At 49.3% G+C, this 143637-nt stretch overlaps 3 protein-coding genes across 3 annotated transcripts; 1 reads left to right on the top strand and 2 right to left on the bottom strand.

The window, feature by feature from the left end:
• Positions 1-53858: 53858 nt before the first annotated feature.
• On the bottom strand, positions 53859-73676 carry LOC144147079 (F-box/LRR-repeat protein 4-like). Its single transcript, XM_077679120.1, has 7 exons — positions 72682-73676; positions 68107-68278; positions 66017-66177; positions 59620-59703; positions 58180-58294; positions 56056-56215; positions 53859-54061 (listed from the first exon to the last, which is right to left on the bottom strand). Exons 1-7 carry the CDS (start codon positions 73332-73334, stop codon positions 53997-53999), a joined length of 1410 nt encoding a protein of 469 aa, XP_077535246.1. The 5' UTR covers positions 73335-73676; the 3' UTR covers positions 53859-53996.
• Positions 73677-73907: 231 nt separating this feature from the next.
• On the top strand, positions 73908-83930 carry LOC144147080 (prostamide/prostaglandin F synthase-like). The gene is made up of 6 exons (XM_077679123.1): positions 73908-74168; positions 76825-77029; positions 77795-77846; positions 80211-80274; positions 80898-80976; positions 83401-83930. Exons 1-6 carry the CDS (start codon positions 74013-74015, stop codon positions 83493-83495), a joined length of 651 nt encoding a protein of 216 aa, XP_077535249.1. The 5' UTR covers positions 73908-74012; the 3' UTR covers positions 83496-83930.
• A 4641-nt stretch (positions 83931-88571) lies between these two features.
• Positions 88572-115296, bottom strand: Spx (Spliceosomal protein on the X). The gene is made up of 10 exons (XM_077679119.1): positions 115159-115296; positions 112789-112872; positions 112143-112288; positions 111149-111277; positions 108352-108532; positions 105782-105940; positions 105208-105336; positions 103738-103857; positions 91757-91861; positions 88572-88885 (listed from the first exon to the last, which is right to left on the bottom strand). The coding sequence occupies exons 1-10, from the start codon at positions 115190-115192 to the stop codon at positions 88587-88589; spliced, it is 1386 nt and encodes a 461-aa protein (XP_077535245.1). The 5' UTR covers positions 115193-115296; the 3' UTR covers positions 88572-88586.
• Positions 115297-143637: the final 28341 nt, after the last annotated feature.

Raw genomic sequence — 143637 nt, 5'->3', positions numbered from 1 at the left:
CATTACATTTCCTATCCAATTGCAAGGCTATAATCAAAGGACGCAACTATGACTTTAGTTAAATATTTACTAACCCTCATCACTGCGATTACAAGGGTTGCGTTGTAATTGTATCTCGCATGCAGACCCTGTTGAGGCAGCAAAAATGTCGGTGTCAGGAAAAACATTGACATTAATTGCGTCTTGGTTTTGTTGAATACTCATATTTCAGCTCCTGACATATTCTTTCGAGGAAGAACAATATACGGCAATTACCTGACGTAGATGCTCCCAAAAGAAAAACGTGTCAAGGACATTTTCTCGGAAGAAGCAAATTACGTACACATACTTTAGAAAACACACTGATGTTGTCGCCCCCAAACAGAGCTCAGCAAAGTACACATTAAAACCAGCAAGATGCAAAACGCATTTTCGACACTACGAACCGCCCTATGTTAAAAATATTCTTTTATATGCCGACATTACCTAACAGGGCAAATATATCTGCATGCCCAAACTCCCCTACAACACGCCATAACTCTACCAATCATTCACATTGCTTCTCGACTTTGCAGAAGTCAAGAGACCTTGTTACACAGGCTTCGTCTTGGAGTAGCATTGACCCGAAAGTATATCCGCATAATCGGACGTGAGGACAGCCCGGACTGCCTTCTGTGTGGTTGTCCTCGAACTATTGAGCATTTGCTTTCCGTTTGCCCAAGGTGCTCTTCTTTAGGTGGTTAGATGGAAAAGGAAAAGAAACGGACTGGGGATATTATTGAGCCCAGCTGGAGGCTCACCGGCATACAACCCAGTCCGGGGGGTAGGGAATATAGAAGGGGATGAAAAGGATAGGGTAGAGAAAAATGAGATAGGTAAAGAGAGAAAAAGTTAAGGCGCCGCGAGGAAAAGAAGCGTTTCCACGGTCACTGGGGGCCACAGAGCACAGTACAGTGAAATCTCGATATAACGAACTTCAGGGGACCGTGGAAAATTGCTCGTTATTCTGAAAGGTCGTTGTAGCGAAAATCTCAAAATTTAAGACAACAAATAGTATTTCAGTGCCTAAAACGACCTACGTGTACATCAGTCCATCCTTGAAGTCATTTTTCACAAAAAATGCACAAGTGATCATGAAACAAAGCACGTTTATTTAAAGTAGTTGGCAATTTTCTTCTGGTGCGTGCAGCACAAGCTTCCTAGCACGAAGGACTCCAGCTCTTCCACATTCCGGTGGACTGAGTCAGTGGCCGTGCGGTTTTTCCCCGGAAATGTGCGGAGTTTTCGCATGCTGTCCAGCACATCCGTATTCGTCACGTGCTCGTCGTAGTCTTCGAGTGCTGCCACGGTACCCTCAGAGGCATCGCCGTTCATGCCGTCCTCGCTGCCTTCTTCATTCTGAACGCTCACGCTCCGCTGATGTCCGTGCATATCCAGCAAGCCACCTGAGCAGCGGCGGAACGTAGAAAAACTTGGGGTGGGGCGCGAATAGCGCGGCCGCGGCGTTCTGGGCGGAGAAGGCCACCCATGCTTTATTTTTTTCTCTTCTCCTCGCCTTCTTTTTTCTCTCTCTCGCGTCTGCTCACGCATTCCGCGGAGCAAGTTTCAAGACGTCCTCTTCTGCGCATGCGCTTTGCCGTGTCATCTACTAGCATATGACTCCGGTTGCCGCGATTGTTTAACGGAAATCTAAGAATCTCCGGCCTTGAAAATATGAGTTCGTAGTACTGAGGCGTTGTTAACATGGCACGGAACTAAATAAAATGATCGTTATTTTGAAAAGTTCGCTATTCTGAAGTACGTAGTAGCGAAATAATTTTACATTAAAACTATAAGCAGTCGGCGTGGGATTTCTTAAATGCTCGTTAATCTGAAAAGTTCGTTAATGTGGTGTTCGTTGTACCGAGATTTGACTGTACACACCACAAACACAGGTCCTGGCGTCATGCTGCGTCCGGGAGAAGTTCTCGACGGGAGCGGTGGAGCGTAGAGGCGAGGCTGTGCTGCGATGAGTCGTGCGCGGAGGTCCCAAGTGTGGGGAGCTTGCTGAGTGAAGTTCAAGGCAGACGAGCGGTTACTGGCGAGCGGGAGCAGGCGCTCGACGGCCCCACGCAGCAGAGCGCGCGCCGCCCGAACAAAACACCCATGACTCGCGACGCGTGGCCGGCATAATCGCGATACCGCCCCGGAGCGAACGAAAAACACGACCGCACCCTACGACGACCGAGGCCAAACTCCCAGGTGCTCTAGAGAGCGACAGAACCTAAAGGCACCATTACTACGCTTGTACACTCGACTTCTGGCCGAAAAAAAGACATTTTGGGCACGTGGGCTGACAACAACAAGCAAAGCCTAGCCGTTAAAGCCCTGCTTATATGCCTTGGTGACTACTCTCTGGATTCTCGGCTCTAAGTAGCGACAAAATCTAAGTGACTGCGCAATAATGTCTCATATTTTTTTTTATCCGCACGATAACCATGTGCTGAAAACTGGACTGTAATCAGCGCCCCGTTGTACGTGAGACATTTTTGGTTTTACTGCTTGTACATAGTCCAATCGTCGATTTCCCGGTCATTTCTCATACCTTCCATATTCATTCCTTTCTCGTTTTGTCCCCAGTGCCCTAGCCCCAGTGGGAAGTAACAGGTCCAAGATCAGTTTCTCAGGCCGACCTCTTCTCCTTTTCAATTACCATTTACTCTCTCTCCCTCCCATTGTTTGGACGCCTAGCAATGCATCACCAATTTCGCCCGCCAGCCACTCAGTTAAAAAAAAAAAAAACCAAGGACATATTATGCCATTATCTCCGCGAGCACCCCACGTCACTCCCCAACTTTACATTTCCAAGTGACAGCACTACGGGCATCTCCGGTGCCTTGCGGTGATGGGCTCCTGTGCGCACCTGAGCCGACCTAAAAGGTACTCAACCACCCTTGTTTACTTAAACAATCTGTAGAATTTATCTAAGGGAGCGTTTTCCAAAAGATAACTCCCGCAAGTTAGAAAGCCAGAATTGCTGAAGCTCGAACACACGATGTAAGGAAGCTGCTACGCTACCCGCTAGGCCACAAAGCGATTTCAGCTCGTTTTAGCAGTTGACCAAGACGGTTATGGCCCCCTTCAAAGCTAACCACTAGATGGCGGTAGGTGTAGCAGGAAGTGCCAAGCCTGCACTGACTTGGAACCGGAAGGTCACCATAACTCAACATACATAACTCACATATTTGGCACCCAGTTAAAATGCACGCTTACTACAATATCGCAATTCTATATCACATCTCACCTACCGTTCACCCCTACAAAGGCACAACGTGTAGGGCACCAAACGCAACCCACCACCTTGTGTGGGAGTGCATTACACATCCGGACCCAATACCCTCACCCACCGTGAAGCAGAGGGAGGGTAGGCTGACCAGCTCTCAGCCCGAGGATCAGGTGTACCTGATTTGCCGGGTTCAGGTTGCTGAGGGGACTGAAGGCGGCTTGGGCTAAGGCCACCGGTCACTCCCTTTTCCTTTCTCCTTCTGCCTTCATCATCATCACCAGCCTATCTACGCCCCCTTCAGGGCAAAGGCCTCTCCCATTATTCTCCAATTACCCCGGTCCTGTGCCAACTGTGACCAATTCGTCCCCGCAAATTTCTTGATCTCATCTGCCCATCTAACTTTCTGCCGCCACCTGCAACGCTCGCCTCCTCTACGGATCCACTCTGTTAACCTTAATGACCTTAAAAAGACGTAAATGTTGTTCCTACTCTTCCTTCGTGGCTTTGATGGTTCGAGCACACTTTAACTACTGGGGTTTTCAGTATGTTTAAAGGGGCCCTGAAAGGCATTTTGAGCACACTAAATGAACTAGCGCAATCGCTAGATTGGGTCGCCAACGTCACCTGTGCCAAGTATTACTCTTTTACGCGCAGCGGAAAGCTCACACTTTTGTTGCAAAGTTTGTCGCTTTTTTCTCACCCTTTCCTTCGTGTTTTTGGACGCCGCCATCTTCACATGTCTACATCATCGATTCCCAGATGTTCGTCATGAGCTAGACATCCTGCTATTGGGCGGCTTTTTCACGCACTTCCGGCAAAGAGATGAGTCGTCTGCTCAGCGTCGGCTCGCCGGCTGATCTGCCAGCGGAGTGCCGGAGTGCTTTGACATTTTACGACAAACGAAACAAGTGTAAACAAACGCTTAACCGTTTGTATTGAATGCAACACGGCCATAACACGACGTGGATTTTATCTTACGTGAGTACGTACCATAAAGAAAGTCCCGTGGCACTTCTTTGGTGCAATCGCAGAGAACGCCCTGAGCCGAATGCCCGGGTTTGACGCGTACATTTTATTCAACTTCAAAACAATCCAGAGATGCGTTTCGAACGAACGCAACGTCACAACATGCGTTGCAAGTCTGAACCGCGATTGACAGACGATGAGTTGCCTCCTCCTGCTCGTCGTAAATACGGCACTCACCTCACACCCGGTTTGCGGGGACGAGCAGCAAGTCACAACTCTGGCGCGCAAGCGAGAAGGCTTTTAGCCAGGCACACTGCACATACCCCATGCGAGGTTGAGTGGTACGTCGTTCGAGAAAGATAATCCAGACCATGGGAAGCACTATCCACCCGCAGAAGTACAATGTCGCATTTCATCGCGAAACGAACGCGTCCACAACACACAGGAGGCGATGCACACACACACACACAGCTTCGGTCGCTGCATTGGCTTAGCTGCAAGCTTCGTTCGGACAATCAGCGATGCTACGACGATACAGAGCTGCGTGAGGACGACGTGCTAACCACTTCAAGTATTTAAAAACACAGGGGCAAAGAACTAGGTTCATCGGAAGCAAAAAATCTTTCCTCCATTATAGTGCCTGAAATATACTGGCTAGTGCTGCTAGTGCTAGTGTGCCGAGGGCGGGCTCCAGGAGGGCGCCGGGAGCGATGTACGCGGCCGTCTGCCGCTTGGGGCGCTGCCGTGCGGGAGTGTGCGCGTTCATCCGGCCCGAGCAGATCGCGCGGTTACCTCCGAGCTGCGTAGCAGACGAGACGCAGCGCGGCAGAACTTTCCATTCCCGCTTGCGACGAAAGCGAGCGAAAGCGACGGGAATTCTGTCGCGCAACCAAAATTTGTCCCGACCATTCGACAAAAACGATCGTCGCGCGACAAAGCAACGGAATTCCTGCCGCTCTCACTCGCTTTCGTCGCAAGTGCGAACGGGCCTTTATGCGCAATCTCCGCCCCACATAAAACAAGCTCTTGCTTGTCGCCTGAGCATACGGTTGATATCTGACTACGTTACACTGTGCTTGCCAGTGTATTTAAACGATGTCACTAGGTTTGAAACGTACGCGCTCGGCGTGCAGCTTTGTAAACGCAAGCGGTTTCACATACGCACGCTATTTTGCTGCTAATAGAGTTTTAGTACAGCGTTTGTGGCCTTTGCATACGCTAAACGCTAAATTTTTGCGTCCCGCTACGTGACACCGCGATGGGAGTTTTAGTAGAGCGTCTCATCAGTTTGGCGTAGCGACACACTAATGCATACGGCGCCATCTGTCAAATGTTTTCCGAAATGTCTCGCCGGCTGATCTGCTAGCGGAGTGCCGGAGTGTTTGGACATTTTACGACTATCCAAACAAGTGCAAACAAACGCTTTCCCGTCAGTGTTGAATGCAACACATGGGTGCAGCTTGTCAGAACACGGGTTCTCGCTGATCGAGTGCAGCGTTGGTTTGCTCTTCGCCTTCACGTTCATCGCCGCTGATAAAGCGATCCGATCCGGCGCGTTTTGTGCACGGGTTCTGTGTCGGTTGAAAATGTCTTTTTTCACATGCCGCCGGTAGTAGGAATTACAACCACCGCAAAATAACACCCGGCACCAGCGGGGCCACATCTGAGACCGCGCTTTTTGGATAAACAGTGCGCGGTGCACCAAAGGGAACGAGCGCACGATTCTCCCCACGCGGCTGCGAGTTCGCCGCCGATACCAACTGCAGCCCTGGAGCTACGTACACCGCGAAAGGGCAAGGCCAGGCCGCACACATACGGCCAGGTCATTCGTTCGCTTTTCCAGCCTGTGTCCATGGTGTCTACAGAGATGAAAAAGCCGAAAGAGCTGGCCCGTAGCAGACGGCAGTCTGTGGGAGCGCAATAGCGGAAGTACGTCACCGCTGAGGAGCGGAGCATCATGGGAGGGGAGGCCAACAGCGAAGAAACAGTGGAAACAGTTGAAAGGAGGAGGAAATACGGCGCGACGATAATTCGCGGTTTTTGATTTACGATTTCTCAGCTAATACTCATCGCTTTAACAAAATTCTTGCAGGAGGAGATTGCTAATACATTGCTTTATTTGGTTACATGTACATCCATGCATCGGCGGAAGGCATTTCAGGACCCCTTTAATGCATGAGCGTCACAAACGCGTCACTTTGCTCAGGTGGAGAAAAAAATCGGCGCCCCCCATATGCCCGTGGCCAGTACCTACCGTCGAAATGCCCATTGGCTGAGTGTAGCCCGAAACCTCTTATCGAAATTCCGTTGGCTGCGTCCACCCCGAATCCTGCCACCAAAGCTTGCATGGCCACGAACACGAATATGTGCCAGTCTAACGTTCCCATCGGCTTCGAATGGGGGTATGCGCCGGCGTTATGTCGCTGTTCGCGGCTACGCGTCACCATGGTTTCGAACGGGACTACGCGGCTTTGAGAAGGATTTCCGCCCTGACGCCCCGATTCACCCTAATGTTCAGCCCAATTTGTAGACTAAGGTTAGCCCTAATGTTTAGCGTTGAAGTCGAGCGTCGCCAAGCGGTGACGTCTGTTGGACTTACAACGAGTCTGACGTCCCTTAACTGGTCGTCAGGCTCAACGTTAAAGCCACCTAACGTTGAGGCTGAATAGAAGCCTAAGAACATACCAACTCGGGCGGACTATCCATTGGTGGGGACAGCAGCCGCCAGAAGCTCGCGGCCGATTTACCCATTTTCATTCGGGTACTACGTCGACCTAGTACCCACCTACAATTAGCACGTTCCCGCTCAGGGGGACTGGCAAGTGACGATGAAAGCCACCTATTGGTAGCGACGTCAACACCCTTACCTCCGCCCTCCCCCCCCCCCCCCCCCCCCACACACACACACACATTCTTTAATGTGCCATGACGACAACATACAAGCTTCGGTCATTAGAAATACTGCTTTCTCGAAATAGGAATGAAACCTATTTAACCACAAGCTCCAAAAAGATACTCGAAGTATTAAAAAATACAAGAGCAGTGGTTTCTCCTCACATTTTCCGGCATTTTTTTGTATGGCGTCACCATTTGGCGGCAGCCGACCTAAAGCCACCACCAAGAAACGTGACTGGGCGATTGTAGTGGGGCATTCACTTCCATTAGATCGTATCACTTGAATACTAACATGTAGTTAACACACTTTTAACTGTTTTTATTGCCGGCCCGTGTTATGACGCTCTCACCTATTATTTATTTATTTACTCATTTATTTATTTCAAGTGCTCACCTACAGCGCAAGGGCCTTCTCGGGTACTCCCATTCGGAACCTTCTTGCTTAGAAGCTAGCAACTCAGCTTTCCTAAAGACCCACAATTCTTATACACAATCAGTACTGTAAAAAGTCATAAGACATTCCACTCTCCGAAAACGGAAGATGAGCGAAGTTGAGGTGACACAGGACTTTCTACGAGAATGCTATCTCATTAATTGTGCTAAGGGGTGATGGTGACGAAAGGTGTGTACGCACAATTATTGCATGTCTTTTAAGTCAACTACCACCGCCCCGAAGAGCCGGACGAAACCAGACGCGCGAGATGTTTCATAAAGCGCACTATCATGGGAGAGAGGAAGGAAGGGAAACTTGGCACGCAAGCGCTTGAAGCGACGTCAGAAAGAGGGCGGTGTGAGCGCAGACGTGGCCGACGCCGGTCGCACAGCGGCAAATCCTTGAGAAACCTTCCAATTTTTAAGTAGTTGCGGGCCCAAGTAAAAGCAAGCGCAAGCGCGCAAACGCAAACACCTTGTGCTATGGAATGCATCGCGCTTCAAAGACACGTTGCCCTTGGGAAGTTTTTGTTCGCGCATATAAAAAAATCTGCGGAACCCTAGACGTAAACAGCTTCGCTGTGAAACGAGGTAATGAAAAAATGCTTAACATAAAAGTGAGCACGGCAATTTATAACTTCTGCAAACCCAAAAAACCCAGTGAAGATGTGTGCGTTTTATAGTCTTCATAAGGGGGGAGAACCCTCCGTTCTCGTATATTTATGCGTTGTTTCATCCATTTATTGAAGTAACAGAAGTGATTTTTTTTGTTCTTGTAAATATTGAAGATCCCTATTCGCGCTGTCGATATGCTACAGGAAATACAATTCGTCGGAAAAATCTGCACACAGCTTATCTAGCAGAATTAAGATACGCCATCAAAATGGCATAACCGGATATTTCCGTTCGCCCAGGAGACATGCTCCAGCTGTTATAAAGCATTGTTTACTACGCGGAGGTCGTGCACGGCGCATCGCGCCGGGGATGCGAGGTGGTCGCCGCGAGGCACGCACTCACGTGCGCTCGGGGCTTCCCGTCTACGCCGGATGGATTTGTGCCGGCTTGTTGTGGAGTCGAATACCCTAGCCGGCGAAGGGTCGTTCTTTCGGTGGTGGTGAATTGGAGGCGTGTGAATTGAGAAATTCGATCTGCTGAGCACGAGGTCGCGGGTTCGATTCCTGGCCGCGGCGGCCGCTTTTCTGGTGGAGGCGAAAAGCAAAAAACGCCCGTGTGTACGAGATTTTGGCGCACGTTAAAGATCCCCAGGTGGTCAAAATTAATCCGGAGCCCTCCACTACGGCGCGCCTCATCGCCTGCGTTGCGTCGGCGCGTTAAACCCTACAATCAATCAATCAAATTCGATGCGCTCCTTGGATTTCTTCCCTCGGATTGTGGACGGCCAGTTGTAGTAACTTGTTTGTTGCCGTTTTGGGCGGCAATCCTACAGCAATCCTAGTGCGGTTTTGTAGGCTTGCCATATCGAGGTAATCAGTTAATTTTGTTCGAAATTCCAGTTTTTGTATCGCTCAACGAAAATTGCTTGTAGGTGTGGCAACCATATTCATAACTCTACTTTTGCAACATCTGAAAGTACCCAGGGCTACAAACGGGTGCTTTCAGGGCAGAACATCGTGAGCGAAAAAAGACTGAACAACAAAACAGACAAAAAGCGTGGACTTGCTACTTCTCTGTTACAAGAGACTATAGAAGTGTTCACCGGGTACCCGGGTCTTCACACAGTTAAGTCAGTGGCTAATATTGCTAGACAGAAAGCTCTTAGTGTGCAAAAACTTTGGTTCCCTGAGTTTTGTAGCTCTGAGCTCAAACTAGAAGAAGCTCGAACTAGAGGTAGCGGTAATTTCCCACCTCGTATGTTTTCAACGGTACTTCAAGAGTACGCAAAAAAAATCGCGCTTCCTTGTGACATATCACGGCCTGTTTTTTGTGAATTTACGGCGCACCTTCAGCGCTAAAAAAACAGCAGAAATAGCACAGCCACCCTGAGGCTGGAATACTTTTTTTTAATCTTTTGTGGCAGAATCCGGAGCGTAAAACTAATTCTTGAAAATAATTGAGGGTGATCAGCCCTACTCACTGAGGACCTAAGCCCGGTGTAGCAAACTACTGCCGGGCTGACCGGCTGTACAGCAAAATCAACATGAATACCTGTACTCTGGAATACCTTGACCGTGAAGCATGCGATGTGCATTTCGGGCAGGAACTGGCAGTGGTCCTTCGTAAAGCAACCATGGCACTCCAGTGCATTTATGTGAACAGGCCTGCGGTCAAGGATCCGAAAATAATCTGCTATATCATACTATATCGAGGCACATGTCAATCTCATGGCCTGTAATTGAGTGGCGTATTTGAGGCTACTCGTGCCTCGAGCAGACGGCAAACAATGCCTTCTTTCTTGTGTGGGAAGGTTTGCTCGCGTACGCCACGTGGCTTTCCAAGCAAAAACAAGCGAAACAACTGTCCGAGCGACCGCAAGAAAAAAACGTTAAGTTCCAGCGATTTTAAGGTGCCACTGGTGCCCCTACCCGTGAGCCCTCCTCGCCCCATTTGTTGTCATTCAATTGTCGCATGTTTCAAGAGAGAGCTTGTAATATCCACCACTACTCAGGGGTGTAGCGAGATAGGGGAGGGAGGGGGAGGGGGCTTATGGGGCTTGAGCATCCCCCCCCCCTTCCAAAATTCTGTCGCGCTGTCATGCAAGCGGACAAGGCAACCACCTGCCCCACGGAAACCATCCTAGGATTTTGTCTAGAGACCCATGAATCTTCCGGAAAGCGCACCTACTCTCCCTTGGTGGCCCGTTCGCCTCCTGGCATGCCCAATTCCTATGCAAGGCCTTCATTCGCGAAGCCTTCATTCACGGTGTCTACGCATCCCAGATTTTTCGTCCATTTCTGGCGTCTGCGCCAGACGTTGCTGTCGTCGATTTCCCGTCCTGTTACGCGCGAAACATGGCGGATCTGGGAAGCGCAGCCATGAGCCAAAACGGCGAAATAGCTGACTTCGTCTCCCCCCCTCCCGCCCCCTGGGTTAGGTGAGCTTTGTGAATCAATTGTTCCCCGCGAGTTATTTTTAGTTGCTTTCATGTGCCCTTTTCAAATCTTCGTTTTGATAACAGCGCTAGGACACGACACAGAGGAGACGACACGTAACTGGGCGCTGACTAACAACAAAGAGTTTATTTCGCCGCAGCTGAATATATACTCTAAAAAATAAAAACAATAACACACACAAAATCCTAAAATTGCGAAGGTAAGAGCTTATTTCTGTAAAAAATGCGCATGCGCGAAGATTACTGTCTATCGTGCTCCTCTTTATGCAAGTCGATCGACGTCATGCTGACGGAATTGTAATTTTGTGTATGGATGATGTGGGCCTCAAAGATTTCCCTGGCGCCTTATATCTTTTCGGGACCTGTGTCCGTTCGAGTTTGGGCTTGCATCCACACTTCGCACAGTGAAGGGCTAGATTACTGCCTTTTCCCGCTTTTTACTTGCAGGCGTGTTCCCATAGCCGGTCGTTTAGGCAGCGGCCTGTTTGGCCCGTGTATGACTTACAGCAGGACAGCGGCATGTCGTACACTACCCCCGATGAGCACTCCACGAATTCCTGTGCGTGCCTCTTAGAGCAAAGCCTCGTGGAAGTTTTGTCAGCATTTACCCAGCTGCACAGACCGCTTAATTTGTTAGGGGCGCTGAACACCGCAGTGGCTCCGACTCGAGCATCAACCTTCTTGAGTTTGGAGGAAACCCCGTGAATATATGGAACGACAGCACACTTCCTCCGTTCTGTCTTTTCGCGCTCTAGGTTTTCGCCTTCGTAGTTCGTTCAGGAGGGTTTCCGATATGCCGACCAAGAGGGAGGAATTGACATTTATAGAATCTTCCAAGTGTAATTTAAGCAGCTTCCAATGGAGGACCTAATGGTCCTGTTCGAGGTACCGAGTGGAGTGTAGACCCGGGCTAATAAATACTACTCGTGCTGGACCGTTCTCAATGGCAAAAGGGCCTAGTGTGGCCTGGAATTTGGGGTCGTGGTATAGGGAACCAACTGGTGAAGAACCATGGGGGAATTTACTTCGAAGATATAGCGGCCATCTCCGAATGCACCTTAGTTCCTGGTTAAATGATGTAGTTACAAGATAAATACAGGAGTAACAAAATATACGGAGAGATTCGAGTACGTGTTAGTTTGATTGAAGTTCTATTACTACCCACCTAGTTACAATGATGTCCCCAAGTAAACACAGCGAGAAATTTTCTTCTAAGCTTGGGCCGACATTGCTATGGATCGTATGTGCTCACTGTGTTGCGAAACTTTAGGGCGAAGTATTACAAACATGCCTTTGGATGTGCACTTTAAAAAAGCAACATTTAAATAATATTAATCTTGCCGTATTTTTTGCACAACGAAAGTCAGTTAGCTCCATGCGATCACACAACTGACGTGCAGATCAGCATTAAATTGTTCATCGTGGCTGCACAAATTTGGGAGAATTCGTTTTTGTGGTCCCGTACTGTGGCTGCGGGGTCGCCACACTCTTCGATGACTTAGCGCTCTTGAGTGATGGGGACTCAGGCTTCAGAGACCTTGGCCTGGGCTTGTCACTGCGTGGTCTAGGCGACTGGGTGCGAGTTTTAGTGGACTTCTTTCTCGAAGATAGCGAAGCCTTTATCATTTCCTTTCTCTTCTTCTCGCTCATTACTTCCGGGGCTCGTTTCGTTTCCTCTTTCTTGAAGAAGACGAGTTCCGGCAGCCACTGGACACCAACCGCTGTCAGTAGCGCAAGCAAGGCAAGGGTCATGTTGGCGAGCATAGTAGTAGTTCTGCCCGGGTTGAGTCGCGTCAGCCTTGCTAGAAGCCCTCCCAACCTGCCAATAAAGGCTGAAACGAAAAAGCCCTTTGCTCGGGCCGCAGCGGGGAAGGCTTCCGCAGTGTAGCAATAGTTGACCGTCACGCCCGAGTGGGTTGCTAGCTGAGCGAGCCTTCTCAAGTGGGAAACGACGCTGCGATAGCCTACAAAATCCAACACGACAAAGAGAGCCCAAAAAACACACAACAGGATGAGGCTCAGCCAAAGGGCATGACGGTAGCCATTCCGCCGCATGTACCAACAAATGGCGCAGTGGAACAATGTCTCAAGCACGATATAGGTGGCTTCCTCGAACCATGGTTTTGTACTAGTCGGCATAAATAAAACGTGTAAGGCCAGCGTCAATGTAAACCAGGCCAGGGCTGCCGAGAGGGGGCTTCCACTGCTCAAAAGCCAGGATCGTGCAGATGTTTTTGACGATGAAGCCGGCGTAGCAGCAGCCTCTTCCTCTGACTTCATCTGGGCTTTCAGTGCTTTGAACGTCACTTTGGCCCTCACCTGGTTCACGCCATTCATCCTCGCCGTTCTCAGAATATTCTGCTCAGCTTGTTGAGTCATCCCCGAAGCAAGCAGCCAAAGAGGAGACTCCTGAATCAGCGAACTCAACACGGCCAGTAAACCAGTGGGCGCGACAAGGAATATGTGGGCCAGATACCAGGAAGGTTGCAGCCATGATACGACGTGGACGACGGGAGGCGTTAGGGTAAGTCCGACGGCTGCGCTGACGAAGGCGAGGATGGCACGGTGCTCGTTGTCAGTCACCTCATAGAGCAAGATGAACAGCAGGGCAAAGGCCGCATAGGAAGTGGCCGCGACGACAAGTCGCGCCATCAAAAACATGAAGAAGGAATTGGCTACAGCTGACACCATGCCCGTGAACGAGAAGGCCCATAGCAGCGTTATGATGACGGGCCTCCTGCCAAAGCGGTCAGCCAGCGCTCCGGCGACTGGCGCGGAGAAAACAGGGCCGACACTGTAGAGAAACAAGGAAAACTGGTAGAGCCATTGACGGTCGCACACCAGGTTCCACATGCTGACTACACTGTCGGGGTGGCCTTTGTCGTCATAGTCCCATTCGCGGCAGGGCACTTCATGACGTTCTGCTCCTTCGCCCTGCGTTAGACATAGAAAAAGCCCTGAGTTAAGAATTCTTGAATTTCACGCGCAACAAAGAAGGACGAAAGCAAGGCAGGACACACAGGCACTCAAGTCTGAACTAAGTTTATTGCTGTTGAGGCTGGTATACAAATACAGTAGATGTCATGGCAACCAAACCGTGAAGTTGAAACGCCGTATGCAACAACAAACTAATGATACTATCATGACAACACTGACAGCATTCGCATAGAAATCGACATATTGGTGTATTTCTTGGCCTATAAGCCTACAGAAGGAACGCTTATACGGTTTTATTCTTCATTTTTGATAACAGTGAATCAAAATAAGGTACAACGCACCAGAGAGATTATTGAATGATTTATGCAGATTACTGAATGACCCTGGCCCTCACCGTAGGACACCGATCATCAAGCGGTAAAAATTACCTCCGATGACAACGGTAACATTTCGGCGCCGTTGCTGCGTTCTTGGCCTGTACAGTTAAACGGTAGCTCCCAGTGGCGGCTGCAGACAAGACGCGACACACGACCCTCCTCCCGCCTAGGCCTTATATACGAAGGTAGATTACTTTGACACCTGAAGATCCCTTTTTTTCCCTCAAATACCGCACACATACCATCTGTAACAGTACCCTTGTCTATTACATCCAGGGAGTCTTAGAATTTCAAAACTCTGTATACTCTCCAGCAGACACGTTGGCTACCGACCCCCAGGAGCATGTGACTCAAATTCGAACCGCCAAATAAGTTTTTCCCGCAATCGTAGTTGGCCCGACTATGGAATCGGCGTAACCCTGCTTCATAAGTTTTTCCCGCAATCGTAGTTGGCCCGACTATGGAATCGGCGTAACCCTGCATCAAGTCTCCCATATTTGCTGTTGTCATTTATCTTCCGCGAAGGTTAATGCGCAACAGTGGGGCGGGCAACTCGGAGCTGCGGCAGCCAAGCCCCGCGCTTTGCCTAACTTCACAAGTCAAGGTTTAACGTCGTGAACTCGTGCCCACACCTCAACATACATGAAGTATGATGTTGCTCGTCTTGTGGTAAGGCTGCATTTGAAGGTTTCCTAATGTTAGACGTCATCATAGGATACTTGGGCTATCGTTAAGCCTTTTTGTCTACCTTCCCGAAGTGTACTCTTTTGAAATGGTTTTGATTTGTACGGAACCTTTTTCCAGCTTGGATTACCTGACGACGTTGTAAGACCTCCAAGCGAACGTTATGCCTGTGCTACGGCGTGCTCTTACATACCCAGGTATTTGCATGCACCCACGGTGGGATGTAGAATATTGGTTTACACCAGGAATGTGTGCATCTTTAGCACGTATTTGTGCACACGCTGCTGGTAAATTGGAATTGGAATTACACCGGATTCATTCTATCATTTCGAGATGCTGCAATGGAATGAGAATGAAATGAGAACAACGCTTGAAAGTAATGATGAATTGGTATTGAAATTAAGCGCATTTTGGTAATGGGAACGGAATGGGGATTTTCAGACGATGAGGTCACCATGACTGGCACCTTCCGATTACTTATTTAGTCTTTGGCAGCGACAGCAGCGCGACATTTCAAAGGGAGCACAGGCGACGAAGATATGAACGCATGCGCGGCATCTTCAGTAACCGGGCGTCACGGTTAGCGGGCGTAAAAGAGAACTTGGAGAGGCACAAGTGTGTCATGCGCACATTCTTGCATGAAACACGACGCTGTACACACCACACAAGGGGAAGGTGCTGTCAGTCCTTTCGAGTGGAAGCATTAAGACTATATTTCTTCAGAGGTCTAAGGTTGCATTTAAGAAGCTTGTTCATACTCCAAAATCTAAACGATCTTTTTCAAGGTTTTACTTCGCTCCACTACATCTTTCTTTTCATCCTTCTTAACGCTTTGTACTGTACAAAACAGTGTGCTATTCCTTACAGTGTCTCCAACGCATGCAGTCATGTCGGCGCGAAAATGAACAGGGGCTCAAATACACCTTTTTTGCATCCTTGTTAACCCTTTGTACTGTACAAAACAGGGAGCTATTCCTTACAGTGTCTCCAAGGCATGCAGTTAAGTGGGCGCGAAAAGGGCCAGGCGCTCCAACACACCTTTTTTTTCCATCCTTTTTAACACTTTGTACTGTACAAAAGAGTGTGCTTACAGTGTCTCCAACGCATGCACTTAAGTTGGCGCGAAAAGTAACAGGGGCTCCAATACATCTTTTTTACATTTTTGTTAACACTTTCTACGGTACAAGACAGCGCGCTATATCTTACAGTGGCTCCCACGCATGCAGTTAAGTGGGCACGAAAAGGTACAGGCGTTTTGGAAGACGTGTTGAAGCTATAGCAGAAGAAATACGTTCGAAGTTACTGATTTCTGGAGCAGGAGTTTTTTCATACTTTTTTTTTCTGGCTGCCTTCGGTATTTTTGTACAACGCTCTCATTACATTGACCCATCTGATGTACATACTGCACAAAACTGGTTCCTTGCGTCAGATACACTGAATTCTCGTTTTAGATGCGGCTGCATCTCATTCACTCGCCTTGTCCCTCCATACGGCGCTGTTGTTGTCCGTCCACACCCCTCCCCCATTCTCCTCGCCGCGTGAGCTGCGTTCTCCGCCGCTCACCCCTCTCCTCTCCGATAGCGAACACTCCCTCGCGAGGGTCATTGGATTGGATTGGATTGGATTGGATTAGATTGGATAGGATTAAAGTGGATTGTGTTGCGTCATAGCCGCGGCAGGGGGTTCACGGCACGTTTCACGCGATGGGAGAATCAACCTAACGGAAACAACAACGGAAACCCCTATGCGTCGCATCTACACAGGGGTTCCCGCGAGGGGAGGTGGGAGTAATTTTTTACCTATTTTCCAGCTTCCCACATTGTGTAACAATCCATTTTTATTATTCCGCTTCGGTAACTAATAAAAAGTGCTAAGTCACTGGACCTACAATCATTGCCCCGTGAGGAAATATTTGCATACGTTGTGAGCAAACGTAGCACCACGAGTGGTTTCAAAACGGTTTACTGAAGCTTTGCAGGTTGCCGTATCAGATGCCGATGCAGCAATCGCTGGGGCATACTGCGTCCACGCAGTGGACCTCTTGCTGCCCACGAGGATATGCCTCCCGCTAATGAACACGAAATGTTTCCCCTTCGGCGTGCACCGTCACGTCTGGCCAGTGGCGCTGTTAGGTCGGCTCTTCGTGCTTTGGCAGGCTCTTCGAGGCACAGCTTTCTCCGTTAAACTGTCTGTGGCGCCCACGGCAGGAGGGCGTCTCCGTGGTAGGCGTCGTGTGCCCAGATCACCAGGCGGAGAAAAGCGTCCAGAAGCGGGGGTGGGAAAGACAAACGCTGCGCTTCTCAAGCCGCGGTGTTTCACACCACATGGTGATAATTTGAAAGCTTGCAGCTAGCAATATAAAGCGTCCGCGCATGAAACATGGAACAATGAGTCTGCTTGGTGTTCTCCTCACACCGTCCATAGCCGGCACGCAGTGCAGACCGTTGTGACTTGCAAGCTGGCCTCAAAGGCCTCTCCCTGAAATTCGGCTTCGCCCTATGGAGCCTTGGTCCGTCGGTTGAAGCTAGCTTGGCCCTGGGGCTCCAGAAACAGCAAACGTTGTGACTTGAAAGCCAACTGTGGCAGCTGGGCCCTGGAGCTCCAGCAACGGCGTATAATGTTGAATTGTTAACAACGCCGATGCTCTCTGCTTGACCACCGCCCCATATAGACCATGAGATAAAGAAAGATCAGAACCAAGGCAGGAAAAACAAAATTGTGGGTGATGGCCTTTGCGTTCCCGCCACCCTCCCGCAAGCGTAAGCACGGATCTTCGGATGAGTTACTGAGCATTCTAACACCACGCTCTGCTACAGCAGTGGGCAGCTGAGATACACGATTACATTAGATATTATGTACAAGAATGCAGAAGACACAGCTACCAAAAAGCGTCTGTTTCCAACACTTCCGGCTCTAGCAATGGCCTTGATAACGAGTGGTTTGACGGCTCTCAGCAGTAAGGACAGCAAACTTGTTATTTATTTGGCTGCGGTGTTTCTTTGCACGTGGCCTTTGCGCATGGGTACAAACAGACATGATTACTGAAGCCTTGGTCGTCAGCTTGAAAGTTGGGGCATTGCCATTATATATGACTTCCCAAGCACTCAATGAGAGCAACGATTTCAGTAACAGGAATGGACGAGCTCATCACGTGTGCCTCAGTCATCGCACCAAGCCCGGAGGAAGCTTAAGAAATAGCAATTTCCGTTGCGTTGACCCAACCAAAAGCGACGAAAATAGATACGGACTCCCAACAAGCATATAGGAATTTCAGAAAAGGATGGGTTTCTTATAAGGCAGTGAGAATCCGCCAAAAAAGTACCACCAAGTCACAAAATAGAGCTAATATGGGTGCCAGCTCACTCTTCGGTGGAGGGCAATGAATTTGCCCACCAACAGACTCGGCAACTAATCAGCCGGGCAGAGGGGCAGGAACCGCAACCCTTAACGAGCTACAGGGACATAGTCAGTCACTATAAAGACGGGAAGAAGCGATATCCTAAACCGCACCATTCTCTAAACAGAACGCAGCAAGTCATATTGTCACGTAGCCATAGACGACGCAGCTGTCTTGAAGAAAAAGCAAGTTTATTGGAGGAGAACTTGTACTCCCCTAACAATTCAAAGAATACACAGGTGGCCAAATAGCAGTCTACAAAGTGACGTGCGTGGACTGGTGTCGGCGATTGGAATGCCGCGGCATCTGCTCAGCGGGAATTTATCACTCGGCGCGAGGGTTTCTAAGATAGTCGAATTGTATCCAGAACACTGCAGATGAACGAAGATTATTCTAGTCTGTTCACGTTAGTTCGGAACGCTCGCCCTATCAGAAGAAACAACACATTCGGCACAGAAAGAAAGAACGGAACACGAGCCTCCCTTGGCCCACACAACACCGATAACACAGACGGTGGAGCCGGGCGGCAAAAGCAAAACACAAATAAACAAACCCAACGCATGGTTCGCGACATTACCCCACTCTAAGAGTGCATCGACCCGATGCTAACGCAAGCGACAGTCTGAACAAATACAAAAATAGAAGTCCGTCATCGCACGTAGAAAGGTTTTAAGCGAACAACGCGGACGACTTCGGGTCGCGTGCGTCGTCGTTATGTTCCGGAATCACCATCAGGGATAACCTCGTAGGTAAGGTGGCCAACACGTTGTAGAATCCGGTAGGGTCCGAAATACCGTCGTAGAAGTTTCTCACTGAGTCCACGTCGTCGAATGGGAGTACAAACGCACACACGATCCCCTGGGCGGTACTCGGCGTCTCGGCGACGGAGGTTGTAGCGTCTCGCATCCACACGCTGCTGGTCCGTTGTGCGAACTCGTGCGAGCTGGCGGGCCTCCTCCGCACGCTGAAGGATATCCTTGGACGTCGGCGTTGAGGTCGTCTTCTTCCACGTGGGGAAGCATGTCATCAAGCATTGTAGTCGGCCGACTTCCCAAGACAAGCTCAAATGGGTCATGTGTGTGGTTTCCTGGATAGCCGTGTTGTACGCAAACGTGACGTACGGTAGTATTTCGTCCCAAGTCTTACGTTCAACGTCGACGTACATAGACAGCATATCCGCGATCGTCTTGTTCAGACCCTACGTCAGTCCGTTCGTTTGGGGGTGGTACGCCGTCGTTCTTCGGTTATCTGTGTTGCTGTAGCGTAAGATTCCTTGCATAAGCTCCGCAGTGAAGGCCGTTCCGCGGTCCATGATTAGGACTTCAGGGGCTCCATGTCGCAGCACAATTTGGTTTATGAAGAACTTGACGATTTCTTGTGCAGTCCCCCTCGGAAGATCGGATGTCTCTGCGTAGCGCGTCATGTAGTCTGTCGCTACGACAATCCATTTGTTCTGTGATCGTGACGTAGGTAATGGGCCTAGAAGGTCCATTTCAATCGGTTGAAATGGCCTCGACGGGACGGCGATCGGTTGCAGTAGTTCGGCGGGTGTTGTCGGCGGCGTTTTTCATTGCTGACAACCACGGCAACTCCGAACGTAGTGGGCGACGTCGGATGTAAGGCGGGGCCAGAAGTACTTCGCCTTGATTTTTGCAATAGTGCGAGCTGTTCCGAGATGTCCGGAAGACGGGTCGTCGTGGCACGCTTCCCAAATTTCGTCAAGAAGGTCTGCGGGGATGACAAGTAAATAATTCGTTCTCGTTCCGGGACTGAAATTCTGCACGAGGACGGAGTTTTTGAGGCTGAATGCTGGTACGTTCCGCTTGAACGCCCTAGGCACGGCGACGTTGCGTCCTTCGAGGTAGTCGATCATGACGCGCAGGTCGAGGTCGGCACGCTGCTGGGCGGCTAGGTCGCTCTGTGTCACGACTCCGAAAAACGCGCTGTTTTCATCGGTGTCTTGTGGTGGTGGGTCGACGGCGGCGCGGGACAGGCAGTCGGCGTCGGAGTATTTCCTGCCGGATTTGTAGACTATTGTAACGTTGACCTCTTGCAGGCCCAAGCTCCACCGCCCAAAACGGCCAGAGGTGTCCTTCAAATTGGCGAGCCAACACAGCGCATGGTGGTCTGTCACAACCTTGAACGGTCTGCAATACACTTGTGTATGGGAGAATTTTTGAAATGACCCGTATGATAGCCAGGCACTCTTGTTCGGAGGCAGAGTAGTTTTTTTCCTCCTTCGACAGACCACGGCTTGCATAGGCGATTACCTTTTTGCAACCGCTTTGCTTTTGGATGAGGACGGCACCCAAACCTATATCGCTGGCGTCCGTGTGCATTCCCGTTTCGGAGTTTTCGTCGAAATGAGCGAGCACGGGCAGGTTTTGCAGGCGTTGTTGCAGCTCGCAGAATACTTCTTCTTGGGCGTTTTCCCAGGCCAAAGGGGTGTATATTTTGTCAGGCGCGTGAGTGGCTCTGCAATGCATGCGGAGCTTGCGACGAAGCGCCGGTAGTATGCGCATAGTCCGAGAAATCTTCGCACGCTCGTTTTGTCTTTCGGTCTTGGGAAGTTCGCTATGGCTGATGTTTTCACCGGGTCAGGCAGGACTCCCGCGGCTTTGACGACGTGTCCCAAAAACTTGAGTTCCTCGTAAGCGAAGCGCCACTTTTCGGGCTTCAGCGTTAACCCCGACGAGCGAATTGCCTCGAGTACAGACTCCAACCTTGCAAGGTGTTCATCGAAAGTCCGGGCGAATACCACAACGTCGTCAAGGTATACGAGGCAGGTGTGCCACTTCAGGCCAGCTAGCACAGTGTCCATACCTTTTTGAAACTGTGCGGGCGCCGTGCACAGCCCAAACGACATCACCTTGAACTCGTATAGACTATCCGGGGTTATAAATGCAGTCTTCTCTCGGTCTCTCTCATCCACTTCAATTTGCCAGTATCCGGTCTTCAGATCCATCGACGAGAAGTACTTCGCGTGGCAGAGGTGGTCGAGGGCGTCGTCGATTCGTGGCAGGGGGTACACGTCCTTTTGGGTGATTTTGTTTAGTCTCCGGTAGTCAACGCAAAACCTTAAAGTTCCGTCTTTTTTCTTCACGAGTACGACCGGCGCAGCCCACGGACTTTTCGATGGCTGTATTATGTCGTCGCTGCGCATGTCGTGTACTTGAGTCCGGATGGCTTCGCGCTCGTGTGAAGACACGCGGTACGGTGACTGTCGGGTAGGTCGGGCTCCATCTTCGGTTATTATCCGGTGCTTCGCCAGAGGTGTCTGACGTAACTTTGAGTCCGACGGAAAACACTCGCTGTAGCGATGAAGCAAAGCCAATAACTTGTTCTTTTCTTCTTGCGGTAGCGCCGGATTCACGTCGAAAGGATGCGGAAACTTGAAGGTATCTTCGCGTGCTCGTTTAAAGTCGGCGACTGCGATCACGTCACTTGCTTGTTGCGTTTCTTCTAGAAACGCAATTGCAGCGCCGTTGTTTAAATGCTGGTACTCCTCGGTGAAATTGGTGACCACAACGTGGGATCTGCGTTGCTTAAACCACACAATGCCTCTTGCGACAGACACACCGCGGTCGAGAAACAACCTTTCGTCGCTCTACACGATAGCGTCGATGTCATGAGCGGCACCTTCACAGTCGGCGGTGATCATCAAGCTTGCGCTGGGTGGCAGGGTGACATGATCATCGGCGATCCTTACAGCTGCACGGGGTTTGGGGTTCGGTTACGGCGTCATGGAGTGATCGGAGGGAAATGTTATGGACTTGGTCTGCCGATCAATTATTGCGCCGTTGTCAGTCAAAAAGTCCATTCCGAGAATTACGTCGCGGGAGCAGTTAGGCAAGGTGACGAACGCGGTAGGGGACGTCGTGCCGTCTATGGTGACGCGGGATGTGCGCGTTCCTCTTGGCGTCACGAGGTGGCCTCCTGCTGTGCGTGTGTGCGGACCGTCCCATCTGGTCATAACTTTCTTCAGCTTAGACGCAAATGGTCCGCTCATTACTGAGTAGTCGGCTCCCGTGTCTGCGAGGGTGACTACATTAAAGCCGTCGATGGACACCTTGATTTCGGATGCCGCCTTCCTCGAGTTCCGGGTTCGTCGGGGCGTCGCATCTCGGCTTGTGTGTGTTGGCAGTCGGGCACTCTGCGTCGTCGGCGTCTCCTCAGCGGCAGTCTCGGTCATGTCGGGTACGCGTCGCGCCGTGTGGCTGTCGTCGTGTTCGGGAGTATCGTCAAGACTAGGTCAGGTCGTTGGAATGAGGGCATGTCGTGAATCACTGTCTTCGGCGCGTCCTTGCGTAGTTGGAGGGTTTTCGGTTTTTCGCCGTTGAGCGGCGAAAAGCGCAGTTGAGCGGCAACTTCACCTCTAGAAGTTGCTGCTTTTAGTTTCCCCCACGTTGGCTGGGGACCTTCCACGGGTGAAGTCAGCATTGCTACGGCGATTGGTAAGGTAGGGCGACGGCGGGCGGTTGAAACGGGCTGGGCCACGGCTTGTTTGAGAGGAATACTTGTCGATCTCACGTGGTCGTTGGCCAAGGAGAAGGCGAGGTGCGTCGACGGAGAATCCTCGCAAACCTAGCCTCTTGTAAGGGCAGTGGGGGTAGATGTGGTCCGCCTCTCCGCAGTAGTAACACAGCGGCCGCTTATCGGGCGTTCGCCGCACCTCGGTTTCCCTTGGCGCCTGGTTTCGGGTTGCAGGGGGTCGGGCGGGCGACATTGAGCGGCGGTACGGCGGGGCCTCTTGACGACGGTTGGATCAGGGCGGGGTCGACGAACAGCCGCGGAGTAGGTCATACCCTCTGGCTCGCGGGGTGCTTCAGATGGCATAGAAGTTCCCAAAGCCTGCTGTACTTCTTCCCGTATTACGTCAGTCAGGGAAGCGACTTGAGGTTGTGGCATCGTCGTCGGGAAAAGTTTCCGCAGCTCCTCCCTCACCACTGCATGGATGGTGTCGCGTAGTGAGTCGGAGTTAATAGCGCCGGCACCAATCGTCTCCGAAACCAGCGCATTACTTGGGCGGTCGTACTTCCTCGTTCGGATTTCGAGCGTCTTCTCAATCGCGGCGACCTCAGACGTGAATTCGGACATGGTCTTCGGGGGGTTGCGAACAAGGAATGCGAAAAGCTTTTGCTTCACACCTCGCACCAGAAACCGTAGTTTTTTTCCTCCATCATTCCTGGGTGCGCCCAGCGATAAAGTCGCTTCATCTCCTCGACGAAGATCATGACCCCTTCGTAGGGGTGCTGCGTTCGAGTTTCCAGCAAATGCGCTGCGCGTTCTTTTGTGACCACGGTAGTAAAGGTCTTCAGGAACTCGCTTTTGAAGTGAGCCCAGTAGGTCAAGAAGCTCTCGTGGTTCTCGAACCAAGTGCGAGCTGAATCTTCCAAGTAAAATAAAACATGCCGGAACGTTTCTGCGTCGTCCCACCTGTTGAAGATCCGGACGCGCTCCAGTTTCTACAACCATTCTTCTGGGTCTTCTGCGGGGGCTCCTCGGAAGGATGGCGGTTGCCGCGGCTGCTGCAGGACGATTGGTGATGTTGCTTCTTGCACCATGGTGGTGGATGCAGCGGTGGTTCTTTTGGGTCCGTCTGGCAGGAGACCAAACTCCGGCGGGAGGCCTTGCAGTCGGCGGCTGGCTCTTGTTGAACTGGCTTGGAGGCTTCAAGAGGTTGTTGGTAGCATAAAGGGTGCGTACCCAGCACCTCCACTAGATGTCACGTAGCCAAGGACGACGCAGCTGTCTTGAATAAAAAAAAAACAAGTTTGTTGGAGCGAATTTGTGCTCCTCTAACCACTCAAAGAATACACAGGCGGCGAAATAGCAGTCAACAAAGTGACGTGCGTGGACTGGTGTCGGCGATTGGAATGCCGCGGCATCTGCTCAGAGGGAATTTATCACTCGGCGCGAGGGTTTCTGGAATAGTCGAATTGTATCCAAAACACTGTAGATCACCTAAGATTATTCTAGGATGTTCACGTTAGTTCGTAACGCTCTCCCTATCAGAAGAGATAGCACATGCGGCACAGAAAGAAAGAACGAAACACGCGTCTCCCTTGGCACACACAACACCGATAACAGAGACCGGCGCAGCCGGGACGGAAAAAGCAAAGAACAAATAATCAAACCCAATGCATGGTTCGCGGCAATATATAGACAAGTCCAAGCCGGGTAGTTCCCCCACCATTATTTCCTAAACGAGTTCTACCCCGATAGATACGAGAAAGAATCCCCCAACCACAGACAACTGGGCACACTCCAACACATAACAGGAGTGTGCAATTTTCCCAAGTTCACCCCACCTCCGCTTCCCCCCTCCCCTGACACCAACCCTGAGCGATGGGAGACCTTGTTGTCCAGCCCTGTCCTGGAAAAACAGATTGCGCTGATCACCAGAGGCCAGGAATACCTGGTAACATATGGGGCCCGAGAAGAGGGCACCACCCTATCAGGCGCCTAAACGGCTCTAGAATGTTCAATAAAGTTTGTTCTCTCTGTTTATCTCTCTCTAGGAAGGTCTTATCTCAAAAGGTTGATCAGGTCCTCAAACAAACCACCAGGCGATATTTATGTTGTCACGGCCCCTGTTACACCATGGTTAAACACTTTAAATTAGGGGGTCATGTATAGTGTCCTGTATTGAATGGACTGTCACCTTAAATTAGGGGGTCATGTATAGTGTCCTGTATTGAACGGACTGCGCTAAGATAATGCCTGAGCAATATTCTAACGAAATGGAGGTCAACCTGTAACTTGTGGCGGCTTTCCTAGGGTGACTGCAAAACTGTTAACTCGGTTGGTGATGCTGCCTTGCCGTCTCTCGCGTTGGTACAGTAGCATTAGTTCTATATGCTCTAAATTCGCATCCAGTCATTCATGTAAGCATTTCAAGTGCGTGTAGATGTGCGCAAGCTCCGCGCGACATTGCCTGTGAATTCGCAACACAATGCTCATGGCACTTGTACGACGGTACGCGAAGCAGATAGGAAGATTATACGCTATACACGCTGTGTATAAAAACGGAAAAAGCACACATCAACGGAATAGCCGCTTCATCGCACGTCGCGGAAGAACAAACCATTAAATCATGATAACATGGAAATATACTATATTAAGTAGTGGGACTCCCGTTACCTAATATGCGAAGAGAAACAGTGTGACGTTGACCCGTTCTAAAGCGTACGTTTTCCTAATGGGACCGATGGGGTTCGGTATGGAACCGATGGCCTTCTTTGAAAAAACTAATACACCTCCCCATATACCGGTTGCTCTGCCGAAAAGCTTTGATAAGATTTCTGTCAATACGAGGCGCGTATACAAAACCGGGGACGGCGAAAAATCTTTCTTTCTCTCTTTGACACCGGGCTTCCACTGCGTGAAAACAGTTTCTTGAAAATCGCGATTAAGGAACGGTTTCAAACAAGACAACACAAGCATCGATAATGAGGGAACAGTACAGTAGTTTACCTTTATCTTATAAACCACGTATCGGCACACATGTAGATCGTTCGTAGATGTGTTTACTTTGTGCACGAAAAATCCTCACATGGGTTTATTCTTCGGTTGCGATTCGGGTGTTTTGGGTGTTGCATCCAAACGATTCGGTAAGATCGTTTGGAAACACTTTTATCGGACGTTGGAATCACGTTTACCATTCGAGCTTCTCTAAACTTTCGCTCGGAAGGGTTCGTAAATTTTTTCATTAGAAGAGCGATTCTGCACTAGCTATGTATGCAAGCTGCTACGACCTCCCAACTTCGGTGACAAGTGACACATTTTGCTTACTTTTGCAGTTTTCAACGCGTATTGTAACGTCAGATACATGTTGCATTCCTCGGTAACTTGATTACAGCACCATGAGGCAGTTTTTACTTTGAAGAAATAAAGGAATGGTATTGAACAGACCGTGCGTTTTAGGAGCAGGAATGGACTAACTTCTTTTCATTAAGAGAAATTGAAAGAACGGGAATTGTGAATAGTTCCAAGTCCTCAGAATGGAATTGGAATTAAATGAGGAGGCTCATTCCGCAACACTGCTGGGTGTACAACCGGGAATCAGCGAAGCAAATCAAGCATATATTTCGGTTATTATCATAGCAATGCCCACAGGCGTCACGCACACCACAGGGGGCGTTTTCCCTCCTAGCGACGAAAGCGAAAAGCATGGCAACCTCTCTGCGCGGCAGTGTGCGTCGAAAAATTACGGAGCTTACACCTTTTACGTCGTGGCGATATCTTGGGAGTGGCGAAACGCAGACGGCCCCGCTAGGGCGCAGAAGCTGAGGTGCGGACGCAGAAGCACGCAGCTAAACTTTTTTGGCAAACCCCAATTTGTGGCACAAGCAACACGCTGTGATGCGCTGCTTCTTCGTGACCACTGCGCTGATCCGTACACCACACAAAAAAGATGTGTACGCAAACCACGCTGTGCGCAAGGAAATTTTTGATTAAAAAATGCTAGAATCGCAAAATCACCCCCGAAACCGCTATTACCAGCTCTTCCCCGGTAGTTGCGAAGATTAGGCACCCGCTCTCTAGAGTGGTTGACGTAGCTATCAAGGACAGAAAATACGTTGGCAGGCTTGATCTCGACGTAGATGTTACCGAACGTCCCATGACAAAAGAAATAGGTTTTATTGTAAGCAATAAGGCCCAAATGATTCCGGTCACCAGTAAACAAACAAAAGGAGCGAAGTTTAAAGCAACCTGCACGAAATAATTCCTGAAACTGCACGAAATACCCCTTAAACACCCTAAAATGTTTCCGGCATTGCAAAACTCTGAGGAGCCTTCAACGTATGCATTTGGACGTAATTAGTTTATGTTCACAACGAAATCGAAGTGCTCGGGGTATTTTTAAAATTATTGTTTTTATGCTAAGCATATTGAATCTTTCAATTTTTTATGCCATGAAAGTGGCTCCTTAGACGATTCAGTTTGACGTGACAAAAAAGTTTCCCGTTTTATCTGGAGAACGCGTAGCAAGATACGCGAGTAATTCCTCTTTCTTGCAGGAAGTATTATATCGGTCAAACGGGGCGGTGCGCGAATGACCGCTTGCGGGAACATTCGAATAAGGTTAAAAAACAAGCTGCTGATAGTCAGTTATCCATTCATTGTAAGAAATGCAAGTGCCACGCAATTTTTGAAGATATCACTTTCTTGTCAAAATACCGTGAGGAATGCGCGCGTCTCCTTTCAGAAGCCTATCACATCCACAACAGTGGCGAGGCATGTGTTAGCCTCCCCTCGATTTCCCTCCTTCCAAAAGAGATAAAATTCATGCCTGATTTATCGCCTCTTAGCCTCTGCGCAGGCTGAGTATTCCAATCAATTTTGTTTGTCATTGCTTTGTGATAGTGGAAGTATATATGCTGACTGAAGAAATAAAACACATTTGGTTGTTAGTCAGCGCCGTGGTACTGTGTCCTTTCTTGTCTTGTTTTTTTAGCGCTGTTTTTTCACTCGTAATCATGAGCCAACGAGCCCAAATGCGTACCTCATTGTAATTTACCTCGAATTTTCTTTTACAATTTTGTATTGTACAATTTTCTGGCCGCTACATATAGTGGAAGCCGAGGCTCGGCAGCGAAGGTGTTCTCCTCTGACAAAGAAGATTCCACGGTCGAATTAAACTTTCACCTTGACAGAGATCTGGCTTGTACGTGATGTAGAGGTCAGGTATGGTTTGTGATGAAGCAAAGCTATACTAAGGGTAAGATAAAAGGGGTTTTGTTGAAATTATTGAAAGATAAGGTTGCTTAACGATATTTTAATTCCGTGTTAAGGTTGAGGTTGATGTGACACCAGAAAAACTGATCTGAGCTGGACTTGAGGTCAGAGCTCGTGACCTCATTAACCAACATATTGGCATATTGGCTAGCACCCTCACCTCCACAGGCGGGTCGTAAACTGTGCATCGGCTGAATGTCCCGTCCGGAAGCAGAGGGATGGCTACGTTCCTCCAGACTTCCGGAGTCAGATACCGAAGGTTGTCGGGAGGCCTGCACCAGTGCCCTACGAGCCGACCAATGAGCTGGTAGGCGAGGATGTGAGCGAGCACCATCCAGGCGGACAGCACGAAGGAACAGGCGACGAAAAGCTGGTATCGCCCGTGGCCGAGGATGACGTACACGTTGTTAGTCAGGGCCGTCGCGGAGTCCACCTTGAGGAAACCAGGCAGCACGTTCGCCTCGGCTGAGTCTTCGTCCTGTTGTGCCGGGACGCTATCGTGGGTTCGGGTTATGCGGGTTGGCGTGGGTGTGACGGAGGCGGGTGACTCCAGGCGCGAAACTGACGCCTGTATGGCACGCGAAGCTGCTCTAGGAGGCGTAGACGCCATGTACTCACAGGAAAAGAGGACCGGAGACAAGCAAGGGTTGGCCTCGAATGCCCGATTCCAGTGCTTCTTCGGCGTCTTCTTTTGTCTTTTCTGGTGCGCGGAGGGCCGCTCGCTGCGAGTACTGTCTGTTAAAAATGAGCCAAAAGTCAGCCGTCAATGATGAGGGGGCAGTGAAAAATGAAAATATTACAAAAGGGTGGGTGAAATGCTACCGCCAACCATAACTGCAAGAGAATAAACTGAACAACGATAAATTTGGGTGGAAATACGCTACCAATAAGAACTGGTGTGCTTAAAAATCCTCCTCCTCTGCGTAGCAAGATATAGAATTGTGGTTCAGTTTGTAAGGTTTGTATCTATATCCTAACGGAGGTTGATTTGTCATGAAATATCCCTTTTAGGGAGTTATTCCCAGAAGCCCCTTCTGGGAATGACTGGGCTTTTCCCAGTACCTAGTTCGGTTTAGCGAATATCTCCAGCCGCAGCAACATCATATGCCTGATAATAAACCATTCATGACTAAACATGCTTGCAGTCAACGAAAACACCCTTGCCACATAGGTAGTAGGGCAATCTTAGTTGACTAACACGATATTACTAAATTTATGAAACGAAACTGAGGAACTCAACTACAGCTGGCGCCTTTTTTGAAGCTGAATACAACACGAAATACAACTAAAGCGAAAGCATAGTTAATCAATGTACGGAGATGGCCGTGCGAGGGCGCCAGATGGGACCGCTGAGTCGTCTAGCCGTCGGCATTACTGTCAAAATGGTTTAACAGCGTGGAAGATCACAGGCCGCTACGTCATGCTTTGTCACGCAGAAACCGGAAGCACAAAGAAACACTGAAATATATTTGTTGAGCTATTAATTGGGCCTCCACGGCGCAGACGAACACAGAATATGGTTTATTTGACAAAGTAGAGAATTTGAATAGCTTACCTTATTTGTGAAGGTGTGTAATCAGAGAACGACACTCGTGCTTCTTAATCACTTCTGTTTAGCACTATTTTCCCTAGGTGGCCTTGCACCAATAAAGTCCAATCATCATCAACTATCATCTTAACTCGTGCTTCACTGCCTCAAGCGTACTGCCGGCATGATTCCACACTACTTTTAATGCCGTCGGAAGCTATCGCACTGATTAAATTCGGATTTTTGCCGGTGTTGTTTTAGTGGTTGGCACTTTCTTCGGCATGAACAATTTGCATAGGCTAAGCACTATATTTTTGTTAAATGTTTCGCTATGCACTTGACAGTGTGTCGCCACCGTCGACGGTCAACCAATGTGTGGAGAGAATGGTGCCAAACACTTCCACTTTTGAACGCAGTTTCACGACGACAAAAAAAAATGATATATACTTAGCCCTGCGTTTGTGATGGTCAGAAGTGCTGCGGCAACTCTGATATCTGAAGCGTCTTATCGCCAGTGACAAAGCACTTTCAATTAATTTTGTTTTGATCGAATTCAGCTAGCGGTGGGGAACTATCCGATTCTTTTACCACAATTTAGTTCACGTACGTTCAAAAGCTTCAGTCTATGAAACCACCTAGTGGATTTGTGTGAATGAACGAGTGCCGTACAGGATGAAGGACTTGTCATCATCAAGGCTCACAAGTGCAGCGAACCCAAGAAAGATTTGTGAAATTTCCTCACCAACAATTCAGCGTTCTTCTAAAAATGGCCATACTAATTTCTCTAATGTGCAGGGTCAAACGAGCGTTATGGGTGTGCGGGCACTTCGCTGCTAGGTCAGCAAACCGAAGCTCGACACGATGCCCGTGATTTAACTGGGTGCACCTCGCCGTAAACAATCGAGGATCTTTCCGGAGATGCACTACTCTTCCACGCAGGCTGATGTCAGGCGCACCGACCCCGGCCCGAGCTCGTCGACGCAGACAACGCTTGACAAGGCGCTGTCGTTGCTGGACAGCGCTACACTGGAGATCGCGCTAGCAGAAGTGCAATGGCCAAACGAGGGCCGACCCAGGAAGCCGGGAGATGGTGACACCTCCTAGGATGCTCCTAAGCTTCGCCGTCATGCTCATGGTTATCGCTCACTACATCGGCGCCTAGCTTTTCTAGGCAAAGCCTGGATTTTCCAAGCAAAGCATTGAAACGCAGACAGCTCTTGAACTCGCTGCCTAAAGCTTTAAATCAAAAAGCGTTTTTTGGGACTTTCTGCCTTGATGTAGCTTTAGATCGTTAGAGAGAAGCCCTGGCAATATATTAGCTGAATTGTACCTTCTTGGCGCCAATTACGTAACGTTGTACGGGTTCAATGATACCTTCTGTTCTTTCGTAAAGAGAGAGAGCTGTGTGGACCTTAGCTGTAATTGTTTATCTTTTTGGAAAGCCAACCTAAGTCACCACAATCACCAATATTTTCAGTAAGAGATGATCAGCCTCAAGCGTAAAGGTCGGCCCACATGCTCGGCCCGAGGGTTCTCATTCTCGAACTGTGAAAAATTCAAGCGCGCCCCGCGGAATTGCGTACGATGCACACAGGGATCCTTGTGGTTCCATTTCTGGCTGCGTCGTATCTCTATTGCATCTCTTTTCGCTTCCCCCTTCGCGCTTCACGTAGCTGTCGTCCTTCTTATATAGCGATGTTTACCAATCCTCAGTTGTACGTCTGCTGGAGTTCCACGCAACGCCAACCTTCGTTCCGGCAACACAGAGGTGAACACAGAGGAATGTACACGGCTGTTACGTTTGGCCACGCCGTAGCACGCACGGCGCTACTGCGGTTAGTCTCTAAGAAAGGGCGTCTCTAAGAAAGATGCCCAGTCCCTTATGTATGCTTCCATGCCACTGTACTGTCCCCGACACCATATTTGCTTATGCTTGGCTTGTCCATAACAGGGCGTTTTGCATGTACTGCAGCAGCTTCGTGTGTCACAAGAGCCCCCAGATCTGGCGCATCTTTTGATCACGAGATTTCCTGCCACCCCTCCCTCAATTCAAGCGATGTTATAAACGCAGTAGAAGCTTTGAGGAGGGTAGTCTGAAGAACAGAGGTCGGCAAACTCACTCATGAGTCCACTCACTCAAACTCATTTGGACTCAAACTCACGCGTGAGTTTGAGTTTGAGTGAGCGCGAGGCTAGTGTGGCATGGTGAGTTTGAGCTTGAGTGAGTTTGAGCCGAGTGATCACGACTGAGTTTGAGTCCGATTGAGTTTGAGTCCATTTTGAGTTCTGAGTACATTTTGAGTTTGAGTCCATTTTGAGTTCTGAGTGCATTTTGAGTTTGAGTCAATTTTGAGTTCTGAGTACATTTTGAGTTTGAGTCCATTTTGAGTTCTGAGTACATTTTGAGTTTGAGTCCATTTTGAGTTGTGAGTACATTTTGAGTTTGAGTCCATTTTGAGTTCTGAGTACAATTTGAGTTTGAGTCCATTTTGAGTTCTGAGTACATTTTGAGTTTGAGTCCATTTTGAGTTCTGAGTACACTTTGAGTTTGAGTCCATTTTGAGTTCTGAGTACATTTTGAGTTTGAGTCCATTTTGAGTTTGAGTTCATTTTGAGTTCTGAGTACAATTTGAGTTTGAGCTCATTTTGAGTTCTGAGTACATTTTGAGTTTGAGTCCATTTTGAGTTTGAGTCCATTTTGAGTTCTGAGTACATTTTGAGTTTGAGTCCATTTTGAGTTCTGAGTACATTTTGAGTTTGAGCACATTTTGAGTTTGATTACATATTGAGTTTTGAGTACATTTTGAGTTCTGAGTAAATAGGAGTTTTAGTCCATTTGGAGTTTGAGTACATATGAGTAGCCTAGCAGGCAGCTATGGTTGGCTGTTAAGTTTCATGCGTCACTGTGGGCTCGGAATTGAAGTTACCTGCGGGTATGGCACCAATCGCGATCTGCATGATCGATTGGGAGGGAGGTGGTGTCTTATTTTTTTTAGTTTCTTGTTGAATTTTTATGGCCATAAGCACTTGCTGTATACCTAATTTTCGCGGCTGGGCGCGTGAGTGATAATTGACTGGTGAGGTCATAAAAAAGGGTTGTCTTAACTTTTCCTCCTGACGGATCCACTAAGAGCGTGGGAAAGGGTGGTGGGAAAGCACACGGCGGCGCTGGCGTGCTGGTTGTTCACCTGCTACTGTTAACGGCTTGGTATACTAGGGGTCACAAAGGAAGAGGTGAGAGCCGAGGGGAAATAAGGGCGGGGGCTGTCCTTTCTACTGTTTCAAATGAATTAGCTGAATTGACTGGGCAGCGCACTTTAAGACAGAATAATGACCACATTAGATTGGGTGAAAAGTGAAACTGATTAGGCTAAGGCGTGTAAGGTATCAAATGAAAGGTCCGGATTAACGGAATCACGCGGGGTAAATAAAAAAAATGCTTCCTGATTGTAGTCATCAGGCAGTCATAATGAGTCATAGATTGGGTTAAAATTCAAAATGACGCTGCGAGGGCATGTGGGGAATCAAATTCAAGGTCTCGATGTGGGGAATCATTCGGGACGAACATGAGATATGGATATATCATGACGTAGTCATGGTAAATCAAAGATTCGGTTAAAATTCAGGTTCATGACGCTAGGGCGTATCAAATTAAAGGTCTCGATGAGGGTAATCACGTGCTTCCTGATTATTATCATGACATAGTCAAAATGGGTCATAAATTAGATTAAAATTCACAATGATGCCACTGGGTGTCCGGGGTATCAAATTGAAGGTTCCGATAAGGAAAATCACGTGGGACAAAAATGTGGTAGGGCTATATCATGAGATAGTCATGGTTAGTCATTGATTGGTTTAACGTTCAAATTGATTCCGCTAGGATGTGATGGGTATCAAATCAATGGTCTTGATGAGCCGAATCACGTGGGAGAAATACAAAAATGCTTCCTGGTTATAACCATTAGATTGTCATGGCGAGTCTTATATTGGGGTAAAATTCGAAGTGACCCCGCTAGGGAGTGTAAGGTATCAAATTTACGGTCTTGAAGAGGGGAATCACGTGGTACAAATAAAAAAAATTTCCCCGCATTTCCCCGAGGGGAAGAATGTGAAAGTTCGAATGCAGGAGTTGAATTTGCGCGGTTCGGTAATGTTCGCGAAAGAGAGATCACGCACACACACACAAGTACAAAGAAAGAAAGATGCATTTATTCACAGACACCTATTTGAGTTGTCGTTGTACTTGATTGCTGGAGCGCATCTCAGCTTTGAAATTTCGTGTCAGTACTCCTTTAAGCGGGTGCATTAGCCCTTCTCACGCCCGATTCCTGGCCAATCCCCCACGTGGGTATGTGACATGTCAGCGGCCAGGCAGCGCGCGCCCATCTCCCCCCGTTGCCAAGGAAGACCAGGAGATTCCTGGCCAATCTCCCACGTGGGTATGTGACATCTCCCCCCGTTGCCAAGGAAGACGAGGAGCGCGCGCACCCGCAGCTGTTGCTATGTGGACGGGCGGCGGTCAACGGAATTCAGGGTCGCTGATAAAGTGCATTCGCACTTAAAGGAGATTCCTGGCCAATCTCCCACGTGGGTATGTGCCATCTCCCCCCGTTGCCAAGGAAGACGAGGAGCGCGCGCACCCGCAGCTGTTGCTATGTGGACGGACGGCGGTCAACGGAATTCAGGGTCGCTTATAAAGTGCATTCGCACTTAAAAAAGGCTTCGTAGTTCGAATTATGAGATGGTCATTATGAGTCATGGATGGGGTTAAATTCAAGGTGAGGCCGCTGAAGCATGTGGGGCGTCAAATTGAAGGTTCCAGTTAGGGGAATCATGTCGGACACCTAAATAATGCGTCCTGGTTACAGTCATGAGTCATGGTTAGTTTGACTGGTATGAATTCCATATGACCCTGCTAGGGTGTGTGGGGTATCAAATTAAAGGTCTCGTCGAGGGGGTCACGTGAGACAAATATGAAAATGCTTTCTGGTTATAATTATGAGCATATCGCAAAAGGTACACACTCACACTCACACTCACACTCTCACACTCTCACTCTCACACACTCACACTCACACTCTCACTCTCACACACACTCTCACACTCACTCTCACACTCACTCTCACTCTCACACTCACACTCACTCTCACTCTCACACTCTCACTCACACTCACACACTCACACTCACTCTCTCACACTCACACACTCACACTCACTCTCTCACACTCACACTCACTCTCTCACACTCACTCTCACTCTCACTCACACTCTCACTCTCACTCTCACTCTCACTCACACTCACACTCTCACTCACACTCACACTCACACTCACACTCTCACTCTCACTCTCACTCTCACTCTCACTCTCACTCTCACTCACACTCTCACTCTCACTCTCACTCTCACTCTCACTCTCACTCACACTCACACTCACACTCACACTCTCACTCTCACTCTCACTCTCACTCACACTCTCACTCTCACTCTCACTCTCACTCTCACTCTCACTCTCACTCTCACTCACACTCTCACTCACACTCTCACTCACACTCACACTCTCTCACTCACACTCTCACTCACACTCTCACACTCACACTCACACTCACACTCACACTCACACTCTCAAACTCACTCTCACTCTCTGACTGTCCCAATCTCTGTGAGGCCATGTGAGTTCTGAATTCATTTTGAGTTCTCAGCCCATTTTAAGTTCTGAGTTCATTTTGAGTTTTGAGTACATTTTGAGTTTTGAGTCCATTTTGAGTTTGAGTACATTTTGAGTTTTGAGTACATTTTGAGTTTTGAGTACATTTTGAGTTTGAGTACATTTTGAGTTTGAGTACATTTTGAGGTTTGAGTACATTTTGAGTATTGAGTTCACTTTGAGTTTGAGTACATTTTGAGTTTTGAGTCCATTTTGAGTTTTGAGTTTGAGTACATTTTGAGTTTTGAGTCCATTTTGAGTTTGAGTTCACTTTGAGTTTGAGTACATTTTGAGTTTTGAGTCCATTTTGAGTTTTGAGTTCATTTTGAGTTTGAGTACATTTTGAGTTTTGAGTCCATTTTGAGTTTGAGTACACTTTGAGTTTGAGTACATTTTGAGTTTTGAGTACATTTTGAGTTTTGAGTCCAAATTGAGTTTGAGTACATTTTGAGTTTGAGTACATTTTGAGTTTTGATTACATTTTGAGTTTGAGTACATTTTGAGTTCTGAGTACATTTTGAGTTTGAGTCCGAGTGAGTTCTGAGTTTTGAGCTCAATGTGAGTTTGAGTTTGAGTGAGCGCAGATGTGCTGCTCAGCATTGAGTCTGAGTTTGAGTGAGTGGTGATTCGAAAAAAAAATTGTGAGTGAGTTTGAGTGAGCCGCGCCAACTTTGCCGAGGTATGCTGAAGAATAACCAAAATGTCCAGAATATGAGGCTGCATCATTACCTTCGCAAAAGCGAGGACCTCTTGCCGGAAATATTTGGTATAAACAAAACTAAAAAGAATTTCTGGATAAACCCACATTGGTGAACACAAATCAAGGATTGGGGGGAACGAAACCATCCCGCATACCGAAAGGCGCTTTAAATGGGGTCAAAAGTATGTCCGATTTGGTCTGCAGCATTAGGTTGTTTTGCAGAATGACACGTATCAGGATTTCTGACTCTAAGGTCAACCACCACTTTCTCAAGCCAAAGAGCTGCCTGACCCCAGCACGGTCGTATTTCATAAACAGTGACCGTGAAGCCGGTGAAGACATATGGCAGAAGTTGCCTGCGAAATTCAACAGGCAGCCTTTGAGGGTTCAAGTGCTCGTAATTCATTGGTGGCTGGTGGCAGCTCAGAATGATTTCAGAACGAAATCCTTACGGCTGGTATGAAAATAGACGCTCACTATGAACACAATGGTTGAAGAGCATTGAGTTGAAATGCGTATTACAAAGCGCGTGGCCGCGCCCGTTAAAGGCTAAGTAGAACTGGAAGTGGACATTTTCTTCTTGTTTGTAGATGCACTCTTGTTTGTAGATACGGATAAAGTAACCGGCATCCTCCACAAGGGGTCCGGAGAGAACTTCACTGGGACAGACTGTCAAGGCGAGTTGCTTCATGCATGAATTGCTTCATGCATGAACTGTTTTGTCTGCAGGAGCCGAAGCAATACAGCAACGGCCTGCAAGAACACGTCGCGAACACTTACACGCCTCTGATCAGTTGGAATGCGAAAAAGGTTGACGTCAAATTGCTGAATGTGCATGTCGGTATTAAACATGGCCACTAAATTTAATGGTTTCGAAATGTTTTGAATATATTGCTACGGAGATGAATACGTGAAAATGAAGGTCTATTTCACACACGTATGCACAGGGAAGCGAGCACCGTCTTTGGACCTAGCACGAACCTCTTCTTCATCCGAGCTGAGCTGTAGCACATGTCCCCAACGCTTGGGGCTATGTACTACCATTTCGTTTTTTGGCTGCTGACACACTGTAACATAACCCCCGCGGCAAAAAGCCCCGTCTCGGTGCTTCCTAGGGAGATGTGCGCGGGCGATGGTACGGCTTGAGGCGGGAAACGTGGAAAATGTCTGTTTTTCTGGTGCTAAGGTGGTGAGTTGGCCAAGGGGCGGCTGGAGAGATTTCGTGTGTGACTGGGGTCACTTGACGGACCACGTGGTAGGATCCCGAGGAAGGGAACAGCAGTTTTTCAGAGAGCCCCACTCGGCGGGAAGGCGACCACAGAAGAACAAGAGTCCCAGGTGAGAACTGGAGGTCTCACTGCCGTGAATTATAAAGCGCCTTTTGGGAAAACTGCGATTAGCAGAGGCGAGAGCGGGCAACTTTGTCGAGCATGGTCGGCACGGTCAACTGCGGTTCGGGCATATTCGGAAGTTGGAACTGGAGGCGGCAAGAGAGTGTCCAGTGGCAAAGCAGGCTCGCGCCCGTAGAGCAGGCACCATGTACATTGCGTTCCGCCCGCAGGGTCGAGGGATCGAAACCTGGCGCCGGATAGTATTTTCTTTTATATAGTGTAGGGGGAGGGGTGCGGACAACGACGGTGCGGACTACGACGGGACAACGCGGGTGACATCGTGAGTTACTGAAATCCTCTGCATTTAAAACGCCGGAAGTAAGGGCATAGGCCAATAAAACTGCGGACGTCCTTGGATGAGCGAGGCTCAGGGAATTGCTTGACTGCGCGTACTTTATTAGAGTCGGGTTGAACCCCCTTATTGCCAACAAGGTGGCCAAGGATGGTTATCTGGCGGCGGTCAAAGCAACATTTTTTTTACTTGAGCTGGAGGCCCGCACGTCGAAATATTATGAAGACGTCTGAAAGGTGCTGACGATGCGTTTAAAAAAAAGGGTGAAAACACTATTACACCGTCCAGCTAACATAAGCGTGTTGACCATTTAAAACCGCGCAGAAAAGAGTCCATCATTCGCTAGAAAGTTGCGGGAGCATTGCATAGTCCGAACGGCAATAGTTTGAACTGGTAAAGGCCGTCTGGTGTGACGAAAGCGGCCTTCTCTCGGTCCATCTCATCAACAGCTATCTGCCAGTAGCCAGATCGAAGGTCAATCGAAGAGAAATATTTAGAACCGTGTAAAGAGTCGAGAGCATCGTGAATCCTGGGTAGGGGGTAGACGTCTTTTCTTGTAATATGATTGAAATGCCGGTAATCGACGCAGAATCGCCAGGTGCCGTCTTTCTTTTTTACCAGCACCACTGGTGAGGCCCAGGGACTGCACGAAGGCTCGATAATATCTTTGGACAGCATCTTGTCAACCTCGGCTTGGATGACGTGCCGTTCAGCGCGAGATACCCGATAAGGGAGCCTGTGGATGGGGATGGTGTCACCTGTGTCGATTCGATGAGTCACGAGGCTAGTTCGACCCAACACTGGATTTTCAGATTCGAAGATGTCACCGTACGAAGCCAAGAGCTCACGCAGAAGGTGTACCTGATCTGGGGAAAGGTCAGGGCTAATCATAGCGTTGAATTTAGTGCGGGGGGAGGTGTAGCGGGCGAAGCAGGCGAATGGGGTATGGGGTCTACGGTAAAAGCAGAATTACAGAAATCGGAGACCGGACAAAGAGTAGCGACAGTCATTCCTTGAGGAAGAACCTGGGTGTGGAATGCGAAGTTCAGGAAAAGTAAGGAGACGTGGTTCTGCTGTATGGCGACAATAGTATGGGGAAGGGCGATGTTTCGGGTGAGTAGAACGTCAAGGACGGGCGCTACGACGTAGTCTTCATCGGGGACGGGCATGCTTGAAGAGAAAGGGACATAAGTAGCGGCTTGAGGCGGCAGGCGAACGTGCTCATCAGAGCGTAAGCGGAGGAAAGGAGGGGCGTACGTGGTCGTCGGAGGAAAGTGGGAGCTCAAGGCGAAGCAGACCCGTCGAACAGTCGATTATTGCGGAATGGTCTGCGAGGAAATCACGGCTGAGAATGACGTCCTGGGGGCATTTGTCCAGAACACAGAACATAACAGTGACGGGATGGCCCGCGATGCTCCGAAGTTCCTCCGTCAGCAACGCGAGCGTGCAAAAGGGCAGGGGTGAGAACCTTGCGGAGACGAGGGCGCAGCTGTGCACTCATGACGGAGATGTGGGCACCAGTATCGATTATGGCATTAAAAGGTACGCCATCAATTTCAACTTAGCAAATTGTCTTAAGTCGGCAACGTCAGGAGAGAGGGTTTGCGTGGTCGGTCGTGGATGCAGCGTCACCTCCGGGAGCTGCATCAGCTAGTTTCCCGGAGATGAACGGCGAGTGTGGTGCGGCGAAAATCGACGAAGTTCCGGGGAGCGAGACGGGCGACGGCGTTGGGAGGTTGTACTCTCCAGTAGAGCATCTGCTGGTAATTCGGTCTCAAGTTTGAGCTGCGAGCGATAGTAGGGTGGGCGGTGTCCATTGTTGCGGCGGGAGTCGTCCTAAAGGTACGCCTGGAGGACCAGCGGTTCCGACAGTAGCGAGCGACGGGCCCAACACGCCTGCACGTGAAACAAATCGGCCTGTCATCCGGCGTTCTCCATTCAGCGGGGTTTTGGTAGCGCGTAGGGCCGTACACATTGCGTGCTCCGGGTGGGGCATAACTGCGGCGGAGAGCAGGAGTTACGCCGAATACTGGCTGGAAGCCCATGTTGGTAATTTCGTCACGAACGACAGCTTGAATGAGCGAAATGGCTGGAACAGCTAGGGCTGGTGACGGCATGGGGCATAGTTTCGGCAGGAGCTGTCGCTTTAAGTTCTCGGCGGACTATCTTTTGGACGGTGTGCTCAAGGGCGTCGCGGTAAGAAGGCTCGGGCGAAAGCGACTGAGGGGCTGGTGCGTCGCAAGAAGACGTAGCAGCGGTGTTGGGCAGCATTTGGAACTGCTGCGTGATGCGCCGGCTCTTCGCTTGCTCGAAGCGCCGGCATTCTTTCATGATAGGATCGACTGTCGTACAATCCTTGCATATTAGCAAGTGAAAGGCGTCGTCAGCTATAGGGTGTATTCACAGTGCTTTGGGGCACGCGGTGGCGCTACCTGCGCGGGGGCGACGACGCCATATTGAGGTTGCACTCCGCCGCGCGGGCAGCGCGTTTCCCGACGCGAAACGTGGTTTGCAGAGTGCTGCTGGCAAGAACGTTCGTGTGGACAGTGTTTTTTCTGTTTGCGAATGCCTCGTCGTAACGAGTAGTTAGCATTGTTCTCGCTTCGAAAATCCGGACTGCGCTGGTCTCCTCAGCAGACCCAAAGCAGGCCGCACGACAAAATCAGGCGCGCCGTGTATTTTTTTCCCTTTCGCTGTGTAAAAGCGACGGCTAGGGCAGTGCTTGAAGGCCGTCTGTCTTCATTCGACGAATTCCCAAAGAAGTTATCGATAATATGGCTAATCAGTACCGAATCTGTTGGAGCCCGTTTCATTCAGGTGGGCTCCGGGATGATGGGCGTCGGAGCTTTCACCTCGCACCTCGTCACATGTTTGAAACAAAGGTAGCCGGCGTACTTTATGGATGAGACAAACCATACTGAGCGCCCAGCCTCAACACGGGCTACTTCGAGTGTTGAGGTGAACGCACGCGTACATGCAATATCGCTTCCCAGGTAATTGCGGGCATCCAAATTGATCCAATTATTCTTTGTCGCCTTCGACTGTTCTCTAATAACCAAGCGTCTTACGTGATCAGACACTAAAGCTTGACGCAGGGTACACAGTTTGACTACTTCAAAAACAGCGCAGAGACTAAAACGTTAACAGCTCAGAGACAAGTGACAAAGGCTGCTCTAGTTTAGAGCAGCCTAAGTCACTTGTCTCTGCGCTGCTTTCGTAGTAGCCAAAGCGTGTTCCCTAATCTTGTTCTGCTTATAATTTCCGCTTCGTCTTTACCGAAAGAAAAAGACTTGAAAATCATCGGTGGGACCTAATTTTATCACGTACTTACCTTGCGGTGGTTTCCACCCAGACCCTGTGCGTAATTGATCCGCTTCATTAGGAGCTCGAATGGACGACCTTCGTGCGTTCAATGCACAGAACGCTGTCGCCAGAGCACCTCACCTCTCTCATACTTCTCAAGAAGCACGCAACATGCCTGGGTGGCACGGTAAAACCAGCTCCTTATCTCAGACGCCACCACCACATCAAATATCCTCGAAGCTTTGGGTGAATAAATTTTCTCAACTCGCGCCACGGTCGCTTCAAGCAACGGAGGAAATAAGGAAATCGGCGCACGGGGATGACACCGAGATAGCGCGAAATCGCCAAAACGGACCGGGTTATGCATGCCGCTGGCCACGCCTGTCAAACCATAGGACCGTTGCATTTGTCGCGTGAAATCATACCGTCTTCAAGCACTGCCCTGGCCTTCGCTTCGGAACAACAAAACAACCAAAAAGTTACAGCCGTTCCACTCTACGTGAAAACTGTTGGAAATGCAGAGCACTGATTCGCCATAATGGGCTGTAGCGCCGTTATCCGCTCACTGCTACCACCCGACGCATTTCAAATTTCCCGCCTTGGCAGTGCTCGCGCGCCCCCTGCCGGAAACTGCGCCAGCAGGAGTTCTGTTCTTTTTGTGCTTGTTTTCCCTCCCGCATCGCCGCCCGACGTTCACGAATGGCTGCGGCTTCTCGCTGGCGAAGTTCGGCGTCGGCGGCTCGCTTGCGGCGCTTGCGCTCAGCATCCGCAGCACGCCGCCGCGCCGCCTTCTCTTCCCGCGTAGACATTTTCGATGAAGTCGATGGTGAAACGTGAAACGTGCCGTGAACCCCCTGCCGCGGCTATGACGCAACGTGGAGCGGCTATGACGCAACGTGGCGCGGCTATGACGCAACACAATCCAACACAATCCACTTTAATCCAATCCAATCCAATCCAAATCTAAACCAATCCAATCCCAGCCAAGCCAATCCAATCCAAGCCAATCGAATCCAATCCAATGCCAGACCGACGGGGAGCGATGCGGACTACGGACGCCAACGCGGGTGACATCGTGAGTTACTTAAATGCTCTGCATTTAAAAACCAGCGCGCTTGCTTTCGTCATTCGGCCTGGTTCGGGTGTGCGGTTGTAGGAGACGTGAAAAGCGCATACGGAATTTCGCAGCGAAAACAATGCTGGCTACTCGTTACGACCAGGCATTCGCAAACCCACGAATCACGCAGAGAAAAACACCGGCCACACGAACGTTCTTGCCAGCACCACGCCGCAAACAACGTTGCGCGTCGGGAAACGCGCTGCCTGCGCGGCGGAGTGCAACCTCAAATATGGCGTCGCCGCTGCCGCGCAGGTAGCGCCGCCGCGCGGTCCAAGGCCCTGTGAATACAACGCCACCGTACGCCCTGCCGACACATTGGTTTACTGGAGAGTGCTCCGCCATGGTTGAAGGAGTGACAAACCTTCGAAGCTCGGCCACCGTGTGCTGACGTCCCTGCGTGTCGTAACAAGGCGTCTTTGTATCCTCTGTAAATAAATGCTTGATTGATTGATTGTAGGGTTTAACGCGCCGACGCAACGCAGGCGATGAGGCGCGCCGTAGTGGAGGGCTCCGGATTAATTTTGACCACCTGGGGATCTTTAACGTGCGCCGAAATCTCGTACACACGGGCGTTTTTAAGTGCGAATGCACTTTATAAGCGACCCCAAACCATCCACCGCCGGCGGCGGCGGCGGCGGCGTCCGCAGTGCTCCTCTATATTTAAAAAAGAAACAGCATCCGGAGCCAGGTTTCGATCCGAGGACTTTGCGGCCGCAGCGCGACGCTCTACCGACCAAGCCACGGACGCGACGCTGATATCAGTGTTAGTGACGCGCCTTATATCTTTAACGCATTCAAACTACGTCGTCAGCGGCGTGCGTTGGCGACTCAGCGGCGTTATAGCGGCTTGATAACTGCGTGGTGTACACGTGATACTACAAACCCGATGGAAGAGATGGAAGAGAAGGCGGCGAGGCGGTGGGCTGCGGGGGCCGAGCGCAAGCGCCGCAAGCGGGCCGACAACCGTGCATTCGCACTTTCACATTCTCCCCCTCGGGGAAATGCGGGGGAATTTTTGCTTTTCGCCTCCATCAGAAAAGCGGCCGCCGCGGCCGGGAATCGAACCCGCGACCTTGTGCTCAGCAAATAAGAAATGCATATTACCACCACAAATTCGAAGAAGCTTGCGCCAATGCTCCGTTGGTGATATGTGCTATCAAATCGTTGCTTTTTGGTTGCGATAGTATGCCTTAGGGCATAAAGCCTACATTACATATATCACTGAACTACCGTCTCGCGGACAAACGCAAGGATGAAGTGGTGGTGGGGTCTCTATATCCAGCGATGGACGTCAGGTGGTCTACCAGGGTCGAGGCCTGTGGCTCGTAGGTGCCGCGTTCTGGCCCCTTCCAATGAAGGGAACGTCCACCGTAGGTATCAGCATCTTCGGCAGTAGTTGCGCAGAAGGGACAGTTCTGTGTGAACGGCGCATGATGGCGGGGTGACCACGCCCGGGTCATAGGAGGAGAGAGGGTTACACCAACATGAAATCTCCGCAGCAAGGCTAATCCCAGCGAGCGAGTCTACTGAAGAGGTCCGTTCCACACTGTGGGATTGCAGAACGTGTGACGTGACGGAGGTCTTATTTCTGTTGAAGAAATTCTTCTTGGGGGATCGATTGTCAGTAATGGCAATGGTCTTGGAACCAATGCCACGGTGCCAGGCACCACCCGCCGCAATGTGAGCGGAGAGCGTATTTCGCCGTACCCATGACAGCCGAAGAGGGCAGTGGTACGTACCCGGATTCTTATGAATGTCCTTAGAAAGAGAAGGGTTGTTAGTTACTCGATGTAAACCACACATGGCCGCCATGGAATCTGTACAGATTTATAAAGTAGTAACTCCCGAGGCTTCAAGATGAGCAGGTGTTAGTGCTTGTAAGCCGTCCCGGATTGTGTTAGCTTGGGAGGTTTGGGACTCTTGTCGTTGCTACAGATGCTGTACGCCGTACACGCAAGTTTTTGCAACATAGGCAATTTACAGGTTTCACAGAAGGGGCGTAGCAAGGTGGCAGGGGTGTCGGACTACCACGAAATTTTCTTGGCACCGCATCCTTCCCCTGCCCCATTGTTTTTCCCCGTTTTAAAAGCCGAGGTGTTTAGCCAATCGTAATTTTTTGTGTCTGCAGTTGAAAATGCCAAAAAATTGACGAGTGTGTGCACGTGTGCACGCGCCTCGCGGCCGCTGGCGCCTCGCGGCGACTGCCCGGCTGATGCAAAAACCAAGCAAATGCCGAGCGCTTGTGTGTGCGTGCGTCACTGCCACCGCCCACCGCACGTTTGTCAAGCCAAGCATACTTAGAGAGATTGGCAAGGATTGCGGCGACCACCCGGCAGTTAATGAAACCAAGAAAATACAGAGCGCTCGTGCGTGCGTGCCTCGCGGCGACCGCCCAGCGCCCCTGGCGCACGTTTGTCAAGCCAAGCATACCCGCTTAGGGGGATTGGCCAAGTTTGCGGCGACCGCCTAGTAGTTGAAAAAAAAATGCCGAACGGATCGTGTGTGCGTGCACCGCGGCAACCGCCCAGCGTCACCGGCGCGCGTTTGTCAAGCCAGGCGTATACGCCTCGAGATTCGCGATCGCTGCGCCGCCTGCCGCCGCTTCTCCGCGGCGTTTGCGGGATTAGCGCTGCGTGGCTGATAGGTGGTCATGCAGTGTTTTGGTTCTCTTTTGCTTCTCTTTGCCTTTCCGCGCTCTAAACAACTTGTTATGGTGACGTCTGTAAGCTAACTGCACGTTTAGGGCACTTAAAAAAAAACAGCTGCGTCTTGGTAGAGCGCTCTAACGCCAACTAGAGCTACCCGGGGAGGCGGTTCTGCGCGCTTCTTGGCCGCTCTTGCGGGCGTCTGCGATGGCAGCAGCATATCACCGCTGTCACCTTCGAACACGTCAGCACAAGTGAATTCTATTTATTGTCGCCTTGTTTAGACCTGATATTGGCACTGTAAGAGGTTGGTTCGTTTTGCAGCGCAGACAACAAATGCGGCTTTGCTTCGAATATGTACGCCGTAGAAAAATATGTTTCGGGGACGTGATAACCCAATAGCTGACAAAAACTTGTGCCTTTTATGGGAATATAAGCCACGCGAAAATGTTAAGTCAGATATGTGCCCACTCATGCCTTATAGTAAGAACCAAGGTATATGTTAATGAAACCACGGGAAAATGAAATGTCTGCAAGAAAGGAATAAATAGAATAGTCGTACGGGAATGAAAAAAAAAACCGAGTGCAGCTTCTGAAATGCTAAAGACGTTTGTTTGAGCATTGTAGTATTCACCAGACCAGCTAGATGCGAAATACACTGATATTTCGCTAGAAATGGGGGGGGGGGGGAGGAGGAGGAGGACGCTCAACTATCGTTGTTTACAAATGCGGAGCGAAATCAACAAATGAACGTTTTAATAATCACACACACAAGCTGCGTGTTCACTTTTCGTTTGTATTTCGCCTTGAAAAACGGCTGATCACTCGGCGGACTCATTTTTTTGAAGAATACAGGGTAGGCAGTTCACAAGCGATACGAGGTGTCGTTGGAATAGTTGATTGATTGATTGATTGCAGGGTTTAACGCGCCGACGCAACGAAGACGATGAGGCACGCCGTAGTGGAGGGCTCCGGATTAATTTTGACCCCTGGAGAGCCTTAACGTGCGCCGAAATCTCGTACACACGGGCTCGTTGGAAGAGTGTCGTATATGATAAGGGTCTCTGATTTCGGTTTATGCTAGATTCTGCAGTCTCCCTGTGTCATGACTCATATGACGATGTTTCGAAGAAGAGTTTGGTCACGGACGCGGATTACTCTATAAGCCCATCTTCGCGCTTCTTGTGGAGGATAAATGTAACAGATGAATCTGCGAGCGCTCACCTCGGGACAAGACGACCCAGCATTAAATTTGTCGTCGTGTGCCGACTCCGGAGTGTAATTTTGCATTATCCATCGTACTTCTTTGGTACAATGTTTGTGAAATTTATGCCGCATTGGCTTGTTCATGGTACTGATCAATATCTGATATGTGATATTGGCAGGCGTAACTTGCGTGCTGTCAGGTATGAGTGCTCCGCTAGATTTTGTAAGTGCACAAAGCCGATTTACATCCTAGTGTATGGCCGCAACATGACCATCGGAGGAAACACTGCTTACGGAGACACTGTCACTAAATTTCAGGGCAGCGGAATTGCAATCAGCTGCATGCAAATGCTGGCTTCGGGACGCCGGCCTGTGACACACGCCCGGCGCTCATATAGATCTCACTAAGATCGCGTCATAAACGTTTATACTATCGTGAACATACCACGCTTGCAAACAGAGTGCCTGCTCCACGTTATTCGGTATTTTGAACGCGGACAAACGGTAAATCGCTGTCTTGAACGATCCCCAAAAGCAACGGCGACAGGGGGGAGCGGGCCGGGGACTCCCGCGCCTGCTTTCGAAACGGGCCGCTAGGGGGATTTCAGTGGCGCCCCTACAGGCCGCGCTCGAGGCGTATACCCATTTAAGGAGATTGCCCAAGATTGCGCCGACAACCCGGCAGTTAAAAAAAACAAGAAAATGCCGAGCGCTCGTGCGTGCCTCGCGGCGACCGCCCAGCGTCCCCGGCGCACGTTTGTCAAGACAGGCGTATACTCATTTAAGGAGATTGCCCAAGGTTGGGGCGACAACCCGGAAGTTAAAAAAAACCAAGAAAATTCCGAGCGCTCGTGCGTGCGTGCCTCGCGGCGACCTGCCAGCGTCCCTGGTGCATGTTTGTCGAGCCAAGCAGACCCGCTTAGGGGGATTGGCCAAGATTGCGGCGACCGCCCAGTAGTTGAAAAACTAGAAAATGTTGAACGCTCGTGTGTGCGTGCCCCGCGGCAGCCGCCCAGCGCCCCCGGCGCGCGTTTGTCAAACCAGGCGTATACCAATTTACGGAGATTGCCCAAGATTGCGGCGACAACCCGGAAGTTAAAAAAAACAAGAAAATTCCGAGAGCTCATGCGTGCTCCGCTGCCACACCCCAGCGTTCCCGGCGCAAGTTTGCCTAATTAAGGAGATTGGCCAAGATTGAGGCGACCACCGGCAGTTAATAAAACCAAGAAAATGCCGAGCGCTCGTGTATGGGTGCCTCGCGGCGACCGCCTAGCGTCCCCGGCGCACGTTTGGCAAGCCAAGCATGCCCGCTTAGGGGGATTGGCAAAGATTGCGGCAACCACCCAGTAGGTGAAAAAAAAAACAAGAAAACGTGGAACGCTCGTGTGTGCATGCCCCGCGGCAACCGCCCAGCGCGCGTTTGTCAAACCAGGCGTATACCAATTTACGGAGATTGCCCAAGATTGCGGCGACAACCCGGAAGTTAAAAAAAACAAGAAAATGCCGAGCGCTCATGCGTGATCCGCTGCCAGCGCCCAGCGTCCCCGCACACGTTTGTCTAATTAAAGGTGTTGTGCCACCAAATTTGTTGCTTGTGCATTCTTTGTTGCAAACGTTTTATAATTCGTTAGAAAGCATGATACATGCTCTCACACGCACATATTCTGAGTGAAAAATTTATTATCGCACGATTCATGTGAACAGGATTCGGTTTCGGTTTCTGGGCGCCGATTCAAGCAGTGACGTCAATGCGTTGCGCCATAGCCTCCTTTAGTAGGTTATATAGGAGGCTATGGTTGCGCGGACGCTCTGCCACGCGTGTCTACCATGCGGCGCTGCGGTACGTTGCGACTTTACTGCGGCGTCTGCTCCTCCACATACGTGCTTCACCACGGAAGTAAACACGCCAACTCGTCACGTCAAGCCGCGACAGCTCCGACCTGGATTCTTTGTCTGCATCCTCGGATGCAGACAAATGAAAACCATGGATTTGCAAACCATAAAAATGCTAAAAAAAACGCTAAAGAAAAAAAAAAAAGCTGCCCCCGCCGCGAATCGAACCGGCAACGTTGACCGGATTGGCGGAACGCGCGAGACCACTGAGCCAGCGAACAAACGATTCCGCTTCGCGATATGGCCGGTGTACTAGATGGAGGCCCATCCTTGGAGTCGTACGTGGGTGTTTACTATCTAGTTTACAGAATTCCTGGCTTGTAAACTCACATTTTTTAAATAGCGCTTGCGCAGCAAGGTTCCGCGAAGCCCCCGCGACAGCTTATCGCCATCAACTCTGCTCTTCTGCGAAAGCGCTCGCAAAAATAAGTGTGCCCGGCTGCGACTGCGATTTTGCACTGAAGGGATAGTGCTTGCCGTACTTTGGTTTTACGTTTTACGTTAAAAACCTTTGCCGATACTGATCCCTTATTACCCAAATTACCCTACGTAACTGTTCTTCTGCACGAAACTGACCTTATATTTTCAACAGGCGAGCCGATCGCACACACATTCCGGGGTAGCGGCGTCGCCGAAGAGCACGGCCGAAGCGTCGAACGCCAAAATACGGATCGCATTAGCGCTAGTGTTGAGTTGTATGGGCTTCATGGAACTTACTGAGCTTATTACCCTCCAGAAACTAACAAAATAGAGCCGCGTTCATTGCGCCACGAATGTTGTCGGGGCGCAGTTCTCGCTTCTCGGTCGATTGACGACGCGTCGTGCGACCAGTCAGGCGACCGGTTTTGTTGGCGTCTTCGGTCGGCGAGTCAGTCACACTATGGCGACTTTCCATCGGCCGACGTATTTGTGTCGCCGTCGGCGTGGTGTGACAACGCGGTCTGGCAATTCGGCAGTCGGCCGATGTTTTAACTAGAGTAGTTCACTCTAGTTTTAACGACTCGCCGGCGTCGCGTCGTCGTCGCCGTCGTATCGGTATAGTGTGTCGATACGACCAAGCGACCAAACAAACTGTGGTAACTGGAGTTCACGTTCACGTCGCCCGAGTCGCTAGCGTTGTATGACGTCACAAACTTTGCGGCGCTGGCAATTCACTGACGTCATGGTTAGTGGCGCTAGCGATGGGTCCCGATTTCCAGAAGAGCATTTAGGTAATTTTTAGAAGCGAATTAAAATATATATTAAGCGCTTGCTGTACCCAGCACTTCGTGTTGAGGGTCGTTGCATGCAGAGGAAGCCTACAGCAGGCTTTTTACAGACTTAAAATTTGGTGGCACAACACCTTTAAGTAAATTGGCCAAGATTGCGGTGACCACCTGTAGTTAATAAAACCAAGAAAATGCCGAGCTCTCGTCTATGGGTGTCTCACGGCGACCGTCCAGCGTCCCCGGCGCATGTTTGTCAAGCAAAGCATGCCCGCTTAGGGGGATTGGCCAAGATTGCGGCGACCGTCCAGTAGTTGAAAAAAAACAACAAAATGTGGAACGCTCGTGTGTGCGTGCCCCGCGGCAACCGCCCAGCGCCCCCGGCGCGCGTTTGTCAAGCCAGGCGTATACCCATTTACCGAGATTGCCCAAGATTGCGGCGACAACCCGGAAGTTAAAAAAAACAAGAAAATGCCGAGCGCTCATGCGTGATCCGCCGCCAGCGCCCAGCGTCCCCGCACACGTTTGTCTAATTAAGTAAATTGGCCAAGATTGCGGTGACCACCTGTAGTTAATAAAACCAAGAAAATGCCGAGCTCTCGTCTATGAGTGTCTCACGGCGACCGTCCAGCGTCCCCGGCGCATGTTTGTCAAGCAAAGCATGCCCGCTTAGGGGGATTGGCCAAGATTGCGGCGACCGCGCAGTAGTTGAAAAAAAAACAAGGAAATGCGGAACGCTCGTGTGTGCGTGCCTCGCGGCGACCGCCCGCCCAGCGTCCCCGGCGCATGTTTGTCAAGCCAAGCATACCCGCTTAGGGGGATTGGCCAAGATTGCGGCGACCGCCCAGTAGTTAAAAAAACAAGGAAATGTGGAACGCTCGTGTGTGCGTGCCTCGCGGCGACCGCCCAACGTCCCCGGCGCATGTTTGTCAAGCCAAGCATACCCGCTTAGGGGGATTGGCCAAGATTGTGGCGACCGCCCAGTAGTTGAAAAAAAAACAACAAAATGTGGAACGCTCATGTGTGCGTGCCCCGCGGCAACCGCCCAGCGCCCCCGGCGCGCGTTTGTCAAGCCAGGCGTATACCCATTTACCGAGATTGCCCAAGATTGCGGCGACAACCTGGAAGTTAAAAAAACCAAGAAAATGCCGAGCGCTCATGCGTGCTGCGCTGCACCGCCTAGCGTCCCCGGCGCAAGTTTGTCTAATTAAGGAGATTGGCCAAGATTGCGGCGACCCCCGGCGGTTAATAAAACCAAGAAAATGCCGAGCGCTCGTATATGGGTGACTCGCGGCGACCGCCCAGCGTCCCCGGAGCACGTTTGTCAAGCCAAGCATGTCCTCTTAGGGAGATGGCCAAACAAAAAGACTCCAGCGGTCGCTGTAAATGTGGCAACACTTGCTCAGAACGACAGACACGTCATAGTGTACGCACCTCCAAGGAGAAGTCAAGTAATTATAGCTCCCAAAAAAATGAAAGAAGCTCACACTTACAGCAACAATGATGGAGTGAAGGTCGTTGCGGCAGCGAAGAAGCAAATCGGCTGCAATCATGGTTTAAACCGTCGTGATGATCGTGAAGGCTTTGTACAGCTTCGCTACCTTCAAGTCTCACGCATTAGTGTGGGCTTACTTCATTATTTTTTATTCTAATATATGGTCATCTGATCAGATGAGACTTTTACCTCATGAATGGAATGTTTTGGCATCATGGCTATGAAACATAAGCTTTCAAACTTTTATCATTCTGCTAAATGGGCCTTGTCATTCTAATGCATAATAACTCCACCCCCCGTGACGGGCAAAACTTGCTAGCCAGGACATCATTGATTCGAACAATGGCAGTACTGGTAGTAAATTTGTGACCTCCGAAAAAATCTCATTCAATCAACTTTCCATGACTCTTTACAGTATTCTTAGAATTGACCAATTTATGGAGTCAATTGAGCGTTTAAAAACACCCTAAATTACTCGTTTCCATGCCGTACGCGGGATAGGGGTATGACAGCCCAATTTTTGTAAAGCTATTTAAATGGTTTTATTTGATACCCATATTGCTCCATAACATGGCGCAAGCGTAATCCTGATGCAAAAAATAGCGTAATAATGGGAAGCTAGTGTATTGCTCGAATTGTTTACTACTAGTACAGCCATGCCACGAGTGCTTGTCGGTAAAAAAGATCCCACCTTCATCTAATTCGTGCCTATTTCTTTAATGAGCGTGAAATATATGCTGCAATGGAACAGCCACGAAAACAAAATCGGCTCCAAGAAAGCGACGGTGGAACGGTGGCTCCATTCAATCGATGCAAAAAATCCTACTCAGATTCGCAATGATATCTTTCGATATAAAACAGAAATCGGGGTATCCCAATATCCGGTTACCAAACTGGTTAACAATTAACGTTCGCTAACCAATCTCTCCCTCCCGTTGTCCCATTAGCTGGCTTTCAAAGTCGAATAATCGGTGAATCGAATAACCGGATGCCTGGTTTTGCAGCAAAACCGGTTTAGTATTTCCCCGCCATTATGCGGGCAGCGGTACGTACTCACCTACGGGGCAGAAACTTGGAGGCTCACTAAGAGGGTTCAACTTAAATTGAGAACGACTCAGTAGGCAATGGAGCAGAAAATAATAGGTGTAACATTAAGGGACAAGAAGAGAGCGGAGTGGGTCAGGGAACAAACTCAAGTTAAGGACATATTAGTAGAAATTAAGAAGAAATGGATATGGGCAGGGCATGTAATGCGAAGGCAAGATAACTGTTGGTCATTAAGGGTAACAGAGTGGATCCCTAGAGAAGGCAAGCGTTGCAGGGGGTGGCAGAAAGTTAGATGGGCAGATGAGATCAAGAAGTTTGCGGGGATAAATTGGTCGCAGTTAGCACAGGACCGAGGTAATTGGAGAATAATGGGAGAGGCCTTTGCCCTGCAGTGGGCGTAGATACGCTGGTGATGATGATGATGCGGGCACGTGCTTATGCTTATGAGCATAATCGCGAGCGCGAAGACCTCGAAGTTCGCCAGGCGGAAGTGGAGGCCAACAAGCGATGAAGGCCTCAGTTGTCGTTAGCGCACTGCGTATTTACCATCAAGCTTCGAGCTTAGGAACGCGATGAAAAAAATTTTTTTTTTCACTTTCAGTCCTTCGCACCCGGGAATAATTTATCACAACTTTATATGAGCTCGTGCGGGCTCTGTAAATTTCAACAGTATACCCCACAAAACTTTGCCAACAAACATAAAAAAAATGCAAGTATTTCTTTTGTTGTCTGTATATCACCGTGCTCCCAATTAACCGGCCGCTTCGCGACAACCAGACTGCCATGTGACAAGGCATGCGTAAGTCATTTTTTGTAAATTTGAAGTACCGCTGACCAAAGGTTGGCGGTGCTTGAATAAAGGAACGTAAGCAAACAATGCAGGTCTCTGCACGCTGGCAGCATCGAAAATCAGTCTGCGCTCATGTAAGGTTAGAGGCACGGCCAGCCAATTTTTGTGGAATTATACTCTCTATCCGGTGTCACTCTAACGGCGTCACTGAAAACACCTCGAACAAAAATGGTTTCCCTGATAACGCCCTAGAAGGTTTGAAAGCGGAATTTTTAGATCTACCAGCACTACATATGTTCCGTGAAAACGAATGCTGCCAACAAGTTTTTATCTGTAACACCACGGCCGCTGAATACTTCGTGTGCACTCATCTAGCAGCCGTGTTTAGACACAAGATGAAAAGAGCCATTTAAAAACTTGTCTTGAGATAAAACAATAATGAAGTGCCGGCTTTCCTATTCCTTTATGTGGTTTCTGAACCATGCATTGGGAACACTTTTTCGCACGATAAAGTTGCCACTACGCCCCTGAGCCAAAGCAAGTTTTCAAAACCGAAACAGGAATGTTAGTTGCAAGTGATTGAAGTTCTGTGCCGCTCATCAAAATGTCGTCTCTGGGAAACAGGAGCAAGCGGGAATAGAGGATGATTGGAATGATGCGCAAAAACAACACTTATAAAAACTTTTAGGTAGCTGCAAGCATATACTTTCTCGCTAGCTGATATTGAGAATCTTTGTGGCTGCAAGGTATTCAGGTCACGTGATGTGCATAGAAACCATAGTGTCGCATTTGGATGCCAGATACTGCCATTTTTCCAATTTCAGAAAGTTTAGTGCCGCATAAAAATTATTTCCGACAATATATTTAGAAATTCCTCGTGCCTACCTCACTGGCATATAATGCCGGCTTTCATATGGGCTGGAGTGCACGCAGTCCAAAAAATCAGTTGGCTGTCCCCTCATTATCATTATGCCAGGCACGCATGAACACATTTCGAAAGCACTTGCTAAAAGGCTGCATTCGATGCTTGTTACTGTCTTCATGCAGCGCAAGCAACGATTAAAGCACAAGATCATGGGCAACACTGGTCACATGAACTGCTTACAGACACACTATGATACGGCAGAGCACAGCCAACTCTTTTTCAGCCACCTCCCTCCGTTAAAAAAGCCGTTTTTTGTCTTTTGTGTAGATGCAAAGGAAACTTCTGGTTTGTAGGTAACAACTGCCTTTGTCCATCATTGTCCTCTGTGTAACTTGCCCATTTCTATTCTGGCATGTAGTTCACGTTTGTCACATGCCACTTTTCTATTACATTCTATTTTCTATTACAGCCCCCCTAAATTGACACATTAACGTAACATTTCTTTGACCTGACCAAGACATGAGGCCAGAATATAAAAGGACTCCAGCCAGGACCGACATTTCCGAAACCCTGCAATAACTGGACTCAGAGCAACACGCACTCAATGCTTTTAATGTGTTTGACACCTACTGGCAGGCTGCTATACCTGCGAAGCTATACCAGAATATAAAAATACGCATTAAGCTTACGTAATACAGTTTACAGAATAAAGTTTACGGAATACAGTACATAAAGCTTACGTAATACTGAATGCAGAAGTTAATATAATTTTTTGAAGCAGCTGGAGTGTGAAGAATCGCATACGTCAGCTTCCCTTTGATCATCCAAAACAAACTGCTGAGTACCAACGCTAGTTCAGTCGATTTTCAGTTAAGCGAACATGTTTATCGGTTCCTTGTACGTACCTGCAGTACTACAAGTGACACACAAGGCAGGTTTTACTCTTTTCTTTATTCACTTTCTCACACAACCATTGTATGGTACATGCATTTTCATGGTGCCAGGGAGAACATGGCTACAATGGCCTCTTGTACAATCACACGTATGCGTCGTCAGTTTTTGGGGGCGATCAGCAGTCTGCTTGGGCCGCAGACATGGTGGCTCCTCCCCCCAACATTCGGTCGCTAATTGACCCTGCAAACAGAAAAAAAAAAATGTCAAGGGCAGTGGTGCCCTTAATTTTTACACACCTTGCAGAGCACTTTAGGGGCTCGCCTTGTCATTGTAGCTCGCTTTAATGCTCTCAAGCGACTGCCAAAATCAGGCGGCACAGTGAGATTACCCAAGTAGAGCCCCACGGCATAGCCGTCGTCACGGCGTCCCACAGAAGCTTTGAAAAACAGGTGGTTTATATAGTCATAACCGTTCGAAATTCATTCGCAGCTGGCGCTTGTCATACATCTCCCCGTTGTTTAGCGCAAAGAAAACTGTGGGCACATTTTAGGCAAAATGTGCATAATTAACCAGCAGCCCCTGCGTTCGTTTAGTTAGGAGCACTTGGAATGGTTTTCATGATAGTAAGTGGAAAAAACTGGAAGTGGAAGAAAAAAAATGGCGTGTTCCAGACTGCGCAGTAAGGCGCCAGCAAGCACAAAAGAAAGCACAAAGCAAGAACAAAAAGAACAAAACTCCCACTCGCGACATTTTATGCAGGGGGTGCGCAAGCACTGCGAAGGCACGAAATTTGACATGCGTTGGACAAACCGCTGTTCAATTCATCAGGAGAGGAGTGAAAAAGGTTGGCAAAGAGCGTGATGGGTGGTAGCAGAGAGCGGATAATGGCGCTAGAGCCCATTATGGCGAATCTCTGCTCTGCACTTCCGGCAGCTTTCACGTTGAGTGGAACGGCTTTCATTTTTAGTATTTCTTGGACTACCTAAATGTCAAAATTTTGCCGTCTGTCTGTCTGTTCACTCGTCATTCAATTGAACTGCTCAGACAAAAAAAGAAATGAGAGGATTCTTGAACACAAACTATATACAGGCAAGACTGTTTCGAGCTACTAAAACTGCCGCCATGGCTCATAAATGTCCCTATCGTTCATAGCAAAGAAAACCCGAGGGATACTTGAGGCAAACTTGAGGGATACTTGAGTACACAAACAAGATTACCCCATACTTTTAATTAAACATACACACTGCCCTAGGTTTTCTATAGCCAATAAGAAGAAATGGTGTAAGAAAAGGTGTAGCAGAGAGGAGAGATAAAAGAAAACACTTTAAAAAAAGGTGTTGGCTCAAGCTGTTCAACACATAACAGAGACAACAGCCCCCCAAGAATGATGCCAGGCAGTGTGAACTCTGGAGAATTGTAGTTCATCATGGGCGTGAGGGGAGAGGGCATTACATGCCAGGGAAGGCAGAATTAGTAGCAGTAGCAGAATAATTTATTAGTGGGATGGCACAAGGCCAAGTTGGCGACGGGAAGGTTGGGAGGCGTTAATGAGTCTCACCATGGAAGCCTCACAGGCGAAACTACATAGTGAGCTAAGTGTCTCTTTGGCGTCAGTTCATGGCCATATGCAGTGACTATCGTTTTATAACGATGTTCGCAGGAAAGCAAGCAAGCAAGTGGATAATATTCTGGTTGCGGTGGCTGCTCTTCAGGTGCAGGCCAAAAGTGGAAAAGCCCCGTGTGTCAAGATTCCGGTGCATGTCAAAGCTCCCGGGGAGGTGGTCAAAATTAATATGGAGCCCTCCACTACGGCACAACTCATAGCCGAGGTGTAGCTTCGGCGCGTTCGAACCCCAAAATTTGAATTTGAAAGCATTATTGACAGTCACTGCAGCCGCTGCAATGCGCTTGCACGTGCCTGTACAAGGACAAGCACTTCGTACATCTTCATCGCAATCTCTGAAACTTTTCTTCGAATGTTGTCTGCACGAGTACGTTCTCAAAGGTATTGCAGTCACACAACAAAAAAAGAAAACACTGCATACTTGCTGTCACACAACACAGCTGGACCACACAGCGCTGCCACACGTGCCAATGTCGTGGCACTTTTTCTGCCTTCGGCACTGAATTCACCGTATACACTGCAGTGGATGGAAACCAGTAGCCACTGAAAAAGGTGCCTTGCCGCCACTGACGCTTTTTGACACGATGTAGACAGAGATTCCCCTCCTCACCTGCCAGCGTGTCCAGGGTCAGGCGTCGCTCGGTCTGGGGTGAAGAAGCAGCCGACGACGGGGTGGACGACTCGAAGGGCACCACCAGCTCCCCATAGTAGTTGAACACCTTCAGCTGTGGCAGCCTCCTTGCCAGCAACTCCAGCAGCAGGTCAACCACCTGGGGGGGCGGGATGACAACGCAATGCCATGCTCACAAAAACGGCTTCCTCATACCACAACAGACCAGAGGAGAAGGTACACTGGATACCCTGGGAAGAGAAGGTGCAACAATCTTGCTTTGGCCAAAACATGATTTGATTGATTGATTGTAAGGTTTAACGCGCCGACGCAACGCAGGCGATGAGGCGCGCCGTAGTGGAGGGCTCCGGATTAATTTTGACCACCTGGGGATCTTTAACGTGCGCCGAAATCTCGTACACACGGGCGTTTTTGCTTTTCGCCTCCATCAGAAAAGCGGCCGCCACGGCCGGGAATCGAACCTGCGACCTCGTGCTCAGCAGCGCAACGCCTTAGCCACTGAGCCACCGCGGCGGGTGGCCAAAACATGGCTACGATGGAACAATGAATGCAGATCAAGTGCAGTAGCACGCACGCTGCTTTTACATTGCCTGTACAATTAGAAAACAGAAAGCTGGCTGCAGCGATGCCTCAAGATGATTCTCGCACTCACTAAATGACAAAACTGGACAACTGCGACCCTATGGATCGGTGAACGACGTTAAACGCAAAGTTGACAGGTTTGAGCTAAGAAGAATGCAGGGCCATTGCTGTGTGGCTTCTGTAACAGGCCAGCGCGATCAATGTCGAAAAAAATGTCACGAAACTTCGGTCGTCCATTTTGTCACTAGAACACAGGGAGTGAATAAAGGTGGGCTCATGCCCAATTATAATCGCCCATTATAATCACACACATCACCAGTTATAGTCACACATCACCCCTCAGCTTCAGCTCCATCACTGAGACCAATCACAAAAACAAAACCACGACCGTGCCATGGCAGCGGTTCTCAGAATCAAGCATTGATAGAAGCCATGCTCTGATTTGTACAACCCTCACACAGCTGCAACTAACATGGGCATCAAACAAGACAAGCACCCAATATGTCCCCGAGTTCATACCCTTACACGCGAATACATTCGTCAAACGAAGTTAACGATCAGCCCCTTGCGACACAGCATGAACTTCATTCAAGCACATGCAGTCATTGACGGTTGGTCGTGCTTTTTATCTGCATGCTTCTACTGCCTCTATGCTGGACCTTTTGACAAAACACTTCTTGCTTGGCTTGTTTCTGTTTCCTCTTGAACCCTCACAAGGGCCGGACAAATAAGAGTAGCCAAGCCAACCAGACTGCACGCTAGAATGGCCAAACGCATTCTGGCTGTTTAACACAACAGTTTGCTGCGTTTACTTGTTTTTTAGACCACAGCGAATAGTGCAGGCTCGTGCACAGCGACTGTAGTGCGAGCTTTCCTTCTACTACACACTTCCCGCTCCCCATGTGCTTCCGAAGAAGTGCCACATCGTGGTCCATGATTGTGGTTGTGCACTGTTTTCGCGTCCCATTGTTCATGCAAGTGCTAGCTTCTCAGTTACAAGGCGCTGCATGGTCGTTGTTTATGATTGCATACAGCAACTCCAGTACAAGTCATTTTTTTTTTCCCCCGCTCCAAATGCGTATCGTGCCCACCCCGGATCCCTGGAGTACCGCCGATGCGAGTTGAAAAGTGCATTCTCTGGGTTGAAAAAGAACGTCATGTGTCCCGAACATGCGAAGTAGCTTCTGCTTTTGTCCAAAAACCTATAAAAAATTGAGGCCTGTAAAAAATATTAATATTTGATTGGATACTCAGATTTTTTTCCAAATTCCATTTGATATTCCATTCGAAAGGTACTATTCAGCCTTCACCCACACCTAAAGGAAACACATGGGGCAGAGGACAGACTCAGAATATAGACACTAGGCTGGTAACCAATGGTAACCAATCTCCAAATGAGCGTCACCAATGCCACAAACACTTTTGCTAAACGAGTGAGCTGTATCGCCACCGAGGATTGAATAACCACCCCAGCCCAGCCCACCACCACCCGTCTCTGGTGGCCACCACCATCGTGCTCACCTCGTTGCACTGCTCGAGGTGGATGTAGCGCAGCTTGGGCATGCGGCTGGGCAGCTCGGTCAGGCAGAAGCCGTGGATCTTGAACAGCCCCAGCAGCACCAGGTTCACCAGGTTCCTGCCATCCACAGGGGAGGTCAATGCAAGGCCACTGCTTCAGGGGGGACGTGGCACGTAAAACTATTTCTGGTATTTATGGACGAAATGCAACGAAATTAGGAGAATTTATGAAGTTAACTAACCTAATAACAAAACTTAAAACAGTTAAAAATATCTTCTATACTTTCGGGCTACCACTAATTACCTTCACAACGTCACCCCAAGATTACTAATTACGCAAGAACTCAACAAGATTTTCATATCAGCGTGACTTGGATGGTCTATTCTGTGCAAGGCAGCTATCAGATTATTGCTTTATTTCCTTTCAGTATCAAGAGAGAGAGATAGAAGTTTCACTTTCTTTTTGGCATGAAACTATTTGTAATTTCGAAAGGAAGGCAAACCTTTGGTTGTTCTTTCTTTTGCCTAAAGGATATAATGCAACCATCTAATAGCTTGCTTGCACAGAATAAACCTTCCTGATTGTGCTGACATAAAAATCCTGCCGACTTCTTGCCTAATTAGTCAATTATGCTGAATGCAAGTTTCAGGTGATTAGTCTTCTAACTTAAGAAGTATAGGAGGTATCCTTGAACTGATTTCAGTTTTGTTGTTAGAATGGTTACTTACATAAACGCTCCTCATTTCATCCCATTTGCTCGATAAATAAAAAAGCCGTTTTTACGACACACAGGAACCGGCACCTACACTACGAGCCACACCACAGTGGAAGGGTGCACATCATTAATGCAGGCAACCCGGGGATCTTTAAATCAGTGCGCCTAAATCTCAACCCACAGGAATTTCAGTAGTTTGCCCCAATCGAGAAAATGTGAGACGTGACCTGGAATCAAAGCCGCGACCTCTTGTGCTCAGTGCAACACCTTGGCCACTTGCAGTGCAACACCGGACCACTCTAGGGCAACTCATGGGATCAAGAGGTGAACCCAGTGGGCGCAACCACACACACGGCAATGCAGTGGGTCTCCCGAAATGGTTATCATCAAGAAAGTGCAATACGTTCTGCCTCAGGCAGTGTGGCAGCCATCGCTGTGTTTGCCAGCAACTCGTTGCTAGGATTCCGAACAGATTCATTTCAGCAAGTGGTCACGTGGAAGAAGGAAGGGGTAGCTTTATGAAAGACAGTGATTGACGAATACATAGACGCCCAGTGGAGTGTCGACTGCGGGCTACAGGAATGACACGTTATTATCCCGCTTAAATTTTTGTCATCACCAGTTCCCAGACTTACTTTGCGAGGACTGTTTTCTCTTCAGGTCCAAACAGGAATTCGCACTAGGTAGGCAAATCACGGGCAAGAGATACAAGGCTCGCCCCACTCACGGGCAGTTGGCCACAATGGTAGCGAGGCCGTTCTCCGTGATGTCCCAGCACCACGGGAGCTCCAAGGTGTGCAGCTGCGGACACCTGGGCGGAAAGCACGCATGCCCCATTCAGCCACCATCATCATTGTCATTATCATCATCACACCACCACCTAATCATCATGTCCACATCCACTGCAGGACGAAAGCCCTTCCCATAGACCTCAAACTGTTCCTGTCTGAGGTCTACCGAGCGAATACCGATCCAACAAATCCATCGTATACCGATAAGAGTGGCAATAGGGTGAGGAGCTTATCTGGAGTGCAAAGCACGGGTTCACATCACTCTTCTAAAACATGCACAGCTGGTTTAGCAAGTTTTCCCACGTTGGCAGAAAAGCAACACGCCACCAATGACATCGGTGGCACCACCGCTGATATGTGCCACCACAGTTTAAAGCAAACCAATTGATGCCAGGCAGTTTCGTTACTGTGTAGCTCTGAGCAGCAACTTAGAGCAAGACTTCGTTGCATTCTGAATGGCTGTAAGCAATGTTTGAGCAGAGCTTGTTACTAAATGTATTCTCCTCCAGTGACCTCCCCTGTTGCACGCACAAGGTTTGCCAACCCTACTGCTGCGGATTATCTCTTGCCTGAAGCATTTTTCCAACACACTGATTGTTCTTTGCAATGGCCTCACTTTAATTCCAACAATGCAGACAAATTTCACACGGACCATTATTACATAGAAGCCCAGCAATCCTACTGTTACAAGGCTCCGGAAGCAGCCTTACCGACTCACAAGACACCACTCTTTTCCCCTCAATGGAAACTGCCGACGAAGCAAAGGAGAGCTGAGACCACTTCTTGACTAAGGGCAACTGGTAGAGTTAGGATGCAAGGTGGTTCGAAGTTTGCAAAGCACATAAAGTAAAAGGAGGGTAACAAACGGTCGCTTTTAACCACTTGCCTGTGATAACATGAGTATATTGACAGACTAGAACGTCTGCTCACTAGGGAGACCCCGAAGCCGGCTACTACACCAACTTCCTGCCAAATCCGTATCCAACCCACATTAAAGGTTACTTCCCACTAACGTTTCGACAACCCAGCCAGTTGGGGCACATTATCTTAAAATGTCTTGTACAGGACGGATGTCAGTGCGTCCATTTTGCGCTTAGTCCTAGGGGATTTAGCACTGAGTCAAGCTGAATCAAACTGAACCTGGCCAAAATTGATATTTGCAAGGCATTCGCATTTCAGTCGGAGCACACACCAGAAGGCGATAAAGAAGGGGCCACACAACCAGGCTTGCACAGGGGTAATACGGTAATCTGGGCAAGTAATCAGGCACAGCAGCAAGACCAAAACTACCCCGCTGACTTCCACTGTCGCTGCATAGCTCATTTGACCTGCCTGCATCACACTGTTTCTAGGTTTCTATTTGTTGGTCAATAGTTTGACGGATTTTAATGCCCATTTCAATGACCACTTTTAATGCCCATTTCAAACACTATTTCGAATGCCCATTTCAAACACCAAAGTTTATTGAGCTGTAAAATTAGTTCGAAGCGGTGCATCAGAAAACCGATTCCTTTATTGCACTCACCAGGGTTCATAGTACTGCAAAATATAAAGATTACAGTTTTATGACCAACACCGATTTGATTATTGTTCCTCAGAAAATGACTAATTATTTCTAATTATGTTGGGAACTAACTGACTGACTGAAAAAAATAATGGCCCATTTGAAATCACTGGGAAAAAAGGAGCAAGACTGGCAAGTTTCAAAGAGTTTACTTAAAAATGGAAAGAAACTGTTTTTTAATGCTGATAGGTTTTCTAACTGTACTCCATATTTTTCCATGAAATAGCTAATTTGCAGTGCCATGCCCATTGTTGAATCTGGTGCATACAATAGATGCATTCTTCGCGCATACAAGAGGTAAGCTGTCACATAAACAGCTAGTACCTTCGGACGGTTTTACACTCTCTGTTGCTTTAGCAAGGACCCAGCTTTTGTGCAGGCCACGTCCTCCCCTATTTTGCTCCCACTACAGCGACAACCACTGCAAACTTAAAGGGAAGATGAAGAGGTTTTAGAATTAAAAGAAAAGTTGACTAGCAGCAAGTACACATTGTACAGTTCCCGTGTACGAAATATTTTCGCAATACATGCTATAGAAGCAGCGCAATACGCAAACAAAAGTGGCTTGATGCCCCGCCCCCATCTCGGCACGCGATGCCGGAAGACCAAAGAGCGCAGGCGAAAGCCGGCCGGAAAACATCATACCTGGACTTCCGGCCGGATCGGCCGCCTCTGCCGTGCTCTTTTCGCCGTGTTTACTGTAGAGGCTCGCCACAGGAAAAATGATACTTGTTGTTGTTGTTGTGGTTGTTGATAGCACTTATTTGTACAATTTTCGTGTTCAAAAAGTATGCACGAACGCCAAACGAGGCATACGTTATCATGCCGTACGTATTCCTAAGAGGGATAATACCACGCCGGGATGTTTATAACATAGGGAAGCGACAGCCGAGGTGGCTGTGCTTGATAACAGAGAAGATACTACACTACGTTAGATACTTTGTAAAACGCTCCAAAGCATTTCCCCCCCCCCTTTTTTTTTGATGTGACGGACATGAATGTTTACATTAGATGCTAGATTGAGGAAGGATGGTGAATATGGTTGTTCCTTGGCCCAGGATGTTTCGTTCAGTTCAGGAAACAAAGTCACATTTGTTCAGGAAATACCTGTTTCGTTAAACGAGTCGGTTTTATTTCCCCGATGGGCTTAGAACAGTGCTCAAAAACAAAATTTTTGGCGAAACTAGAACGAGGTGCCAATCCTGATAGAAGTTCTCTCCCAGCTAATAGGTAAACAGTAATCCTACAAAGCAAAAGAAACAAGACCGCCACATTACTTATTTTGCAAGTACACATGCCTTGAGAATGTAGTATTTGTCTGGAATGAAAAAACACTGCAGCGAACTACCACCGTATTATAATTTGTGAATGACTGTGGGGGCCTAATTCTTTACCAAAGATTGCGTGTGCCTGCATATTATAACCTGGCAAGCAATTGTTGCCGCTGAACCTCAACTGTGCTCCAGCGATAGTCGTTGATATATTTAACGATGAGACTAAAAAGAGAGGAGCGAAGAGTAAATATACAGTCTTGGTCCGACTAGCGTGGCAAACGCTTTAATCTAGAAATGCTGAAACAGGCCAACGAGTCATTATCACAAACGTTTGGTGATTGTTACCTAATGTAACGTAACTACAACGTAACTGCCTTGTCCGACTGGTCTGTTATTATAACGAGGTGGCCATAATATTGTTGCAGAATGCGCAATGCACAAGCGAAAATCAAGCCGTACTAGAGCCCATAATGACACGGAGGCAACAGTGTGCTGCCATTTTTGCAGAATAAATGAGAGCCAAGAAGTAAGACCCCACTCATCGAAGTGCAGCTAGCGATTGTGGTGGCGTGCGCGTGCGCGGTGTGTGTGTGTGTATGGGGATCAGTAAAGGGGGTGGGGTGGGCGACAATGAACAAAGGAAATTCGGAAGCAGAGTCCGCTTGTTGGCTTATGCGTGTACCGGCGACATATGTATCGCATATACGTTTACAGCGCATGAACGCTATTATTTCGCGCCGTGCACGTACGTGCTTTTCGCTGGTGCATTCTTTATAAAACGCCACTTAATCTTGGGTATAAATGGTTTTGTATGCAGTACCCAACAGTTCAGGCAGTACCCAAAAGAAAACCGCTATGTTGATTGCCCAGTTAAGAAATATTCAGACGGAACCCCCTCTAGCCGACGCCACAGTCACTGCTTTGGGTTTCTCGGTCGTGTAAAGAAAATTCAAGCTCCAAGATACTTGAACCAACAGCACGGGAAGTTGGAAAATAGACTTGCAGTCATGTGCGAATACTAAACTGCAAGCTAAATTGCCGAAAAGGCAAGTGCCGCTGCCGTGCGATCGTTTCCAGTGCTTCCGACAACGCGCGCGCCCGAAGGGTGTCCTCTTTTGACGTTATGACCGGCGCAACCAATCAGAGGCGTCAAAGATGAAGAGCGCACATCTTTCAAACGGGACCGCGCGTTTTGCAAGATAAATGTCGATTGGACTCATTTACGATAACATTCAATGTGATATTCGGAGTCAGCGCGCAAGAAACTATATAAACGTGCCTCTAACTCATTTTTTTTTGGAAAGCGCTTCAGCGTCCCTTTAAACGAGACTTGCACAAACTCTGAGAAGCAGCCGCTCAACTCGGCAGCAGAAGAGAAAATACGAGGACACCTAAGCACCTCTTGTGTGCTGTGAATGCGAAAGTAGGAATGTCCACCTGACCACCCGAGATGCCTTGCATTGTTGAAGGGCTTTGCAACGTTGCTAATTAGGATGTGCTGCTTTGCAATCTGCCTAATGCATTCCGAATGGCTTCAAGCTACCTGCTACGCAATGCGCTGATGCCCGTTCTTACTGCCACATGACAAGAGAGTTGAAGATAATGGCAAATTTCACTGCTTGTTTCTTCCCCTCCCTTTGTCAGCGCTACACTGGCGAGGACAATCACCTCTCACTGCTGCCGAGTTTAAGCTCCCGCCGTGGAACACCTCCTGAAGGGGCCGTTTTAAGTGCGGAGCACTTTAGGGGCTTGACTTGTCGTCGTAGCTCACTTGCTGGACCCAAGTAGAGCCACACGTCGTTCTGCCGTACCCCAGAGGCTTCGAAAGCCTAGTGGTTTAATAGTCATAAGCGTCTGAAACTCGTCAAGCAGTGGCGCTTGTGATGCATCTCACCGTTGTTTAGCACAAAAAAACCTGCCGGTACAGTTGAGGCAAAATATGCGTAATTAACCGGCAGCGCCAGCGTTCATTTAGTTAGGAATGCTCATTGGGTTGGTTTCTGCGATAGTAAATGGAAGAAAGTGGCAGTGCAACGCCGGCACGTGCGGGAGGGAAAGCAAGCACAAAAAGAACAGAACTCCTGCTGGCGCAGTTTAAGGCAGGGGGCACGTGAGCACTGTGAAGGCGGGAAATTTGAATTGCAGTGGATGGTAGCACTAAGGGGATAACAGCGCTACAGCCCATTATGGCGAATCACTGCTCTGCACTTCCAACAGCTTTCACATTGAGTGGAACGGATTTAAATTTTTCGTATGGTACTAGCTACGCGGTCACAAAACGACGACAAAAGAAGAGGCACGTACAACAATGCAGTCTGGCCCTGTGTTGTCGTAAGTGTTTGTCCTTGTTCTCTTGGGCCGTAGTTACAATCAAGTATCATATACACACTCGGCCACATCAAGGTTTTGTTACAACATTTTTTTTTTATCAGGAATACTGATGCCATACGCCAGCTTTTTTGCTCAACCTCATGCCGTAGAACGTCTTGAACGCTTCGTGCAATGGAATGCTTCGAAGGAGCCATTTTTCATTTACAAATGCCACTTTTTTTACTCAATAGGCCATTTCACGATTTCACCTTAATGGGACCCTGCAACACTTTTGATAAACGCTTTCACTCTTTCTATCATGTCTGGAAGCACTGTAAAAGCTTAGTCAACACCAGAACAGACAGGCACTGCGCAATTTGCTCGTCACAGCAGATACAGCTTCTGTTTCTGCTTTGCTTTTGTGCTTTTTCTAAAGTGGCTATCAAATGCGTTTGTTTTTAGCTGCAACTGAAAGCTGAAAGGAAGCCAGCCAATAGCTGCTACACCACTGTAGTGACGTAATTCCAGCAGTCGAAGGACACCCAAGACAAGGAAAGAGAGGGAAATCCCTTGAGCAAGCTTCTAAGTTATCTGATGGGCATTTAGCGGTAATTTTCAGTTTTAGTACATTCTGACCCCCTATAGATGGATTCACTGAAAAGTTTAGCTGTCAATTTCTTCGCTTGGCATCACTGGAAACGGCCACAGACATGGCCAAAGCGCCGTAGACATGATGCGGCTTGTACGACTGCGCCCGCACGCCGCAGAAAAGAAAGAGCACTGGCGTGCGTCGTCCGCTCTGTTTCAACCTGATTCTCAATGGTGTTGTCAACTGAGATGATATTCGTCGCACTCACATTGGAGTCGAGGCATTACTTTGCGTCCGGTGGGGTAGAGTTTGGAACATCCAACACACATTATGGGCTTAGCACAGACAAGTACCGCCATCCCGTGGAGCCCGATGTAACCAGTGATGGCGCACTTACATGGTTGCCTGCATGCGTACCTCACCAGTGAATGCAAGCAATTCAAAGTACTTGATGTGTTGGTTGACCATGTTCTGCAAGCATTTAAGATCGAAAAAAAAAGTTGGAAAAGTGTTGCAGGGTCGCTTTAAAAAACACATCGCCAGCCTAAGCAGAGTCAGAGAAAGAGGGCGGTGTCGGAAGAGCGGGCAGCACGCACCCGCGCACGAGCATGCCCAGTGCCTCGTCGTCCAGGGCCAAGCTGTCCAGTTGCAGGGAGGTGAGCTGGGCCAGCTGCTTGTTCTCGAACATACGGCCCAGGCCACGAGCCGTGAGCCGAGGGCCCCGGCGCAGCTTCAGCTGACGAAGCTCGTGCAAGCCCTACGTAGCACCAAACACGAGTTATCCAACTCACACAGCACTAGTCGAGTGCTAAAAGCACTTAATCAACAAGGTGAATCACAAGGTCTTTCAGGGAAGGGGAAGCAGGAACGAGCTAAATGTGATTGATTGATTGACTGTAGGGTTTAACACGTCGACGCAATGTAGGCAATGAGGCGCACCCCATTGGAGGGCTCCGTATTATTTTGACCGCCTTGGGATCTTTAACATGTGCCGAAATCTCGAACACATGGGTGTTTTAGATGCGACGCTGAGAGCATCTCTTGTCGGCGGCCTTGTCCTTCCTGCGTGCGTCCGTCGTCGTCTTCGGCAATCTCCTCCGCTCACCCCCTCTCCTCTCCAATAGCGAACACTCTTCGCGAGGGGCATTGGATTGGATTCGATTGGCTTGGCTTGGATTGGATTAGATTAAAGTGGATTGTGTTGCGTCATAGCCGCGGCAGACGCACGGGCGCCGGCACGTGCCCAGGTGAGAGCGTACTCTCTCTCAAAATCTGCGGGTGTGCGGCCCAGCGCACTCCCACTCCGCCGGTGGGCAGCGCTGCACGCGGTGCTGCGCATGTGCAGTACTCTCTCTCCCGCGGTCTCCTCTCCTTCGGGCTAGCTGCGCATATAACCGGTGTGCCGCTCTACGGCGGCCTTTCGGTCAATGGTTGCTCTCCGCTTGCGCTTGAACCCCCCTTAGTGTCGCATCACACCAGGGTTCCCGCGAGGAGAGGTGGGCGTAATTTTTTGCTTCTCGCCTCCACCAGAAAAGCAGCTGCTGTGGCAGGGAATTGAACCCGCCTCCTCATGCTCAGCAGCACAACACAAGCTAAACGTGGTGACCGAGAAAGCCTCACGCACTAAACTTCACTGCGAGCTTACGGGTTTCTTTGGAAGCCCTCTGGTTGCGGTTCCGCCCTCTCTTAGCCGGTCAATTTGGACTGGCTCCGGCAGGCAGGAAAGGTGGCAAGCTAGGCTACACGGCAGATTTTCCAAAAAAGTGAAACTCAGAAGGCCACCTGCCAGTGCCACCCGAGCCGACAGTAAATGCGCAAGGATGGCTTGATCACTTTGGTTGCTAGAAAGTGTGCGCAGGCTTTGAAAAGTGTCCTTCTAGGGGAACGACACTGGGCTGGGATGGAAAATATTCTGGCGGTACAAGGAAAAGGGCCTCTGTGTCTAACCAGCAACCACTAGACGGATCAGCGTGCACAAAGCAACCTTAAATGCCTGCCTCCTCAGAAGATCAGGGCTACTAGTACACCATTTTTGTAGCTTCCAGTTGTGTTCACTTTGATCGAGGCAGCGTGCATCACTGAGATTGCTTGAAATCTGCTTTGCGATGATCAGACATGAAAATGGCTTCGCAGGTTCGAACTTACAGTTAAAGCAGCAACATGCATGTTGAGAAAAAGTGTCCTTCGGCAGATTGCTGCGTGATGCCAAGCACTTACATCTTGATTTAATGCACAATTTTATCGCACTTATGCGCCATTTTTAGTGCAATTTTTAAAGTGTTCAATACTATAGGCAACAATTTAAAAAATTCAGGTTCAACACAAACAGGACAACCTGCTTGTACAAATATTGCTACCATTTTTTCGAAATACATATATCGTGGCACAAACGCTGGAAGAACCAGCTAGACGACAAAGGTACACAGCGTGACATTTCACTCCATACCTGCATAGATGTTTAGCACAACAGGCCTTAATGAATCCCCAACTACCCCTCCGCACTGTGTCCCTGAACCTGTTGTGTCCCGTGACCCCACAAGCATCAAATGCCCCTACAAACACACACACTCCAAAGTTGACAAGTGTGGAGGAAGAACGGTGCAACAACGCCACCACAACCCAACGTGCGGAAAGAGAGCGAGAGAGAGCCTGAGGGGAGTGGGGGCAAAGGAGAGGGACAGCGTGCCTGAATGCAGGCGAGGCTGTGGTCGGAGAGGTTCTCGGCGTAGCTGACGCCCAGGGTGCGCAGCCGCTGGCAGACGCTCAGTGCCTGGAACGAGGCGTCCGTCAGCTCCTCCCCGTCCAGCTCCAGCGAGATCAGCTGGCCTCCCAGGCAGCGGCCCAGCTCACACACAGCCCTGGGGAATGAGAGAAGCGGGCGCGCGTGCCGTCACCACCACGGGAGAGAGATTCCATCACGGAAGAATCGCACAGTTGTTTTCTTAATAGGCAAATGAGCTTGGTATTCGTGATGAAGGATACAAAAGGGGGATGCAAGCAAGGCAACTGGTTTTGTTCGGTTTAAGGTGGGAGTTGGCCCATCGAGCATGAATGCCGGCATCCAGCGTCTGTAACAGGAAACAGGCTACTTTAAGCGGCCCTCTACAATGCAAGCTTGAGCGAAAAAGCCGGCATTCAGCAATCGCTTTTCATAATAACGAAAACAAAATTGCTTTACATTCCTTTCTGTTTAGGGGCATGACTTCTGCCATGCTAGTGGTCCCCGATAAAACCTTTTTCCAAAGAATGCAACAGGAAATGCGCAAACACAGGGTGTACCAACACTGCAGGGCACTAAACGGACAGGCAAGTGTAGAAGCAAGTGTGACTCGTATTGACAGATTAGAGTGCCATGAATACACATACTCTTCCGCTTTCACCAGCAGTAGTCGCTTTTTAATGCAGAAAATGTCAAAAGCATGGCAACAGGTACCACCGCCCACCACACGCTTTCCCGCACTGTAATTTGTAACCGGTGAGACAGGATTGACGGAGCTTGCCTAACTGTTTTTTCCGAGACTAACACTGAGGCAGCAGGGACATGTTAACATAAAATAAAGAAACACAGAAACTTTCACTCACAACGCACTTTTTAAAAGACAAACCTCAGCTGGGAACACACTATACAACATGCCTCAGCCCAGGTGGCAGGCTTCATTTCAGTTTCCATTTCAATGCAACATTCAGACTCGCAGTACAAGCGCCGTCAAAACTTGCACGAGAGTGAATGCATGAGCCTACCATACCTAATACCTACTTAACACCAGCGCATAAGCCTACAACAGCAGAGATAGTTAGCGCGATCGGCTATGTTGCCTAGGAGGGACAGCCATCTGGCCTATTGGCCCATCTGGCCAGTCCCATCTGGGTCAGTGGACATTAGGTCAGAGTATATTAGGTGCGGAGTACCTTAGGACCGCACAATGTCCGTCTGCGTCCATGCACATAGCATTTACAATCGCAAAAAATCACACAGGCACCGGCAGGACTCGAGCCTGTTTCTGGCAGACCAGACAGAGTTAGTGTCGGACGTCTCACCCTTTGGGCTATGACCGTGAGCTAGTACCCCAGAGTCGAACGGCTTACTTCCTCGCCTGTAACAGTTTTTTCCTTCTAATGCATGGGTACTTTTAAGTAACTGATTACCACTTTACCACTTTATTAAGAGGCTTATTGCCACCACCGTCACCACCTGCTCATGCTCACACCCAATCAAGGCCTCCTCCAGACTTCAAACCACTCCAAATACTACCGAACAACACGCTTTACGCCCAGCTCTAGACTAGACCTTGCCAAACAAGACCCATCACTGCCAGTGTTCACAAATAATGGCATCGTTGACAATAAGTCACAGCATATGCACACACGCAACAATGCATTGTAATCAACATTACAAAACGGTTCATTATATGACAAGCATCCCGTCATCATCATTGCCATGGATGCATTGACTTGGTTTACAGGTCAGCCGACGAAGTAACTCTACACATACAGCAAAAGCAACGACACACAGCAATGTGTGTTGGTGCTTTTGCTGTCCGTGTAGAGTTACTTCGTAGGCTGATCTGTAAACCAAGTCAACACGAACCAACTAGCTTGAATTCTGCCTATTCTCTATGGGTGCACGTTTGGTAGAGATGCTAGGTGAATAGTATTCCCACAGTATGAGTGGGGCCGAGGAGTGAACTGTGGGCAGAATAGGTCAAAAGGACAGCTGCTCCTAGCCTAAAAATGATGCCAAGGCGTTTTGCCACGGTGTACAAATAAAGGTACAGCAGGTAGGCCTGTGTGCAAACACTGTTACAAGGGGAACTGACAGATGGTGCCAAAAAGTCGAGTGCGTGGACGCCAGGCCCCACACAACAAGCGACACCAAGCCACTGGGAACAGCCTTCGACACCCAACACCGCGAGCTTCCTCTCCACCTCTCTTCGGCGAGGCGGCGCGGGGATGAACTTTTAGCAGATGATGCATCAGGTTTCACCCAGGCACCGTCACTTCACTTTCGCTTCTGCTTTTCAGCCACATAGCCGCCTGTACTCACCATCTCTACGTAAGCCTTAATAAACGCAGCAACCAACCAGTAAAACCAAAGTCCAGCATTCAATCTGTGAACCCACGACGAAACATGCACGAGTGGCTGCGTATGAATATACCCGTCAACATATTTCACCTTTCTTTACTAACTACTCCCCTGCCTTTCTTTTTTTATTTCATTACACTTGTCAACCCTGTTTTCCATTAGTCCCTACCTGTCAGCCCATCTGCCGGCTGCCATTGTCGTTTAAACTGGTACACCAATGCCATCAAAACAACAGAGAAACCATTTCAAAATGTGAAAGGCCTCATTGAAAACACGAGAGCACGAAAACGTCAGGCTCGATAGAGCAAAGTGAGTTTCTTTAGTTGTCAGCACTGATTAGTCGAAACTGGGGTAGTTGCGTTCACACGAACAACATGGCCATATTTAGGAAGGATTAGGAAGGGAGGAAGTTTAGCAGCAATGAAGAAGGAACTTGCTATAAGCAGAGGAAAAATGCATGCGCTCAAAGGAGAAAGTGGCAACATAGCTAGTAACACGAATAGGATAGCACAAGTAGCGTATGCCCACTTGCATTCAAGACCAGGGAACAATCTTGGCAGTACTAGCTTAGCACCCAAAGTTCCAGCCGTAATTGAAGGCAATGTTCAATTTGTTTTCCACCAAGAAATGTATTAACTAGACCCGATTAGAGCCATTCTGCATGCCAGGAAAAGTTGCAACAATACTCTCAGAATGCCTCGGGGTGGCCGCCCGAAAATTGCCAGCCTAAACACAAGGCAGGTTATGTCCAAGAGCTTCATAAATTAGACACACAAATCTGTTGTATGCAAGTTTGACAACGCAATAGTCCACAACAAAAGTAAAATGCTCAATGCCCACTGACCGAGACAACCGAACGAGTTCAGGAAAGGTTACTAGCCAATGGACCACATTTGTGCCATCCCCTAGGCAACTGAGAAATCTGCCAAACATACCGAACCTCTTTCCTTGTCCTTCATGAACTATGAAAAAGCATCTGATTGACTGGAACTTGATGCAGTTACAGAAGGAACACGAGACCAGGGAATTGAAGAGACTCGCAAAGCTTCCTGAAGGACATACAAAAACGCTATAAAAGCACAGTGATGTTTCATAAGGTCATCTTTTCTGATTTTGGGGGTCGTTGGACAAGGGGAAAGTACCTCTCCGAAATTACTTCGTCTGTCCAGGGCCCGTATTTCAGAGGCTGGATTTGTGAACAACATTTGTGAATGACATCATGCTGTTCAATCAGTACAAAGAGGAATGGGAGAGAAAGCTTAAATAGTCACAGGGTTGACAAAAAAATGACAAAACCTGAAGTAACGATAAACAGCCAAGCAATCAGGCTGCTCCAGCTTCATGAAATGGGTGGGTGAATATTACTATCCTCGACAAGTTGCCATTGCTTATCCCACAGAGTAAGAAACACGACACAGGAGGGGAAACTTTGCTTCCTGGGGCGGCCACAAAACGTCGCGATCACTTGGCAAAGGTTAATCTAATGACATCTGTTGCAGGAGGAGAAACTGCATGGGCGCAGCCAAAATGTTGCCTGGCCACAGAGTGAATGTGGCCAGTGTCATTTCGTCCATGAAGAGCCGTTTCACAGTTGTGATTTTGTTTTTCCTGCGACGTAATCTGGTCGCTAGCCCGTGCACTCCACTGCAGTGGTGTTTCTCCTCCTATTGATGTTAACGACTGGAAAGAAATCAGGTGTACAAGTACCAGGATTTCGCAAGGCCTTCAAATAATGAGCGAAAGTGACCTCCGTCCCTTAAAAACAACTGTAGACAGCCAATGCGCCCTACTCGTCCACCCTATGGGGCAGAAACTTGAGAAGTATCAAAGCACAGCACAAGACGAGGGACAGAAACACAGAAGACGACACACAGAGCACTCTGGGTGTCGTATTCTGTGTTTCTGTCCCTCGTCTTGTGCTGCACTTTGACACTGCGCTATGTACGAACTCGCCCAAAACCAATACTCTGCCGAAACTTGAGGTCTTACTAAGAACCCTGAAAGACTGGTCAGGCCATGAAAGAAGGTTGACAGGTGTCGCATTGAAAGATATAGAAAGCAAAGCGTGATGAATTAGAGCACGAATTCGTGCAGAAGACCGATTGAACTGAACGGGAAGAAACAAGCGTCGTTGTGCCGAGCACGTCATGCGGCAGGGGAGGTGTAGTACGCGTATACCTGTCCGTAATCCTGGGAATGCCGTCGGCGTTCAGGAATCGCAGGTGCGGACAGCATCGCGCCAGCGCCACGATGCCCTCGTCCGTGACGAGGCCGCAGTGCGAGATGTTCAGGCTCAGGAAGCAGGGCAGGCGGCACAGGGCCGCCACGGCCGCGTCGTCCATGGCCTTGCAGCCCTCGACATTCAGGTGCGACAGCTCGGGGCACGCGTCCACCAGCGCCGACACCGCTGCGCAGTTCACGTCCACCGAGAAGCCCACGTCCAGAAGCCGCAGCCGACGCACGGCGAACGCCCGCGCAGCGAGTTCGAGCACGTGCGGAGAACCACGCATCGTCAGGTCTTCTAGAAGGGGCGCCCTGTCCAGGAGCGAGCCCAGACTGGCCTCGTCGCACTCGCTCTCAACGGAGACGCGCTTCCACAGCGACGGGTCGTACGCGAGGTGGCGAAAAGACTTGGACACACGCGCGGCCACCGTCAGTTCGCAGTGCGTCAGGTACGACAGTACTTTGAGCTGAAGCTCGCACGGCAAGTCTTCGAATTCGGGGTGGGAGCCGCCCGACGACGCGACCTCGACATCGACGGAGGTGTCGACGCAGTCCCCGCCGGTGTCGACATCGCCGCTGTCCTCGTTGCGGTGCACGTTTCCGTTCATTGCGTCGTTGTCGTCGGAAAAGCACGCATCACTCCCCGAAATCCTCGGGGTTTGGAAACGGTTACCAACCGCGCAGCTGATGTGCGACCTGCTACTAGGGCTTGTCGGCCCCTGCGCTGCAGCCCGTCAAGTTCCAACAGCTGACCGCGGTTGCTGCATGTCTAGTTGCGCGACGTGATGCGCTCGAGCAGAAGCAGCGGCAAAACCTGTCACCCGCCGCTCCCCAGCCGAGTCAAAATAAGAACAGCGGATGTTGCAAGACGGAGAGAGATCAAAGAACGGCGACATAAATAAATCGTCACATGCCACTTGGACTAGCTCTGCGGCTTTGCTTGGCTTTACGCGCAATGTTGAACAATGCTTACCTTTCCTTTTTTACTTTCTAGCATTTTTATTAAAGTTTAGTTTTGTTAAGTCTTGCATGCATAAAAAAGTAGAATAATATCTTAAATTTAGTTTATTTTTTAATGAAGTTGGAGTTTACAACACAAAAGAATTTTTATTTGTTTAAACCAGTTAAACCGAAACCAGAACACGCGCTTGAAATGAAAAACAAGAAAGGCACGCGAGCGGCGAGTGCGTCTCGCGACTTCCTTGTTTACGGTCAAGCCGCCCTTGCCGGAGCGAGATTCGCTCCATCGGGCGCATTAATTATCGAAGGGGAGAGAGAGGGAGGGAATGGCATTCGCGATAAGGTTGTCTTTCCCGTTCATCTATCGCGGCCTGGTCGTGTTCGCCGACTTGCCGAGGGTCTCCGCCAACGGCGACGACGACGAGATGAACGCCGCTCAGCTCATCGGCAAGTTCACTGTCAAGGATGTCAGCACCGGCAAGGTAACGTTCCTCGGCTGTGCCGGTCGGCTGGCTCGCTTGCACGCGGCTTGAGCGGCCCGCTAAAGGAAATGATGCGTGCTACCAGTGCTACCTCGCCACGCCGGCCACGGCGCTGTGCGTACATGGCCATGGACGCCCTTCCGTGCGCAGTAGAACGCCCCATTGCTGTGGGTGACACGATAAGGAACTGGTCGCATTGCATCGGGTCGAAACATGCATATAATTCTTCGACTGCAATGATTTGTGCTTTCTTGATGCTCTCCGTACGTGTGGCTTTATCGTGTGGGTATGCAGAAAAGAAAAAAATTCCAGTGTAGGAAAATTCTGCGGATTTTTTAACACGTTTAGTGCCACTCGTACACGTACAATATGTATCTAGTACGGTTACGCGAATATTTTTATTTTTACTTCCTCCAAGTGGGTGGTTTAGACCTTCAGTCGTTAATTAGATATGTAATTAATGACAATATTCATGTAAAAACATGGACCATTGAAATAAAGATTCGGCAAATATATATATAGATATATGTATTGCAGTAATTTAGACCACTTAAAAACACAATTTATTAAATTGTAAAAAAACAGGCTATCAGCTGGAAAGCCCATAAATGATCAGCACATGGACATGCTGCAATGCAACAGTGTAGTGCAAACTAAGAGAAGAGATATAATTGTCATGGTGCCATATGTTGTGAGACATATAAGCTTCGGTTAATGCACATACACCAGTGCTGCAACGCTTTAATGAACAGTAAGATTTGATCCTGTTCAAACTATTCACACGTTTGAGCTCGAACTTTCCAAAAGCACTTTATCGTCTATTTCACTTAACACCAAGAATGACAACTGCACTCACCGTTTTATATGAATAAAAATAACTTTCACCGATAGTGCTGGCCTCCACGGACACAACAGAAAACAGTGGTGGCCTCCATGTGTATAACAGAAAAAGGTTTGGCTAGTTCACAGAAATGCAAAGCATTAATTTTGTTATGGCACTGATGTAGGGTGTCGCTGTTGAATAATATGTATCTTCTGCAAAAGCCCGCAACGGACCCGACAGCAAAGGCTATACAGTTTTAAAATAAACCGGTCATTGTTGTCGCCAGTTTTGACATATTTGAAATTGACTATGAAACGCAAACTAAGGACGAACTTGGAGCTCAAAACGTGTCAGCATTTTGGATTGAATCAATTTTTAGAAGTGTTTGTAAAAGTGTTGCAACCCAAGGTAGGTTTATATGCCTGCAGGCACATAGTGGCTTCTTTGAATTTTGCATGATGAGAATTGTTCAGATCCTGCATGCATCCTTTTTTCATGTGAGCTTCGATATGCGTACGCCTCTTGGGAAACATATCTGCAGGGCTTGCGTGCTCTTGACATTGTCAAGAAAATGCACAGTTTCTTTATTTATTTTTGTACGAACCCGCCGCGGTGGCTCAGTGGCTAAGGCGTTGCGCTGCTGAGCACGAGGTCGCGGGTTCGATTCCCGGCCGCGGCAGCCGCTTTTCTGATGGAGGCGAAAAGCAAAAACGCCCGTGTGTACGAGATTTCGGCGCACGATAAAGATCCCCAGGTGGTCAAAATTAATCCGGAGCCCTCCACTACGGCGCGCCTCATCGCCTGCGTTGCGTCGGCGCGTTAAACCCCACAATCAAATCAATCAATTTTTGTACGAGAAATTTTTAACACATCTTTTTCACGAAAAGTAGAGAGGATGGCTATAGAGACCCGGCAACTCTGACTATAAACGCTTTCACTCTTTCCTTTGTGCCTGCAAGGAAGCACAGTTATATCACCAGCACAGGGTGGCACTATGTACGCGATTCACTCGTCGCTACAAATATGTCCTCCAGCTTCTACGTGGCTTTTGTCACTGTCTTCTTTCAAGTGGCTATTGAATGCATTTATTGCTGCAACTGAAAGAAACTTGGCCAGTAGCGATGTTACGCTGTTGAATGGCATATCACTGAAGCGCACAAACAATGTCCAGGCCAAGCTTTCGTGCAAGTTTCTACAATCATTGAGCAGTGATGTTTGGCTGGGGTAACTTGCAACCACCTAATCGAAGTAGTGGGCGCACTTGGCGAGTACACTTTTAAAGCATTTCGGATTTTGAAGGAAGTTGGGAAAAGTGTTGCAGGGTCCCTTTAAATCTGACACCCTCTTATGCAGCTGGGTGCACCACTGTGGAAAAGGCTTTTCATTGCTGTGTGCATTGTGTGGCATTAAATTTGCAGCCGTAAAGGCTGCAAATCTGAAGTACAAATGATATGCAAACTTGCACAGTGGTACACATCATATGGTGGTACCCTTGAGTATAATATCAGAGGTGAAAAAAATATTTTGGAGACTTGAGACAAGAGTCGTATACCATTTTGATGAGAATACTTTCGCACACTTTACACGGGAATCCTGTCATCTATGGCAAGAATATTGTGCCAGCAGGAATTTGCCTTCTGTTCGCGAGAACTTCTGTTGCTTTTTTCTTTCCTCCACATTTTGTCAGCAGTGCTTTATTTCACTAAAAAGGTACCGTGTTGGGCTAGTTGGTGGTGGGGTACAAAGGAGGGAACAGTGCACATTTCGACGAAGGATGGACAAATTATTTCACTAAACCTCCATTAACCTCGCCCTCTTTGGCTGCGCCTGCAGAATGTGCCGCTGGAGTCGCTGTGGCGCGACCAGACGTGCGTGGTGATGTTCTTCCGCCGCTGGGCGTGCCCTTTCTGTCGGCTGGACGCGGTGCGTCTCAGCCGCATCAAGCCGCAGCTGGACGAGGCCGGCGTGCGCGTCGTCGGCATCGGCCACGAGCACACGGGCCTGGACGACTTCCGCAAGGGCGAGTACTTCAAGGGCGGTGAGTTCACCTGTCTTGCCCTTTCTCCGTAACTCCATCATTCACATTGCTGACAAGCTCATCAGTAGGGCCCATTTCCTTGTTGTACCGTTCAGAGCAGTTCTGCACCACTGCCCGGGACATATGTTGTGCCATTCCTTTAGTTAAACGCAAAACGTTTCTCTTTAGTCTGCACAGCAACTTCAAATCGCTCGCTCCTAAAATGTGAGGCTGACCCGCCGCGGTGGCTCAGTGGCTAAGGCGTTGTGCTGCTGAGCACGAGGTCGCGGGTTCGATTCCCGGCCGCCGCGGCCGCTTTTCTGATGGAGGCGAAAAGCAAAAATGCCCGTGTGTACGAGATTTCGGCGCACGTTAAAGATCCCCAGGTGGTCATAATTAATCCGGAGCCCTCCACCACAGCGCACCTCATAGGCCAGGTGTAGTGCCCACACCCTTAAAATTGCATTAGCTTCGATACCTTTGAAAACTTGGGTGCACATTATGTGCACTCCTAAAGCGCATGGCTCTACCCATGCTGTAGGAGCCTGCCTGTGGATTTTCTCTGGCAGAGCTTCTTAGGGTTGTCAGATGTGTGTGCTGTGAATAGAAACGACTCGATCGTTTTACGCCTGGTTTCACATTGACACCAGTTAGTCACTTGTGGTCCTTACAATTACCACTCGGGGGTTCTTACGATGTCTTTTGTTTTTGTTTGCGGATGTCTGGCTGACGCTTTTGCATATGCACTTTTGCCCGAGATTCACGCTTTGCCGACATCTCTTTCAGAGCTCTTTGTTGACGAAGAGAGGAACGCCTACAAGGCCCTCGACTACAAGCGGTATGTATGTCTTGCGTGGCCGTATGCTGGCGGTTTCTTCTTTCTTATTTCAACGGAAGTTTTAGTGTAAAGGGAACAGAATAGGTACTGGGAACTGCCAACTAATTACCCGGGGTCTCAAACTAGAACGTCTGTGGTTGCAGCCCATTGTAGGTGCAAAGAAATGCTTCTATTCTTTTCGATTTTTTTTTCTTGGTGGTGCATACCCGTAAGCAAAAATAATGTATCATCTATGCAAACTATCACATATGCTGCTTCATTTTAAGTCATAGTTAGCTGACTTGCGTGAGTCTCCCTTCAATGTGGCATAGCTGAACTGCCTTACATGCCAACTGTTCCCTGTAACTTCATAAGGCACAGTTTAAGGCAGAGGCTTCAGAAGTAATTTGAAGGTGGGAGGCTCAAGATAATCGACGACGCTGGTAATGATGATGGTTTTGAGCAACTGTTCCCTTTGCGTCGCACTGGAACTGCACTTGATACGATCGACATCCTGAATAAAATCATGGAAACGAAATCATCTGCTCCTTCTCACAGGAACAGCAAAACACTCGTGATAGCAACGTGTCAGTAACAAGTTACAAGGAGAAAAGAAATAAGGCAAATTGGGAATCAAGTTATGATTACCCTTGGCAGAAGGGTCGTACATTCTGGAAAAACAGCTCTTTCATTCGCAGAGGCAGATCGTAGAAAATGTGCAGGATGTGACTCGGCACACGTGAATTGCCAAACTTGGAAGCAAGCCTTGCACGCAAGTGTTGAATGATACCTTGCTGTGATGCAGCCATTACGCTCATTTGGGAAGTGCTGCACATTCGGCACGCACTGGTGAGGCTGTATGGTGTTCAGAGTTTGATCGCTTAAAGGCGGCAGCAGAATGGAAGGGCGTGCAAGTTGATCATTGTTTCTCAATGAAAAATGGTTTGGGGTCCCCTTCTGAAGTTGCAAGTTTGATGGGGTGCCTTGAATAAACGAACTAGCACATAATAAATTCTCGTGCCAGTTTGCTTTTGTGCCTAAATTTTCCAGGCCCACTGGTGGGAATAAATTCTTTTCTTTCTGAACGCGACTTTTTTGTTCAGCTTTGTGCAGAGAAGCCAACTGAATTGCTGTGCGCACTGGGGATGTTACCACAGGCTTTCTCTTCATCATGAAAGAGGAGCACTGCTTACTGGGTGCCACTTTGGTCAGCATGCTTTGCACTAGAGCTGTGCGAATGTCACACTTGGGACTGGAAGTCAAATTTAATTGCAAACACGTACGATCCACGAAGCATCCGAATACTATTCACACTCCATCACTTTGCACACATGGTAGATACTTAAGAAAAGGCCCGTCACATGCAGTCCTGATTTTATGTTTGGGTTCTTAGTGTTTACTTTTACTCTAATTTTATGTCTGAACTCAGCGTGTACAGTGAGTGAAGCAGAAGCAAACTATGAACTGACTTGAACCAAAACGGATGGACGCTTCTTTGGCATTTGAGTTGAAAAGAAAAGGAAGCACAAACTAGATTGCAACATATACACGTTGTTTCAATGGATGAGAGAAAGGGGGAGGGAGGGAGCGAGAGAGGGAGGAAGGGGGAAGAGAAAGACTAGAGCTGATTTAGCCAAGTGGTGTGGTTGTTGGCTTGAGGCCGGTGGCAATGACAGATGAAAAGCACGAACAGTTGAAGGAGACAGTCCAAAGACGCTTATCACAGGGAGCAGATTGATCCCCCTCCATAAGATTATGTTCACTTCCTTTGAAAGAGGGGTGTGCCACCGTGAAAGGTTGAATCGACATATGCAGACAAACAAAAGATCAAAAACAGCAGGTGATGGGAAGGATGGAGGGTGTGAGATTACCAGGTCACACCGACAGGGAACTGCATCGACACAAGACCAAGAGGGGTTAGAATTTGCCGTTGTTTCACATTGCGAGTTTCGAGGTTAGCGCAGAAATGGGGGGCTTCAACGCTATAATTTCGTATCATTTAACCGGGGTTTCTCACAGCGTTTCGCTGACGGTCCTGCTTCCTCCACGCCTGCGCCAACAGCACTGCCCTCAAACACTACTCATACAGCAGCGAGCAGAGACGGCCAGGGGCGCAAGAATTGTTGCTACTTCCCGCTGGCAGAAATTCTTTCCTTCAGAGCGTAAACTGCCCTGCGCATGCCCGACAAATGAGGGTACTGCCCTTTTTGGCTGAGAGATGGACAGACAGGTTGAAGTTTTCATGTTCGCAGCTCGCCCAAGAAAGCAAGTTGGTAAATGGTGCCGCAGTTCAACCAGGACGTAGCACACGACCATGTCATGAAGTTGGTGCGAATGGTGCTGTATTACCTCGAATTTCAAGCGGCTCTCACGTGTCTCGTGCAGGTTCAACTGGCTGACCATCATCCCGGCCATCCTGACTGCGCCGGCGAGAGCCAAGGCTGCTGAGGTACGCTTGGTCTTTGATTGATTTGATTGATTGCAGGGTTTAAAGCAACAACGCAACGCAAGCGATGAGGCGCGCTGTAGTGGAGGACCGCGGATGAATTCGCGCACCGAAATCTCATACACACGGCCATTTTTGCTTTTCGCCGACATCAGAAAAGCGGCCACGGCGGCCGAGAATCGAACCCGCGACCTCGTGCTCAGAAGCGCAACGCCTTAGCCACTGAGCCACCGCGGCGGGTGTACACTTGGTCTTTTTGACTTGTAATTTTAGAGCTCCAGAGCGGATTCGTGTTTTTTTTACCCACAGAATTTTTATTGTGAGGGCTGTCCTTGACTACCCTGACTACCCACAGAGTGCTCACAACTGTGCTGGGCAGTGAAATAACAGGGGCTAGTTATCTAACAGACTGTGTGGGCTGGGAGGTTGCAAATTTCTGCCGAGGTAAATGCGTCTTTTTTTTTAAAGTGTTGGTGATCGTTAGCACTGTGGATGTTTCTAATTTCTTGTGCACAAAAGCCTGCTCTTAGGCCAGCTTGCCTGGAGCCATGTTGTGCCTCTCGCCTATTCAAACGTCCGCACCAGACAGCATGCACCCAGCCTGACATCGCTGCCCCTGTTTGCAGGCCAAGGCAGAGAAGGTGGGCGGCGACATGACCACGGGGGATGGATTCTTGATGGGCGGCACGGTCATTGTGGAGAAAGGTACGCATGCCCCCGGTCAGCCAGACCGGGCCACTAAGGGAAGGTCCCCCTGACTTCCCTCGGGGTTTCGGTTGTTGCGCGAGCTGCCGTCGCGGTGGTGGGCAGTGCACCTCACAGCGCAGTTCGACTTCACGGCAGCCTTGCAGCCAAGTTTGCAACCACCATGCTGTCAACTCAATCGCCGTTTTTTTTTTATGCGAAGCTTTCTTTGTTTCACTGATATCGGTGTTGTAACCAAAACCCGCTGCAGGAACGCCAGCTTTACACAGAGGGAGGGCAATTGATGACAATAATGAAATTAGAAAAAACACTTCCCTTGGTCGGAATCGAACCTGGGTCCCCCGCCTTATAAAGCCGGCACGTATCCGATTGCGCCTTCATCGCATTCCAGTCGCTCAGCATTTTCTTTGGGTTTGTTGTGCGGGAATTGGCTTTGGACAGTGGCAGAGTTGAAGTGGATGGCAATGGGTGGTGGTGGAGGGGGGCGCTCACCTTTCTCACGAGGGATTGGTTTGGTGTTGGACTTTGGTCTTTGACTCACAGACAGTTTGCACTTTGGTTGTTGATGCTTTGACTTTGGCACTTTGCTGTTTGATTTTTGCACGCAAGAAAGCTTTGCGTTTCAACCATCGTTGTCATTGGATGGAGGGGATTTGATTTTTTTGTGTGTATATTGGTACATTCGGGAGTTGAGAGGAAAAACTGGGCCTGTAGCTTTTGCACAGAGGAATATTAGAAAATTTTTATTAAGTTCTTTAACTGGGAGTGCCTGTATTACTCAAGTGAAACATAAATGTCACTCTCACAGGTAGAGAAGGAGCCATGATTATTGGTTTACAAACATTCTAAAATTTTTCATTTAGTTCTTTTGTTATGATTAACCCTATTAAGCAAAAGTGCTCATATGTCATGGCAGAAAACACGAAGGTGTCACCTCCACAATCATTGGAAGACGTTGCTGTCATTTGGTAGCCTGTCTGAATGTCTGCCTCAGATGATGTCACACTAGTTTGTTCAGGTGGCTACAAAATCACTGCAATGTTAAAAACTTGAGAAAAAAAAGTAACGTTCTCAACTTCTGCAAGTTGCCCCGTAGAAGCCACTTGTGACCTTTCTACAAAACTTCTAGTGTGTCCCAAACAAGGGGTAGTAGTACTTTCCTCATGTTACGGTGGCTGTTCCACGAAGTGCAGCCATTATACGCTCATCTTTATTGTAGCTGGGGCTCCTCTGGCCTGTTTGTAAATGTTAGTGCAGGCATTTGTACCATAGCAGATAACACGTGCAGACTACCGATTGACAATGTTGCCACTGCTGTGTTGCTGGTCAAAAAAGTGCACCTGGCGGGCTCAATCTCAAGACCCAGCCAGTAACAGGGAGAGGGATGTGAATGGGCTACGAGATTGAATATTAACTTGCGTGCAGTTCAGGGGCCATGAAGAAGCTGCTTTGTCCCAATAACAATGGTACCAATTTCATCGCAAACTTAAAACAGTGTACTTATTAAAGGAAACGGACAAAGCAGTGGGGCACCCCATTCACTTTTCGGCGATTTTTCTGTGACGTCTGAGGGCCTTGTTTGCGTGATTGGCGGCCCCTGACCAAAGCCACCGCCAAGAAACACGACTGGGCGATTGTAGTTCTGTTTGATTGCAGCACTTGAATGCCGACACGCTGATAACTATGCTTTCAGTGCTGTGACCTCTATTGTGTCACGGCTGCCCATGATATGTCACGGCAGCGCGAAAATTGAAGTTTTCAATATTTCTCGCATTTTTAACAGTGGAGCTGTTTAAGCTTGAGCTGGTCCAGTGGCGTTAGCAAAAAAAATATAAAAAAAAAACCTCCTCTGGTGAGAGGTGCCCGGCATGACCTTCACGCATCTGCTTAGATGGAGCCAAGCCTCAGCTCGCTGCGACATCACTGCACAACTAAACAGCACGATCACGTTCGGTAGCACATACCCTTAATCTTTACCCTGTACCCCTGTTAACACACCTCCGCTTGAAAAGAGCGATCAGACACACAGCACATCGTGACTCCTCGCCGAGCACATCGTTTACACTCCACAAAACATGGTTTGGCCGAAGAAGCATGCAAGTCCCGAGGAAGAAGTGCAGCGCACACGCCGTTGTGTTGCTGCTCGAGAACATCTGAGACGGCTACGATCCAACCCAGAGTATTGCAATGAAGCCTAGCAAAACTTAGCAAAACTGGAAGAAACTAGGTCAACCCACAGCTCTGCTGGTTTTCCAGCCTTGTTGCAGCAGTAGTGCAAGCTGCACCATTTTTTTTGTTCAAAAACACGTCCTTCGTGGCTGGAACGGAGTTGAGGGCTTGTTCTCTCGAACTGAGCAAAGCTGCATCATTTCATCTCCATGGCCCCTTTAAAGTGCAGTCGCGACGCCCCCTCCCCTTTTTCAGGTGGTGAGAAGGTGCTTCTCAACTACAAGCAGGGTTCCCCCGAGGACTACGTTGGCAACAGCGCCATACTCCAGGCTCTGGGCATCTCCCGCTGACCACTCTCTGCCGGTCAGGCCGGATTAACCAGGGGCTGGCTCCAAGGGCCTTGAGACAGCGAAGATGCTGGGGTGGCGGTGGCTTGGTTTGCTGTAGTGCAGGATGACTGCATGCGCAAAAGCCCTGCATTTCACTTGCGAACAAAGTAGACCCGATTGTGAAAACTTCTACGCGCTCTTTTATTTTAAACACCTCTTGTCCATGACAAGCATGTGTTAGCTTTGGGGTTGAGCACTTTTTGTGCGCAGTGGTATTTGGGAGGAGGTCAGTTGCTTGCTCTAAAGCGGTGTCGAGGGTTTCCACGGTGCTGGTGGGTTTTGGTTTTGTGTTTCCGAGGGCTTACTCAAACTCAGTGTGGGTTGCAGAAATGTGTGCGTCAATTTTACAGCGAAGGTTTTTTTGGAGTTATTGCGACATTAAAAGACGAACAAACACTGCTCGTTTCGGCTCTTTACTGTGCTTCATAAGAGAACACGCATTTGTGCCAGGTGCTTGCGTGGCCTGGTTAGGGTAATATGCCACATGTGGCATGGTCATACACGCTGCCTTCTTGGTATTCTGGGAAAGGGATTACCATTGAGTGACCGGTACGTACCCTTTGATCACTCAGTATAATGCTGTGAGTGTCCAAGCCTTTGGAATGTTCAAATAAGTGGCAATGCGCATCTATGAATGCCTTCTGATCTGTGCACGTAAAAAAATTCCCCGCATTTCCCCGAGGGGAAGAATGTGAAAGTGCGAATGCACGAGTTGAATTTGCGCGGTTCGGTAATGTTCGCGAAAGAGAGATCACACACACACACACACACACACAACTACAAAGAAAGAAAGATGCATTTATTCACAGACACCTATTTGTGTTGTCGTTGTACTTGATTGCTAGAGCGGATCTCAGCTTTGAAATTTCGTGTCAGTACTCCTTTAAGCGGGTGCATTAGCCCTTCTCACGCCCGATTCCTGGCCAATCCCCCACGTGGGTATGTGCCATGTCAGCGGCCAGGCAGCGCGCGCCCATCTCCCCCCGTTGCCAAGGAAGACGAGGAGCGCGCGCACCCGCAGCTGTTGCTATGCGGATGGCGGCGGACGCTTCAGGCTCGCTTAAGAAGTGCATTCGCACTTAAAACCATGGCAGTCTGGTTCAGTAGGGCATGCAAGAAACATCGAAGCAGCATGTACTATTTTACAATCGAAAGGCCCTTAGTAGAATCCGGCCAAAACCAGGTTTTGCACATGTGCTAAAGCACGACAGATGTTTTAGCTTGACAGGTGTTGCTGGTGCTGGAATTCCACTCCAAGATGCACAGTTCTCACTTACACCGTAACTACAGCGCCGCATCTGCAGTGGTTTTAAGCTGATGTTTGATAGGCTTTTAAATGGTACAGGAGGGGAATTATTGTGCCATCCTGGTGGTAGGTGGTGAGCAGACTGGCTTTGGCAGACTGAACCGGAAATAGAAAAGGCAACTCAAGGCAGCTGCCATGCTATCTGTTGGAAAGAAACAGTTACCTGCTTAAGCGCTACGATAGCAGCAGATGGAACTTGCCATTGTCATATGGGCTGCCACTTTGACAGGTCTTCGAATACACAATCGGCAAGTTCATAGCTTTGTGAACGCGCAGTCCTTTTGGTGGTTGGTGCACTTTTTCAAAACCCAGTGGCTCGCTTGTTCCACATATTATGCATTTTCTCTGCACTCTCGACGAAAGGTCAACTGCTTTTTTTACTTTTGGGGTGGCACCATGCACAGTGCTAGGACGGGCACATACACATTTTTCTTGTCGCTACACTTTTCCCACCGGGGGAAATATGTTGAACAACCCACCTCCCATTTCACACTTCACTTCACGTTGATTGCGAACTTCGCTGGTGGATGCATCAAGTTTCAACACCTGCTACTACCATTCTTCTGCAGAGGAGTGGTTTCGCGTCGGGGCTGTATATAGCGCATGATCCTGCTTAAATGTCATTCGCCTGTTCTCTTTTCCCGGTGCAGAGTAGGTTTTTACATGCGCAGGCGGATGCCTCTGCAGTTCTCTTATAGGTGACCGATAAAAAGCGCAGAGGCTCATGGGTGCATCGTCTGCTCTTGCCACTTCCGGTTAGATATCTCGCCTGGCCTCCCGTACGGCGACGGCTTTTACGCGCACGTGTGCGTGTTGTTTATTCGTCACAGAGTGCTTACCTTTCAAAGGAGCCCCTAGCAGGATTCATGGTTGTTATTCATTGAATGCGCGATGCATGAGCGTTTTTTTTTTTTTCGCTGGAAAAAGATAAACAACAAGCACACGCTTGCGTGAAAGCCGCCGGCCTACGGGAGGCCAGGAGAGCTTTCGAACCAGAAGTGGCGGGACTCCGCGGGAGCAGACAATGCACCCATGAGTCTTTGCACTTTTTACTGGTCACCTATTGAACTGACGTCTAAGCACTGACAACAGTAGAAGCCTGCCTGCAGTGAATATAATCGCAATAACAAAGCAGTTACGAAAACCTAGTGCTCGCATAATACTTGAAGAAACTTCCCGTTTTGTTGGCCGACGTTAACTTGCTGCAAATATTTATCTACCAACAAGATGCTGCCCTGTTAGCAGCCACGAAAGCCAGGAAGAAGCCATTTGTAACAGCAGGACCCGTAACAGAGATAAAATGCAACATTAAGCTGCAAATTGTCATCTTATAATTCTGCAAACCCAAGATCATCATTATCAGCTTACTTCATCATCATTAGCCTATCTAGGCTGCTGCTGCTGATGATGATCTTGGGTAACTCTGCATGGGAATTTTGTGTCGCATACAAGTTGTAAGAGTACCAGCAGCTGGCAGATAGTAACTGGAAGCAAGTGGAGGAGAAAATATGATGGCTGACTGGATGCTCCCTTCTTTTTCGAGGTTATTTTTCAGGTCTATGAGATTGCTAAGCTGCACAAACTAGGGGCTAGCCGCAGAAAAGTAAAGTTCGCACCTATGTTGGTGACAAGGGTTGCCTGTCACCCGCACCCTAGCTCGTACGTCTAAAGGCGTACGTATGAGTTAACCAAGAGGAGTTGGAAGTCTATGGAAGGGGCCTTCATGCAGTGGACAGAGTAAGTCTGGTGGTGGTGATGATGGCGCATTTCTGGCAACCTTCCGACGGAAAGCACAAATATAAAGGCATGCTGAAGTTTGCAATTTTTTTCTCTAAGTAAAGGCAGCACTTACCGTACTTCCTCGAATCTAGGCTGATACTTTTTCTTTAGAAGTCGTTTATGAAAGTCGGGGGATTGCTTCGATTGGAGGATGCGGCTTTCCTGCCGCCGCTAAGCACTCAACGCCATCTCTCAGCCAGAGGCTTGCAGCTGGCAGGTTTTCAATGGGTCTTCAGAACTCTATGGCTTTCAAGCTCCATTCTGCCTGTTTGAAACTTGTGAACCATATGTTGTGAACCCAGCTGTCTACGTTCTGTGCTTGCTTGCGTACGTCGTCGCGTGACCTCGAGAAGTGCCCGTGTTCGCAGCACAATGGTGCCTGCGAAGCGGTGCCGCTCCATCGCGGCTTTTTAAAGCGGAAGGTAGTCTTGGAAGCTGAGAGAACTTCGAACCTCCAAGCACAGCACGACTTCGGAGTCAATGAGAAGAACGAGCGCCGATGGTGGAAGCAGCGGAACGAACTTTTCAACTGTGCCGCCAGGCAAATAGCCTTCACAGGACGCAAGAAGGGTCTACACCATGAGGTGGAGAAGAAAGTGGCTGACTTTACCCAGCAGCCAAGAGGGGGTGGAATGCCTGTGACGACGGAGATAACACAGGCGAAGGCGAGGGAGATCGCAAACATTTGAGGCGTCGTGCGAGCTTAGTTCAAGGCCAGCAGAGGATGGGTCAGTTGCTTTATGAAGCGGTTCGGGTTCAGCCTGTGAGTGAGCATTGAACATGCTACGACAAGCAACGCAAAAATAAGTGCATGTTCTAGTCTCGGCCCAGTTTCTTTTTTCATTAGGCTTACTTTCCAGATGAGTTTTTTTTATTTTCTGACCTGAATTTCATGGGTCGGCCTAGAGTCGACGCCGGCATAGATTCGAGTAAATACGGTATGTAACATTCCCATTTCCTTGCTCTTATTTGAAACCGAGCTAAAATTTTACTTTTTCTCTAGTACCAGTGGCCTAAAGTTCCATTCCCACTATTGTGCTCGTTAAAATGTTTTCTCTCTCTCTCTCTCTCTCTCTCACTACCTAAGCTAATGGTGCTCCCGGACGACATTCAGTCTCCATTTGCAGTCCAGGCACCTCCTGTTGCATCTAGCACTGTCTGGTGCTTAGCTTTGAATGCTATGGCCATCTTCTCGATCAACTGTTACAGCAAGCTTGCCGTTAGGCTTCTGTTGCCTTGCAGGTAGCATTGCGGCATTCTAACGCTGATGTCCTGAGTTTGAGCCGCAGTAGTTCTGCCGTCTATTTTTTTTTTTTAATTTCTGGAACTTCAGTTGGTGGAAAAATGCTCCCTTAGATGAGGTCTATTCTATATTTTTATTAATAAGAGTGCTTTAGTACCTTTCAGGCCACTGCGGGTGCAGAGAGGAGCTGTCGCAATGCTTATTTCAATTTTCATCGCACTGGAAGTGCTTGTCCTGCACTGACTTGGAAACAGAATGACACTGCTCCCAGAACTGCCATTGCACCGCAAGTTTAATGTGATTGCAACATGCCAGCAGTAACAACAAAGTGAAAGCAATGCCCCCACTCACACACACTGGCATCTTCGCAACTTCCCTGCCTACAACTAAAAAGGAGTGGTGAGAAAGGCTGGCAATAGGGCATGTGATTATTACAGTGTAAACAGATCTTTCCTTCCGCTGATAGCATTAATACTGCTTCAGGCAGCCATGCCGGCCCGATGCACTTGATTAGTGTTAAAGTTCCGGCTAGGTGATACTTCATTGAACAAAGTGCTTACAGCGCGGAAAAAAGAGCAAAGGAGTGAGGAGAGATCCATCGCTCTTTTCTCCGCGCTGGAAGCGATGCTCCTGTCATAATATGAACACCCACCACACAGTCGCTCCAGGTTCCACAAAAATGCCACCTTTATTGCAACCCCTCCAACGGACAGCATTCCCCAGCTCAGGAAGAGCTTGTGGGGGGTGGCGGGGGCGGAGGTGGGCCCGACGGCATCGGGGGTGGTGGGGGCGGAATGCCTCCGCCCGCGTGGCTGGTCGGGGGCGGGGGAGGTGGCGGCGGGGGTGCAGACGGTGGCCACGGTGGGCGGGGGGGCCCTCCGGGTGGGGGCAGTCCCCCGGGGGGAGGGGGTGGTCCTGGTGGCGGGGGCATTCCCGGAGGGGGTCCCGGAGGGGGTGGGCCCGGCGGCGGAGGCCCCGGGGGTGGCGGCCCACCTGGGTGGCCTGGCGGACCTGGTGGCATGCCTGCGGAACATTGCCCCAGAGGTGACAAAGTGATGCAGGGTGCATGAACTAGATAAAGCTTAGTGGAGCAAACCCGCCCTCCAAAAATGACCCAGGAGAAAGGAAACGGCAAAGTTGCCGTCACACAAAAGCCCGCAGTAGGTGCTCTGACATTTGGCTTGACTGGTATCTACGTTGCAGCAAAGTCTTGTTGTTCTATAACTGTGCAATGGGGTATATGATGCCCTTCAAGAATGTAGATCAGTAAGGCAGGCATGGAATGCACAACATGGTGAGCACATGCTTCCCTCGCGGTCAAGACGAATGGCCGAGTGAATGAGATACAGAAAGCAGAACAAAAAAAAAATTCCACTGTGTCAATCAGGTATAAAATCAAGTAGTGCAAAAAAAGACAACACATTAGAACTCAAAATCTGATACTGGGTACCTTCAGAACTCCTGCACATTGGCTATCATCATTCAGTAATAGCCTAGTTACACGTAAAGTACGTTGTTGGGCTAGTTGGTCGATCATTATTAACAGATGTCGCTTCGTCCTCGTGCATTCTTTGTCCTTCGTCTTTTTCGCGCTATACATCTGTTCATAACTAGTTACACGGAGGAAGTAACTGCAGTTACGTAACCCTGGTTACTAAACTTCAACCGTAGTTATCGCAAACTGCGGTTTTGGCTGTTACACGCGAAATTCCAAGTGTGAGGAAAGTAGCCATGTGGTTGTGAGTGCAACAAAATTAAATTAGCAACAGCACAATAACAGCAACAGCACAGCAACAGCACAATAAAAAAAACGAGAGAAGCCATGTAGACAAAAGGAAATATTGTTAAAACAGTTGCTTCAGAGCCAAACATAACGCACTCGCGCACAACGAGTTTTAGGAGAGGGGCTCCCCAACAGTTCCCAACTGGCTTGCATTTCTCACGTCAGCTTGGTGTTGGGAACTTCAGGCTTAGCATTGTGGTGGATATTTGACCGCCGCTATCTCTACACCGACGAAATACAATCCATAGCACAATTTTTCACCACACTAACATCCACTTTCTCGCATGTGGAACCTCTTTTCTGTGATCAGAATGATTTCGAAGAGTGGCGACTAGCTGTTGCTGACAATGTCTGAGCCGGTTCGAGCCGCTTCATGGGCCGTGTGGGCAGGCGCGCTGGCGTGTTTGCAGGCACGGCCAGCGTGTGTGCGGCCTAGTGCTGAAAACGCTTCATGATTTCCTGCTTTATCCATTTCTTGCGAACAACGCGCAGAATTTAGAAATTTAGCACAGGTATTGTCGTAGTTGATCGAATGGATCGGGAAACGAGCTGCAGCTTTCACTTCACTCGTAGTCATGCGTAGTCGCGCTGACTGCAAGAGTGACGCAAGGAACACAAGCTCCTCTTGGGGCCAGCTTTGGGGCGCCCGCTATTTCGGCTCTGTGAGGACCTTCGTCCCCTCTGCACTCCAGGCGATTTTTTTTTCGCTTCCGTCGATGCGCTGCCACTTGCGTCCAAACTGACTTGTGTGATTTTGAACACTGTGGCTTGGGTGACTGTGATTAGTGTGACCGAACTGGAGCGTCCAAACTGACTTGTGTGATTTTGAACACTGTGGCTTGGGCGACTGTGATTAGTGTGACCGAACTGAGGATGCCAAGCTCGGTTTGCGTTAACCATGGTTATTAGGACAACCGCAATTTCATATGTCGTGTGACGCAGCAAACTGAGGTTTTGTTCAACCGTGGTTTGCTTAACCAAGGTAAAGTGTGCCCGTGTAACTGGGGTATAAGATAATGGGAAAAACAAGGCATTACCAAAAACTTCACAAGAAGTCTGGTAAAAATGATAATTCTTGATCACAACCTTTCACTAATAATTGTTTGTGTAATTTTTTACGACCAAGGATGAGTACGTCAAACACACAAGGGTATGAAAAATCCTGGCTGCTGTTTATTTTTTGGGAGGGACTATGTGTGAATATTGAAATTCCTGAATACGAATCCATCTTGAATCGCACATGTGTGCAGTAATTGGAAGATGGAAAACACGAACTAAGAATACCCCTTATTACCCTTTAAAAAAAAAATGTAGCTCATAAGAATTTATTATGCAGGATCAAAAGTTACCTGCTCAACATGTTCGGAAAGTATGCACTTCCTGTGCCTCCTGGGAACACTTTTGTGTAAACAAAACAATAAATGTAAAAAAAAAAAAAACACAAAGGTTTTTTCATAGGGCACACTCTTTATGGCTTCAAAAACTTCATTATCACGCAAAGACGGCTCTCACCACACCTAAAGCATAACATACTGATGTCAAACCATGCACTGGGCCTGCGGTGCCTCCAAACTCAAGTGGCCAAAACTCAGAAAAATAAACACAATATGTTCAGCGAAAGCCTGTTTGGTAGCGGCAATCCTTTTACTTGCAGAAAGGGGCACACCGCAGGGTACAATGTTAACTGTTACTCTTTTACTTTTCATCGGGGCAAAGCAGGGGCTCTTACTATCAGCAAGACTTTTATTCACATATTAGCAATGCCCTGCGAAGGCAAATATTCTATTTATAATCAAAATTTCGAATATTCGCACACCCCTGCTTATTTTTAAGGCAAGCATAACCAAATTATTCATTTCATATCCAAACTATTCATTTCTATGTGCAGTAAAATATTTCACATTCACACTCATCCAGTTTCGACTGTTACGAATGTGCGTGTTGCTGAATGCGCAGCCCGGATGCTGATGGTTACTGTTGATAAGATAGTCATCCATTTGTTCCAAGTGAGCAGAGACGTCTTCAGTGGGTGCTGAAGTGAGGTCTTTTAGCGCTCTTTTTAAAACATTCACCCACCTCGCATGAGATGTGCAAGGGCGGGTGCCACTCACCAAAGCCAGGAGGGGGTGGCGGTGGCCTCTGTCCAAAATGCGGCGGTGGCGGAGGCGGTGGCCGCATGCCTGGTGGCGGGAATGGAGGTGGCATCCCGGGGGGACCTGTACGCGCACACACAGTGCACGTGAGCAATGAAGGCAACACCACACAGCAAAAAATAGTGATCTTACAAAGCAAACAATGATTCTGCTTGACTGGTTCCAGGTTCCAAACTGAAGCAAACATCTCCCAGACATGCTGCAGGAGCAACTGCTAAAAAGAAAAGAGGCAGCACTACGTGCTTTGAAAAAACATTAATGGCCGAGGGGAAAGCAGGCCAGCGCGGGTGACTTTGGTAACCAAAGCAAACAGGCCTCCGAACCGTCTGCAGGCGGAAAAAATCAGCTCTCCACCTTACTGCTTGGCCGAAAGTGGTGGACTGATTGTGGGGTTTAACGCGCCGATGCAACGCAGGCTAGAGCACTGCACGGTTCTGATTTTAAGGCCCGAGCCCGGCCCGAGCCCGCTTCGCGAAGCCCAAGCCTCACCCGGGCCCGTAACACCTAGCCCGAGCCCGGTCCGGGCCCGGGCATTCATAAGTGAGCCTGGCCCGAGCCCGGCCCGGGCCCGCCATTTCAAGCCCAGGCCCGGCCCGGCGATTTATTTTTTGACCTAGGGAGGGCCCGCGCGTGTGTGACCAGGCCCGGTCTTTGACGCTGAAGAAAGTTTGTTTATTATATTCCGGGCGATCAGACGGAGCATCTAGTCTGTACAAGCACGTCATGAACTGAACGCAAGTTTAGCTTTCACCGTCTGCAGTTCATGCCACATCGGCGTAATAATAGCTCGTATACTTAAACGAGAGACACCATCACCTTTGATTACCAGACTCTTGGCAACTTCACGTGCTTGTCTCGGCCGCAAATTGGTATTGCTGAAATTTTTTGATCCGCATTTGAATCAACGAGTATGTACGCGCGTTGAAATACTTCACCTGCAGTGGTTGTTAAGCGGTGGTGTTTCTCTGGCATGCGTGTTTGATTCCCGGCCACGGTGGCCGCATTTTGATTGGTGCGACATCTAAAATACACGTGTACATACATAGACATTGGTGCACAGCTCAGGATATCTGAATTAATTCCTTCCCCTCTTGGGCATTCCTTGTAATCGTACCTTTGGTATGTTATATACACCAAAATATAAAATCTTGATGCAGTACAAGAAATGTCATTAGAATTGCAGTATAGTGGCCAACAGACCTAGCAAAACACGTTTTAAAAACAATGCGTACAACTAACAGCAAGAAGCACGCAAAAATAAACTAAGAATATTCATTTTTAAGCTCTTTTCTACACTTCACGTCGGACCTCTGAACGGCCGTGCCTATGAATTCAAGCCCAAGCCCGGCCCGGGCCCACGGCGTCGAGCCCGAGCCCGGCCCGGGCCCGCGGCATTGAGCCCGGGCCCGGCCCGGGCCCGCCGAAAATCGACTTCGGGCGGCGGCCCGGGCCCGTACAGTGCTCTAACGCAGGCGATGAGGCGCGCCGTAGTGGAGGACTCCGGGTTAATTTCGACCACCTGGGGATCTTTAACGTGCGCCTAAATCTCGTACACACGGGCGTTTTTGGTTTTCGCCTCCATCAGAAAAGCGGCCGCAGCGGCCTGGAAACGAACCCGCGACCTCGTGCTCAGCAGTGAAATGCCTTAGCCACTGAGGCGGGTTGGATTAAAGTGGTCTCTGCCAGCTTGTTTTCGTTGCTAGGCCGCGGCTTCCGCTCTTGCTGTTTTTCTTCACAGGGGTTGAGTTCTGTGAAGTACTGGCCATCGCGTTGAAATGATCGGACATTGATGTGACAAGTGCCTCTTTTATTCATTTTGGGGGTCCTGTGAGCTAGGGGGAGACCAAAGAAGGCACACAGCACTGCTGCTCTCGCTGAGAAAAACCTGTGGGACTCTTACGGTGAAGCAGGCGCGAAAGGTCACATAGTACTTTTAGGAAAAACGAAGGCCACTCTGAACAAGTCCTCATAACTGCCAAGTTAATTGGTAATGTTTCTACATGCAAGTTCTTGATGCAATGCAATTTCAATATAAAGAAGCAAAGTGCCACTTCTTATGAATTTGTTATATCAAGGTTTAGCTGTATTTTGAATGCCTGCTTTGTCACGTACTAAGCCTAAATCACACACACACCGCTCCGAACAACCATACCGACCGACTCCTTTATTCCCAACACTCAACCCTAACCCCTCACACTTTACTCCTTCCTCTCTTCTCCAGTCCCGATGATGATGATGGTGCCATCACGTAGCGCCCTCTCTCGGCACTCCCTGCTTCTGTCGTTGTCTGCGCCACGCCACCCTCACAGGTCTCCCCCCCCTCGAAACGTGAAGCCACCACTACACATCTGCAGCATCATGGTAGAGTGTCAGCTGATCTGCATGTCCCACACCGCGGCGACGCCCCGTTTTGGGGTCCACTAGGACGAAGTCATTCTGTCCTACACGTTTGACTGCGCGAAAGGGACCGGAATGCCGGGGTGCGAGCTTCGAGGAGAAACCTTTGGCAGCATTGCTGAGGGAGTGACTTTCAAGCAGAACGAGATCACCCTTCTGTATTGTCAGTGGCCGCCTGTGCCGGTCGTAGCTGGTCTTCTGGGCGCGCCACATGTTGTCCTGGTGTGCCCCGGAGAAGTCGAGCACCTCCTGTAGACACTTGGAAACCTCAGTAGCAAATGCACGGTACGCTGTCGCAGGAGGCTCCGCGTCGTCTTTGGCTTCAGCCTGCGTCCATGGGGTTCTCAGCTCCCGGCCATAACAAAGGAAGGCAGGCGTGTAGCCCGTGACCACGCTTTCAGCCGTGCGCATGGCCAGGGCAATTTCTGGGATGTGCTGGTTCCAGTATTTATGGTTGGAACAATAGGCCCTAAGGCACTGTTTGATAGTGCCTTTGTGGCGCTCCACCATTTGCCCCGCAGGGCGGTATGGAACTGTGTGCCGGTCTTGGATGCCCCAGTGTCCAAGGAGGCCCTTCCACAACCTGCTTACAAATGGCTTTCCATTGTCACTCGAAATGGAGACAGGTGTGCCATGCCTTCAAAAGACCTGGATCATGCAGTCCACCACACTCTTGCTGGTTGCTGTCCGTAATGGGAAGAGTTCGATGAACTTGGTAAACTTGTCGATCACCACGAGAAGGTACTTGTGGCGTCGAGGTGTCATAGGCAAAGGCCCAATTATGTCCACGCTGAGCTGTTCCATGGGGGCAGTGGCCCATTGGCTGCTCATCAGCCCTTCTGGCTTCCGGCGGTGGGGTTTGGTACGCTGACAAACCTGGCAGCATCGCACATACTTGGATACGTCCGAGCGCATACCCAGCCACACGAAATTCTGAGAGATGCGTTTGAGGGTCTTAAAAAACCCGGAGTGGCCGCAAGTCGGGTGGTCATGCGACAGTCGCAGAACCAACTTGCGGAGATGGTTTGGTAGCCAAGGTACCTTCCTGTTCCCTCGGTGCTGTACAAGCAACCCACTGTCTTCCATCTCGGTCGTCTCTGCCAGGTCCTTGATCAAAGGTTGATCACTGTCACTGGGCAGAAGCTTCCCGCCCTTCATCACGGTTCGTAGTTTTGACAGTATGGGGTCCTGCTCTTGTTCTTGGGCGAGGAGCCCTGCATCGTTCAAGACAGTAGTGTCGTCCATTGCAGATGCTGCAGCAGCTGCCTCAAAGCTGATTTGTGGGCTGGGCTCTGGAACAGCCATAGGGAACAGCGTCTCGTGTAGACTCGGGCCTGGAACTTCCTGGTGCTGAAGCGGAGCTCTGCTCAAAGCGTCGGCTGGCACATTTGCAAGACCCCGCCTGTGCTTGATCCTGCAGTTGAAACCTTGCAGCCGCAAAACCCAACGCTTGACTCGTGGTGAGGTCTGGTCTGTGGTGAACATCCAGGATAGTGAGGAGTCTGTTTCCAAACTCTGTGAACTCAAGGTATGGTCGGAACTTGTCCACTGCCCACACCACAGCCAGACACTCCCATTCTTGCACTGTATAGCGCTGCTCTGCCTCAGTGAGGACCCTGCTAATGAAGCAAATCGGTCGCAGTTGAGCATCATTCTCTGCTGCCTGCAGAAGCACCGCTGCGATACCGACTCCACTGGCGTCTGTTTCCACCACAAATGGTCTGTTGAGGTCCGGCAGGTTTACGACAACATCGTGGGCCAGGGACTGCTTAAGTGCTCTAAAGGCTTCCTCTTGCTGCGGCTCCTACCGCCAACGTTGCTTTTTCCTGAGGAGTTCTGTGAGTGGGCGCGCAGTGATGGAAAACTGAGGTATAAACCCTCTGTAATAACCGGCCAGCCCTAGGAAGGCCTGCAGCTGTTTGACTGTTGTTGGTTGAGGATAGTCCAGCACCGCACGCACTTTGTCCTTGTCTGGCCTACACTGTCCCGGCGATATTTCATGGCCAAGGAACTTCAGGGATTGGCAGCACACGTGCACCTTCTCTGGGTTGATGGTCAGCTGTGCCGAACTTATCCGCTTCAACACCTCCCGAACGTGCTCGAGATGGTCCTCCAGGGTCTCCGAATACACCAGGACATCATCAAGGAACGCCATGGCGAACTGGTGGTTGATTCCCTCCAGCACTTGGTCCACCAGGGTCTGGAACGTGGCAGAACCTCCAGCAACTCCAAAGGGCATCCTCATGAACTCGAAGGTTCCCTGATGGCAAATGAACGCTGTCTTTGGAATATCCTGCTCTTGAACAGGGATTTGCAAAAAACCCTGTGAAAGGTCAAAACTTGAAAACCACCTGGCTCGTCCCAGCTGTGCCAGCAACCAATCAGTCCTGGGCATGGGGTAGACTGGTACCTTAGTGCGTGCATTCAGCTGGCGGTAATCCACAGCCATGCGGTAGCCACCAGACTTCTTCTCAACCAGGACTGGAGCACTGGCATGCTGACTCTGGCTAGGACGGACGAGGTTCTGTGCCAGCAGGTCGTGAATGCAGTTGTCCATGATGGCCTGCTTCTTGGCATTCACTGGTCGCAGCTTGCATCGAACAGGTGGGTTGTCTCCTGTGTCAATACGATGCTCTGCCAGGGTTGTGCAGCCCGGAGTGGTGGTGAAGATTTCACTAAACTCCTCTAAAACGTGTTTCACGCGTGGGTCTAGGTCCGGTGAGAGGCCGGGAATGACCAGATTGCAAGTTTCAGTCACGTCCGGCACACTGGCACACACACTGGCATGGCCGGGAATGACGAGATTGCAAGTTTCAGTCGTGTCCGGCACACTGGCACACACACTGGCATCGCCCTCGGCAAAAATGCAGCGCAGACTCTCTGCAAAATCATCAACTGTCTCTGGCTGTTCTCTAACGGCCTTGACAAAGGGCACAATTCTTTGTGGTTCTGTGCCGACAGTCCAACCACCAAGTGACACATGCGGAGAGATGCCACTCACCGTCAGGAAATCCCTACCACGGAAAACGTCGCGGCACAGGTTGGGAACGCACAAAAACTGCTGTCTGCGGCAACCGGCAGCCCACTCGATCTGACACTTTAGAGACGTGGTTGACTGCGACCAACCTGATGCCAAGCGCAGCACGCGTACGTTCGCCTTGGGTTTGGCCCCAGAAGCTTGGGCTGCCGCCGCGGCGGGCGGTCCGAAGAAGCTTACACTTGAGCCTGTGTCTAGCAGGGCCTTGAACGTCGACGGCCCGATACGAACGTCCATAAGGGGCTCTTTGCCGCCGGCTGTGGTCGCTACTTGGTGCGCACTGCCGTAGGTGCCCGCCGGGGCAGCACCTACCGCCTCTGGTTTCCCGGGCACTGTGCTTGCAGGTGACCCGGTCGCTGGCATCGGTAGCAAACAGGCGGCCCCATTCTTTGACCCGTGGCGCAGTTACGAGAAATGTGGCCGATTCCACCACAGCGATGGCACTGCACGCGCATTGCTCCACTCGTGGGCTCCTGCCGCGGCGTCGGCCCCGGGCCGTAGGGTGAGAACGGAGGCACTGTGTCGCACGAGTACAGCCGGTCCCGGCAGTACGACGGGTCCAGCGCAGCTGGGTGCAGTGGCCAGTGATAAGTCGGCGGCGGAGCCGGTGGGGCAGCAGCGAACGAAGCGAACGACGCCGTCGCCATAGTGGTCAGCTGCGGCGGTGAGCGATGGTCGAGGGCAGGGCTAAACGCCAGATCTCTGGCTACTTGGTTGCTCGGAAGTGGCGGAGGTCTGTACTGGAGGCGACGCCAAGCCCGCTCCATTAAAGCCGTCGGCTGCCTTCACCAACTCGGCGAGGTTGTTGTAGACATGTCCCTCCGCCAAATCCTGCAGCTGAGGGTGCATCTGCTGCAGCACGCGCTGCACCTTCTCGGCTTCGGTGACCTCTTCCCCGATGCGGTCGTAAAACGTGGCGATCGCGTAGATAAACTCTTTCAGGTTTTTCTCGGGGTGCTGCGTGCGCTGCTCGAGCTCCGCCTTCAGGCGACGCTTCGCGTCAATCGACGAGAACTCGGAGCGGATGGCGGCGGTGAATTGCTCCCACGAGTCAAAACCGTGCACAAACCGCCACCACAACTTCGCGCCGCCCTCAAGGGCGGCCGGTACCACCTGGGTCAGTCGCTTATCGGCGGCGACCCCTGTCACGAGGCAGAAGTTTTCCAGCCGCTCAAGAAACTCTTCCGGTGACTGTAAGTCTCTAACACCTGAGTAGCGAGGGAGGTGCGTAGCGGCGAGCCGAGGCGCAGAGTCGTCGGTGGCCCGAGGAACCGCGCCAGTGTTCACTGTCACAGCCCATGCTCCCACGTGCGGAGCTGTGGGCAGCGGCGTCGCCATCACTCGATCGCGCACGATCGCCGCGATTCGCTCGCTCTATCGCGGAGCCGTCGGTGCGCATCAACAGCTCCTCAACGACACCTTGGAGCCCAGGCGTGTCTTCCACTGCTGTTGTCGAGCCTGAAGCCATCCCGAATCCCGGACGAGCCCCCACTTGTCACGTACTAAGCCTAAATCACACACACACCGCTCCGAACAACCATACCGACCGACTCCTTTATTCCCAACACTCAACCCTAACCCCTCACACTTTACTCCTTCCTCTCTTCTCTAGTCCCGATGATGATGATGGTGCCATCACGTAGCGCCCTCTCTCGGCACTCCCTGCTTCTGTCGTCTGCGCCACGCCACCCTCACAGCTTAACTAACGTCCACAAAGGTTCAACAGTCACGGAAAAAAGAAATGCGCACCCGAAAATATGAACCAGACCACACAACATTGAAAAAATACCGTTCGCTTAGGTGCAATAATGGTGCAGTATTTGTATATTTGGAAACCCACATTTCCAAACTTCGTTACTGTAATTACTAAGTCGAACACGGATATATCGAACTCCAAAGGGATCACGAAATAGTTCGATATACAGTTAAACCTCGATGTAACGAACTTCAATGTAACGAAACCCTCGATGTAACGAACCACGGAATTTTTTGTAACTTCAAGTGTATGCACACCATGTATTTTCACCCTCCGTGTAACGAAGTCCCGTTTGCCGGAATTTCAATGTAACGAAGTTTCATGGAGAACGAGGCACGATATTTAAGTTGTAGAAGTAGATTTTGGGAGACGCAAGCGCCGAAATGGGGTCCCAATAAAACGCGAACGGCGACACGGGTCGCCCAATGCCGCGGATGCAGCCAGCCACGGAGTCTTTGATTAAGTCCCTTGCCTACAAACTGCGTGGCGTGCATACACGGCTGGCGCACTGTTTCTGTCGGAGCTTAATCGTCTACTGCTTAATCGGCATCAGCGTGAACCGCACGCAGCGTTTTCTCCCTGCAAAAACGCAAAACGCGCCCCGCAAGCCACAGGCGCGCTGACGCAGCCGCGGAGACCACCCGCGCGAAGCGGGTAGCTCCAGCGACCGCTTCTAACCTCTCGCTGAAACGCAACTCGAGGGGCATATAAGAGGGGCGTGCGAGAAAAAAAGCGGATAACGTGGGCGAAATTTTCATTGTAAAACGTGACACGCGCCGCTTACGAAAGCGCCCATCAAATATCCTCCGCGGTGGTAAGCCTACTCGCCGCTGGCGTTGCCGCCGCCGCCGCAAGCCGCCGCTTTGCACTTCGTTCGAGTTCGCTCATGCTTGTTGGGTTTTGTCGTCCCAGCAAGCATTTGTGAATCTTTATGAGCCTTGCACGCGCGTTTTTTCTTTTCACACCGGCGTCCGCGATTGCGTGCCGGCGGCAGGAAGTGACTCGCGCTGCGCGCAGCGGTGGGAGGAGCATGGGCAGTTTCGCCATGGTTTCGCCAATGGGAAGGCGCGCACCCTACGGCGGGAGCTTCGAAGCGCTCGGGGATGCTGGCTGGCTAGACGATAAGGCCGCCGTGAAGGATATTTGATGGGCGCTCTCGTAAGCGGCGTGTATGACGTTTTACAGTGAAAATTTCGCCCACGTTATCCGCTTTTTTTATCGCATACCCCTCTCGTTTGCCCCTCGAGTTGCGTTTCAGCGAGCGGTTAGAATAGGTCGCTGGAGCTACCCGCATCGCGCGGGTGGTCTCCGCGGCTGCGTCAGCGCGCCTGTGGCTTTCGGGGCGCGTTTTTGCGGGAAGAAAACGCTCCATGCGGATCACGCTGATGCCCGCGTAGACGATTAAGCACCGATAGAAACAGAAACAGTGCGCCGGCCGTGTATGCGCGCCACGTTTTCTTTTTCAGGAAACGCTTCACGGGATGAACACTTCATTATAACCGCGAATTTCAATGTAGCGAAATTTCAATGTAACGAAGTAAATTACGAATTTTACCGACTTCGTTACATCGAGGTTTAACTGTATCGAAAATTCGAAATATGCCCATCTGAAGCGTATCTGAAAACTCCGCACATCACTGAGAGCTTTTTAAAGTCGCTACAATCGGTAGCCTATTGGTTTGTTCCTCACAGCACGGTAAATTCCACCCACACCCCTACCATCATCACACTTTAACATAAAAAGAATCTGTAAGATTCGCTTGCTTCTTCTTCCATGTCATAAGTTTACAAGGCTGTTCTAAATCCAAAGACTTCCGTTTTTCGGTGACCATGGCTCCGAAACCTGGGCCGTGGACAAAAACATGTAACACGCCACATACGTCCCCCTGCGTTATCCACCACTGAAAACCGCTCAAGCACACAGAAAAAATGCCGGAAACCGAGCGCGGCAGGAGCAGTCACCATCATAATCACATCCACATCATCAGAAGAAGCGCACTTTCAGGGGCACTACGCGCACAGCGTTCGATATATCGAATGTGGCCGGGATCGAAAGTTCGATACACGCGTGCAACGGCGCTATACTTTTGCAAGGGATTTCCAAGGGGATGTTGAGACTGTTCGATATAGACAATAATTCGATATATCCGTGTTCGATATATCCGTGTCCGACTGTACACGCGTCAATTTCACTTGCACGGAAAGAAATCGCACTATTTGTGTGTTCTGGTTCATAATTTTGTGTTGGCGCTTTTTTTGCCCGTGACTGTACACCCACTGCATGAGAATCAAGGATGGGATTCACTAAGGTTAGAAATTCATGTCTAATATTTCATTTTCAACGCTTTGCGTCTACATTTTGGGCCTAAAAATTTCATGTTGGGTGCTGGTTAGAGTACGAATAAGCAAGAAATGAAGCGTCGAGACTGAAATGTAATAAACGCCTACAAACTTAACCATGACACCACCGTCTCTGATATTTTAAGGAGAATAATTTCTGACGGCACCACGGAAGGGCACATTGCAGTCATTGTTATGATGTCCTGAATACAATTAAAAATTAAAAGTCCTTACAGTGAGGCTAATGTGAGTGGTAGCAATTGAGCGGGGGCAAATGTTCCCGTGTGCAGTGCCACACCCCAACACTCCTGGGTGTTGTTACGTAGCAACTCTGTCTCGAAATAATGGCATCTCTGTCATTCAGTGGCCGTTGATCGAGGCTACAGTGCACTAGAAGAGAGAGGTATGCCATTCGGGTACGATTAGGGGGGTCCTTTTTGCAATGAAAATTTCTGCTGAGGAACTCCTATTGTAAGCAGCGCCCCTGGTGACCTCCACTTACCGGTTGGTTTCAGAAGTTTTGTTTGTTAAATTAATCCCTACTTATTGCCTTTAAAGGGACACTGAAGTGATTTGTAAACAATGCGGGATTACGAGCGCAAACTGTAGTCCGGAGTCCCTGGGCCCCGTTTCGACCACTCTGGCGCGTTTACGCGTATTTATTTAGTAGAAAAATCAATTCAAAAATGCTGTCCTCCTCTCTTTATGCTCGCCCATTTTCTGTGGCGTTTTCATGTGACGTCAGCAGGAGAGGAGCTGACAATTGGCTGCGCTACTGCACGGCTCGCCGACCTTCCGCGACCGAGTCACTCGGCCCACCGTTTAGTCCGCCGGCCGCCAACGGGTCGTCGCAATACGCTTGATCAGTTGAAACTAAGCCACAACACGTTTGGGAATGGAAGAAAGCGCCTTTATTTACTTCGTTTAGTTTGTACACTGTATCTAGCTCCAAGTCAAGGTCGCTTCACACAAGCGCTGCACAAGCGCACATGCGACGCTTCGCTGACTGGTACGCCAGTAGGAAAATATAAGGCCTCTTGAAGGGGGAGAAGAGTGAGCGAAGTCAACATAGGTACTAAGGAAATAAAATCAACTGATATTTTTACCGTACAGCGTAAAACTAGGGTGCGGGAAGCACTTTTTTGCGCTGGGCGATCAAGCAGAGCGGTCAGCAGCACGACTACGCATCTGCGAACGCTTTCCCGTCTACGAAATGCAATTGCTAGACGTGAGCTATTGTGGAAACTCGGGGGACGCTTACTGCACGAGCGCAATACAACAAATAGTCACCTAAGCTGCTTGAAATACTAAAACTAAATAAAAGTGTAAACTGGTTATACATTATATACCTTATCTTTTCCATCGCCGCCAGCGGCCCCCTGTGGCCTAGTCGTCTGGGGTGCTAGGTATGTCATCGCAAGTGTTTTGCCAGTCACAAGTTCGAATCGCCGCGGGTACATGCTTTTTTTTTTTATGAGTTAACTTTTTTGTTTTTCGCCGATGTTTTCTATACTGAGTTCACCTTTTTTTTAGGCCGCAACGTTCATTGCTCCACGAACTAGTCCACAGAACGCGCGCAGGCTGGCACTGCCACGCTAGCGAGTTCTCGTTGGCGTGCTGTTGCCATAACGACTGCTTGCGGGCAGTGGGCACAGGCCAGAATCAACAGACCCCTGGCCTGGTGCGAACACGCTTTTTACGATACAGGCATGAGCGAGGCAAGCTCCAAATATGGGGGAAAAGCGCATGCATTTGAGCGTCTGCGGGGACGCGGAGGGCGTTTATGCACTGCGTAGGCCTCAGATAGTGAATGCTACGATTCCAAGCCGTCCTGGGAGGCTTATATTACGCATTTTACAGCCGACAACATGGCAGAAGCGCGGTACGATGATTACTGAGATATTGAGAATGCCCATCCAACAACGCCATGGGTTGTGTTTTACAGAACCGAAACCGAAAGTTGTTTGATTGCTAACCTTGGGCATCGTCCAATCACGGCGCCCCCTCCTCCCGTCACAGCTTAGTTTGTGCGGCCGCCGCGAACCGCGCATGGTAGTTTTTCTTCTTTCGCGCTTTGTAAAATAATTACCGATTTGTCAACCGGATAAACGATGAAAAGTGTGCTAATTGGAGCCAGTCTACGCAGTGCAAGCACAAACGGGAGCTTGACAAATTCACTTCAGTGTCCCTTTAATAGTCTGATTTATAAAATCCGTCAAGTAACTGTTTAGTTTGATTTAAGAACTTATAGGTGGCACTGGCTGCAACAGGAGTTCTCTGGGGAACGCCTGTGCTCCATACAATTTTTTCATCGCGAAAGGGACCCCCGCACGACACACCTTATCTTCTAGTACACTGTATTGAGGCACTCCACACTCTGAAAAGAACGCACTAAAAGGCACCACTCACCCATCTGCGAGGGCGGTGGCGGGGGCATCCGGTCGTGATGTGGCGGCGGGGGCGCCCCCGGCGGAGGCATCATGCCAAACGGCGGCTGGTGCATCGGGGGTGGGGGCGGGGGCATGCCCACTGTGGAAAGGGGGGAGAGGGAAGGAGATGGCAGCAGTGAGTAAAACGCACAACCTCCTCCGTTTCAGGGCTAAACAATCGACACACAGCCAATGATCATGTAAAGCAGGCTTGTACCGACACTCAGCATCAGAGACACGCAAAAACATTGGGCCAAACGTCTTCACTGTTAGAGTGACTTTTTCCTACAATACATTACCCACCTAATTCAAGCTTGCACCATCTTTTATGTGGTACAGAGCAATATCATTTCCAGGAGTGGATACGGGACTAGACAGTTCAAGCAGCACAGCTACATCGTCGCCATCTTAAGATGGTGGCAGCCTTTCTTCGCTTTCCTTTATGGCACAAGAGGCAATGTTAGGTGCAGGTTGTTCTTTCTGAACATAAATTTCTCTTCCAAGGGTTCTGTGTACATGGACAAGGAAGCCAGATACGATGAACCAGATTGTGCCCATGTGCTTGGGAAGGCAAAACAATTCCCAATCCCTGTGCATGAACAGTTGGATGCAACGCAAATTTAAATGAATATCCATAGTTCGCAATACTAGCCGAAACTTGAAGGGTTCGTGAAAGGATTTTGGCAGGTGCTAAGTTGTGTGAGTATTTAAAACTGCGCACGCTTGATATACAAACTGCGCCTATCTGCATCATGACAAGGTGTCGGCAAATAGGTAAAAAAGAGAGAAATGCAGAGACAGTTTCTCTAAGCCTTCCCTCCTCAAGTAGGGAATGATGTCACGAAAGTGGCCGATCATAGCTTCCCCCTGTCTGCACAACACGTCGACACAGACGGCTTAAAAGAGGCAGACACAGCTACAGCATCGGTGTTGCGATAAAATTCACGTGGAACTGAACAGGTGACACCTGACCTCTGATGTGCCTGATAATATAGCTCAGTTCTTTGGGCAATACTGCACAGGCAGGAGTAAACCTGTTTAATGTAAACTAGGTTATTGTTAATTAACTGTTCATCCACTTCATTCCAGTCCTCTAAACTGTCATTCTGCTACACAAATCGAGCTTCTCAAGTTTGCCCACATCTATGTCAGTTCAAATTTTGGAGGGTTCTACGTGTCGCAGGTACACCTTGTCTATCAAGCGTGCCGTAGTGGAGGGCTGCGGATTAATTTTGACCACCTGAGGATCTTTGACGTCCGCCGAAATCTTGGCACACGGGCGTTTTCGTGACATCCATGTCGCTTGCCTTCTAATGTAGTCATGCAAACTCTGCCCACTCACATTTTGATCAACACTGAATAGATTACAGTAGGGTTTTCATGCGTAAACACAATAGATTACAGAAACTTCAGGTAGTCGGGTATTGAAATCCCCGTTGCAACCACTCACTGGACGGTGGCGGGGGCATTCCCCCCGGCGGGAAGGGTGGCATGTGGCGGAACGGTGGCGGCATTGGGGGCAGGCTGCCCGGCATGGGTGGCGGTGGCAGGTTGGGCATGGGCGGCATCGGCAGACCACCTGGGCGAATGAAAAGACGGCCGTGGTGTTGGCACCGGCCACCTCCGGATCGGCGCAAGCACTGTCGCGCCAACTTGCATGGCTTCACAAAAGGGCTGGGAAACCAAGAAGGGTTGGGGAAGCACTTCCAACTGCCACTCAGCTAGCACCGTTAGGGACTACTTAGCCACGCCGTGAGGGCGCTGAAAAATCGCCGAAGAAAGACAGGGGGTAAGGGTTAGCGAGATGTCCGAGAACGCATTGAAGTCTCAACTTTGACTAGCCCACTGCTCCGCTGGTAGAAAAATGACAACGCGAAGAGAGACCGACAGAGATGTGCTTGGTTAATCTCCTTTCTGCGGTCTCCTCCTTGCCAGCATATCCGACTTCACACACCATAAGATGCTTTCCTTGGGGGGAGAGAGAGAGAGAGAGAGGGAGAGAGAGAGAGAGATGCCATGCTCACCAGGTGGTGGCCCCGGTGGAGGCATGCCCAGTGCGACGGGGGGTGGCAGTCCAGCCACGGGGGGCGGTGGAGGGAGACCACCCACGGGAGGAGCATCCGCAAACAGCTGGTGGGGGCGGTCCGAGTGTGCCAGGGGGTTCTGGGCCGCCAGCAGACGCTCTGCACATGAACAGGGGAGGAGAGGGAGGTCAACGACAAGGGCCAGAATTTCTTGGCGCACATCCCAGAAGGGTGCAACGTGGCCGGGACTGCATTCGGCGGGATAAAAACCGCAGCGAATGAAGGGAAGGACTGGACGGAACAAATTGAGGAGCTGCGGCTGGCATTTCTCCAATCAAGTCAACGTAACTATTTCAGTATACCCATTATTTTGTCACATCAGTTATAACAGTTCGCGGCGATGTATGCTCCGTTAAGCGCAGAACTATAAGTATGCAAATAAGAAAGCCACCTTGTGACACCACTGTACTGCTACATGATCACGCATGCGACAGAAATTGAATAGAACAGAAATGGTTTGCTTGCTCAATGCACACACTTTAATTGTCCACTACACGTAGCTGGAAAAAAGTCCGTGATACTCCTTTGTTTCAGACATCGCACGCGAAAGACTTCCTTCTCACAGGTGGTCATTGCGTTGATGCCGTTTTCGCCGCTGCCATGGGCGCCGAAGAAACAACGAAGAAGGTCAATTACATTGAATGCCTGCGACGACGTTGGCGCGCCGAATGTGTGTGCATGGGAGACCACGGCATTTTGCAGCATTGCTTTTTTGCAGCAGTTAATCGTAAACGCTCAAGGTGCAATGCCCAATGCGTCTGGTGCTTATAGTTCTAGCTCATTGCAAGCAATGTAAGTGTATTACGTGTTCATTTTTAGTCGGCAACAAGGTACAATTTCATGCATTCAGATTATAGAAACAACGATTCCTAAAGGTGCCAAAGATTGAAATACTCTCGCGTTTTCAAATACAGTTAAACCTCGTTATAACGAGACGGGCTATAACGAAATAATGGATATAACGAGCAAATCGTAATTCCCCTTGAAAGTCCCCATAGAAACCAATGTATTTAAAACCTCGTTTTAACGAGGTAAAATTTCCCCATTATGGGATATAACGAACAAATTTCTTTGAGAAATCAAATTTTGAGCTAATTTTACAACAGTGCACAACGCGGATTTGAGACAGTGCGCGACGCAGTATTAGCAGTTCAAAACTCCCGCCACGCGCGCGCGCCATGCGGAGGGACGCTGCGCCCGCCCGCGAAGCCGCCACCCTCCTTGCCCTCCTCTCGCTGCGCACGGCATGCAGACAATGCAGACGCGGGCTCCCCGAGAAGCAGTCCGATGTAGGGAGCCTCGATGCAGCGCTGCATCGAGGCTCCCTAGTTTGATGTTAGACTTTCCCACGTATCACCTATGGCTTCGGGGAATCCGTGGACTATCCGCGGTGAGTCCGAGAAGAACCCCAATGCACACGGCCAACGACACGGCGCGCGCGGTTGCGTCGCCTTCCTCCCCCCTCCTCCCCTGTTCATATCGCCGACGTCGCTGCGTAGTTGTGGGCGCGTGGGTTTTGGCAGTCTTCAGCCTTATCTTTTATCGTACTGCCCGCGTGATTCCAACAACGCGAGTGCGACAGGTGGGAAGCGGAAGCGAAAGACTATCACGCTTGAACAGAAGACGGCTATGATAAAAGCCGTCCCATAGTGCGCAAAGGAAGGTAAGGTGCACTCCGTGGTAAGGTGGCAAAAGACTTTGACGTGTGGACGAGTACGCTGTCCACCATCGTGAGCAACCATGAGTCCATCGTCACCACTGTTGCACGTGGCTCGAAAAAGAAGCGCTAAGGACGGCGTCGGAGGCACTAGATGTGGTGGAGGTGCTGCGCCGCTACTTCGGCGCGCACGAGGGCAGCGAAGCGGCCGCAGCTGAGGGAGCCATCGCTCGCATCAGGAAGGTGCATCAACGTCCAGTTACGGACTTCTTCGTAGGCAAGTTTGTTTGAAATACACGAGTTTTGAACTGCAATAAAGTAGGTTCGTGACTTTTCCTTTTTACCTCCGGAATGTGCTTATTTTACTGACTACCGCCGTGCAGCAAGATGCTATTTCGCCCGCTTTTTGTTTTAGGTGACTAAAAGGCATAATTTTGCAGTAAATGTCGGCTACGGCTATAACGAAATATTGGCTATAACGAGCAAATCGCGGCACCCCTTCAATTTCGTTATAACGAGGTTTAACTGTAGTGCTATTCAACTCAAAGCAGAATCGAATGTCCTGTTATTTGCTTTGATGGTTGGAACTTCAAAACATCCGCATGCCCCCTACCACATGCGCTTTGTGAGAGGCCGCTATTCTGCTCTCCCCAACCGTAGACGGTTGACCCCTTTCTTTGTTTTATACCTAGTATGTGAGCTCTGTTTTAGTTCTCTACTCTGCCCTTTTAGTTCTCTCTGTTTGAACAGGAGAGGTCAAGCAAGCAACTGCAATATCCCACCGCCCGCCCCCGACTCTTGCCAGCAAAGCTGTCCCGGGGAGTGGGAAGAGGAGGAGAGAGCCACCACTGACCGGCGGCAGAGCCGTGGCGCTCGCCCTTGGAGTCCTTCTTGAAGGCGTACGAGATGGTGATGGCCCTGTTGCACAGGTACTGGCCGTTCATGGCCTCGATGGCCGCGTCCGACGCCTCGAAGCTGGCAAAGTTGATGAACGCGTAGCCCTTCGAGTTGCCTGTGTCCGGGTCGCGCATGATCTGCACACAGGGTGGGGGAGGGGCAGGAAGGTGTCAAGCAATGATGGTGTCGTAAGGTACGGAGGCAACCTTCCATACTGTTCTGCCTCAAGCTACCAAGGAACGAGAGGGTGTTCGTTACAGGCTACTGCACATTCTGCGTCATGGTGGGACAAGGAGAAAAAATAAGAAAGTGGTAAGCTTGCTTCATCAACTCAAGAGGAATGCGCGGGGTTAACCACCTTCGGAGTTCAGCCCGAGCTCAATACTCTGTTTTGAGCTAGTAACTCCTCTTCTGGACAAATACAAGTCATACGACCCCTGGTTACGCGATGACCCACTCCTTCCGTCCGATCACTCCGGTCCCAGCAAACTCCCCCTATAAACAGCGCATAAAATACCTCAATTATACAACACAACAGTACACGTGGTGTGCTTAACGTGACATCTCGCATGAAACTGAAAACGGCCACGGCAGTTCAAAAAGTGGCGCCTGTCTCCCCTCACAGGATGCTTTCTTTGCCCTCTCGTTCCAAGTCGACCTTTCTCCAATGGCACCGTATCTCTTCACCCCCCTCCTCCTACCTAGGACGAATGGCCTTCCGCAATTGCTCCATCTCAAGCTCTCCTCCACGACACATCGTGTCACCATTAACATCTACAGCAAAGCTGTCTATGGCTAGTGCAAACCGTCTGTGAGCAAGCAAAAAACCCTCCCATGCGCAATACAGACCAAGCGTGAAAGGTGCCCAGCCACGAAGGAAAAGGGATCGTCAAGGTATCTCACGGTAAAAAGAGGCACAGGCCACGTGTTCAGAACAAAACCACGTGTCTGCGATGCAACGCCTGTCCGATATGCAGAAAAAGGGTAAAATTCGCTCCGACGTTACCATTGGACGGCCACGTGTAGTGTGTGCAATCGGTTGTGGTTTGATGATACATGTACTACCCAAAATCGACAGAAACAATGCAGTTCGTGTCGCAGTTTAGTACTTGACATTTTCGGTGAAGGCACACAACATGATTCTTATATAAAGTGTACGCGTCTTCGGGGGTAAAAAAGGTTGATCTAAATGGAGACGTAAAGGTAGCCGTACTAATATGCCGTCCTGTCACCAATACAGCTTCTTTTCCTTTACTCCCACCAGCCAGTTCCCCTTCATTGCAGTCTGCTTTCACTTTTAACAGCACCTGCCTGCGCTTTGTTTTCCTCGTTAGTTTGTGATCAGCACAAGGTTTGTTTTTATTATTTTCTTCACTTAGCCCAGTGTCTTGAAAAGCAATGCCACCGACACTTGATGAAAGGACCAATATAACTAACGAGGTGCAAGAAGACAGATCTGTAACAGCAGGCATCGCCCACTTTTCAAGTGGTAGTCATTGGTTTTGTCCATCACCAATAACAGACGTGTGCTTCCCTGCTATAGTACGACTTCCTTGCAGCCATGGCATGAGCACCTTTCTCACGCTCACACCTTTCATGGCCCTGTCTTCCTTCTCAAGCTTTGCTCGCATGCAAAATCCAGACGGCAAAAGTCCCATCAAATGGAAACTGAACGGGCTATAAATTTCCCCCAGAATACTGCCAGCATCCTAAAGGTGCCTTTTAATGCTCACCAAGCAACATTCACTGTTGTTTGATTTCAAGGTGGAGACTTGATTTACCAGTTCAAAAATTACAACAGACTTGCACAAAGAGAGAGAGAGAGAAGAATAAGCTAATGAAGAAAAGACCAACAAACTAATCATGAATACATTAGTATGCATTTGTGCTGTTTCTGCTTTTCCGCTCTCAACTCAGCTTCTTAACCCTTTGAGCGTCACAGCCGTACATGTACGGCATTGCTTGTATCTTTAAAAAACGCACCTTTTTTGCCAACTTTACTTGCTTGGCATGTGCTGCCACACTTCAAAAATAGGTCAAATTTTTTTTCTTGCTCCGATGGCTCTTCTTCTTTTTTTGTGCGTGATTTACTTCAGCGGCGCGCCGGCTATCGTTTGCGCATCCGCTAACAAGGGGGCACGCTGGCTATCGCCCACCTGGCGCCTGGGCGCCTCTCGCTTCTTGCGCCTGCCACAGACCAAGGTCGCCTGCGAAACTGATGAGGCTCTTTTCTCCTTTTTTTGTATTTTATGAGCGGTGCGCCGTCTATCGATCCCGCATCCAGCCGCATCCGGCTGCGCGCGCCCCCGCGCGCGCAGCGGTTGCTTTCGGTATCGTCCTCCGGGTGCTTCCCGCTTTTTGCGCCCACAAAACTTATGTCTACCTGATGTTGATTCACTCAAAAGGTGCCGGCTTGTTACACTCTCGTTTGTATTTAGAATTTTTCTTGTGTTACTCATGAATAAACCACATATATGTAACAACATAAACAATTTTTTTGTCACTTTATGGTCACCCTAAAAAAATTACTAATTTTTTCTCAAAATAGATTCATCCAAAGAATTTAAATCAGCAATAAAAAAAATCGACCCTGGGGAGTCGCATTTGGCGAAAAAATTCGACCCTCAAAGGGTTATTAATCACATGCCAAGTCTGAGTACAAATTTGCCCTTGCGAGCATGTGCCGAAAAACCCCTCCCATTGCCTACAGTCCCCCAATTAGGAGGAGACGGACAGAGCCTTAGCAGTAGTACCTTGGGTGTCTGAAGGATGACCCCGAAGGCGGAGAAGGTGTCGTAGAGGAGCTTCTCGTCCACCTCGGGGTCCAGGTTGCCAATGAAGATGTTGGCCCCCACGTCCAGGTTCTTCTGGTGCGCAGACGCCTGCATTACAGGGGAAGGAGGAGGAGGAGTTGCAATGCTATTTTGTTTGTGCTCAAGTGTAAACTTGTATCTTTGTGATTATGTTCGTTGCTGAACCTTGTAGTGGTTTCTTGGGCTCCGTCAAGCTGCTTACGCAGCTTATACCCAGGAAATCACACAATTCTATATGGAAATAAAAACTGATTTGATCTGATTTGAGAAGAGGACACATCTGAGCTCCAATTGAGCATTATGGGGAAGTAGTGACTACTACTGTGGCTAGCTGCAATGGCAATGCAGGTGCAATGTGTTGCACCGGGTGTAGCCATTGAAATTCTATGATACCACATTCTTTTTGTTTCTCCAAGAACAGCTTATGTAGTAGAAAGCCCTCAGAGCTTTGCACCCGGGCTGAGGAATTGGGTGGCAGGTAAGGAACAAAAGCACTGGGGGAATGGCAGAGGTATGATAGGGTGGGTCCACAGGTCAACTTCGCTGCTCATGGCCAATGGCGATACATTTTCAGTGTCACTAAAAAATGTGCGTGTAAGTTTTTTCTACTAGTCATGATTAGGTTGGAATTTATTTGCTTTCGTTTGCCCTGAGAACACACATTTCGGGCTTCCAATACCCTTGTGATAGCTATAACCATGCTTTTGCTAGGGTGGCAAGCTCATGAAGAGAGCAAGAAGACCAGGAAAAATGCAGTAACTATAAAGAGGAAATGTTCCAATACGGGTGAAGCTGACCCATTGCCAATGCCTCCACCGGCACTCTCTGCACTTATCCATTTGCCTTCATGAGCACACATCAACCTGGGTCTCAACATGAGAGACATCGACAACGCATGCGTGATGCCAGGACACCGCTGTTGAGGGGAGCCCACCTTGTTGACGCGGATGGGCTTCCCGTAAAGCTTGATCATGTTCATGATCTTGATGGCATAGTCGGCGTCCTCCTCCCCGAGGAACTCCACGAACCCATAGCCCTGGTGGTGGCCCGTCACCCGGTCCTTGGGCATGTGCACGTTCACTGGGCAACAAGGGAAGTGGGGGAACAGACAGGTACATCGCAACACACATACCAGCCCTGAAGGAGCAAGAATCTGCCTCTCCTTCCTTACAATACTACTTCCCCTACTCCTACACAATGGGGTACCTCCAGAAGGGAGCATATGTCTTTCTTAGAGAGGCAGATGTCTCCAGTGACCACAAAGGGCCTGATGTGGCACCGTTTGACAAAGATGCTGCTGCTCAGTGGAATTGAAACACAGCAATGGAGAGTGTTTAGACTGCAGGTCTGGTGACTGAATTAATGAAATAAACCAGCATTTTCTGAAAAAACTAGTATGGGCTTGGGTGACAAAAGAAACAAAAGAAACCCTCCGTGACATCCCAATATCAAGCTTCTGTGCTGCCCAGCCCCCGGGTGAAATAAATAGTTGGAGGGCCCATGAAAGCCCCCCGGGAAACAACGCATTCCCGCCAGAGGGTTAGCCTCTGCTGCGAGAGGGCCTGTCCCGAGCCTCTCACCGACAGGTCCAGCCTGGACAAACAGCTCCCACAGGATGGTGTCGGACACCTTCTCGTCCAGGCCACCCACGTAGATGGTGGCATCTGCAAGGGACCGCACGAGACACATTCACTCGCACCTCCCTGACTGGTCCACTCTCTATTCTAAATATCTGGAATGCCTACGATTTTTCGTATGCCTAAATTAGGCAAAGTTTAATGAGGAAACAAAAAGAAGGGAAGCTCTCACATGTCTCACTTAAGGGGACCCTGTAGCACTTACCATTGACTACTCGGAATGTTTTTTGGGGTAAAGTCTATTGTCCCAGCAATCTCCTTCCGCAAGAATTATGAAAATCCAATCACTGTAACCGAAACTATGCGCGGCGAAAAATCGTGCACAACTGTTCCCTCTCAACTCGACCGTGGACAACGCGACGAAAGCTGCGCGCTCTCTCCCGGAGAGGGGGACAGCTCGCGGCATTCTCTTCAGCGGCCTTCGATATATCACAGGCTGGGAAGTTTTCTCTTTCATTCCACAACGTGGAGGGGTCTTTCTCCGGTCTGGGGCCACAAAAAAGCAGGCATGGCTGCATGCCCGTAAGCGCGCGCTCAGGCTGGCAGGGAGTTTTTGAAGCAATAAACGTTTGTTGTCGAGTGCTCTCTTTGAAAGGGGAGTACTGAATTCGTCACTCAAACTCCGTGTGCACTCAAAACACGAAAGAAATGCCAGAACTGTGCATACAGGTTCAGGCATAGAAGAGGTTGGTACGCAGCGGCGACGAAGGCGGATCGTCACAGGAAATGCGAGAAATAAGGCGCGAAGTTGACCACCGACAGCCAATAGGACAGCCGTGGCCACAATGACGTCACTTAGGCCATGCCAGGTGCGCATAATGAGGAAAACTGAAGAAAGCACGGTTGGTTTTTCTGTGTCTTTCACAGTGATTTGCACGCTCACCGCTTCACGCGCCCGTGTAATATTTGGCTCAGGTATTCCTGGCAGTGTAATCTACACGTCGTGCAGGTTTACTTGCACTGCTCAAAGAGTATTGCAGCGTTTCTTTAACGAGCACACGGCCATTAGGTAAGCCCTAAAAGGGCCTCCCCCTTACAGTGGAAATAACATCCGGGAGGCATTAAAAAACTCCCACTGCTATGAAACAGTAATGGAGAGTGTTTAAGAGTGTAGTTCAGGACAATGGTGAACGCTTTGTATTCTTCCCCTACTTCCAACGTCTCTAGCTGTGAATACCAACTAAGACACATCTGCAGGCACATGTCAGGCCTGTTTGAACTTTCAGGTGCTATCTGTGGTGATTGTGTAATGTATGTCCAGTGTCCGAGAAGACCTCGACAGAAGGCTCCGTAAGCGTCACTGTAACGCAAGTACTACTGGTAAAGACATGCCTCAGAGACAGTGGACGGCCAGCACCCTCACTTTAAGGGCATTTATAGAACTGTTTGCCTTCAGTCATACCGACCACGGCAACTCTCCCATCTTGATTCGCCCTATTACATTGTGTTATTATCGTAAAATTTCCCTTTGTAGTCTCCACTGCTCCTGGTCTATGGTAGCGTACGCTACGTTAGGGTCGGCAGGCATTAGAGAGTTTTAGCATAGCGGCTAGCGGAGGCTCACGCTACGGTGGCGGGTTAACGGGGCTCGACCGCGCATGCGCTCGCGGTGAGGGCGAGGAGGTTCCCCCTCAGCGGAGAGAATGCGCGGGAATGGCGAAGACCGGCCAGCGGAACTAATCCCCCCACCGGTACGAATTTTCACCTTGCCAGTCGCGCCCCGCTACCCGCCGCCGTAGCGTTAGCGGACGGTACCCGCTATGCTAAAATTCTCTATTGGGACCCAACTGGGCAGGTGTGCATGCGTTCCGGTGCAGGGTGGCCCTCCCGCCGGCCCTAGCGTAGCGTACGCTGACTACCTTCTGCGAGAAGAACGGAGGCTGTTCAGATTCGTAAGGGTTCACGACAAGCGCATCACACGTACGGTGCTTGTCCGTAGAGTAGACTGCTTCCTCGGCTAGTTTACCATCTGACCGGCAAAATGAGATGACAAAAAGTCTACTGACACCCAGACTAAAGTGCAGGCTGCATTTAAACGCAGATATTGTGCTTAACATTTTTCGACATCAAACAGCACTTACAAAAGCTAAATAGTCGTTTAGGACGTGTAAACCGGGAAAACGTTTTGATCGCGACGCCATACCCCTCGATGCTCACGCCGCAGTAAACACACAGCGCTGCTTTGAAGAAAACAATTAGTTGATAAAGGTTGACTCTGCTAGTACGCTCACAGATTCGCATACCATGTACCCCAAGTTTTAAGAAAGCTGACAACGACCGGCATATGACCTAAAATGTCGAAAATTCACTTACCTTGATTGCGCTCGGCAATCGGGCCAGCGGCCATGTTTGCGTGTGACGTGATGCTAATGGCGATAGGCAATCCTGTCTTCGTAATCAGGTGGGTGGAGGGTGGCTCTTCCACCTTTCTTCCACTTTTTGTGGAAACAGTTCAGATATACGTTATTGCGTTGTTAAGAACAGCCTTTTTTAATTAAACAAAGCGTACAGCAACCAAAGCATGCCAAAATTCAGTACTCTAAATTCAATTTTTCCTTCGTCGTCTGTGCACTTTCATTTACGCAAAAAATGTCACGCTGCGAGTACGGGTGGGCCAACGTTACTAGAACCTATCTAGTAACGTTGGGGTGGGCGTACACGAAGTACCGGTCACCGGTACCAGCACTGAAGTACTTTGGCGGTGCCTGTTCTTTGACCGGTACTCAAGCGCGATACGAGCGCCTTTTGCGCCAATCGTCACGCTCGGCAAGCAAAGCGTTCGTTTTGGGGCGCCCAGTTTCAGATCCGTCTGTCTTAAAGGGACCCAGAAAAGCCTTCTGTAAAAGTTACAAAAGGCCTCCTCTATTGTCACGTAGCACCAATATAGCGATGCAATGTCGTTGGAATTATTGATCTACATTCAGTATTAGCTGCGCCAGAAGCAATTAAATGCACCTCTCCCCACTTGCCGATCGACTCCTCCTCCCTCTCTGCCTGCGCCTAGGCTCGCGTCAATCACTGCGGACCCGCCTTTGCCGCCTTTGCCTCGGGATCACGCAGGAAGGAGGAAGAGCAGCCGGAAGCCAATGGCAGTGACGCCGCCGGCGGCCGACCTTGTCGGCGATTGGGCGAATCAGGGGGCGCCTTCGCCGTTGCGTCACCAGCGATCGCCGTTGCGTCACCCGCGGTCGCCGTTGCGTCAGCCGCGGTCGGCTCGCTGCGGCGTCGCGCTCATCGGCTGAGAAAGGCGATCTTCAAAAATTGTTTACAAATTATCTGTACAACGTATGGGGCTCACACTTGGCTCAAAAATCCCCCGTTATGTGTTCTACCACCTGAATGCATTTAATTGCCACCTTCACAAAGCTTTTCGGGGTCCCTTTAAGGCACGTTAAAGCAGGCTCAATAGATCAGGCATCGCGTGTTCAAGTTCCATACGTACAGTCACCGAATGGTGAACGGAGTACGAATAATGAGGATATCTGCAGGACATTTGCCCAGTACTTCCAAGAATTTTCAGTTCAGAGAAGGCTTGCCTTGATGAACAGCTTCAAAAATCACGTGCGGAACTTTTGCGGGGCACTGCCCAGCGTCCCTAGCTACTGGCACGAGCGTCTCTGTGCCCCTGTCACGGCGGAGGAGCTATGGAAAGTACTGAAAGATATGCGTGACTCCTCCGCTCCTGGTCCTGACGGAATCCCGGCGGGGTTTTACAAAGTGTTTTTCCCGGTCCTCAAAGAGCAAATGCTAAGAATGGTGAACGCATTCTTGGCCGAAGGAAGGAAACCCGACTCGTTTCGCGCGGGGAGGGTAGTTCTAATAGCTAAGCCCGGCGGCGATCCTTCAGAACCGCATGCCTACCGGTCGATAACTCTGCTGAATGCGGACTACAAGCTGGTAGCGTCTGTGCTGGTTAAACGCATCGGCATGGCGCTCCCGGAAATAGCTTAGCGCAGACGTGCAGCGTCCCCGGCCGCACTATATTCTCGGCGCTGACACTAACTAGAGACCTTTTCACCTTCGCCACGCGGACGGGCATCTCCGGCTGTTTTGTCTCGGTCGATAGGCGAAAGCCTTCGATCGGGTCGAGCACCAGTACTTGTTTGCCGTTCTGGAAAACTTCGGCTTTCCTCGGGACTGCGTGGCAAGGTTGGGGGCACGGACGTGACATCGCAGCTTTTTGTGAACGGGCAGCTCACTGAACCCTTCCCCGTCACTCGTGGAATAAGACAGGGTTGCCCGCTGTCGCCCCTCCTCTTCGCCCTATGCCTTGATCCGCTTTTGCGTCGAATAATTGACTCCCCTGCGATACGCGGCTTCCCGTTGCCTGGCCAGGGCCAGGTCAAGGTCTCGGCGTACGCGGACGACGTTTCACTGTTCTTAAGAGACGAAGACAGTTACGCAGCGTTTTTACGGCTTTTCACGGAGTACAGCGAGTTGTCTGGTGCTCAGCTGAACAAGGGGAAAAGCAAGGCGCTCCGCTTTGGCGCGTTCGCGTCGGACCTGCCTGGCGGCATTGAATGGGTTGCACGAGTGAAAGTGTTGGGGGCCGTCTTTCGCGCGTCGGGCGAAGTGGCGAATGAGACCTGGAGGCAGTTGAAAGGAAAGGCGGAGGCGCGGCTAGCGGTAGCTGCATCCTTCGACCTTTGTTTGCAGGAGCGCAGCTATGTGATAAAAGCTTGTGTGTCGGCAGCCTACTACTACGTAGCGAGGGTGGCGCGGCCACCACGGCATGTACTCAGGAAACTGGGAACTATGCTCGGCTCCTTTTTCTGGGGTGGGAAAACCGGAAAAGTGGCCCGCACATGCTTGCGACTTCCAAGCAGCATGGGCGGTTTCAGTATCCCCTGTTTAGAAACCATGAGTAGTCTCCTCGCAATAAGGAGCTTGTTCAACCTAGCGAGTGATGAGGAATACCCGGGGCGAAATTAAGCTCTGTGAGTTCTTCCTTGGCACTGACCGAGCATTGTTTTTTGATGGTGTGCGGGTAGGACCGTCAGCCGAGCAGCCACCCCCGTTTTATAAGCACGTAATAAAGTCGTTCAGAAATTTGAGAACGCAACTCCCTGACATTGACGTCCTCAACACACCGCCGAGTAAAATTTGCGAAACCCTCGCAGTGACGCAGCTCACTCAGGACCAGCTCCGAAAGAGCAGAGCGGTAAGGTGGAAGCAGCTGACGGCCTCATTCAGTCAGTAAACTTTATTGATGGGAAAGGGGATAAGGGAAGGGGAAGTGGGGCTAGAGAAGTGAGTGGAGCCCTCTTTCCAGGGCCCCAGTTTCAGCTGCCCCGATTTTCGCTCCCCGGATCAGCTCTCGCTGAGTCCCGAGGGCGGAGTTGGCCAGGGCTGCCTCCCATGTCTCTAGTGTGTTGGGTTCGTGGGCGTTCTCCGGGGGCCATATAACGGGGCATCCCCAGGATGCGTGGAAGAGATTTGCCACCTCTCCACATTTTTTGCAGTGTTCGTTTGTGGTGTTGGGGAACATCAGAGCAAGTCTAGACTTGTGGATGAAGGTGTTCGTTTGGATTTTCCTTAGTGTTTGGCTTTCGTAGGTGTTAAGGCCTTTGTGTGGAGGGGGAAACTTCTGCCTGCTGAGACGAAGCCTGGCGAGGAGTTCTTGGTGGGTTTCAGGAGGGGGAAGACTGTACGAGTGCTCTGACTCGGCGCGGTACGTTAGGAACCTCGCTACCTCATCGGCCATCTCGTTTCCGTCTAGCCCCTCGTGACCGGGGCACCAAATGATGGTGTGCTTATGCTTCAGGGTTGCAGGAAGAATCCGCTCTGTGGACTTGGGAACTCTGCCTGCCGCTAAGTTTAGAATGGCTCTTTTTGAGTCCGTGAGGATGTTCAGCGCTTGGTCGTTGTGTTCGCCCCATCTTATGGCTAGTAGGACGGCGCTTGTCTCCGCTTTGTCGGTGTCTAAGTCTTTGATAGTTATGCAGTCTATTAGCTCGCCTAGGTGGTCCACCGCTACTGCTGTTGAGTTCCGGTTTGCGCCTCTGCTTGCATCCGTGTAGACTGTGTTGCTCTGGTGCTGGAATGATTTCCGTAGGTATTTGATTCTGGCAACCCTTCGGTCTTTGTGGAGGCTGGGGTGCATGTTCTTGGGTAGGCGCTTGATGCATAGAAAGGCAGACCTAAAGCTGCCTTGTATGCTGTTTTTATGTTTGCCTCTATCCGTTCTTCTTGGGCTTTCGTGGTGATGTGGAAAGGGAGGCTATATGTGGTTCTACTGATTATGAGTGCTTGGACAAGTCTGAGTGTCTCTTTTTCGCTCATGCCGCTGCGGATTCTTGTAATTCTTCTGATAACCCCAGCAAGTGGGGTTGTTGTCTTCTTGAGCTTCTCCATCGTGGCGTCAATCTGGTTGTTGCTCTGTATTATCATGCCTAGTATTCTGATTTGGTTTTTTTCGGGGATGGTCTTTGTTCCGATTTGGATTTGGGAAGGTAGTTGTTCTTTTGTTGGATAGATTCAGATGAGCTCGAATTTCTCACGTGAACATTCGAGGCCGTTCTCTCTTGCCTTTTCCACAACCACGTTTGCGGCAGCTTGCAGTTGTTCCATTTTCTGTTGGAGGTTTCCTTTGGAGACCCATAAAGTAACGTCATCAGCGTAGATGACGTGACCTATGTCTGTGAATCGGGTTAGGGCTTCCGCTATCTTGATCATTGTAATGTTGAACAGTATGGGGGAGATAACAGAACCCTGTGGGGTGCCTCTGTTCGGCATTTGGAAACAGCCGGATCTCAGGTTTCCCAACCCTACTGTTGCAGTTCGGTTAGAAAGGAAAGCTTTGACGAAGTTGTAGATCCGTTCTCCGCTTCCTATACTGTTCAGGGCCTCTAAGATTGCCTCGTGGGAAACGTTGTCGAACGCTCCCTTGAGGTAGAGTCAAAAGTATTTGGTCTTTGTTATTCTTTTTGGCAAGGATTTCTTCCTTGAAGAGCAGGAAGGCATCTTGTGTGGATAGGCCTTTTCTGAAGCCGATTAGGCTGTATGGGAGGAGATCATTGTCCTCTAGGTAGTTGTACAGCCGTTTGGTTATGATGCGTTCGTAAAGCTTGCCCGCACATGAGGTAAGCGATATGGGTCTCAGATGGTTGATTGCTAATTCTTTGCCTGGTTTAGGAATAGTTGTGATTTCCGAATGCTTCCACTCCGGTGGGATGGAGCCACGTTTCCAATGTTGTTCATTTATGTATTCGGTAAGTTCTTCTAGCTGCTGATTACCGAGGTTTCTGATGATGTTGTTCGTTATTCCATCTCTGCCTGGAGCGCCTTTTCTTTTTGCTGAGATTATTGCATCGAAGACTTCCTCTTTGGTGATGTCCTAATCAAGGATGTCGTTCTTTGCGCCCTTGTATTGGGTTTGGCTGTGATCCGGGGTGTCCTTGTCTCCAAACTTGCTCTTGAGTGCTTCTAAAAGCTGCTCGTTTGAGCCTTGGAACGTTTGGGCTAATCTTTTTACACTATGTTGGCTTTCTCTTTTGGTGTTGTTTGGATCCAGCATACTTCTCAAGATTGCCCATGTCTTAGAAGTGCTGAGAGTGTTCTTGAGGTTTTCGCAGAAATCATCCCAGTTTTGCTTGGAAAGCTTATGTGCGTATTCTTTCGCCTCTTTCGTGATGTTTTTGATTCTTTTTCGGAGTCGTTTGTTTCGTTTTTGTCTCTTCCATCTTTTGATGAGTTTGGCTCGCTTTTTCCATATGCTCATGAGATGGTTGTCCACGCATGGTGTTTCCTCGTCGCATTGTATTGTATTGGTCACTTTTCTTTGTCTGGAAATTAGATCTTTGCTCCAAATATCGATGTCGGTGATTGGGATTCTATCTTCTGTATAGTGGCAGTTCTGATCTGAACTTTTCCCAGTCTGTTATTCTGGCAGGCTTTCGTTGCAGTTTGTAGTTGTCTGACGTGGTTCTGACGCAGATGATGTTATGGTCGCTGCCCAGCTGCCCAGATTTTCATTAGTGTCGTGCCATATTATACGGTGGTCGCTGCTCTTAGCAAAGGTGAGGTCCGGGCAGCTGTCTCTGTTATTAATGCCTCCTATTCTGGTGGGGCTGCTGGGATCGTTTATGGATTCTAGTCCATATCTGTCCATGTTGTTGAGGAGGTTTTCGCCTTTTTTAGAGTTAAAATTGTAGTTCCATTCTCTGTGGGGTGCATTGAAGTCGCCCAGTGCTATCAGTCTATTTCCTTTCACCTTGAGCATGGTTTCTCCCATGAGCTTTGAGAAATCCTCTCTTGCGTTGGAGGGTGAGCTATAGACGTTGAGAATAAAGACGGAACTTTTCTTCCTGTCGTTGGGAACTATTTCTATTAAGTTGGCCGATGGGGATCGGGTCATTAAGAAATGCTTCATGGTTGTGATGTCTTTTCTTGCGTATATCGCCGCTCGTAGGTCTTTCGTTATATCCATGCGGGTGTAACCTAATATATTCCTCATATATTCCACTTCCTGCAGGCATAGGATTTCGGGCTTCTCTTCTTTGCTTTGTATGTATTGTTCTAGGGAACATTTCTTGTTGCGTATGCTTCTGCAGTTCCATTGCCATATCTCTAATTTTTCTGATTTAGGGGCCTTTTTACGGTGCTTCATTTTTGTCTGAGATGTCTGCCTCAGGGTCTTCTATCTGTGCATCGAGTGCTTGTTGTTTGCTTCCTCTTGGGTTTAGTTGTTGTTCGAGTTTTCTCTTTGCCTCGTTATGCTGTTTCTGTTCTGCTGATTTCGCCATGTTGAGGAGAGCTTGCTGTATTTGGTCCATCCTATTGTTTAGAGCTTGTTGCATTTGTGCTAGGAAGAGTCCTATGCCACTGGGATCGTTTAGCAGCTGGGGGGGAACTGAAGGTTGCGGTATTGGGGCAGGCATGTCCTTTGGGGTAAAGGCGCACGTGCTTATGGCTGTACTTTTGTGCGGGCTTTCGCTACGTTTTTCTTTTGGCAGCGTCTTCTGCCACGCGCGTGGCACCAGCCACGCCCCCCTGGCAACGGCGGCTGCCACGCGTGACGTCATAATGACGTCACAACATTAATAATTGTCATTATTTTGTGTAGTGTAGTCCTAAATACACATTTTTTTATTTGCAGTACAAAATAAGGCACCATTGAACTGCTAAAAGTTTTCTAAACAAACAATTTTTGTTCTTGCGGGAGCAGCCGGTGATGCTGCTGCTGCCAACGTTACTAGAATAAACTAGTAACGTTGGCTGCTGCTGCCAGCTGCCGTATCGCGTACATGGAGTAGTATTTCTTTCTCTATGATGGAGTCGCGTATCCGAAAGCGTGACGAAGCTCCGATTTTCTCGGGCCGACAACGTAGATAAACCGGAGTTCATATTGTTAGAAGCACTATCTGAAAACGTGAGAAAGTTGCTTGTGATTATGTATTCCGTGGGGACCCAGCCAGCCTTTCCAGACCGCAGCAAAATAGCCGCTCTCGAGTAATGTTGACCTGTGACCGATTGGTTATGCTTGGTGTACGCCGATGGTACCTGCGTACAGTTTCAGCGTACGTGATACGACATCGCAAGGCCGACTGGCCCCGTTCGAACAAGCTACGTTCCACACAAGAAAAGACACCGTCCGAGCGTAATTCTGTGAACCTTCCGACGCATGTCGGCGCGGCGGCATCTGCTATCAACAGTTTGCACCACGGCAAGTCCACAATGCTTAAATGGGCGACCTGAAATCGCGGTGTGTGTTCTCGAAATGAAGACAACTTAGCAGCGCCAAAAGATAATCAGAATGTACAGTGCCGAGGACGAAGGATAGTGGCGGCAACCGTTTTTTACTAGGCACATGTGCGCATTACAATTACAGACAATTGCGCCAAGAATAGGAAAGGTAATCTTTGGTGTCCCCACACATGTACCACGTACGTACTGTACCACTACAGTAGATCTCCTCTTCTGAAATATTAGCAAGGAAAACTTCCGAAAATCGGGAAGTTCTTATTTTCTAGTGGGCGAAATTGTAGCTTAAAATTTGTTTCACACCCACGATACGTTTTATGAGCAGAAAAGTCTTGTGAGCATGCGCCACAAGGATCATAATTGCGTGATATTCAGCGCTTAAAAAGATTTCCTAGTAGAAACCAAAGATTTCGTAGTAGAATACATGATTCTACGACAGTTTAGGACCTGCGACCTTCAAAAGGTAGACTAGCTAGACGCTTCATCTCATAGCCACTGCACTGGTATAACTTTCACGTCTCACTGTACCGTGGTGTACCGCTATGTTGGCCAGACTTGACTGAGTCCCTCATGCAAAGGAAGTTAATTCAGGACACACACCCAGACGATAGGGTCAGAGAAGAGGCTGTAGAGACGGTAATAGGAAGGGTGTACGCTTGGCCGGCCATCATGTCTAATACACCTACATGCACTCCAGCATATGAAAACCTATGGGTTCTGCACAGGCTCAATAAGCAACGTCAAAGAGAATCTTAAGATGTGCCTGGAACGTGAAAGCATCTACGGATTGTTTGTGTAAACAGGTATAAGCAGCGAGCATGCTGCAAATGTAATTGATAGGCAAACGTCAAGGCTGTCATGGGGCGAATTTAACAAAAAGAAATGGTGAAAAAGATCCCAATTTCAAACTACATTGATGTTATATGTGCATGCACTATAAACACAGTCATCAGTATGTTAACTGTACGTAAACACTCAAGTGATATGATCAAACGGAACTAGAGGCCCCACTACAATCGCCTAGTTATGTTTCTTTGGAGTGGAATAGGTCGGTATCTGTTAGTCGCACAAACAAGATTCTCTGATGGCATGGAGAAATAGCTGGAAAGTGGCTATGGAGCTCCAGCTGCTTTACACATTTTCTTTAATTCCAGTTATTTGTTGGAAGTTTGCAATAAAATTGATGTCATTTGTTAGTCTTTTTAATTAATGAACGAAACTTTTCGTGGCCACAAAACAGTGGTCGATAAACAAATGCTCACTTTCTTTGGTGGCTTGTAACGATTCACTAGAATTTCACATGGCCAACCCAAGGAATCCATGGCTCGTACACTGCAGGGTAGTGCTACTCTCCAAAAACATTTGACAGGACGACTGGAAACTTGCGCGGCCCACACGCTCCATAGGTGGAAACCAGTAGCCCACCCACAGTGCCATAAAACAGCTAATGAATGGAGTGAGTCTCTGCTAAATATTAAGCAGGTTCAAAGGGTAGGTTCGCATTGATAGATTTTATGCCATGGTTCACTGTGCGTAGATTAACTATTTAATGGGCACAATAGTCATTTTTGTTATTTCGGACAGTTCTTGAAGGGTTGCCTAAATGTTCTTTAACAAAACAAAAAGTGAAAGCTCTCAGTTAGGGATTTTAAAAACATTGTTTAGCCTCTCCAGCAATTGTCCCAGCCTGAAGGAACTCGGCTGATAGTTGGTGCCGACTGTCGTCCTCGCTTACTAGCTCCCTGACCAAGCACATGAATGCAGTGACTAAGAAGATGGTGACCAAAGTGAGAAGAGAAGGTGGATCCCGTACAACAGCCCTTAATCATCTAAACACCAGAAAAAAGCGCCGATGACTCACAGGCCACGACTAGGGCGTTAAAATACCTTTTGACATACATTTACAGGGCATTTACAACCTTTTATAAAAAAAATCTTATGATTACACACAGTCCCTCCATAGAAGGGGTTTGTTTCAGACAAGGTCGTTGAAATTTGTTATTAGTAACAACATAAACTCACCATTGGTCCCCTTCATTCAGCATACTTACGGGCTTCGTTTTAAAAACCCTGCTGTTTCTATTTCACGTATAAGAACTGCTTATGCAATATTCTCTTATTTACCTATGTTCGAAGTAAACTGTGTTATACCGTAAAATGTGATGTGCCGAGTGCATGCAGGTGTAACATTCTTCAATGGGACATGCAGAACATGAAGCTCAGTGCTGATAAACTTTAATCAGGGAAAATAAAGCTTCCCATGTTCCTTCTTTATTTTTGTAACTATTCTCTCTACCAAATACCTTGGTGGTAACTCAACTAAGCTCACCTTTACCCTAGGCCTTTATAATTATTTTGCTCTGCAATTATACATTCTCAGCTGGAGCATGCCTGCTGAATTCAGGCCCCAACCACGCTTTGCTATTTCACATTTGCAGCTGTATGAAATGTTGTTCTTTAGGTTTTGCCAATGATTTCCAACAGGCCACTTAACTAGTGTCAAAACCATTTTCTACCTTTAATTGCTATTTATAGCAAACAGTATTATATCATTTTTCATAACACATTTTGTTGATTTTGTTACCCCACCAGCCTGGTTCATAAATCTTTGCGTGAACATGCCCGTCTTGCAGCTAATCTGCAGTAACAGACACCACACATTTTGGCTTTCCAGCGTAGCTTTGGTGTCCGCAAAAAAGAAATCTTTTTCTTGGCTCGTCTGCAGCGCTCTGTAGAAAAAGATCACTTGCTGGTTTGGCTTTCCCGCAGGACTCTAGTGTAGTGCAAGAGAGTATTGCTTGCTTATTCCTTTTTGTAGAGGTTTTAATGCTGTGCATCTTCCAGAAGAACCCTGGCATTTTGTTTAGAAATGGAGCTTCACACCACAAACAGTGCACAGAAAGTAGAGCTACTCACTTTTTGCATAGACACGGAAGTTTGGCAGATCACTTGTCATTGACAAGCAAGTGTTTGATTTCTGGCTTAAGGTGCAATGCTGGGATAGTTTACTAGTTGGGGGGGAAAAACGCAGCGCTGATAAACAGTACTGAAGTACTAGGAAAGGTGCCGTGATCAACATGGTTTCCATGTGTTGGCAGCTTTTTGGTCCAGTGTTTTTCAGGAATATTTGCCAGGGGGCCTTAACATGGCCTGCTTTTGTGTAACAAAAATGTCAACAGTGAAGCACTTATCAATGCTGACATGCTGCTCATTGATACCAGAGCAAAAGTACGTTCAGCAGTCATTTTATTGTTAAAGCCACCCATGATTCATACACCTTCCAGTTGTACTGCAACTTTCACAACCACCGACAGGCATTCACATCCACGCACGTGACCTTGGCTCCAGTTCTTGCACAAGGTATTAAGAAGTACTCTCGGTAGTGGGCAATGTCACGCTCGACACTAACCATTACCCCGAAGTTGTACTTGATGAACTATTTTTTAAGCCTGTTGGCTTAAAGGATTGTTTAAGTGCCCGTTTTGTGGAAGAAAAAGAAACAGCTAATGGGCACACAACACACAACCCGTGAATGTATTTTCTAGCAGCTGGCTTCTGACGAGACTTGCATCATTGTGAACGAAATGTGGGACATTTTATAATGCCCCTTACCACTAAGTAAATTCACTTGAGCAATTTTCTAAAACAGTTTACACAGTGCGGAGTTAAAAAGCAATAGAATGTGAAACGTCCCCTCACAATTGGAAACTTCCTGTTCACTACCCCGCTTCACCAGTTGCGAATATAAGCATTAGTGTCAAGTTGAACTCCGCAGAGTGCTTGGGATGGGCATATATATGTCACAGCCACTTGGAATTTGTGCATAGACTGCAAGCCTCCGAGATAAGCTCTCATCATCATTAGCCCATCCTGCTGAGAGTGAATGAAAGTATTGTGGCTGGTTATGTTCAATTCAAACCAAGCCAAACACAAGAGTAAAGAAGGAACGAGCCTATCAAAATACATACTCAAAGCAGATGCAGGAGGAAGTTCTGTTGCCTAACCAGGTTAGAGGAGGCGAAAGGTACTGGAGCGAAGGAAAGGGAAATAAAAGCCAAGCAGTAATTTTAAGCCTTGTCTATCATTTCATTAAGACTTCCTAAGTTGAAAGCACAATGGTACTAAGCAACAAATCTGAGCAACAATAACTGTTCATATTGTTCATATTTTTCAGTTATTGTTCATATAGATGAACAATAACTGAATTGTCACTTGTTAACCTTATGTACACCAGACTTTTAAAGGACTATTAGCAGAAGTTCCAAACTTGGCTCACACGGCGATCTTATCGGCTGCACTTCTCCCATGCTTGCACAGTTGGAGCTTGAGCCTCCTTGCACAAGAAGCCAGCCAGTCAGCGAATGGTTTCAGTGGTATCTTGAATAGATATATCTTTGGACGGGCAGTTGGGCTCCACCCACGGCAGTGAAACTGCGCTCCCTTCACGGATTCTGCAGCGCCACGTGCACAGATCGTTTCTGTGGAATAGTCAGGATACATTTCTCGGCGACAGTACTACTGCCCCGGGGGGGAAAATTGCAGAAGCTACATGCGAGATCGGATTGCGTTCGATGATTCCGTGCGCTACCTGACGACACTCGATTCGTGCACACGCTGACACTACGTCTCTCGCCACGGCGCGATGGAAAATACTGATCCCTACGTTTTATAATTGAGCCACCACTCCAGAATCAGAACACAAGGCTTGACATGGAAGAAGCGAGGCACAAGTAGACAACAAATGCAGGCGCGTAAAGCCGATAGCACGCGAACTGCAAAACAACGTGAAGCTTACAAAATATTAAACGACAACAGTACAGTTCTAGGAGCATGTAAAAAGCGGGGCGAAGCAGCGTGCAGAAAACAATACGTTAGGCTTACCAAGACGTGCAACAGCAAGTTCACAAAAAATACCCAATCTAAATAATTACAAGCACACCTCCCAACAAGAAAAAAGCGCCGCGAGGCAGCCGCTACAGGGAGATAAGGACGTAAAGTTGCGTCAGGCCTGCCATTCGAACCACGGGCGGAGAACATCGGGACACAAGACGCGAACACCCGGCTACCGTCGTCGTTAAGACAAAAAAGTGGCATGATCAAATGACGTAAATATGACGTTATTGTGACGTCACAGGAAGTCACGTGATTACTTTAGCTTGACGTCACTTCTGCGTGGCAGCAGCTGTTGCCAGGGGGGCGCAGCTCGTGCCACGTGCGTGGCAGGAGACTTAACCTTTTCTTTTTCAGATAGCTGTCTTCGGAGGTTTTCGATTTCGTTGTTCTGTCTGGCTAGTTGGGCTCGTAGTTCTTCAATTACCTTATCCTGTTTGGATTGTAAAGAGTCAATTTTAGTGTTTGTGTTCTGTAGGGAGGCAGCTACTTTTGGCCAACTCACCTTCTTGTTGCCTTCTTGCTTGCGCTCCTGGGAGGCCACTCGGTCTTTGGTGGTCTTGTTCCCTGTGGGGGCTTCATTCCCTGAGGAGATCGTCGCCTGCTCAGTGTAGCTCCGCACTGGTGGGTCGGTGGTTTCGTCCAGAGTTGGCCACTCCTCCGCAAACCATCTGGGCTGGTTGGGTTTTTTTGCTTGCTTTCCTTTGGGGATGGTGCCAGGGGGTATCCTTGAATTTCGAAACTTCTTCTTGCAATCCTTTGTGCCAGTTACGTGGCCCTCTTCACCGCAGAGAGCACACTTTGGGGAGCAGGGGTGTTCCGGGGCTGGGTTATCCGTGCCGCATTGGGGGCATTTGCTGACGTGTGGCGTAGGGCAGACATCTGACCGGTGTCCTGCCGTCATGCAATTCTGGCAGGCTTGACGCGTCTTTCTGTAGTGGTAGCACAGAAGTTCACCACCGTGGAAGTACACCGCCCGGGGAACCGTGTCACCCTCGAAAGTCAGCAGTGCAGTTTTCGATTGCCCCAGCATGCGGGCTTGGATTATTTTAGTGTTCAGCGTCCGCACTCTCAGGCCTCTCATGAGGTCTTCCGATGGTGTTCCCGGTGGAAATCCGTGGACGATTCCCTTGACTTCATGCTTGGAGAAAGCCACGTACGATGTTGTGTCATACGTGATGCTGCCGAATGTCAGGAAGTTGATTCTCCGAAGCTCGTTCGCAGCCTCTTCGCTCGGCGTGCTGACGATGATTATGTTTGAGCCCCATCGTGGGCGAACAATCGCTTCTCTCAGGTTGTTCAGTCCTCCCGGGCACGCGTTTGCTACGGCCTGGGTTATCTCGAGTGTTGAAAAGGTCTTCAGAGGGAGTCCTTTCCTCGGCCTGATGATGATTTTAAAGTCGTCTTGCGGCAGGGGAGGGAGTCTTCTCTTAAAGGTTTGTTGCTGAAAATTGCCTTGCTTACTTGCACGGTCGCTGTTTCCGTCTTTACCAGGAGCTTCCCGCTCGAGGGTTCCTCGTGCTTCTTTCTTCATGCGCTGTTTTGTGCGGCGGCTGAGTGCTTGTTCCCAGCCGGCATCGTCGTTGTTTTCCTGCACAGCGTGCGCTGGTGCTTGTTGTTGAGAAAAAGGCGAAAATCCGCCGTTCGTCGTCGTTGAAGTCCCTTGAGACGCTTGAGGTTGGTCTATCGGCTGCTGGAGCATCGTGGCTTGCACGGCGCGGCCGGTGCCGGCGCGCGCGAACGTCGGGCGCTAGCCAAAGCTGCGTGCGCCGGCGTGGTCTACGAAGTACGAAAGGATACCGGCCGACGTCAGAGATTTCAGCTGGCAACGCGGCTGGGGGGTCCTGCGACAGAGCGTGGGGAGGTAGTAGAGGTGACAAAGAGGCGCCTGGAACACTGGTGCTCTCACGGTGTTCTGCGCCGTACATAATGTGGAAACTGTGTTTTCTTTCTTTTTTTCTTTTTTGGCTCCGCCGTGTGAGACGCGGCGACCCGCTGCAAAGGGTACAGCCACAATCGCCATCGCCATCGCCACGGCAGACCGCATCGCAGCATGGGGTGTGGCACCCTCCAACAGGTGCCCACAGTGCGGGCAGCGTGAAACCCTGCAGCATGTGATGTTCGATTGCCAGGTTGCAAAGACCTACTGGAAATTGTTATCTCGGATGTTTGGACACAAACTCGACGCACGCACGAAGTCGCGCGATGCATTTGTTCTGTTTTTACTTTGCGTTGGTGCCCAGATCATCTGGAAAAGGCGCGGCTTTGCGGCTCTCAAAGCGCGGCCGCAAAAGTTCATGTTTCCAATGCTTCGAAAAATGCGCTCGCGTCTATTCGATCACCTGGAGGCTGAGCTCGCCGCGCTGGGGGAAGAGCAGTTCCTTCAGAGATGGTCCACTCGGTTTATCCGTGTGGTAAACAAACAAATAGAAGTGTCTATTCTACCCTATTGACTGTTGTATTGATCGTGACGTATTGTCGGGAAATTTCGAGGATGTGATCTACAGATCTCTCAGAGTAATTGTGCTTCTAATAGTGTGCGTACTAGAGAACTATGGAGAACTCTGGAGTGAACTCTGTGTGTAGTGAGTGGTGTAGTGAGTGAAGTGATACATGCAGTGTGTATGGTTTAGGCGACCCGTGTAGTATTTAGCACAGCTGGTCTTTGTATTGGCGATTAATAAATTTTCTTGGAGGTGCTTTCGTATCTGCTTTGTTAAGTCGTCCTGGAATGTAACGGACGGACCGAGTATGTGAACGTGGAAAAGCGCAACCACGAGTGTTTTGTACTTGCTTTTGTTACAGGAGAAAAATAAAAATTCCTTTGCTTACGAAGTTCTCACGCGTTCTTAAAGATTTTACAGTGATTCTTCGATTATTTCTCTAACTCGATCGCCCTCTCTCTAACCAAAACCGGACCGAAAACCGGAACCAAACATCTTGTGGGAACTGAAGTTGAAATTTAGGATATACTTCTATGCACTATTTTTGGAAGCTGGTGTGGGGTGATAGGCCTTTTAGGCCATATTCTACAAGGTAGTGCAACAAGTCGAAAGCATTGGACTGCCTTAAGTCCCATCATCGGTCCCTTAGCCGATGAAGCGACTTGAGGTCTGTCTGTCTGTCTGTTTGTCTGTCTGTCAGTTTGATGTCGATCTGTCCGTCCGTCTGTCTGTCCCTCAATTCAGCCACCCAGCCAAAATTTAAATTAACAAAATTCTTGAACGAGAAGCAAAATCTTTTCAAATCCCTTAAATCTGGAAATATACGTCATACGTTGTTGAACAAAAGAAAACATTGGGCTTACTGAGGCACGACATCAATGCATATCTTGTACTGGCAGTGTATTTGTAATTGAAACTAGATGTGTGCTTGATATTTGCGATAGCAAATAGAAATGCGCGTTGAAAGCAATGTTTTGACCAAATATACAAAAAGGGCTCGGGCCCGAGCCTGGACCTCGTGGCGGCATTCCAAGTCCAAAAGTAACGAAAGGTTCCAATAGATGGCGCGCGAGCAGTGGAACGCGGGGAAATTGACTTGAGCAAACCTACACCGTGTTTATCGCGAGAGGAGCTCCGAAACAGGTGGGGAAGAGCGTGAGGTGGGCGACGGAGAGAATAGAGGCATTTACATGGCGGAGGCGGCCGAGGACTATATATATCGTCTTTCGGTGGCATTTGCAGCGGTGAGCAGACACGCATGCCAATTTTTCAGTAAAGGTGCCGACCGATTAAAACGTCTCTTGCAACACAAAAATGACGAGCGAAAATATATATGTTTCAGAATCAACAAATAGTATATTCTACAATAATACATTGACCTGTATTTGCAAGTGGTATAAAATTCAAGGTATGTTACATTCCACCATTTTGCATACACACAACTGTCATTTCGGCCAATTTTTGTGCACATTTCGCAGCTTTTGTTGGAGTAAAATGCGTTCCCAACCTGCAAAGTGAGTGGGATAGCATTAGATTAATAGCAACCATAAAAATTTAACAAAGATCTACATTTAACCCTGGAAATATTTCTGTGGGTGGCCAACATTGCAACTCTGTGTGGAATTTTCAATCGAAGCTATAAAACGTTCACAGACATCGCACTAGCTCTGAAATGCGGGCGCAATTGTTTTTGAGCTCTTTTACAAAATTTGAATTAAATGGGTCGCAGGCGGCCTAAGATAACAATCTTGTGGGTTCGATCCCTTACGTAATTTGCCTACAAGAAGTTGGTGCAGTAGCCAAATTGGCCAGCTACAAAACTTTCATACCTAAGACCCGAAAATTCGAAATCCACCTGCAACCTCCATTCTTACTCGCCGTAATGTGATAGCGCAAGAACGCGACATAGACGGCAAGGTGGATCACACATTAAGCGAAATTGTCACTGACGTAAATCGCCGAACCAGCCTATGTGTTATAAATATATACAGCAGTCCGGGGGAAATTATTGGATTGCATTGAACAAGCTTTATATTTAAGCCGGCAGAACGACGTTCTTACGCGCCGCGACGCGGGCCTCGGCGTCGTCCTGGTGGCTACTCGTCCGAGAAGTGAGCTCGCCGTTGCCGACTCGCGAGTCTCATGCCTTGCGAGCGCCCGCAGGACCTGCTGGGCGGCCCAGTGTTGACGTTCGTAGGTGTAGCTCCTTGCGTCTTCTGCAAACCGTGGCGGGATGGTTCTTGACTTAGCTTCCACGGGGTTCGTGACACAGTTCCATAAGATGTGTTTCTGGTCTGCAGTCTTCCTGCAGCAGAGCTGGCACTTGTCAGTAGGGTATGCCTCCGGATACATTCGGACTCTGGCCCTCATCTTGCCCTAATCCATGGAGCTGTGCGTACAGCGGGTAAGCAACTCACACATCCTGGGGGATTTCAACACACAGCATTCCGCTTGCTGTTACCCAAGGGCACACCTAGAGGGCGCCGGATGTGGAAAGCTGCACAAAATGAACACCTAACATTATATACCGACCCCCTGTTTCCCAAACGCCAAGGAAACAGCGTCTGTGCAGATACGACACCTCACCTAACATTCCCCAAAAACATAACAGGAGAGGTTAAATGGGCTAACGCTGGGCAGAACTTCGGCAGTGATCATAGGCTCATCCAACTCGAGGTACCCGCATACATAAAATCTCCCCCCAAAGGAGAAAACACGTTTATCGTCTGGGACCTCTTTCGTAAAACAACACAAGACTACACCTACACTGGACACACTCTCAGAATGGGAGGAGGAGTTGCACAGAAGGGTCGCAAAAGCCACCAAAATCATACAATCAGACACCAGCCTGCCGCCGCTAGACTCGCGTTTGTACAATCTAATCTTGGCGGTGAGATGTTTGAGTGGCGCCCCCTGGCTCTGACGTCAGCTTAGGGACTCGCTCCGCTGTCGTCTGCTACACCCCGCTTGTGAGGGGCAGCAGCGCTTGTGCTAGAAATCGCCCGCTTTGGTGCTAAGCGCATTTCTAGTAATTCGGGTATTTTTACTAGCTTCTGACACATCTGAATAATTTCAAGCTGTATCCACCACAAGTTTGCAACACACTAGGAGAGAGAGAGAGAGAGAGAGAGAGAGAGAGAGAGAGAGAGAGAGAACAACTTTCGTAAGAGCATCGGTCAGAAGATCGTGTGTAACTTGTCCTTTCTAGCTTATACAGTCAAACCCGGCTATAACGAACCCGGATAGAGCAAATTATGCTATATATCGAACAAAAATATTTCAGTTACGGAAATACATGGGAAACATATTCCTTATACCGAAGTTCACATCTGATATATCGAACTCTGTGCGCCTAGAATGGCCACCAAAATGCATGGTCTCGGAGCGGCGATTGAGATGTGGATTGGCCGCGACCACGGAGCAAGAGCCGCGAGTGGGAAATTGCGCCTTGCACGGAGCGACGTGACGGCCGACACTTTCCGTAACTATTTCCGACGTGTGGGACTTACGACGGAACCCGCCCAGTCAGTGAGTCCGGACCAAGAAAGCAGCATCGGTGAACTGTGGCAAGAGCTCGCCAACGTTGCCGATGATGTCGCGAGTGAAAGCCGTCCGATGCTTATTATGAAGCGCTTTCGGCAGTCGATGTGCTCCGCCAATGCTTCTTCGATTTTGGAGAACGCGGACTCGAACTGCTGCAAACAATGTTTCGTATAGAGAATGCCATGCTAGTTGTAGCCGCGAAAACTAAATTAAAAAAAAATCACCGCTTCTTTTTTGCAAAGTAGGAAGTTAAGGCGAAAAGTAGCTGTATTAATTGCACTAAATTTATTATTTTGGGTATGGTTACTGGCTACTTTACTGTGTTCGTTTCTGCATGCGGGGATGGTGGAGTTAGGGAAGGGGGGGGGGGGCTCCCTCGCAATGCGAACTTGTAACACTAAGCTCGTTATAGGCGGGTTCGGCTATATCGAACTATTGGATATATCGAACTAATCGCGGTGCATATTGTAGTTAGCTATAAACGGGTTTGACTGTACGCGAGGTTCAGCACTCAGAGCTCCTCACAAGTATTCAAAATGCGTAGGCTTTCATACAGTATTTTTGGGATACTCTCATGAAGACTGAACAGTCTAATGCTACGTGCCAAGCAGAGGGCCCCTACACGCGCATTGCAAGCAGGAAATAAAGCGGCTATTTTCTTTCTTTCTTTCTTTATTTCGTTGTAGACTTGCATCAGGTTGTTTTTACTGTGCCCAACGCATCAATTTTTCCGCACCGTCACAAACGTCTTATCAGTAGGTTTGAGGGTGTTTGGGAGGCTTACAAAGATCGTGTGGATATTTTCTTCAGGCTGTAGGGCATACATTCCCTGCTTTACAAATTGGCTTTCGTTATGGCTGCGTGCACGAGGGTGCTGTCTGTAGCGTGCGTTAACTATTCACACGCAAATACAATGACAAGGTGTGTGCTACTCCGCCGTGATCGCGCTCCAGGCAGCGTACGTTGTCCAGAGTACTCGAAGGCGGCTTTCGTGCTCCGAATTTCTACCGTAACCATCGTTATCATAACAATTATGACATGATCACGGTGTTGAAGGTGCGATATACTAGCTAACGAACGCAATAAATAGTATACGTGCCTATATTACCAGAATCGAAACCGATTAATATTTCCGAACAGCCCTTTATTGGTTGCCACCCCTTGCAGGCGTAAAGGACAAATCCTAGTCTACTCGGGATCACGTACGTTCTGTGCATCGAAGAAAATTACTCTTAGTCTCTTACCCTGGACTGAGGACCCGGCCAATTAATCAGTTCGATTTTACTAATAAATAAAATTTTCTCCTCCTCCCCCTCCTCCTCTTCAGCGCAGTTTTCCTATGACGCATATCTGAATATTGGGGAGATAAGGCTGTGGGAAATGTACCGAATTTCCCTCCAGGTATGAACAAACATAGTGTTACTCTGTCTTTCCCGTAGACCTTACTCGTTTTGCTCAATAAACCCCCATACTGGTTAGAAGCCTGGTATAAAAGCAGCACACACCTATACACGCAGTCGGTTACTTGTAACTCAACCTACAGTTTTTGCGGCCGATAGTGCATGTGACATGCTTTCAAGCTATTACGACGTACAGGGATGTGATATAATACTTTCGATCGTTCAGCGAGGTTGCAAACACTTTTTCTTTACATATGATTACCGGGAATCGTAACGCTTTCTGCCAAATCTGACAGCCGCGAAGGCCTGGAATTTGTTTTGGTCTTGCATTTTCGCTGCTATCGGTTATTAGCAGCTGGCGACTCCCTTTGTTCTAAAGATTGCTGAACACTGAAGACGACGCTTACTCCGACTCTTCGCGCTCCGCACAGGGCCGGCTTCGCAAAAACTGGGGCGGCGCCGGCAATGTTTCTTCCGGAGCGGTATCTAAAACTATACTTTAAATAACGCCTTCAGCTGCTGTATGCGATTTAAAGTGTTTTATTGCGATAAAAAGCTACGCACACGCAAAATCTGATGCGAACAAATCAGACGTCAACTGAGCGCGAAGAAACAGCGGGGGAGCGAGCCCGAGTGAAGCAGACGACAAACGCGAGAGTCCCTAAGCCGACGTCACGGAGGCGCGCTTCGCAGCGCCGCCCGTGGTCGCGCTCACCGCCAATAGGGACAGCCTCAAAAACTGACTGATCCGCCACAAACACAGCCGCGGCATATATACGCAAAAAAATAGCTTACATTGATCGGGAGATTGAGAACGACGCATCCAGATTGGGTATCTGAAAACTGGAATTCAGTATGTGTGATTCCCTAAATCACACTTTCTGCACCAAAAGCACATGGAATATCTTACGCCAACTTCATCCGACGTCGACCAAATCGTGCCACAACCAAACGATGTCCCTTTTGATACACTACTACCAGGCCACACGACATGCACTACATATTCACTTCACTGTACACGCCACAAGGCCCGCCAAGAGAACACCCGCTATAAAACGGAGAATAAAAAACTTTATTAAAGTCAGATTATTCAGGTCTCAGAGGGTGGTGCCCTTAGTCCAGGGCCCCATTTGCTGCTGCGATCCGTCTTGCCCGGTCGATCAGTCAGCGCTGGTCGCCCAAGGCTGAGCTAGAAAGAGCGGCTTCCCACCCGGAGGGGGATGGGCTGGGTATGAGTAATTCGGTCGGGGGTTCGGGCAATCCCATGTAGAGTGATAGAGGTTCGCCTGTACTCCGCAGGATGGGCATCTGTCTGGGCACATGGTAGGGTAGAATGCGTGCCGGAGCGAGAGGCTAGGAAACGTGTTAGTTTGTAGCTGGCGCCATGCAGCGGCTTCCTCACGGGTGAGTTGCGCGTGTGGCGGAGGAAGTGTCCTACGGGAGAGTCTGTATGTGAGTGGGATGCTTTCTGTATTGCCTGGATTGGGTTGGTCTTCCGCTGGTGCCCGGAGGGTGAGGCCTCGGGCTATCGCATGAATGCGTTCAGAGCCAGGGAGACAGGCATGGCCAGGTGTCCAGGACAGACGGACTGGTGGAATGAGTCGGTTTCGCTGCAGGATGTGATGGGTGGTCGGGGGATACGTCCTTGCGCATAATTTCGGCATGCCTCTTGCGAGTCGGATATAATATTGCTACGGGGAAGAGACTACATTTGGAATATTCGTACCGCGAGATACAGGCACCGGGCAATACGCACAAGGCTGAGTGCGCGAGAGAGAGCCGTGATGATAATTAGCGGGTAAAATGATGATGATCGCAGTGAGTCGCCTAGATTGTCCACCTTATATCATGTGTCCTGTTCGCCAACAACATAACCACGCCTAGTAACATGACTCGCCGCTGGAAAAGCGTCGTACCGGCGCTGAAGTGCAGTCGACGATGGCGCACAGTATGGCTTGAGGCGGGACACATGCACAATGTTATTAGGCGGGGTTCTCATGGAAGGGGAAGGGACGACGGGAGTGATCTCATCCGTAACCGGGCGGAGAACACGGTAAGGACCGGTATAGGGCGAAAGCAACTTTTCGGAAAGACCCACGCGACGGGATGGGGTCCAGAGAAGGACCAATGATCCCGAAGGGAAGTGTACTGGCCGGTGGCGCTGGTCGTATCGATGGTTCTGAGAGGCTTGTGACGCGTGAAGACAGTCGCGGGCAATCTGCCTTGCAAAAGTAGCTCGGGTGATCGCATCGTGAGCGTATTCGGTGGATAAGTGGCAGAAGGGGGCAGTAAGGTGTCCAGTGGCAAAGCATGGCTCACGGCTGTAAAGGAGGTAGAAAGGGGAAAATCCCGGTGTCGTGACGGGAAGAATTGTAGGCGAATGTAATGTAGGGGAGGGCGATGTCCCAATCGCGATGGTCCGCTGAGACGTAGGCAGACAGCATATGTTCGAAAGGGTCCGGTTGAGTCGTTCGGTGAGCCCGTTTGTTTCTGGATATGCTGTCGCAAATTTTGCTGAGTAGAGCAGGAACGCAGAAGGTCGTCAACAACTTTGGAGATGTATCGGCCACGATCGGTGAGCAATTGACGGGGGGTTCCGCGTTGCAGAATGACGTTGGCTAGGAGAAAATCGGCACCACCGGTCGCGCAACACGTAGGCAGGGCACGGGTGATTGCAAAACGTGTTGCATTGTCCGTCGCGACGGCCACCCACTTGTTTCCGGACTTGGATAGAGGAAAATGGTCCAGTAAGTCTAAACCTACACGGAAAGTGGCTCAAGGAGAATTTCTACAGGTTGAAGCTGACCGGCGGGGAGCATGGTCGGTGTTTTCCGCCGTTGGCAAAGGTCGCAGGTGATCACGTATCGTCGCACGGATTTGTATAGGCCGGGCCAAAAGAAGCGACGCCGCACACGGTCGGTCGTACGTGCGGGTCATTCCTAGATGGCCAGCGGTTGGAACATCGTGAAGCTGGTGCAAGATGGCCGCACGCAAGTGTTCAGGTATACCGAGGAGCAATTCCGGACCATCGGCGCCGAAATTGCGACAATAGAAGGTGCCATCACGAATTGCATAGGCACGTACAGAAGGGTCAGGTTTTGCGCATTTGAGACCATCGAAGATTACGCGCAATGATGCGTCACGACACTGTTTTTCAGCAATGTTCAGGAGGTCGGAGATGGCAAAGAGGCAGGTATCAGGACTTGCTTCGCTCAGGTCTGGAGGGTCCACAGGATTGCGTGACAGGCTGTCGGCGTCCTGGTGTAGGCGGCCAGATTTGTAGACCACAGAGAAAGTGTACTCTTGAAGGCGGAGAGCCCATCGACCAAGCCTGCCCGTGGGATCTTTCAAAGACGAAAGCCAGCACAGAGCGTGGTGGTCTGTAATAACACTAAAGTGCCTACCGTAAAGGTATGGGCGGAATGTGACGTCAACCCAGACAAGCGCAAGACACTCCCGTTCTGTGATGGAGTAATGCGTTCGGTGGCGACAGGAGACGGATGGCATGGGCGATGACGCGGTTCTGGCCAGCCTGTTGTGCCAAAAACTGCCCCTATAACATGGACGCTTGCGTCGGTGCGGACTTCGGTTGGTGCCGATAAATCAAAGTGGCCTAAAACGGGTGGCAACGTAAGCAGAGTGATAAGCGTAGGGAAGGCTTCATCTTGTTTGGGGCCCCATGTGTAGGTGACATTTTTTTTAAGCAGGTCTGTCAGATGACGACGGGCTATGTCGGCGAAATTCGCAATGAAGCGATGAAAGTAGGAACACAGGCCTACGAAGCTCCGGACATCTTTTGACGACTGTGGCTTTGGGAAGTTCCGCACAGCGCTAAATTTATCGGGGTCGGGTTGAACACCTTTGGCGTCGACAAGGTGTCCAAGCAGCTTAATTTGGTGGCGACTAAAGTGACATTTTTGTGAGTTTAGCTGAAGGTCTGCACGTTAAAACAGTTCCAAGGCTGCCGAAAGCCTCTCGGGGTGGGTGTCGAATGTAGGGGAAAACAATTACATCATCGAGGTAGCATAGGCACGTCGACCACTTGGACCCATCGAGGAGTGAGCCCATCATTCTCTCAAAGGTAGCAGGGGCGTTACATGGGCCGAATGGCATTACCTTAAACTGGTTGAGGTCGTCGGGTGTAACAAAGGCCATTTTTTCGCGGTCGGACCGCTGAGAAACGGCTACAGCCCGACCCAGCTACTCATGGGACGCCGCTTGCGTGCCAAGCTGCCTATGGCGTCCAAGCTGCTGGTTCCTGAGCTGTGGACTTCCGAGCTGTCCAAATGTTTGAACAAGAGGACAAGGAACGCCGGAGAAAAGCGTACGATCGACGCCACGGCACGCGGAACCTGCCCAACATTATAGACGGAGATGACGTCTGGATCGTAGACCCCAAGAAAAAGGGGGCAGTAGTACAGGCTGCAGCCGAGCCCCGATCGTACATCGTCTACACAAAAGATGGAGCTTTGCGTAGGAATCTAACACACCTTGTTCCTCTCCCTCAAGCTGAGCATGGGTCAACTCACGAAGCACAAGGAGCTGCACTACAAGATGGAACCAGGAAGGTGTAACGAGGTGCCAAGATTCGTCACATAGCCATAGCCGCTGTGGACGCTAATTCGACCGAAGAAGGTGAACGGCCTGAACCTCCCTCACTTGTTTATTTCGGAGGGAGTTGTTATATGGTCAACCTCCAATGTCGATTGGCATCCGCAGCAACATCGCGGGCAAGGCGCGTGAACGGGAAGCGCGAGGAGATTTCCAGAACAGATCTTGGAATAAACTGGTGACGCGGACCTTCTGGGTCTGCCTCTTGCTTGTGGCGCACACCTGCGACCGTCCTTAAAACATGGTGTCAGAAGTGGTTTGTGTTGTTTTTCTCGTTGTCTTTTCTTCCAAAACAATTTGGAGTCACGGCTCCCTTTGCATTTATTTGTCTAATTGGCTTCAACTTGTTATAGCAAAGCTGGTGCAGGTTTGTTCCCATTTTTATTTAATTTATTTTTAATTATGAGGGAACGTAATTTTTTTGACGTGCCGGCAAGGACTTCATTGAATATTCCCATCTCATCTCATAATCGTTGCACCCGTCCAAGTGCTGTGACCTCGACCGGGATGGTCGCCTTTGACGAGGGGGAAATGTTACAGGAAGCAGGAAAAGGACGCTGCACATAGCTCCAGGGGATCCACGCCGACGACGATGACGCACTAGCCACCATAAGTGTGTGGCGCGGGCTCAGCTTGAGATGTCATGGCCGCTTTTGCGCAGTTGATCCATGCAAATAGATCGCTGCTCCATCGTTCAATTCTCGGCTTATCTTTACCTTGCCGCCGCGTAACAATATTTATTGGGTTCTCTGAAGGGTGAGTGCTGACAGCGAGTGCTATTGCTCACTCTTCCGCTTCCGTGCTGTTCCCGCTGCCACCTTGGCGTTTATAACTGGACAGCCTGCTGCATCCGTATAGAAAGTGTCGGGGTTACTACCGTATATACGGTGCAAGGACTAAGCCCGCGCGGCGCGCCTCCCGGCATGATGTTCTGGATGCATATTTCTGGGTATGGGTGATACTGTTATACTCGCTCTAATTTTCGGGGCTGCTGGTTTGGGTTCGGGAGAGGCAAGTTCTGACGTCAAGTACCCTAGTTTTCGTAGGACGTGTCTCCCTGTAGCGGTGCGTTTCAGTCTGATTGACTGACTTTTTGTGCTTCGATTAATTCCATCGCGGTATTATGTAGGCCCAATCGTAATAACAGGTTCGTTGAGGCGTAGACAGGGATGCCTGCCGCCGTCTTTACTGCGCTGCGGATTAGTGTCCAGCTGCTTTGTCTCTGCCTGGGTAAGTCAGTTGTAAGACCCGCCGCGGTGGCTCAGTGGCTAAGGCGTTGCGCTGCTGAGCACAAGGTCGCGGGTTCGATTCCCGGCCGCGGCGGCCGCTTTTCTGATGGAGGCGAAAAGCAAAAACGCCCGTGTGTACGAGATTTCAGCGCACGATAAAGATCCCCAGGTGGTCAAAATTAATCCGGAGCCCTCCACTACGGCGCGCCTCATCGCCTGCGTTGCGTCGGCGCGTTAAACCCCACAATCAATCAATCAATCAATCAAGTCATTTGTAAGGCGCATGGTGGGTTATGCGGTTTATGATCAAAGCCTGCACGATACGTAATGCGTCTGCTTCTTTTAGGCCGTGGCGGTGGTTGGTTATCCTTCGTAGCATGTGGATTATTTGATTAATTTGTTTTTCAGTAGCCCCAAGGTGTCCGTGGCCCTCGCGTTAGTTTGCACATGTAGCCCTAGCAACCGTAGCTTGCCTATATACTCTATCATCTGGCTCGCCCTCAACAGTGACCGTAATGTCGGGGGGTGAGTCGGTTGTCCGGCAGCCTTTTCTGACTATGAGAAGTTCTGATCTTTGTGGGGTCCAGCTTAGTCCCCCTGCCCTTGAATACTGTTGGATGGCGCTCGCTGCTTTCTGTAGCGCGTCTTCTATTTTCCCATCAGAGCGGCTGGTGGCCCACATGGTAATATCCGCGTACAGCGCGTGCCTGTTTCCCGGTATGGCATCTCGAAGAGGGGGCAGTCGGCTCATTGCTAAGTTAAACAGCATTGTAGAAAGAACCGACCCCTGTGGCGTGCCTTATCCTGCTAGAGGGATGGTGTCTGATCGAATGTTCCCCAGCCCTATTGTTGCTGTGCGAACTTTGAGTGAATGCTCGTACGTAGTTGTCCGTTCTTCAGCCACACTTGGTTCCTGCGAGGTTGTCGAGTATAAGGTCGTGAGCTACACTGTCAAAAGCACCCTTAAGATCTAAGGCGAGTATGGCTTTTGTTTGTGCATTGTTAATTCGGCCAATAACTTCTTTAATTTGTATTAGTATGGATAACCCCGGAGGAAATCCAAACATTGTGTGCGGCAGTGGCGCGTGTTCGTCTAGGTATGGTTGCAGTATGGCTAAGACGATAAACTCAAGTAACTCTCCCACGCACGACGTGAGGGAGATGGGCCGCAGTTGTTTTAGGAACGGTGTCTTGCCCGGTTTGGGTATCATGGTTATATCAGCGTGGCGCCACTCTTGTGGTAGCGTTTCCTCCTGCCAGTGGTATTGATAATAGGTGGTTAGTTCCTTTATCGACCAGTCGTCGAGATTTTTTAGGAGACGATATTGTATGCCGTCTGCCCCTGGCGCAGTGTTTCTTGTTATCCGGTGGAGAGCCACTGTGACTTCCTGCTCTGTTATGTATCGGTCTATTTCTGTGGTCTCCGCGTGCGGATAATCACTGGAAAAACTGCTGTGATCGCGTGCAGGGATCCCTCGGCACGGCAAAAACATGGGTGCAGCTCAGAACCCTTATCGATCCTAATCAAACAAAAGCAACGAGCGGCAACACTCTTTAAAGATTTTCAGTCAGGCACCCGGGGACGAAGCAGCCATTATCGAGAAGCTAAAGACCCCTACTCAGGCGCTGGCGCCATACCGTCCTACAATTATTTCGCGTCAGTTTCATCGCGTAATTTTCTGTTTGTGTTGTTATTGCGGCTATTCGCTGCTTGAGTGTCTTATGTGTTTTTGCCTTCGCCATCGTTTTTTCAGGCTTTTGCGCGCATCCCAGAGGTGCATCAAGTGCCTTATCCGGGTGCTCCGGGAGCGTCTATGACTTTGGTTTTTTGTTTTTTCGTATAAGTCTGTCTGGAGCTGACGGACCCATTATTGAAGAGTCCCTCTATTTGTTTCCTTCTTGCCTGGCTCGTTATCACGTTAGAGCTCGCGAAGTTCCCGAAACTTGTCCCAGTCGGTTATTTTTACTTTGCGCTTTTTGAGTTTTGTACGCGCTGCAATAAGTTCAATTTCTATAATATTATGGTCCCTGCCTAGGGTCTCGCCTAGGTTGCGCCATCCCTGGTATCTATCGTTGACGAGTGTCAGGTCCAGGCACGTGTCCCGACTGACCCTATTGCCCACCCTTGTCGGCTGTTTGGAGTCAGTTAGGTGGTCAAACTTTGTTTTGCAATCGTTAGAGCTAGCCGCCGGCCCTTTGGGTTTTGTGTCTGATAGCCCCATGCAGGGTGGGCTGCATTAGCCTCCTGAAATAATTAACCTCTCCTTTGCTTCCTTTAGAACGTATGTGAAAAGTCAGTCAAAAGAGTCTGTCCGTTCTTTGAGCGCGCTATAGACGTTCAGTACAAAGAAGTTGGACTTAGTCCTATCCGCAGGTAGGAATTTTCATTTTTTCGTGCAACGAGGAATGACCTAAAAATAGAGGATATCTGGAAAAAAGAGTTAACTCAGTTAGATTCCTCTGTGCGCGATTTTCTTTTGAGTATCTCTAAAATGTTTCGATAAAGGGTCTGGCAAAAGATCTGAAAGAAGATCTCTTTTCTGTACCTCTGTACCGACCAGTGTACAGGGGGGATTAAAAGAAATGCGAACAACGGAGCGCACAGCCTCCGACGCATGCTGCACCATCTGGCTGCAAAGTCAGTAAACTGCGCGCATGCGCACTTCTTTGAGTGCATTTGAGTGTGGGCTACATTTATGGAAAAAGCTTGATCAAGAAGCAACGCCGGTCGTTTACTTTGAGGCGTCTTTTCACGCTGTCGCTACTGAGCAGGATGATCGTTGAAGGGCACCATGCTGGCTGCAATCTACCTGCTGCGCGCTTTACTCCTGAATGTAGTAGATAACAGGAAGATCAGTGGCGACGCCTCCAAGACGCCCCAGAAAAAGACGCCTCAGAATAAATGGCCGGCGTCGCTTCTTTATCAAGAATTTCCCGTAACAGTAGGCCGCACTCTCAAATGCTCTCAAAGAA

The sequence above is a fragment of the Haemaphysalis longicornis genome, unplaced genomic scaffold (genome assembly GCF_048455015.1).
Source record: "Haemaphysalis longicornis isolate Haplotype H1 unplaced genomic scaffold, Haemaphysalis longicornis Haplotype H1 scaffold_7, whole genome shotgun sequence".
Taxonomy (NCBI): domain Eukaryota; kingdom Metazoa; phylum Arthropoda; class Arachnida; order Ixodida; family Ixodidae; genus Haemaphysalis; species Haemaphysalis longicornis.
The sequence above is the reverse complement of the archived record's forward strand: the minus strand, read 5'-3'. Positions and strand labels throughout refer to the sequence as shown.

Bases quoted from the DNA above. Each gene is read 5' to 3' on its own strand.
- LOC144147079 (XM_077679120.1), bottom strand. From the start codon at position 73,334: ATGAACGGAAACGTGCACCGCAACGAGGACAGCGGCGATGTCGACACC. The intron at 59,704-66,016 runs GTGCGTGCTGCC...CTTTCCGCCCAG, and splicing joins CTGGGCATGCTCGTGCGCGG to GTGTCCGCAGCTGCACACCT. The intron at 58,295-59,619 runs GTGAGTGGGGCG...TGTGGATGGCAG, and splicing joins ACCATTGTGGCCAACTGCCC to GAACCTGGTGAACCTGGTGC.
- LOC144147080 (XM_077679123.1), top strand. From the start codon at position 74,013: ATGGCATTCGCGATAAGGTTGTCTTTCCCGTTCATCTATCGCGGCCTG. The intron at 77,847-80,210 runs GTATGTATGTCT...TGTCTCGTGCAG, and splicing joins AAGGCCCTCGACTACAAGCG to GTTCAACTGGCTGACCATCA. The intron at 80,977-83,400 runs GTACGCATGCCC...CCCCTTTTTCAG, and splicing joins CACGGTCATTGTGGAGAAAG to GTGGTGAGAAGGTGCTTCTC.
- Spx (XM_077679119.1), bottom strand. From the start codon at position 115,192: ATGGCCGCTGGCCCGATTGCCGAGCGCAATCAAG. The intron at 112,289-112,788 runs GTGAGAGGCTCG...CTTGTTGCCCAG, and splicing joins TGTCCAGGCTGGACCTGTCG to TGAACGTGCACATGCCCAAG. The intron at 111,278-112,142 runs GTGGGCTCCCCT...CCTGTAATGCAG, and splicing joins AGCCCATCCGCGTCAACAAG to GCGTCTGCGCACCAGAAGAA.